The 144,179-nt window shown below is 53.3% G+C and overlaps 4 protein-coding genes across 5 annotated transcripts in view; 2 read left to right on the forward strand and 2 right to left on the reverse strand.

The window, feature by feature from the left end:
* Positions 1-22,873: 22,873 nt before the first annotated feature.
* On the reverse strand, positions 22,874-51,879 carry LOC133349483 (coiled-coil and C2 domain-containing protein 1A-like). The gene is made up of 16 exons (XM_061562981.1): positions 51,690-51,879; positions 49,753-49,907; positions 46,027-46,950; positions 45,287-45,345; positions 44,419-44,535; positions 41,628-41,707; positions 39,540-39,598; positions 37,310-37,358; positions 35,328-35,427; positions 34,839-34,926; positions 33,080-33,229; positions 30,255-30,295; positions 29,017-29,074; positions 28,255-28,381; positions 27,223-27,353; positions 22,874-24,331 (listed from the first exon to the last, which is right to left on the reverse strand). Exons 1-16 carry the CDS (start codon positions 51,724-51,726, stop codon positions 24,311-24,313), a joined length of 2,196 nt encoding a protein of 731 aa, XP_061418965.1. The 5' UTR covers positions 51,727-51,879; the 3' UTR covers positions 22,874-24,310.
* A 9,554-nt stretch (positions 51,880-61,433) lies between these two features.
* LOC133349560 (hydroxymethylglutaryl-CoA synthase, cytoplasmic-like) lies at positions 61,434-77,532 on the forward strand. Of its 2 annotated transcripts, XR_009755957.1 has the most exons (12): positions 61,434-61,720; positions 64,731-65,010; positions 65,996-66,170; positions 67,312-67,437; positions 68,242-68,406; positions 69,113-69,281; positions 70,520-70,690; positions 72,610-72,716; positions 73,806-73,931; positions 75,769-75,932; positions 76,611-76,761; positions 76,807-77,532. XR_009755957.1 is itself a non-coding variant. In XM_061563128.1 (11 exons), the coding sequence occupies exons 2-11, from the start codon at positions 64,732-64,734 to the stop codon at positions 76,695-76,697; spliced, it is 1,569 nt and encodes a 522-aa protein (XP_061419112.1). In that variant the 5' UTR covers positions 61,434-61,720; position 64,731; the 3' UTR covers positions 76,698-77,532. The 2 variants fall into 2 exon arrangements, 1 of the variants encoding a protein (XP_061419112.1); XM_061563128.1 differs by having other exon boundaries at positions 76,611-77,532.
* Positions 77,533-78,400: 868 nt separating this feature from the next.
* Positions 78,401-114,194, reverse strand: LOC133349609 (succinyl-CoA:3-ketoacid coenzyme A transferase 1, mitochondrial-like). The gene is made up of 17 exons (XM_061563171.1): positions 114,038-114,194; positions 107,900-107,996; positions 103,731-103,821; positions 99,970-100,105; positions 98,690-98,839; positions 97,603-97,709; positions 96,828-96,888; positions 96,374-96,481; positions 93,689-93,803; positions 92,739-92,833; positions 88,038-88,086; positions 86,831-86,903; positions 86,365-86,440; positions 85,626-85,715; positions 83,249-83,329; positions 82,702-82,803; positions 78,401-79,718 (listed from the first exon to the last, which is right to left on the reverse strand). Exons 1-17 carry the CDS (start codon positions 114,107-114,109, stop codon positions 79,683-79,685), a joined length of 1,539 nt encoding a protein of 512 aa, XP_061419155.1. The 5' UTR covers positions 114,110-114,194; the 3' UTR covers positions 78,401-79,682.
* A 29,754-nt stretch (positions 114,195-143,948) lies between these two features.
* POLE4 (DNA polymerase epsilon 4, accessory subunit) overlaps positions 143,949-144,179 on the forward strand; it is a 6,570-nt gene continuing 6,339 nt past the window's right edge. Inside the window, exon 1 of the mRNA XM_061563899.1 lies at positions 143,949-144,179. This exon is cut by the window's right edge and continues 73 nt beyond it. Coding sequence (XP_061419883.1) covers positions 144,100-144,179 — 80 coding nt within the window. The 5' untranslated portion in view covers positions 143,949-144,099.

Consider the following 144,179-nt stretch of genomic DNA (forward strand, 5'->3'; position numbering starts at 1 on the left):
CTCACACAGAGACCCATAGACTCACACTGAGCCCCATGGACTCACACAGAGACCCATAGACTCACACAGAGACCCGTAGACTCACACAACATAGAGACCCATAGACTCGCACCGAGCCCCACAGGCTCTGTGAGATCCACACGTGTACACACACACACGCGTGTACACACACACGCGTGTACACACACACACGCGTGTACACACACGTGTACACACACACGTGTACACACACACGCGTGCACACACACACACGCGTGTACACACACACACACGCGTACACACACACACAGCGTGTACACACACAGCGTGTACACACACACACATGCGTGTAGATACACACACACGTGTACATACACACACGTGTACACACACAGACGCGTGTGTACACACACACACACGCGTGTACACACACACACGCGTGTACACACACACGCGTGTACACACACACACGCGTGTACACACACACACACACACGCGTGTACACACACGTGTACACACACACGTGTACACACACACGCGTGCACACACACACACGCGTACACACACACACCGTTTACACACACAGCGTGTACACACACAGCGTGTACACACACACACATGCGTGTAGATACACACACACGTGTACATACACACGTGTACACACACAGACGCGTGTACACACACACACGCGTGTACACACACAGCGTGTACACACACACACGTGTACACACACACACACGCGTGTACACACACACACGTGTACACACACACACGCGTGTGTACACACACACACGCGTGTACACACACACACGCGTGTACACACACACACGCGTACACACACACACACGTGTGTACACACACAGCGTGTACACACACACACACGCGTGTAGATACACACACACGCACACACACACGCACGCGTGTACACACACACACACAGCGTGTACACACACACACGCGTGTGTACGCACACACACGCGTGGACACACACACACGCGTGTACACACACACACGTGTACACACACACACGCGTGTACACACACACACGTGTACACACACACACGTGTACACACACACACGTGTACACACGACAACAAAAACCACCGCCCCCACATCTGCGTCGGCAGCGGTGCACGCGCAGCGCGAACTCCGCCACTCAGCCCAGACGAAAGCGCATGTAACAGGCGACGTTTCAGACAACGCACCTTCTTCATAGCACACCCGCAGTTGCTTTTGACGAAGGTCATTTGTTTCAATGATCATGTATCATTACAGACTCGCAGCCCTGACGGTCTTTGGACGTGACCGTCCGTGCCTCCCTCCATCCAGCCAGCGAGCAAAACGTGTTTCTATTGCACAACTTGCCGAAGACCCACAGCGGCAGGAGACCAGCAACAAACAGCACCACTATCCACGGCTGTTGTGGGCACGGGGGTTCAACGCGTTGCTCGTATTGAGCAACATTATAACGGGAAGCGCTTGGGAGGAGAGACTGATGATGATGATGGGAGGAGAGGCTGATGATGATGATGGGAGGAGAGGCTTATGATGATGGGAGGAGAGACTGATGATGATGATGATGGGAGGAGAGGCTGATGATGATGATGGGAGGAGAGGCTGATGATGATGATGGGAGGAGAGGCTGATGATGATGATGGGAGGAGAGTGATGATGATGATGGGATGAGGGAATTCCAGAGTGGGGTGAGTTAAGCAGCAGAGACAGAAGTGAGAAAACTTGCAGTGTGGTGAGTGGGTGAGTGAGTGAGTGGGTGAGTGAGTGAGTGGGTGAGTGGGTAAGTGAGTGGGTGAATGTGTGAATGGGTGAGTGAGTGAGTGGGTGAGCGGGTGAGTGAGTGGGTGAGTAAGTGAGTGGGTAAGCGAGCGAGTGGGTGAGTGGGTAAGTGAGTGGGTGAGCGGGTGAGTGAGTGGGTGAGCGGGTGAGTGAGTAAGTAAGTGAGCGAGTGAGTGAGTGAGAAGGTGAGTGAGTGAGTGGGTAAGCGAGCGAGTGGGTGAGCGGGTGAGTGGGTAAGCGAGCGAGTGGGTGAGTGGGTAAGTGAGTGGGTGAGCGGGTGAGTGAGTGGGTAAGTGAGCGAGTGAGTGAGTAGGTGAGTGAGTGGGTAAGCGAGCGAGTGGGTGAGCGGGTGAGTGGGTAACCGAGCGAGTGGGTGAGTGGGTAAGTGAGTGGATGAGCGGGTGAGTCAGTGGTTAAGTGAGCGCGTGAGTGAGTGAGTAGGTGAGTGAGTGGGTAAGCGAGCGAGTGGGTGAGCGGGTGAGTGGGTAAGCGAGCGAGTGGGTGAATGGGTAAGTGAGTGGGTGAGCGGGTGAGTGAGTGGGTAAGTGAGCGAGTGAGTGAGTGAGTAGGTGAGTGAGTGAGTGGGTAAGCGAGCGAGTGGGTGAGCGGGTGAGTGGGTAAGCGAGCGAGTGGGTGAGTGGGTGAGCGGGTGAGTGAGTGGGTAAGTGAGCGAGTGAGTGAGTGAGTAGGTGAGTGAGTGAGTGGGTAAGCGAGCGAGTGGGTGAGCGGGTGAGTGGGTAAGCGAGCGAGTGGGTGAGTGGGTAAGTGAGTGGGTGAGCGGGTGAGTGAGTGGGTAAGTGAGCGAGTGGGTGAGTGGGTAAGTGAGTGGGTGAGCGGGTGAGTGAGTGGGTAAGCGAGCGAGTGGGTGAGTGGGTAAGTGAGTGGGTAAGCGAGCGAGTGGGTGAGTGGGTAAGTGAGTGGGTAAGCGGGTGAGTGAGTGGGTAAGCGAGCGAGTGGGTGAGTGGGTAAGTGAGTGGGTGAGCGGGTGAGTGGGTAAGCGAGTGAGTGGGTGAGTGGGTAAGTGAGTGGGTGAGCGGGTGAGTGAGTGGGTAAGCGAGCGAGTGGGTGAGTGGGTAAGTGAGTGGGTAAGCGAGCGAGTGGGTGAGTGGGTGGGTGAGTGAGTGGGTGAGTGGGTAAGTGAGTGAGTGGGTGAGCGGGTGAGTGGGTAAGCGAGCGGGCGGGTGAGTGAGTGAGTGGGTGGGTGAGTGAGTGAGTGAGTGGGTAAGTGAGTGGGTAAACGAGTGGGTGAGTGGGTAAGTGGGTGAGTGAGTGGGTGAGTGAGCGAGTGAGTGAATGAGTGGGTGAGTGAGTCGAGTGGAGACCGCGTCCTCAACACAGGTGGTGGAGAAGGAGAAGGAACGAGTGCGCGAACGAGTGAGTCAGCCTCACGAGATATCATCACTCCAACTCCGCTCATCATCACAGCAGCAGTAGCGTCTGTCTACAGCCATCGAACGAAGACGGTGGTTCGACGCAGCGTGCGGCCGTCTGGAACGCTCTTCCTTTCAATGTTAGGGAGCCTCTAGAGCTACGTACCTTTAAATCATCATCATCATCTAGATTGACAAACTCATTTCTTTACAACTGATTTTTTGTTGTCAGATTGTTCATAATCAACGTTTTTGGGTTAGATCGCGTTATTATTTCTAAATGTGTCGTAACCCTCCACCACCCGACACGGCCAATCAGCAAAAAAGTGAAACGTTGACAAAAGACAAAGAATGTCACTACTTTAGCCCACCGAGTGCGTTGGAGAGTGAAACCACAACATTTACAGTTTGTTGTCTTAACACCCCCCTCCCGCACCTCCGATTCGCACGGTTGGCTACGTACGGCGCGAACGAAGTTCGACACGCGTACACACACACACAGACACACACAGAGACATGCACACAGACACAGACACGCGCACACAGAAACACGCACACAGACACGCATACACAGACAAAGATCCCCCGTATAGCCTTAACAGACTGTAGAGGCAAGTGCTGTTAGCGAGCACCTATGAAGGCCGGAACGGTACACGAGGGGGTGGGTGGCCAGCACCACGCCCGACCGCCTTTGTCTCCCCAGTGGTGATGTTTACACACCGCACCAGGTACTCATTTAAGGCTGAGTCAACCTAGGGGAGGCCCAGGTCCGGTTCAGATAATCGTCACTGGTGTTAGCTGTGAGCGGGAATCGAACCCGGGTGGCCAGGTTCATAGCGCAGCGCGCTAACCGCTACACTACCGCTCCCAATCCACACACACACAGCCACGCACACGTACACACACGCACGCAGACACGCACATAGACACGCACAGACACACGTACACACACACGTACACACACACGTACACACACACGTACACACACACGTACACACACACGTACACACACAGAGACATGCACACAGACACACACACACAGACACACACACACACAGACACGCACACGTACACACACGCACGCAAACACGCACGTAGACACGCACAGACACACGTACACACACACGTACACACACACACACGTACACAGACACACAAACAGACACACACACACACATACACACACACGTACACACACACACACGTACACACACGTACACAGACACACAAACAGACACACACACGTACACACACACACGTACACAGACACACAAACAGACACACACACACACAGACACACACACGTACACACACACACACGTACACAGACACACAAACACACACACACACACGTACACACACACACACGTACACACACACACGTACACAGACACACAAACAGACACACACACACGTACACACACACACACGTACACAGACACACAAACACACACACACACGTACACACACACACACGTACACACACACACGTACACAGACACACAAACACACACACACACACACGTACACACACACACACGTACACACACACACGTACACAGACACACAAACAGACACACACACACAGACACACACACGTACACACACACACGTACACAGACACACAAACAGACACACACACACACAGACACACACACGTACACACACACACACGTACACAGACACACAAACACACACACACGTACACACACACACACGTACACACACACACGTACACAGACACACAAACAGACACACACACACAGACACACACACGTACACACACACACACGTACACACACACACACGTACACACACACACGTACACAGACACACAAACAGACACACACACACAGACACACACACGTACACACACACACACGTACACACACACACACGTACACACACACAGAGACACGGAGAGGGAGAGAGAGAGAGCGGTGACAATGCCACTCACGGACACCATCCGTGTAGATTTATCGCTTTGTAATCACGGAGCTGAATTACAACTTAATTGGACCCATCCCCCCCTCCCTTTGATTAAATATGGGGTTAGGTGGTGGGAGTCGCCCCCACTCCCCCCATTATCTCCCCCACCCCCCACCCACCCCCCATCAACAAACAGAGGCGCATTGTGGTGCCCGCGTGATGTTTGCTGAGTACTCAGTGCGGAGTGGCCGGGAGGAGGGGGGCTGAATGAGAGAGAGCGAGATGAGAGGAGGGGGTGAGAGGGTGAAATGGGAGATCCGGGGGCTGACAGTTTCATTGGGAAGGCAAACACCGGCTAGGTAATCCGGCACTCGGACCGTCACTGTCACCATCGCCACCGCAAGCACCGCCTAACACCCATCTAACACCCATTTAACACACATCTAACAGCCATCTAACACCCATCTAACACCCATCTAACACCCATCTAACACCCATTGTCATCATCATCGACACCATTGTCACAGACGTTTACATCATCATGAACAAACATCGTTATCATCATCACCATCGCCACAGTCATTAGCATCATCATGAACACCATCATCATCAATATCATCGCCAGAGTCATTAACATAATCATGAACACCATCATCAACATCGCCACAGTCATTAACATCATCATTAACATCATCATGAACACCATCATCATCATCACCATCGCCAGAGTCATTAACATCATCATGAACACCATCATCACCATCGCCACTGTCATTAACATCATCATGAACACCATCATCATCATCAAAACCATCATCAACTTCGTTATCATCACCATCAGCAACCAAGACCGACATCATCACTACCACCGCCACCATCATCATTATTGACACCATCACCAACGCCATAGTCACCACCATCACTGCAGCACCACCACATCCGTCATCATCCCATCTCCACGCTCGTCACTGGAAAATACACTGAGTCATGGGGAGGAGAGGGGGGGGTGACAGGGGGGGGCCGTGGGGGGTTCCAACTCATGGGGGGGTCACAGTGGGGGGATAGAGGGGGGGGCTAAAGAGGAAATTAAACTTCCGTTACGAGGTGGCTGAGTGAGGTGGGGGGAGCCGGCTTCCCTCCACTCTCTCCTGCTCCCCCCCTAACCCTCCCTCGTCTCCCACCCCTCCCCTATACTCCCTGCCCCCCCCTCGCCCCCCCCGTCCCCCCCCTCGCCCCCCCCGTCTCCGCGCGCCCCCCCCCCCCGTCTCCGCGCGCCCCCCACCCGAGACGTTTGGATTCTATTCGAGTTCGTTTCAGTTTCTCTTGGACCCCTCCCCTCCCTCCCCCTCCCTCCCCCGGGGGAGCTGGATCTCCCCCCCCCCCACTCACCTAACCCCCTGCCCCCCTTCCCACTGACCCCCGCCCCCCCCCCATCATCCCACTCTAATTAAAAGCTGCGTGGCGCCGCGGGGAGAAACGGGGTCTTAATTAAAAAAAAACTGATTAATTGGTGCGATCGCCATGGTGACGCGGGCGCCGGGTGACGATGGTGGCGACGATGCTCAGCCGTGGTCAGTCCACTGCTCGATGGGTGAAGACCTCTCCAAGCCGATTCCCGCGATACAAGAATTCATCCGGAACCTGCCCATCGGCTAAATGTCCTCAACGCTCCGTCTCCCTTCTGTGGAACGCATTCACGGACGCGCTCCGTTCTTTGGCTGCCACTCCGTCATCATCCTTCACCATCGTCCCATCATCCCAACTTCTCTTGGACGCGAGGAAGCCGTAAAGTTCATCGCCAGCAATGGTTCGTCTGGAACACATGTTCCAGGCGAGTGTGACTCTGCTGATGAGGCACTGCATGGTGAAACAGCTCCAGTGGAGTGAACAAATGGTCCGTGTGAGTCTGACTCTGCTGATGATGCACTGAATGGTGAAACAGCTCCAGAGTTATTTTACTCGTGTTGAACCAAAGGGTGCTGATGCGATGCAGGCTCCCACAGAGCCGTGTTTGCTGATGGGATGTGTAAAACAACACACTTTAGCATGTATTTGTATGCGGAGGGACGTATTTTGTGATGGATACGAATTGAACGCTAACTCCGTGCATGGTTTGGATGGTGCAGTAATGAGTCTGCATGCGTACCCGCATCATTCACACGAGGATCATTCTGTCCTTGCTACGATGGCAGCAGCAGTGGCAGCAGCAGCGATCTGTCCAGGATCTCGATGTCAATGTGGAGGTGCTGCTGCTGCTGGCACGACGAGAGGGCTTCAGCAGAGAGAGAGAGAGATCGTGTGGTGCTGATGTTCCTCCTGCTCCGTTGAAGGCGCGTAGACCACAGTGCGGTTACTGTGTGGGCCATAGTGTGGGTTGCATGGCCACATTGTGGCTTGTGTCTTTAATGTATATTTATGGGTCTCTGTGAGTCTTTATGTATCTCTGTGAGTCTCTATACGGTTACTGTGTGGGCTGTAGTGTGGGTGGCATGGCCACATTGTGGCTTGTGTCTTTAATGTGTCTCTATGGGTCTCTATGAGTCTCTGTGTATCTCTGTGTATCTCTGTGTATCTCTGTGAGTCTCTGTGAGTCTCTATGAGTCTCTGTGTATCTCTGTGTATCTCTGTGTATCTCTATGTATCTCTGTGAGTCTCTCTGAGTTTTCTGAGTGGCCCACAGCGTAGGTGGCTTGACCGCAGTAGCACTCCTGCCTGTGGCTCGCCTCTAAAGTGTTCCAACAACGCAAGGAGATGTTTGAAGCATCGTGCCGGCGTCGGCGTTATCACGAGTCTCATGGCTCCACCGATGCCTTCGAGGAGTAATGCCAAAGCCAGGAGCGAGATGATGCGATGGTGTTTGGGTCTCGAATGCGGAGGCGTTCATGCTGGATGTCCCCTCTTGCTCCGACAGGACCCGGGCCCCCCACGGCGCTGATGTTAATTAGAACGATTTCAATGATGATTCAATTAACTTGATCCGCGTCCCAATTAAGCGACCAGCAGCGTTCATCACTCTAGCACCTGGGGAAATCCCCCCCGCCCCCCCCTCCCCCCATCCCCCCGCCCCCCTCCCCCCATCCCCCCGCCCCCCTCCCCCCATCCCCCGCCCCACCTCACCCACCCCTCCCGCCCCCTCCCCCCATCCCCCCGCCCCCCTCCCCCCATCCCCCCGCCCCCCTCCCCCCATCCCCCCGCCCCACCTCACCCACCCCTCCCGCCCCCCTCCCCCCATCCCCCCACCTCACCCACCCCTCCCGCCCCCCTCCCCCCATCCCCCCACCCCACCTCACCCACCCCTCCCGCCCCCCTCCCCCCATCCCCCCACCTCACCCACCCCTCCCGCCCCCCTCCCCCCATCCCCCCACCCCACCTCACCCACCCCTCCCGCCCCCTCCCCCCATCCCCCCACCCCACCTCACCCACCCCTCCCGCCCCCCTCCCCCATCCCCCCACCCCACCTCACCCACCCCTCCCGCCCCCCACCCCTCCCACCCTCCCCCCACCCCTCCCACCCTCCCCCCACCCCCCATCCCCCCACCCCTCCCACCCTCCTCCCACCCCCCCACCCTCCCCCCACCCCCCATCCCCCACCCCTCCCACCCTCCCCCCACCCCTCCCACCCTCCCCCCACCCCTCCCTTGTTCCGCTCTGAAATCCGTGACGAGTCCTAGCGCACGCGAGCGAGGGGAGGGGCTGGTGGTGGGTGGGTGGGTGGGGGGAAGGTGGAGAGGTGTGGGGGGAGGGGGGAAGATGAATGTGGTGGAGGGGGGGGGGTGATGGGGGGATGGAGGGGAGGGGCACCCACGTGTGCTGGGGAGGGGGTGATGGGATTTGGGGGGAATTCCCATCGCCTGTGCGTCTGTCTAGGTCGACTCAGCCTCAAATCCGTCGCTTGTGCGGTGTGTAAAACATCGCCGCCGGGGAGACAAAGGCGGTCGGGCGTGGTGCTGGCCACCCCCCACCCCCCCTCGTGTGTGCCGTGCTACATGCCGGCCTTCATGTGTGCTCGCACCACAGCGCGCGATCCCAGCAGCGATGTGGCTGCTGCTGTTGGAGGCGCTGCAGCACGAACCACGAACCACGACGACGACGACTACATCCACCCGCCTTGATGGTGGCGTCTGGGGCGGGGGGGAGGGCTGTCCTGGTAGGGCGCGAGAGAGGACGGGAATGAGGGAGGGAATGAGGGAGAGGGAGGGAATGAGAGGGAGGGAATGAGAGGGAGGGAATGAGAGGGAGGGAATGAGAGGGAGGGAATGAGAGGGAGGGAATGAGAGAATCAATGAGCGAGTGGGAGGGAATGAGGGAGGGAATGAAAGGGAGGGAATGAGTGAATCAATGAGCGAGTGGGAGGGAATGAGGGAGGGAATGAAAGGGAGGGAATGAGTGAATCAATGAGCGAGGGGGAGTGTAAAGCGAGGGAATGAGAGAGTGAGGGGATTAGGGAATTGGTGAATGAGAGAGGGAGCGAATGAGCGATTACAATGAGGGAATGAGCGAGGGTGGGAAGAGAATGAATGAGGGAATGAATGAGGGAATGAGCGAGCGAGTGAGAGAGTGAACGAGGAAGAGAATGAATGAGGGAATGAGCGAGGGAGGGAATGAGGGAATGAGTGAGTGTGGAGGGGGTGGGGTGGGGGCTGCTGTCTGGGCGAGGCGGCTATGCGAGGTATTTCCCGCGCGACCCCCACGTGTGTTCGCTTCAGGAAGAGCGGGGACGGTGAGCATCCCCCCCCCTCACCTCATCCCCCCCCCCTCACCTCACCCCCCTCACCTCACCCCCCTCACCTCACCCCCCTCACCTCACCCCCCTCACCTCACCCCCTTCACCTCATCCCCCTCACCTCATCCCCCCCCCCCTCACTTCTTCCTCGCCATCACATCATCATCCTCACCTCATCACTCACACCCCCTCAACCTCACCTCATCATCCTCACAACAACACTCACCTCATCCCCCCTCACCTCACCCCCCTCACCTCACCCCCCTCACCTCACCCCCCTCACCTCACCCCCCTCACCTCACCCCCCTCACCTTACCCCCCTCACCTCACCCCCTCACCTCACCCCCCTCACCTCACCCCCCTCACCTCACCCCCCTCACCTCACCCCCCCTCACCTCACCCCCCTCACCTCACCCCCCTCACCTCATCATCCTCACCTCACCCCCCCTCACCTCACCCCCCTCACCTCACCCCCCTCACCTCACCCCCCTCACCTCACCCCCCTCACCTCACCCCCCTCACCTCACCCCCTCACCTCACCCTCCTCACCTCACCCACCTCACCTCATCATCCTCACCTCACCCCCCTCACCTCACCCCCCTCACCTCACCCCCCTCACCTCACCCCCCTCACCTCATCATCCTCACCTCACCCCCTTCACCTCATCATCCTCACCTCACCCCCCTCACCTCACCCCCTCACCTCACCCCCCTCACCTCACCCCCCTCCCCTCCCCCCCTCACCTCACCCCCCTCACCTCATCCCCCTCACCTCACCCCCCTCACCTCATCCCCCTCACCTCACCCCCCTCACCTCATCATCCTCACCTCACCCCCCTCACCTCACCCCCCTCACCTCACCCCCCTCACCTCACCCCCCTCACCTCACCCCCCTCACCTCACCCCCCTCACCTCACCCCCCTGACCTCACCCCCCTCACCTCACCCCCCTCACCTCACCCCCCTCACCTCATCCCTCTCACCTCACCCCCCTCACCTCATCCCCCTCACCTCACCCCCCTGACCTCACCCCCCTCACCTCACCCCCCTCACCTCACCCCCCTCACCTCATCCCTCTCACCTCACCCCCCTCACCTCACCCCCCTCACCTCACCCTCCTGACCTCACCCCCCTCACCTCACCCCCCTCACCTCACCCCCCTCACCTCACCCCCCTCACCTCACCCCCCTCACCTCACCCCCCTCACCTCACCCCCCTCACCTCACCCCCCTCACCTCACCCCCCTCACCTCACCCCCCTCACCTCATCCCCCTCACCTCACCCCCCTCACCTCATCCCCCTCACCTCACCCCCCTCACCTCATCCCCCTGGGTGGGTGGTTGGGTGGGTGGTTGGGTGGTTGGGTGAGTGGGTGGTTGGGTGGGTGGGTGGGTGGTTGGTTGGGTGGGTGGTTGGGTGGGTGGTTGGGTGGGTGGTTGGGTGGGTGGTTGGGTGGGTGGTTGGTTGGGTGGTTGGGTGGGTGGGTGAGTGGTTGGGTGGTTGGGTGGGTGGTGGTGGTGGGTGGGTGGTTGGTTGGGTGGGTGGGTGGTTGGTTGGGTGGGTGGGTGGTTAGTTGGGTGGGTGGGTGGTTGGTTGGGTGGGTAGTTGGGTGGGTGAGTGGTTGGGTGGGTGGTTGGGTGGGTGGGTGGTTGGTTGGGTGGGTGGGTGGTTGGTTGGGTGGGTGGGTGGTTGGTTGGGTGGGTGGTGGTTGGTTGGGTGGGTGAGTGGTTGGTTGGGTGGGTGAGTGGTTGGGTGGGTGAGTGGTTGGGTGGGTGAGTGGTTGGGTGGGTGAGTGGTTGGGTGGGTGAGTGGTTGGGTGGATCGGTGCGTGGGTGGTTGGGCTGAGCCAGGAGAAAGTTGGGGCGAGGGGTAGAGGAATAGGAAACAGACCTCCCCCCCGTATCCCCATAACCCCCCCGCCAACCTCCCCTCCTCCCCCGTATCCCCCCACCACCCCCCCCCCCCACCACTACCCCCACCCCGTACCCTCCCCCCCCACCCTCTGGGAGCAGGGGACACGCGACACTCAATTAGCAACAGAATCCGACACGGGAGCTCGGCTCATGAATGTTTAAAGCGCGGCGCGCAAGCTCTGGTTGCCCTCTGTGTGTCGAGGTGTCGTGCGGATGGCGGCGGCGGTGGTGATGATGATTGCCGGTGATGGGTGATGAGGGTAATGATGGTAATGAGACACGTGAACCGCCACCCACGTCCTCCACCCCCCCCCCCCACCACTCCACACGACTCCACCCCACCTCTTACAAGTACATTAATGAGGATAGCTACATTAGTGAAGGGTGACTCATGATTTGGCTCGGAGGGTAATGATGATGATGGAGGTGATGATGATGATGATGATGGTTGTCATGATTCAACTAAACGACAAACTATTGCTATGTTACCACGTGTAAGACCCACTGAGCTATGTAGCTCTTCGTGAGAAGCGGCCTATCACAAGTGACAGCTCAACGCAACCACGGGGACAGAGACGCGCAAACTCCAAATATACAGCAGCAGCAGCAGGCGTCAGGGTCGGGATCGAACCCACAACCTCCTGTCCACCAGACGAGGTAGTTAACATCTCCTAGCCACCGTGATGATGATGAGAAAGAGACACGCAAACTCCAAATATACAGCAGCAGGCGTCAGGGCCGGGATCGAACCCACGACCTCCTGCATACCAGGCGAGGTAGTTAACATCTCCTAGCCACCGTGATGATGATGAGAGAGACATACGCAAACTACAAATATACAGCAGCAGCAGTCGTCAGGGTCGAGATCGAACCCACGACCTCCTGTACACCAGGCGAGGGATGATTATGATGATGATGACGATGGGGACAATGGTGATGATGCTACTGATGGCGATCATAATGATGATAGCGATGATTGTGGTATCGTGTTTGATTCCCATCGGGAACCTCTTGATGATGATGATCACGAGAATCATGGCAATAGTCACTCGACAGGTGACATCGTCATTAGCCGACCGCGACTTACGCACACGGGACGCGAGTCATCGGCCCTCCTCGGGCAAGAGAGAGAGAGAGACGAGTTGCTGCGTGTTGCTCTGAACACACTCGCAGTGGCGGTGCCTTCATCCCGGTCGAACCGTGCCACTCTCGGGCAAAGGTCGCAACCTGGTACCCGATACCCGTACCCTACCCGATACCCGGCTACTCTGGTGCGGCCGGGTCCGGGTATGGGTAGGCCGTGAGTCACTGGTGAGTCACTGTTTGTCACTCATTTCCCAACGTCTTGTCTTTTCGCACAATTCAAGTGCCTAGAATCAACCCACCCGCGCCTGCAACATGGCTTCATCCCAGAGGTCGCAATCGGGTACCCGATACCCTACCCATACCCGATACCCGGCTACCCGTACCCGGCCGGGTACGGGTACCCGTTTGCGACCCTGGTGCGGCCGGGTACGGGTAGACCGTGAGTCAATGGTGAGTAAATGTTTGTCACTCATTTCCCAACGTCTTGTCTCTTCTCACAATTCAAGTTCCTAGAATCAACCCACCCGCGCCTGCAACATGGCTTCATCCCAGAGGTCGCAATCGTACGGCCGGGTACGGGTACGGGTAGCCGGGTATCGGGTAGGGTACGGGTACCAGTTTGCGACACTGGTGCGGCCGGGTACGGGTAGCCGGGTATCGGGTAGGGGACGGGTACCAGTTTGCGACACTGGTGCGGCCGGGTACGGGTAGCCGGGTATCGGGTAGGGGACGGGTACCAGTTTGCGACACTGGTGCGGCCGGGTACGGGTAAGGAATCAAAACCCCTTTGCGACCTCTGCTCTCGAGCGATTCTTCGAGGCCGCGTGAACCGTCGAAGGACCGCCCGCTGGCGGGGGGGGGGGGGGTCGCGGACGAAGCGAGTGCGGGGCCCGTAGCATTTGTTATAAAGGGGAGCGAAATAAACAACAACAAAAACACGTAAATAGGAAAACACACATTTTATTTAACTTGCACAGTCAGGTAATTGTATTTTTTTTGTTTGCTATGCAGCCACAGATAATACGACAAATCGCTAACCTTAAACACCCAGTCGTTCATACAAGTTGAAGGCGGTATAGTACTATAGTAATAGAGCAAGTGCAGAATCACTGAACCGGAATTGATAGCTTGAAAGCATTTAGCGCGAGGCCCTTGAAAGTGCGGGGCCCGTAGCTACTACTGTAGTAGTAGCTACTACTACAACACGTGTAGTAGTAGCTACTACAACACGTGTAGTAGTAGCTACTACACGTGTTGTTGCAGCTACTACACGTGTTGTAGCTACTACACGTGTAGTAGCTACTACACGTGTAGTAGTAGCTACAACACGTGTAGTAGTAGCTACTACACGTGTTGTTGCAGCTACTACACATGTAGCAGCTACTACTTATGTAGCTACTACTTATGTAGCTACTACTTATGTAGCTACTACTTATGTAGCTACTACACATGTAGCAGCTACTACTTATGTAGCTACTACTTATGTAGCTACTACACGTGTAGCTACTTTCGCTACAAGGATCATCCGGCACTAGTCGCGGACCAGAGGGGTCGACTGATTGAGACGACTGCGTGGCGGATGCACCCAGCCGTACTCCACGAGTCTGCGAACGGTGATGCGTTTTATCCGCCCGGCGCTCCGCTCGTTGTTGTGAGCGTCGCTCCTCTGCCGTCCGTTGTTGCTGGGGGGCGACTGCCTCCAACTACCCAGTAGCGTCCTTCACGAGCCTCCTCCACAGAGGCCGATCTTGACGCCGCTGGTACCAGTCATCGGCAAGTCCACACAGCTCCACATCAAAGACAAAGATCCCCCGTACAGCCTTAACAGACTGTAGGGGCAAGTGCTGTTAGCGAGCACCTATAAAGGCCGCCACGGTACACAAGGGGGTGGGTGGCCAACACCACGCCCGACCGCCTTTGTCTCCCCAGCGGCGATGTTTACACATCGCACCGGGTACTCATTTGAGGCTGAGTCGACCTAGGGGAGGCCCAGGGCCGGTTCAGAAAATCGTCACCGGTATTCCCCGTGAACGGGAATCGAACCCGGGTAGCCAGGTTCGTAGCACAGCACGCTAACCACTACACTACCGCTCCCCATAAACACACTCACACGTACACACACACACACGTGAACACACACACAAACACACACACGTACACGTGCACAGACACACGTGCACACACACACGTGAACACACGTGCACACACACACAAACGTGCACACACACACATACAAACAAACACATGTGCACATACAGACACACACACGTGAACACACACACACCTGCACACAGACACGTGCACACACACCTGCACACAAACACACACACAAACACCTGCACACAAACACACACACAAACACGTGCACACACACACACCTGCACACAAACACCTGCACACAAACACGTGCACACACACACACACCTGCACACAAACACACACACACACCTGCACACAAACACCTGCACACAAACACGTGCACACACACACACACGTGCACACACAAACACACACACGTGCACACACACACATGTGTACACACACACGTGCACACACACACACGTGCACACACACACACACGTGCACACACAAACACACACACATGTGTACACACACACGTGCACACACACACACACGTGCACACACATGTGTACACACACACGTGCACACACACACACGTGCACACACACACGTGCACACACACGTGCACACACACACACGTGCACACACAAACACACACACGTGCACACACACACATGTTTACACACACACATGTTTACACACACACGTGCACACACACACACACGTGCACACACACACACACACGTGCACACACACACACACGTGCACACACACACACACACCGGCGCGCCGTTCCGCCTGGACACGCCGCGGCCCCTAATGGGTTCCGGTGTAATCCGCGCTCTGACCCCGTCGCCTCGCATCGCCCAAATCCCGGACCCCCTCCACCTGCCACGCAGCTCGCCCATTAACGGATTAGCGCCTCACCTGTGTAGCACATCACCTGTGTTACTGCTCACCTGTGTAGCACATCACCTGTGTTACTCCTCACCTGTGTAGCACATCACCTGTGTTACTGCTCACCTGTGTAGCACATCACCTGTGTTACTCCTCACCTGTGTAGCACATCACCTGTGTTACTCCTCACCTGTGTAGCACATCACCTGTGTAGCACATCACCTGTGTTACTCCTCACCTGTGTTACAACTCACCTGTGTTACTCCTCACCTGTGTAGCACATCACCTGTGTTACTCCTCATCTGTGTAGCACATCACCTGTGTTACTGCTCACCTGTGTAGCACATCACCTGTGTTACTGCTCACCTGTGTAGCACATTACCTGTATTACTCCTCACCTGTGTAGCACATCACCTGTGTAGCACACCACCTGTGTTACGCCTCACCTGTGTTACAACTCACCTGTGTTACTCCTCGCCTGTGTAGCACATCACCTGTGTTACTCCTCGCCTGTGTAGCACATCACCTGTGTTACTCCTCACCTGTGTAGAACATCACCTGTGTAGCACATCACCTGTGTAGCACATCACCTGTGTTACTCCTCACCTGTGTTACTCCTCACCTGTGTAGCACATCACCTGTGTTACTCCTCACCTGTGTAGCACATCACCTGTGTTACTCCTCACCTGTGTAGCACATCACCTGTGTTACTCCTCACCTGTGTAGCACATCACCTGTGTAGCACATCACCTGTGTAGCACATCACCTGTGTTACTCCTCACCTGTGTTACTCCTCACCTGTGTAGCACATCACCTGTGTTACAACTCACCTGTGTAGCACCTCACCTGCGTTACTCCTCACCTGTTACAACTCACCTGTGGTACACCTCACCTGTGTTACTCCTCACCCGTGTTACTCACCTGTTACAACTCACCTGTGTTACACCTCACCTGTGTTACTCCTCACCTGTGTTACTCCTCACCCGTGTTACTCCTCACCTGTATCACACATCAGCCGTGTCACTCCTCACCCGTGTTACCCCTCACCTGTGTTACTCCTCACCTGTGTTACATCTCAGACCGCGTCACCGATGCACAGACACCATATCCTCTGCCCATCAGCAAACGTGTTGGGTATTTCAACAGGACCGACACATCTCTGCTATACTCTGGCATGGTCAAGGCCTGTGAGACCGTCAATGGGTCAGAGCTTTGGGTTATTTTTAGTACATCCGGGGGTCCACTGGCACTTTTCCCACAATCGTAAGGGGCCCTTCTTCATGATGCTCCCGTACGATCTGCGTGGCCAGGAGAAGCCGATCATGATTTCCTGTCCACCCCGGGGTGTCACATGGGATGCCCTCTGTCACCAACACGATACACGGCCACGTCAGTTCCACGTATGCACGATTAACTTCTTTCGCGCCGTACGTGGCAGTTCTAAAGTTCCTGAAGCTTTTCCGTGGTTAAATTTCGATTTAAAGTTTTCGTGACTGCAGGGATTCATCTTCTTGGTTCTTTCGGTAAGGTAACGTAGAATGGAAATAATAAAATAATAAAAATAAAACATAAAATAATTCTCACGACGTTTCGGCCACAACGCAAGCAGCCGTCCTCAGGTGAAGAACAGGTCTGTCGATAAGACAGAGTCTGTGGCCGAAACGTCGTGAGAATGTTTTATTTTTATTATTTTATCATTTCCATTCTACGTGACTTTACCGAAAGAACCAAGACGACTTTCCGTGATTGTTGCCAGACGGAGTTTGCGTCCCGCGTTGATGCAACGGGGAGGCTGATCGATGCGTAGGCTACGGTCCCAGTGATGGCTCTCGGCTCAGCTACAACCGCAGTTTTTCACACGGCGCGTCGTGCACCTACCACCCTGCCGTGACGAGCTGGTGATCGCTGCTCGCTCTGAGAACGAGGTGGAGACTCCACCACTGAACCCGCGGAGCCGTCGGCCACGACAGGAGGTGTGTGGGGGGTGGTAGGTGGTGGGGGTGCCTTGCCATCAGCACCACCAAAAACCAAGCACCTGTCTGGGTTCTTTGTGTCATCAAACACCACAGCACCCCGCCCGCCCGCCGCTCCCCCTTCCTCCAACTCTCCATGAGTGATGGGAGGGTGTAGGAGTGTGGGTCGGGGTGGTTGTTCTTGGCCTGCTCCGGTTTGGCAGTGGAGGTCTCATCCAAATCCATCAAGTGGCATTATCTTTTCATCGGCTGTGTGCAAGGCCGTGGAAGCTGCCTTGGCCTCTCACTCAACATGAAACCCCACGGCTTCGTCTTGGCTACAGTCACTACCTCCCCCCCCCCTCGTCTCACGATGCTGTCAAACTAAACATGCGACCCCACCTGAAGGTGTTCCGATAACAGCTACTTGCTCGAAAAGTCTGCCAAAGCTGTATGGGTGATGTTTGTTTTTGGTGGTGGTGGTGGTGGCTGTGGTGGTAGTGGCGGTGGTGGTAGTGGTGGCAGTGGCGGTGGCAGTGGTGGTGGCGGTGGTGGTGATGGTAGTGGTGGTGGTAGTGGCGGTGGTAGTGGTGGTAGTGGTGGTGGTAGTGGCGGTGGTGGTAGTGGCGGTGGTGGTAGTGGCGGTAGTGGCGGTGGTAGTGGTGGTGGTGGTGATGGTAGTGGTGGTGGTAGTGGTGGTGGTAGTGGCGGTGGTAGTGGTGGTGGTAGTGGTGGGACTCTCCCGTGTCGTTCACTCTCAAGTCACCGTTCATTAAGGCTACAACAATAATAATTAGCGATTCGCTGGTGAATATTTTCACGGCCCCATTTCGGTCACAAATGGGAAGCAAAGGGGCGAGATTGCCACATATACACAGATTGCATTACTGTATTGTTGTTGTTGTTGCGGTTGTCCAGCAAGTCCTCGTTTAACGCGGTAGACGCGGTCCTGAAAAGTGCCGCATTAAGCGAAACACACACGAAGAAAAAAAATTTCCCCATATCTTATTGGTTCTTTCGGTAAAGTCACGTAAAAGGGAAATAATAAAAATAAAACATAATAAAATAATTCTCACGACGTTTCGGCCACAATGCAAGCAGCTGTCCTCAGGTGAAGAACAGGTCTGTCAGAAAAAAAATATTACGATAAAGTTTGGCGAGATGGTACGATCCGCTCCGACGCACGCACTGGCGGTGAGATGGCGAAACAAAAAAACTATAGGGCGGTACGTCGCCTCGTTACTGCGTCGTATCCTGTATCATACCGCTCACGAAAGTAGTTCTTCGTCGACTGCTCAGAAACCGTGTTATGACAAGGACACATTCTGCGTTACGCAAAAAGTGTTCCCGAGTGGAAGGACCGCGTTCTAGCAAAACACGTTGTGTGAACACGCGTTAAGCGAGAACTTACCACGTAATTATTATTATTCGTACGTGTCAAGCATTGCTCGTTTTCTGACGAGTGAAACTCCTGAGCGGCGCTCATCGCGACTGGAAATTGAGCCGTGGGCTTAGGCCAGGCGGCTGAACTCGGGACACGTCGAGAAGTTTGCGAGGACACGAAAGCCGTCGTCAAATTCCCTCGCACGTGGCCTGACCCCCCCCTCCCCCCCCTTCAGACAAGCCACGTGACTGTGTGGAGTGATACGTTCTAGATTTGAAGCTTTCGTGACTGCAAGGATTCGTATTCTTAGGTTGTTTCGGTAAAGTCACGTAGGTAAAAATGTTAAATTAATAAAAGTAAAATAAAAATAATATAATAAAATGAAAAATCACGACGTTTCGGAGGCAACACAAGCTTCCGTCTTCAGGTGGAACCGTCACAGCCACGATAGCTGTGTTTTATTAATTTTAATTTTTTTTACCTACGTGACTTTACCGAAAAAACCTAAGAATATGGAGTGATACTCTTAGGTTTTTTCGGTAAAGTCACGTAGGTAAAAATTAATAAAAGTAAAATAAAAATCACGTTTTGGAGGCAACGCAAGCTGCCATCTTCAGGTGTGGCGTGAATATGAACCCACGTGACCCCCCCCACCACCACGTGACCCACCCCCGTCGCTCCGTGCCCTTGCTCCCTCCCGGCTCGTCGCTGCTCCCTGGTGGACGCACGAACATTCGCCTCTTGGGCGAGGCGTCGACCCCCCCCCCCCAACCTGCATCTCGAGCACGCGGGCGAACGGGAAGCCCGCAACTCACTCACCTCACCTGCTTCTCACCTGATCGCCACACGCGCCTCACCTGACTCACCTGATCGTCACACGCGCCTCACCCGATCGCCACATTTATTTAACTTTTTTTGCAGTTTACCAGGTAAGGCCCACCGAGCTGTACAGCTCTTTTTCAGAAGCGACCTGGCGATCACAAATGACAGCTCAACCAAGTGGCTTATCGCGTGGAAGTTTTAAGCGGTCAAATAACTCGACAACGCGTGACGTTGATTCTGTGGAGGGAAACACCGGAGGACCAGGAGAAAAATCCACGCGACCACGGGGAGAGACGCAAACTCCACACATGCAGCAACAGGCAGCAGGCGTCAGGGTCGTGATCGAACCCACGCACTCCTGTAGACCAGGCGAGGTAGTTAACATCTCCTAGCCACCGTGATGATGAGAGACGAAAACTACAAATATGCTGCATGATGGCCACGTGGGGGGGGGGGGGGGTACGGTTTAGCCAATGGGAGCATAGGAGTAGAGTACAACAACTGGTACTGCACTGCCCTCTGCTGACAAACACAAGGACAGAACAGTGTTGACGAAAGCGTTGGGTGTTTGTCCTGTGCACAGTGTCGATGACACAGGGTGGCACAAAAGTCAGGACACACAGCAGGTAGTATTTATTTTAACAAAGCACACTTCATCTGAACCGAACCTCCGCCTAGGTTGACTCGGCCTCGAAACGAGTACCTGGAGCTGCGTGCAAAACGTACATCACCCTTTACACTTTATAAAGCAAGATATTACAAAGCGATCAACAACAAAACACATGCATAGCTTTCAGCAGGCACGCGATAGCTTTGCTTCGACTTTGATGCAAATTTCACTTCAAACAACTGTGTACGCACACGTGCGTGCCTCGTCTTTGGTGCGTACGTGTCTACGTGCACAACACGTGCTTGTATGCACGTGCGGAGCGGCAGTGTTAGCGGTCAGCGCGCTGCTACTACGAACCAGGCGACCCCAGTTCCATTCCCGCTCACAGCCAACACCAGTGACAAGTATCTGAACCAGTCCTGGGCCTCCCCTGGGTCGACTCAGCCTCAAGCGAGTACCCGATGCGTAAACATCGCCACAAGGGAGACAAAGACGGTCGGGCGTGGTGCCTGCCACCTACTCCCTCGTGTGCCATATTGTACTTTATTGATGCTTGCTAACAGCACTTGCCTCAAAATCTGTTCAGGTTATAGAGGGGATCTTTGTCTTTTGTTTGAGCGTACACACACATGCCTGTGTGCGTCCAGGCCTTCCGCGTATGAGGGAACAGCACAGGCCGTCGCGAATCTCACAGCGAATCTGAACGGACCACGCCGAGCTGAGGGCTGGGTATGGTTCTAGATTTGAAGCTTTCGTGACTGCAAGGATTCATATTCTTAGGTTTTTTCGGTAAAGTCACGCAGGTAATTTTTTTTTAATTATTAAAAGTCAAATAAAAATAAAATAAAAATCACGACGTTTCGGAGGCAACACAAGCTTCCGTCTTCAGGTGGAACCGTCACAGCACGATAGCTGTATCAAGTGAGAGAAATTCCAAGAACACAGTCCTTGTATATATACTGGTTGAGGGTGGGAGGAGCCAAGGTAGGCCCTGAATATTATTTTTGTGAGGTTCGGTGCGGCTGAAGCACGCCGTTAGGAATGAGCCTTTGTTGTGTAAACTAGGTGCGGCTGATGTAAAGGTGCGTGTAAAAGGCTGGGTATGGCTCACAAGTGGACCGGGAACAATGTAGAATCGAACTCGGGTCGCCGGGGGGCTGTGTGAAAGCACCACCGCTGTAGGCCCTGCTAACACCACCATTGCTGCCGCCGCCGCGATTTTAACTCGCCCCATCGTGCTTGTAAAGATTTAACCCCGTCTGTTTTGAATGTTATTTACAAATGCGCCGTGATTTGTTACACGTTTCTTTCAGGGCAAACAGCGGGCCCTGCCCCCACCACATCGCTCGCCACGCTCGGCGGTAAATACTGCGGTTGTGGCGAGCGCGGAGCAGAGACGCTCACAACAACGGGCCGAGCCCCGGGCGGATAAAACGCACCAAGGTGGCACAGCGAGGGGGCACTGCACACCTGCGAGTCACCTCTGTGGTGGCTAGGAGATGTCAACTCCCTCGCCCGGTATGCAGGAGGTCGTGGGTTCGATCCCGACCCTGATGCCTGCTGCTGCATATTTGGAGTTTGCGTCAGAGGTCGCAACCGGGTACCCGATACCCGTACCCTACCCGATACCCGGCTACCCGTACCCAGCCGGGTACGGGTACCCGTTTGCGACCCTGGTGCGGCCGGGTACAGGTACGGGTAGGCCGTGAGTCACTGGTGAGTAACTGTTTGTCACTCATTTCCCAACGTCTTGACTCTTCTCACAATTCAAGTTCCTAGAATCAACCCACCCGCGCCTGCAACATGGCTTCATCCCAGAGGTACGGGTAGGGTACGGGTATGGCCGGGTACGGGTACCCGTTTGCGACCCTGGTGCGGCCGGGTACGGGTACGGGTAAGGAATCAAAACCCGTTTGCGACCTCTGGTTTGCGTGTCTCTCCCTGGGGTCGCGTGGATTTTTCTCCGGGTCCTCCGGTTTTCCCCTCAATTTAGAATCGAAGTCGCGCGTTGAGACAATTTGGCTGCTACAAATGTCCGCATGAGGCACTCTCAGCTATATCACTTGTGGCCAGGTCACGTCTGAAGAAGAGCTATATCACTCGGCGTGCCTGACCTGGTCAAATAACAAGTTATTAGTTAGTACTGGTAGGAACCTCCTGGTTACACCAGCCCACAGGGGATTATTGTGTCCCTCCGTCCGGCGTGCATCCAAAAATGGGAGGGGTGGGGCTGGGTGGAGAGGGGAGGGTGGGGAGGGGCCGGGTGGGGAGGGGAGGGTGGGGAGGGGCTGGTTGGGGAGGGTGGGGCTGGGTGGGGGGTGGGAGGGGTGGGGCTGGGTGGGGAGGGGCTGGTCACCCCGTGGTGCCCTTATAAAACTCAACGTTTAACCTACTCACGCCGGCTTGTGCCCGCCCTCACAGTCGGGCATATTTGCGGAATACACCACGCCGCCGTTGACCCTGGCCATTGACCGAGCAACCCAACGTTCCTACCAGCTCCCTCCGCAGGAATGTGTTTAGTTAGATAATCTCGGAAAATTTACCTTCTTGGCCTGTGCCGTGACCTCCTACCACACCGAGCGAGGCCCTTCGACACTTCACGTGTCCTCACCCGTGCACCGAGCTTGGCACGAAAAATAGCTTCTTGGCATCACCGTCACTTGAGTGACAAGCATATATGGGCGAGTGCGTGCACATTTATGGGTGTGCAATTGTGTATCCGAGTGTGTACGCCCAGGTCACTCTTGCAAATGAGTCTCACCCTGGTTAAACAAATAAACGTAACTTGTGTGTGTGTGTGGGCACATCTGTACGCATTTGCCTGCTTACTCACGTATGCACGCGTATGGTTGCGTGCGTGCGTGCGCGTGCGGCGAGTGTTGCGCTCCAAACCCCGGCGACACGAGATAGATTCCCGCTCACGGCCTCTACCAGTGACGATTATCTCAACCGGGCCTGGGGCTCCCCTAGGGTGACTCGGCCTCAAATGAATAATACCTGGTGCTGTGTTTAAAACATTGTCACTAGGGTGACAAAGGTGGCCGGGCGTGGTGCTGGCCACCCAACCCCTCGTGTGCCGTGCCAGCCCTTTATTAGGCGCTCGCTAACAGCACTTGTCCCAACGGTCTGTTAAGGCTACACGGGGGATCTTTGTCTTTGTGTGCGTGCACACGCAGGTGATTCTCGTCTGCATGCGTGGGCGCGCGTGTCCCTGTGCAATGACCTTGCTCCCAACAATAAATAAACATTCATAATTTACACCAGCACTGTGCCTTAAATATTTACATTTTGTACAAAAAAATCCAACCATTATTTAATTCGTTATTGACACTGTTTGCTCTAAGTATCAACAAAATATAAATGACCACAGTTCCACAGGACCATAAACTATTTACAAATTTTTTTCTGCCGCGGCTAAAAAGACTCCACCATTCTCAGTGCCGCCGGGAAAGAGGGAACTGGTATTCGTAGGGACACACTTCACCCCGTCGTCACGGCGATCCCCGTCGTCACGGCGATCTCCCCGTCGTCACGGCGATCACCCCGTCGTCACGGCGATCTCCCCGTCGTCACGGCGATCCCCGTCACCACGACGATCCCCGTCGTCACGGCGATCTCCCCGTTGTCACGCCGATCTCCTTCACCACGGCGATCCCTGTCGTCACGGCGATCTCCCCGTTGTCACGCCGATCCCCGTCACCACGGCGATCCCAGCCGTCGTCATAGTGATGCCACCCATCGTCACGACGATACCATCATGATCGGCGACGTTCACCGCTTGTAGAGAGAGATCTGTGAGAAGGTCGAGATGGCGAACGCAGTTCATACGCAAGCATGGCAGATACTCCAAACAGTTATCGTAATAACCATGCAGATTATTACCCCAGGACAGCCCAAGTGTCAAAACTTTCTCAGTGGGGGTCCTACTACGTCGATCTGGCCGATTGAGAGTTCAAACACCCGTTCGAGGGGAGGGTGGGTTGGCTCAGCCCATCATCCTTCGCGGGAGGTCAACTAAACCAAGTACCACTTTGTGGGTGAAGTCAACAGTGGCTCCTGCTATGGGATAGACTCATCACGTGGAATTCCCACCACTGGCTCTGCAGAGGCTGTACACAGGAGATGATCACCAACGCCTTTTCTCAATGCTCAATCTGAGCAACAGGAGGTAACGCCGCGAGGCTCGACCGCGACAGAGGAATGTTGGGCCGGCAGCATGAATCCGTGCTGTGCTTTGACGTGGGAGGAAACCGAAGGGCTCAGAAAACCCGGAGAAAATGCACCACACAAGAGTGGGGGGGGCGGGGAGGGGGGAGTGTGAGGGGGAGGCTGGGGGGGAGACTGAACCTGAGCTTCATCTTCTTGGTTCTTTCGGTAAAGTCACGTAGAAGGGAAGTAATAAAATAATAAAAATAAAACATAATAAAATATTATTTTATTACTTCCCTTCTACGTGACTTTACCGAAAGAACCAAGAAGATTAATCCCTGCAGTCACGAAAGCTTTAAATCGAAATTCAACCTGAGCTCTTAATGGCCCAAATCGCTCGTGTCGAGGTAGACAACGGAGATGAATTACTCCACTCCAGGAAAGCCACAGCGGTTCTCACCACAGCACTAGCTTCAACAGTCGGGATGTTCGGGTAACTGAATGAATGAGCAGCGCTCCGGCACCGCAGACGTCAACCACCCTGGACACCCTGGCAAATCGGCAAAGCGGCAAATCGGCAACGGGTCGACGGCCCGCTCGTTGTTGCAGAGGGTCACCGTTCCAAATCCAGCCGCCGCCCCGGATATTACCGCAGTGGGGAGTAACCGTAAATACCGCTTCGCTCGTGGTGGACGTTCAAGATCCCCCGGCGTGGTTCGGCTAAAATTAGGCCCATCGCGTGCCCGGCGTCAGCGTCCAAAGTTGCCAAATTAGAAAAATGCGACACCGCAAATTACTCAATTGGGGTTATACAGGAAGCAATCATCGTCCCCCTACCTGTCGACTAATGCCCACGGTCTCGCAGACTCGCGTAGAGACAGACACTCGCACAGAGACACACACAGATTCACGTAGAGATACAGGGAGTCCTCGACTTATGATGGAGATGCGTTACGACGACCCCATCGTAAGTCAAAAATATCGTAAGTCGAAGATGGCCTAGCCTACCCAGGAGTCTTAAAGAATGGTGATAATTTAGCAAAACAGAGCGATTTACAGTACCGTACTGTATAAACTATATACTGTATGTATTTATAAATTACAAAACTGTATTGCACAGTAAAATGTTAAGTAAATTCTTAGCCTACCTATATGAACTGCAATTTAATAGAAAGTTGTTTTCAGGAAACAATCCTATCTGCTACAAAATCTTTTAACATGCATTGAACGTATCGTATCGTGGTAACCCTAAAATGAAATCGCTAATGCTACGTATCATACATGCATTGGAACTTATCGTACGCTGCTGCGTTTGCCTGCCGCGCGAAATTTAGAATATTTCACAATTTTGTCGTATCGCTATCGCCATCGTAAGATCGAAATATCGTAACTCGGGGACTATCTGTACATGGACTCACTTCGCGATCATCGCCCCCCTCTACTGGCAGATTCATGCCCTAGAGCACAAAGAGTCCAGACTCCACCTGGACTCTTTCAGTTTCTCACCGGGTTACGCAAAATAAAACTTGGGAAAACTTCTAACACCCCCCACCTCCGAAAAGGGGGTTTCCCACGTGAAATATTTTTAGCAAAAAAAAATTATCGTTTCCCCACTTTGCTGGGGCCGTCGCGTACTGCGGAGTAATAATAATAATTATTATTATAATTTTTGGTTTCTAAACAACCTCAAAAGTACGAGGCGGGCCGTCTTAACATTCCGGAGCGCGTCGTACAATCGGGAGAATATCGCATTACGCATCCGTAGAATTTGTCCAAACACCCCAATGCTTCCGAACCCTCCTGGAAAGAATTTTTTTTTTTTATAAATTACGTTCCGCGTCATTAAGAGCTCCCATTGACGTCTCCGTTGTGGTGGGTGGGTGGGGGGGGGGGTTCTGGTTGCCAGTCTGTAATTACTCCACTCGCTTGGAACCCGACTTGGATTCGCATGGCATCACCGCTCGGGGCAGACGACGCGCGCCACCACGGAGCAATTTGCGGTCTGCCACCGGGGATGGGCGGGCTCGCCGCGTAGATGTTAACGGAACGCTGTGCTGGAACGGAACCAATAAATTTTGACGGCAATTTCCATGCAGACCCACGCGACGTAGTGTGTAATAGCAGTTAATAGTTGTGGAACGCACGCTGGATCTGTTGTTATGCTTACTAAATATAAAATAAAATTTCGTCCGCGTCCATCATCGGGGCCTCTCGGGTCCAATTCTTGACCGCTGTTTTCCTGCAACGCGCGTTCTTAAGCATTAAAACCGCCACCCACAAAGTGGTTTTCAACTTCTCTGGGTCTCATCAGCAAGTGGAGGGGGTCCTCAATTTCAATCCGCCGTGCGAGAGAGAGCCTCACGAAGTGCGAAAAACCTCGGGGCGAGACCCAAGCTCACCGAAAAAGAGTCGCGAGAATCGGGGAATGCTTCCCTGGGTAAACAAGCGAAATCAAAACAAATAATAATAATAATAAAAGGCAGCGATCTGGTGACCTCAACTCCGTGACCCCGTGACCCCCATGACCCCATCACCTCTGCGAGGACGGCACGGTGCTTTGCAGCGGCGAGGCGAGCACCCTCCTCCTCGTCGACCCCGAGACGTCTCCTCCGGCGCACCTCCTCGCAGTAGCGACGGGCCAGCACCATCAGCCACGCCACGTAGTCTGTGCGACACGGAGAGATCCCGCACCGATAATTGGTTTTTTGACCCTTTTATCTGGCAACAAAACTGACACCTTTTTTACAAGGAGTCATGTTTGCATAGACCACAATACCTGCAGTCATAATGCAAACAAAAAACATAACTCTGATAATGTATGCACTGTCCTTGAAGTTGATTGGTCCACACCCGAGACAGCTTTCCTTAGAGCCTAGTCTCACATGGTGTTGGACCAGATGACGCCAAAAGGCGCACAACTCAAAGACAATGCTGCACCATCAGAGTATGAGAGCTCAGGGTAAGCATTTACACCATTGGTGTCAGTTTTGTTGCCAGATAAAAGGGTAAAAATCCAATTATCATATTTTTTACTGGCAAATGAGGTTCCAATGGAGCTCCCGCACCCTCGCACCACGACCTCTCGCCCAAGGAGCAGTCACTACGTGACCCCCCCCCCTCGTCCCACAATTGTGGGACGAGGGGGGGGGGAGTACTGGACATACTGGACATCCGTGAAAAAGAGATTTAGATCTCATCGGATTCCTCCAGCATAAATACATATTCTGAATCTGATTCATTTCTCACCCCTCGGACCACTCAAATCCACAGCCCCTCACAAATTAAGTCTGACCTCAACGTCTCTCACCTATGACCGCTCACCGAGGACCTCTCACTCCCAAAAAAACATCTCCACTCGTGATGCCACTTGAGGTTGCCACGTGAGCTCCACTCTCGGCCGCCGCCGGTCGGAAACCCGACTCGTGTTGTTTCGGCAGGGCGTTACCTTCCAACCCCCGCCCCCTCCGCCCTCCCCCACCCTGCACCCCCTGCCCTCCCCCTCGCCCCACCCCCCCGGCACCCCCGCATCTTTGAAGCGCGTGAGCGCGAGTTGCCCCGGCGCTCACCGTGCACCGTCGTGTCGTCGCCGGCCTCCAGCTGACTCCTCAGCCACTCCTCCTGCCGGCCCAGCAGCATGAAGCGCTGCGCCAGCGCCGGCGAGGGCGTGCGCCCCATCTCCAGGTACACCGCCAGCTGCAGGGGGCAGCAGCGGCAGCAGGTGGCAGCGGCAACAGCGGGGGAATCAGTGGTGGCAGCAGCAGCAGTGGCATGTGGCAGTGGCAACAGCGGGGGTAGCAGTGGCATCAGTGTCAGGAGCAGTAGTGGCAGTATTGGCAGTAGTGGCAACAGTGGCAGCAGTAGTAGCATTTAGGCTGTCCGCGAAGCGGCGAATGCTATGACGGTGCAATGAGGTATAACGCTCACGAAATTCATATCGTCTGTTAGCTAAATTATCGCCGTTATCGTGATTATCGTCACCCGTTTTGTTTTAAGAGAACACGTTTTACACGCAGACAACATACACACTACACGAAATAGCAAACGCGACATTCAAGTTACAAGTATATATTTGTATCTGCTAAATTCTTGACTTTGCGAAACGTTTACAGGAGTGATGGATGACAATCTTATGGTACGATGTGATTTTTCACAGTTCACTTAATGATCTCATTCTCTCTCGCGCTGCACGCTGGCGTGTGTCTCACGAGCAATGCGTCGGCTGCCAGGCTACAGTGATGACGAAACACATGGCAGGCTTAAAATGGGAATGTTTTTGTGTTGTTTGTTGAAACGAGGGAAGGAGTGGCGATGTGAGCCCGAGGAGTCACCTGACTTTCGAGCAGCTTCCGCTCCAGAGCGAGCACCTCCACGCTCGCCACGTCCAGGCTGCATCACAAAGACAAAGATCCCCACGCCCCCGGGGTAGCCTTTAACAGACTGTTGCGGCAAGTGTTGTCAAAGCGAGCACCCGTAACTGGGGACCGGTCACACGAGGTGGGTGGGTGACCAGCGCCGAGCCCAGGTGTGATGTTTACGCAATGGCGCACCAGGTACTTACTAAAGTCCGAGTCGACCTAGGCGAGGCCCAGAACCAGTTCAGAGAATCGTCACCGATGTCGACCGTGATCAGGAATCGAACTCGGGTCGCCGTGTTAGTAGCGCAGTGCACAAACCAATCTGCTACCGCTCCCCACATACGTGCACAAGAGATAAAGATCCCCCGTATAGCCTTAACAGACCATTGGGGCAACTGCTGTTAGTGAGCACCTATGAAGGCGGGCACGGCATACGAAGTGGTGAGTGGGCAACACCTCGCCTGGCCGCCTTTCTCTCCCGAGTGGCAATGTTACATATCGCACCAGGTACTCATTTGAGGATGAATCGACCTAGGGGAGGCCCAGAAAATCGTTTCAGAAAATAGTCACTGGTGTTGGCCATGAGCAGGAATCGAACTTTGGTTGCTGGGATCGTAGCGCAGCGCACTAACTGCTAAACTACCGCTTCCCACACACACGCGCGCGCACACACACACACAAACACACGGCATCGAACAAAAGGGTTTAGTAACCATGAGAAACCATTTTTTCCCCAGTCCTGACCACCAGAACTGGTTGAACATTACAATAAACAGATGCCCGACAAAATCCCACTTCCACAATGTACATTCCATCATGATCATCGCTTGATATTTATTACCGCGCCTCCCTTGCAGGACACGTGGCAAGCTCGCCCTCTGTGACACAAGCCGAGTGAAGCAACCAGCATCTGCAATGCGCATGTCCAATACACTGCTGGATGAGGGACCACCCCACCTCGACCCACGACCCCACGCCGTCGGGGTCGTGGGGGCTAATCGGCAGCACTTCGCCACGCAGGGTCCGCACGGGTTAAAGGTGGGGGAGCGTAAACGTCGGCGCATAGTGCGGTACAACAACGGCTTTTGCTGCGCCGACCCTTGCTGACTAACGACGTAGCCCCCGCGGCAGGCTACGACCCCCGGCTCACGACTGTGGCGCGTACGTGTGTGTGTGTGTGTGCGTCGGTGCGTGTGGTTGGAAAGTCCTACCTGCTGGGATCAATTTCCACGCCCCTGCCGGACAGTATCACCTGCAACACAACACTCAATCTCAGCAAAAGACAGCCCAGCGGCTTTCAACTGCTGTGCCCATGTTGCCCCCCCCCCCCCGTCCCCCACATAGGTGTGGGGGATGGGCAACCTGTGCATGCCCCCCCCACCCCCATCCTCCCATTCAGTGACCCTCGTTGTGAAAACGGCCCCGGCATAAAACATCTCACTCAGCCGATGCCAGGACCTCTCTTCGTCACAGAACAGAGGCCCATGCAGGCTCAGATGCTAAGCAAGGCGAGGCCTAGCGATCGTCACGGGAGACCCTGCCCCTCGCCTACCTTGCCTACCCGACCCGGCTCAAGGTACACAGGACAAAGCAAAGACAACGATCTCCCCGCTGTAGCCAGTGCGAAAGGATGCACGGAGAAAAGCGTTGTGACCTGCAGCAGGGTGAGTGGGTGGGTAAGTAGGTGAGCGTTTGAGTGAGGTGGGCGAGTGAATATGTTGTTGACCTGCTGTGCGGTGGTGGATGAGATGCAACAGTCAACCAGGTAGACGCGATTCCTCAACACGGGTGGAAAGAATCAACGGGCGAGGCTCATGCGAGCAGTAACCGTGGTGGTGGTGGTAGTAGCGGCAGAAGGGCGGTAAGGAGGCGACTGACCTCCGATGAGCCCGGTGCTACCGGCTACGGCTACGGGAGGGGGTAGTAACGCTCGCGACATTCACCCGGACGGATCTTCGCACGTCTGCGGATTTACTCTTGGCATTCGCTGCCAATTAATTAAACCTCCCGGAACAACCCCGGCAACAGAAACACAACGCATCCCTTTGGACGCGCCACCCGCTTGGCACGCGAGCGCCGCTCGCTAGCCCCTAGCTCGTTCGCTGCCGCAGCCGTTTGGCCCAGCGCCGGTCACTTTTGGTGGAGGGGCGGAGGGGGGGAGGGGGGGGAGGGGCGGTCGCGCATGCGGCTCCCCACCGCCGGCACAGCTGCCTCCGATTACCGGCAGCGCTCGCGAGCAGCCGCTAATGGCTGTTAAACCGTGCCATACGCCGGGGTTTGGCTCGGCAACGAAACAGACCCCGGGAACCGCGGATCGGCTCAGCTGTTCCCAGAGACTGTGTCGGGGTGGCGGTGGAGAGGGGGGGGGGTTGCGTGTGAGTGAGGGAGCATGCTTTCACTCCGACTTAGCGTTAAAGGGATTTCTGCCGTGGGAAGGGAGCGCGCGCACGTGCACGCACACGCGTTCGATGTAGAGGTTGGAAATTTTATTTTACCGGGAGAAGATGTGGGGGGTGGGTGGGTGGGGCGGGGGCGGGGAAAAACAAGCGAGTTGGAACGTTGTTCCCGTTCGCGAGGGGGCTCCGTGTGTTCGTGCGCATTGCACAGCCCCGTGTGTGGCGATCCACTGCTGGATGAGGACCGCACCATGTGGTGCGGGTCGTTGGTGTGGGGGGGGGTTTCGCTTTATCGTGCTTCGTCACGCGGTCAGCGCGGGCCGCTCAACGAGGAGACAACCGCAACGGTCTTCCGGGTAGTACTCGCCGCCACCGATGTCGGCCGTGGCCGCGGGAACTGAACACGAGCAGCCGGGTTCGTAGCGGAGGTGGGGGGACGTATATCAGAGGTCGCAAACGGGTTTTGATTCCTTACCCATACCCGTACCCGGCCACACCAGGGTCACAAATGGGTACCCGTACCCGTACCCAGCCGGGCACGGGTACCCGTTCCCTACCCGTACCCGTACTCTACCCGAAATGAGTGACAAACAGTTACTCACCAGTGACTCACGGTCTACCCGTACCCGTACCCGGCCGCACCAGGGTCGCAAACGGGTACCCGTACCCGTACCTGGCCGGGTACGGGTATCCGGGTATCGGGGAGGGTACGGGTATCGGGTACCCGGTTGCGACCTCTGACGTATATGGACGCTGTTGCACCGCCCTCTGCAGGCAAGGCAGCGCCGCTGAACCCCACGGCACGGCTTTGTGTGCGGCGACGGCCGCCCATCCGAACACTACCCAGTCTCGACCCAGGCTGCAATTGAGATGCAGCATTATTCAGGAGAGAGAGAGGCCCGACATATGAGAAGGATTACTCCACAAGGCTGTTATTAACGTACCACAGCACCTGCGCGCGTGGGCGTGTGTGGGTGTCAGTCGGTGTTTGTGTGCATGTGTGCGGGGGAGCGGCATTGCAGCGGTTAGCGCGCTGCGCTCCGAACCCGGCGACCCGAGTTCGATTGCCACTCACGGCCAACACCAGTGACGATTATCTGAAGCGGTCCCCCTAGGTCGACTCAGCCTCAAATGAGTACCTGGTACGGTGTGTAAACATCGCCACTAGGGAGACAAAGGCGGTCGGGCGTGGTGCTGGACACCCACCCCCTCGTGTGCTGTGCAGGCCTTCATAGGTGCTCGCTAACAGCACTTGCCCCAACAGTCTGTTAAGGCTATACGGGGGATCTTTGTCTTTGTTTTTTGGGGAGCGTTAGCACAGTCGTTAGCGCGCTGCACCTACGAACCTGGCGACCCGAGCATGATTCCCACTCACGTCCTGAGCCCCCACAAGGTCGACTCAGCCTCAAGTCAGTACCTGGTACGGTGTGTAAACGTCGCCACTAGGGAGACAAAGGCGGTCTGGCGTGGTGCTGGCCACCCACCCCCTCGTGTGTCGCAGCGGCTCACTAACAGCGGCTCACTAACAGCACTTGCCCCAACAGTCTGTTAAAGGCTACACAGGAGACCTTTGCACATGTGTGCACATGCGGGTACGAGTGCACGCGTGTGTGCATGCGTGTGCGTGCGTGCGCACGTACATGCGTGTGCACGGGGTTCAGCTGCAGCCACTCCTCCTCCACCTCCTCCAGGTCCCAGCCGCCCCCCAGGGGTGAACGCGCGCGCACCCGCACGTCCACGGAGCCCGCCGCCCCCCGCGACCCCTCCCCCTCCCGGCCCGACCTTCGGAGCTATTCACGCCACGGGGGTCGGGGGTCAGGGTTAGCACAACCTCCTGTGAGTCAGAGGTCGCGATAATTATTGTTATTACTTCATGGACACGGCTGTTGAAGCCCAGTCCCAAAGGCCTAAATGGTCGTCGGCCAATAACAAGCAGCACTTTGAAAGCTGTAATTCGCAAGAGTTAACACGTTTCCTGAATTGCGCAAGGTTATTATAAGGGCTTGGGAGAAGTGATGACGGGAGGGGATTTTAAAGTGCAGCAGTGCAAGGCAGGAGGCAGAAAGAGATGTATTGTGACCTCTGGTGTGGTGAGCGATTTGAGCGAGTGAGCGAGTGAGCGAGTGAGCGAGTGAGCGAGTGAGCGGGTGAGCGGGTGAGCGGGTAAGCGGGCGAGCGAGCGAGCGAATGAGCGGGTGTGCGAGTGAGCGAGTGAGCGGGTGAGCGGGTGAGCGGGTGAGCGGGTGAGCGAGTGAGCGGGTGAGCGAGTGAGCGGGTGAGCGAATGAGCGGGTGAGTGGGTGAGCGGGTGAGCGGGTGAGCGAGTGAGCGGGTGAGCGAGTGAGCGGGTGAGCGATTGAGTGTGTTGCTGTGACCTGCAGTGTGGTCGCTGAACACGGTGTGGAGGATGAGATGAAAGTCAGTGTCTGGCAGACCGAGTCCTCATCAACATGGGTGAAGAAATCCACGCTTGAAGTTCACGGGAGCAAGCGAGAGACTGGAGTGACTCGGTAGGCGTTCAATTCGATCAGGTACTATGTGTAGCTGGACACAATGGCAGGGCGCGCCAAAGGCTAAGGCTAGGCTAGCTATGAGAGGGTTAGAACTCAAAGACAGGGATAACATGGGGCTGTTGAGACAGGGTTAGGGCTGGCATAGAACAGGGCTCTTCCCACAACTCACACCGACCAGTTTGGCAAAGTATGGTCAAATATTCTTCCGTGACCGAAGCGGCATGGGGGAGGCCTTCATCCAGCAGTGGAGAGCACAAAGGCCTCTTAAATTCTTACCTACATTGTAAACGCAGTGCTCGAGTCAGATTGGGACAGCGCTAGGACGGGGCAAGGGTTAGGACTGGAACGGGGCTAGTTCAGTGTTCGGACAAAGTCAGGATAGATTTATGATGGGGGTTAGGATAGCATAGTGTGGAAATAGGACAACGTTAGGACGGAGTTAGAGTTGGGCTAGGACAGGGTTATGTATGGTTGGCCTATGACCGGGCTAGTACAGACATAGGGGGGGCATATGCGCAGTGGCAGCAGCAGCAGTGGCAGCAGCAGCAGTGGCAGCAGCAGCAGTGGCAGCAGCAGTGGCAGCAGCAGCAGTGGCAGCAGCAGTGGCAGCAGCAGCAGCAGTGGCAGCAGCAGCAGCAGTGGCAGCAGCAGCAGTGGCAGCAGCAGCAGTGGCAGCAGCAGTGGAAGCAGCAGCAGTGGCAGCAGCAGTGGCAGCGGCAGCAGCAGCAGCAGTGGCAGCAGCAGTGGAAGCAGCAGCAGTGGCAGCAGCAGCGGCAGCAGCAGTGGCAGCAGCAGCAGTGGAAGCAGCAGTGGCAGCAGCAGCAGTGGAAGCAGCAGTGGCAGCAGCAGCAGCGATGGCAGCAGCAGCAGCGTTGGCGTCAATGTACCGGTAAGGTCGCCGTCACCTCACAGCGACCGAGCAGAGCGCGAAGCCCCAGCACAGCTTCCCCCAGAGCCCACTCACTTCCCAGTGGGCTGTGCACACACAAAGACAAAGATCCTCCGTATAGCCTCAACAGACTGTTGGGGCAGGTGCTGTTAGCGAGTAGCACCTATGAAGGCCAGAACTGCACACTATGTTGGTGGGTGGCCAACACCACATCCAAAAAAGACCACACACACACACGCATACAACAATCCCCGGTATAGCCTTAACAGATTGTTGGGGCAAGTGCTGTTAGCGAGCAACGATGAAGGCCGGCACAGCACACGAGGGGGTGGGGGTGGCCAGCACCACATCCGGGCAAGGCCACACACACATACACACAGAAGCACCGTCAACCAGAAGCCGTTAGTTAACCCCACGCGCCACCCCTGCCCCACCCTCTGCCCCTTTGACCTCCACCTTCCGACCTCATCCCGACCGCCGCCCTCACCCCTTGTGGAGTAGCAGGAAGGAGATGTCTCCTTGGCGCACAGCGTTGAGGAACCCAAGAGACCCACGCTGCAGAGTGAACTTGAAGCTCTCGTTGAACTCTGCAAAGGACACACGGGTGCACACCGGTTTTCCACTGTGCGCCAAAGCTGCGCCGGGGCTGTGCCGAGCCAGCCTGGCACGCGGCTCAGGAAGCTCCCAGTTGTGGCGCCGCTGTGGCGAGATGTTAACCAGCTCGCCCGGTATGCAGGAGGTCGTGGGTTCGATCCCGACCCTGACGCCTGTACAATTGGAGTTTGCATGTTCTCCCCGTGGTCGCGTGGATTTTTCTCCGGGTATTCTGGTTTTTCCCTCCGCATTTAGAATGCACGTGGGTTTAGAGTATTTGTCTGCTATACATATCCACGTGATGAGCCACTTCGTTGAGCTATCATTTGTGGCCAGGTCGCTTGTGAAGAAGAGCTACAACATAGCTCACGGGACCTTACCTGGTCAAATTAAAAAAAAGTTTAGTTTAGTTTTAGTCTCGTTTTTCCACTGCAGAACCCGAGCCTGGTGGTCACCGAAGGGCGCGCGCAGTTAACGGGTCGAGACGCCAGATTCAAGTGTCTCGAGAAGCCAGAAGTACCACGGTTTGGTGGTGGCTCGGCTTGGCAAACAGCCCGTGGAAAACCCGACTGGTGCCGAGGGTCCCGCGGCGACTTCGCTTGGATGTGCCGCGGGAAAAGTGGTCAGAGTAGATTAACGTAAAATAAGTACGACACACGCAGACGCGCAAGTGAACCTTGCGAGCGACACACAGACACGTGAACTCTATCTTGGGACCTTATTTCCAGTATCAAAATGATGAAACAATAAGAATAGGTTTTACCCTTCCTGGAAACCAGAGAGAAGGCTGTATATCTGGTGTTGCAGCTCCTTACTATTAAAATTCCTTCCCTTTATTACTGCTAACCCTACTTCCTCCGTTTATTACTGCTAATCCTACATAATACACGAGCATAATATGACTGAGACCCCACCTCCTACACATTCCACAAGTAGTGACTAATCCCATATCTGCATTTTACATATGCTAAATTCCTCTGCTGATATGCAAATTCCTTTGTCAAGGCGCCCTTCCTCCCCTAACCCAGCTTAAATATACGCTGCCAAGCTTGGTGGTGTTCATTCAGACGCTGTCTTTCCGACAGACCTGTTCTTCACCTGAGGACGGCTGCTTGCGTTGTGGCCGAAACGTCGTGAGAATTGTATTTTGTTTTATTTTTATTATTTTATTATTTCTCTTCTACGTGACTTTACCGAAAGAACCAAGAAGATGGTGTAGGCCAGTTTGAAAGATGATGTATACATTATCCGAGTATGTTGTTTGCATGTTTTGCCACAAGTATGTGTGTGTGTTTCATGCAGACTTGGTGCCTATTTGGTGTTTGGACATCTTCACACCTCCTGTTTAACGCCAGAAAGGCTAAAACCTATTCTTATTGTTTCATCAACATGAACTCTAATTGCAACAAGCAAGACACAGACACACCAGCTACGCAAAGGACACACAGACACACGCGTGACATTCTGAAAGCGATGAGACACACGAACTGCGTTTGCGGCGCGCAGACACAGACAAACTCTACTCCTATTCTTGGTTCTTTCGGTAAAGTCACGTAGAAGGGAAATAATAAAATAATAATAAACATAATAAAAATACAAAACAATAAAAATTCTCACGACGTTTCGACTGCAACACAAGCAATCGTCATCACGTGTCAAAGATTTTTTATTCTTTTATATTTTCATTACTTTATTATTTCCCTTCCACGTGACTTTAACGAAAGAACCAGGAATATGAATCCCTGCGGTCACGAAACCTTACATCAAAATTTAAACTCTACTCCGGCAAGACACGCACGGAGGTCACCCACAGACGACAGACAGACAGACACCAAACCCAGCAGCAGAGAGGGGGGGGGGGGGGTGGCGACTGACCTGGGCACGTGCCGCTCTGCGTGCCCGTCTTCTCCCTCTGGGACGCCTTCTGCATCCAAAGAAAACATTCGCGAGCGTCACCGGGTTAAGCTCATTCCTTTTGACGTCCTTCGCCGGCAACTTGAGATTGTTACTCTTAGGTTTTTTTTCCCGTAAAGTCACGTAGGTAAAAATAAATAATAAAAAGTTCAAATAATTGAAATAATAATAGAAATAGAATTATGAATCACAACGTTTCGGAGGCAACACAAGTCTCCGTCATGAGGTGGGACCGTCACAGCTAGATTTACTGTATCAAGTGAGTGAAGCTTCAAATCTAGAACTTGAGATTGGCACGGTTGGCTACGTACGGCGCGAAATAATTTCAACATACGTACGTACGTACAGGCTGCCGCCAACCTCTTCACGTTTTTCCAACTAAAGCAGAGGTCGCAACCGGGTACCCGATACCCGTACCCTACCCGATACCTGGCTATCCATACCCGGCCGGGTACGGGTAACCGTTTGCGACCCTGGTGCGGCCGGGTACGGGTACGGGTAAGCCGTGAGTCACCGGTGAGTAACCGTTTGTCACTCATTTCGGGTAGGGTACGGGTACGGGTAGCGTACGGGTACCCGTGGACGGGGAAGGGTACGGGTACCCGTTTGCGACCCTGGTGCGGCCGGGTACGGGTACGGGTACGGGTAAGGAATCAAAACCCGTTTGCGACCTCTGAACTAAAGGCTCGGATTCGCTGTCGTACTAGCGCCGTCTACCTGGCTGCAACAGGGGGTCAAGATAAAGCTCGTGAAGATGATCCAAACATGTCGGGCGCTGGCGGCTACACGTGGCGGCTTGGTGAAGGTGGCAGCGGCGGCTGGTGGATCACCACACAAATGTTATCGCGAAACTCCCTTCCTATGGGCGTCGAGGAGGAAGCCGTATGCTGGCTCGCCAAGAGAAGGCGGTAAAGCAAATGGACTTATCGCCCTGTTTATTTCATCTATACGGGGATAGAGCGTTGCCCCCCCCTCCTGGCGCAAGGTGCGGGTTTTCTCCGGGTGCTCTGGTTTCGTCCCCACATAAATAACAAACAGAACTCGCTATTAATTAGCCTAAAACATCAACAACAAAAAACAATGAAGCAGCAGCAGCAGGACCCTGAACAAGTAAACCCGTAAAAACAAAGTTTTTCACTATAAATCCTTTATATGCGTGGCGGCTAGAGTCCTCTCGTCCTCTGGCTTGAGATGGCTGCCACCTATGGGTCAGATGATTGTCTGCCACCATTAAGCAATTGGTAATTAAATATTTAATTTGTTTTCCCTAAACAGTGTAAAATTTTGGATTTTTTTTTCACGAAAATTAATTGTCACACACAACGAGTCTGTGTGGAAAATGTCAGCTCGATTGGATCACGGGAAGTGGGTTAAAAAACGAGCGAAAGATTTGCACGGTCCTAAGCACACAAGCAAACTTAATATAAAGGATTTAAAAATATATTCGCCTGTGGAGGACGCGGGGATCGATCCCGCGACCTTTGGCATGGGAAGCGAGGGCTCTACCAACTGCGCTACTCCGCCACAGCCTTTGGAGGGGTTACGCTCTGGGCTCTTACACTCTGACGTTCAGCCAAAGCCATGAATGAGCTATATTTGAATATATGTAAAATACATTTTTTTGCCTAAAAAGTGTAAAATTTTGGGAATTTTTTTTCACGAACAATAATTGTCTGGCACAACGAGTCTGTGTGGAAAATGTCAGCACGATTGGATCACGGGAAGTGGGTTAAAAAACGACCGAAAGATTTGCACGGTCCTAAGCAAGCAAGCACGCAAGCAAGCAAGCAAGCGAACTTAATATAAAGGATTTTAAAAAAAGAGTCTTACGACTCCAGCGTGGCTTTCCTGGATTAATAAATAAAAACATTTTAAATGCGAATGACGCTGGGCTTGGTGAGCGGTATGCACACTAGGTATTGGGTCCGACCTCGAAGCCGACGCGTGCTGTATATTGAGAGTTTGCATGTCGCGTGGATTTTTCTCCAGGTCCTCTTGTTTTTCCCTCCACATGTAGAATCGACATCGCGCGTTCAGAGTATTTGGCTGCTAGAAAAATGTCCACTTCGTTGAGCTATCATTAGCGGCCAGGTCACTTTTGAAAAATAAGCTAACAGCTTCGTGGGCCTTACCGAGTAACATTTTTTGAATTGTTCAGTTTTCGTTAAGTCTGGGGGGTGTCGGCACTCACCGGGCATGGCAGGGGCACCTCGATTTTTACGAATGCGTGCAGTCCATGCTTCGCCACACCTGGTTGCACACGTGGTATGGGGGGGGGGGTGACAATGAGCACACACACAGTGTACACACGCAATACGCGGGGCATGGCAACACGTGTCGACAAGACGCAACGACACGAGCGATGACACGCCACGCAGGACGACGACACGTGACAATCGGTACAGAGTGTTCGACACACGCACAAATACGAAGCGGATCGCCACGGTGAGAACACTCATTGCCTACAGCGTAATGACACGCAATCTTAACGAGGCGCAATCGGTAAAGAGTTAGAGGAGGATTCAACGTGCGTAATAACACAGGTGAAAATGGACAGCGAGACACAACACAAGGTGACACAATACTCATTGGAAAAACATAATCATCATTTACATTTACAAGGCGCAATTCATCCAGGGATCTCAGTGCACCACGCACGAAGTTAAGAAATAAACTTTGATTTAAAGGTTTCGTGACTGCAGGGATTCATATTCTTGGTTCTTTCGGTAAAGTCACGGAGAAGGGAAATAATAAAATAATAAAAATATTAAACAATCATTTTCTTGCTGTGTTTTTCACACCTGATGATGATTGCTTGTGTTGCAGTCGAAACGTCGTGAGAATTTTATTGTTTTATATTTGTATTATTTTATTGTTTCCCTTCTACGTGACTTGACCGAAAGAACCAAGAATTAAGAAATATAATCAATACAAAGTCCAGAGACCAATGGGTCATACATGGGAAGTGTCGGGCAGGCGAAACAAATGAGTCTTTAGAGAAGACCTAAGCATGGCAAGTGACCTCGCCTAAATCAAGAGTTATATATCATCACAAAACGTCAGTAAAATACACGTTTATAATCTATAGTTCACCATCATCATCATCATTCGGGGCGTGAAAAAAACCACTGCCGGATGATGGCTGTGCCCCCAAGCAGTGATCTCTCATAACCTCGCTTAGTAATAATCCGCCTAGCACCCTCGACGAGCCAATTTCATTGCTCCACCTCCGCAGTAGACGTCCTCTCTCTCTCTCGCTGGGCGTGTACTGGCACTTGGTTGCTACTCATTCTTCAACTCCCGTCTCGAACTTTGCTCACGTTCTCAGCTCCACGAGTTGCGTCTTCCCGTCTCTCAGCGCAATTGCAAGCATGTGTAGTGACGTAGAATTGGTCACCAAGTAGAACAGCGCCGGCTGCTGGCTGGGAAGGGGATCTGCAGCTTACAGCAGCCCTGACTGACAGCAGGCCACGTGATAGACCAGAGAGGGATCTCGGGGAAAGGTTACGGAAGGGACACGTCGAGACCCGCTAGTAGGTTCCAGAAGGGGGCGTTGGCCAGGGGCGGAGCCAGGCCACGCCCCCCAGTATAAGAGGGCCCCCCCCCCCCGGGAGGGGACCTCGGGGCTGTCGTTTGGAGTGGGATTCTCATCGTCGTTGCTGCTGAAGATCGTCGCCATCGTCTCCACTTGATATTGCGCTGCTGGACGTAGTTGTCTTAGTTCAGCGCCATCAGTGTCAGACGGCTAGCGTTGTGTGTAGGCTGGCAACCAGTGTAGAGTTGCGTTTCAGCGAGAGACAGTATGTAAGTGTAGGGTGTGTATAACAAAGTGTGCACGGTGTTTAAATAAAAAGCTGCCTCCAAGAAGTTATGTCTCCAAGTCAGTCATTACACATGCATCCCAGCCGTTCCTTTTTTGTGTGGGTCGTGGGTCACCAGGTGTACGGTGGGAGCGCGGCGCTATGAACCAGGCGACCCGAGTTCTATTCCCGCTCAATGCCAACACCGCCAGTGACGATTATATGAATCGGTCTTGGCTCTCTTCTAGGTCGACTCAGTCTCAAATGAGTACCTGGTACGGTGTGTAAAATCATCACCGCTAGGGAGACAAAGGCGGCCGGGCGTAGTGCTGGCCACCCACCACCTTTGTGCATGCCGTGCCGACTTTCATGGGTGCTCGCTAACAGCACTTGTCCCGCCAGTCTGTTATGGTTATACAGGAGATCTTTGTCTTTGGTAGACAGGCAAGCCCCGCACGCCCGCGTCATTGCGTCCTCACCTGGAGTGGAGGGGGGGCAAAGGTCGTGACCCCGGAACACGGTCACCAAGAGGTCACCAGCAGCCAGGTCAGGGTTGACCCTACGCACAGGGGGGGGGGGGGGGGGGGGTCACGTGTTATACCTTGTGGCACACACCAACATACGGATGCACACTTACGTGTACGAAGACAAAGAGGGCACAGGTAACCTGCAAGAGGCTGCTGGGTCAAGTGCTGTTGGCGAGCACGAGGGAGGGTGATGTGGTAAGGAACAAGCACGACCACCTTTGTTCTCCCCCCACTGCCAATATTTACTCACACCACAGGAGGTACTCATTTCAGGTTGAGTTAGGCAACGTTGGGCCTTGCCAATCCGAGCTGGAAAAATATTTGAAGAAAAAATTTGAGGGACATCCGAGGAACTTGAATTTGTTAGCTCCAAAGAGCTTTTATCAGTTGGTAAGCTGACACTTTGAAAAGCTCACATTTGCATCTTTTGGGACACATATATAGTTTTAAAGCATACATACTTAGGTTTTTTTCACGTTGATAACTCGCTTAAAAGTTTTGACATTTCAAGTCAAATTCGAACCCGTGACACAGTCTATTGATTCGGTGACCATCTTCAACTCAGGCCAAAAAATCAGGCTTCAGGCTAAAAATCTGGCTTGGCAACAGCAATTTTCATAATCAGTGGGGGTCAAAAGAGCCCCTAAAACATCTGTTGCCAGCTTGTTACACGATCTGCCCCTTGCATCAATTTCCAGGCCCTTGATAGAAAATTACTGCCGAGACTGCATGGGCCTCTGTACGAGTCTACGTGCATCCAATTATGACCGCGGTAAAGTGTGAACGCCATCGCTCCCATCATCACCGACAAATATCCCCCGTGTAGCCTGCAACTGTCTATTGGGGCAAGTGCTGTTAGCAAGAACCTATGAAGGCTGGCACTACACACGAGAAGGAGGGTGGCCAGTGGCAATGTTTAAACACCGCAGAGTCGACCGCCCAGGAAAGGTTTAGATAATTGTCACTAGTGTTGGTGGCCACAAGCGGGAATCGAACTCAGGACTCCGGCTTCCTAGCGCAGCGCACGTGCTAAGCACCGTACTAACGTTCCCCACACAAACACACACATACTTTTGCGGGAGGTACAAACGCAATCCATCTGGCCGACCCAGACACCGTTAAATGGCTTTCCAAACTCAACAGGCAGCAAACAGCTCGGTCCGCTGCCTTTCAAATGCCGTCGGAAGGAAGGAAATAACGTAAAAGGTTCAACGTTGTTGTGGGCGCCATTTGCTGCGTAGAGTTTGCACCAGCCTCAAACGCTACAGCTGCACGGAGCGCCAAACCACAGCTGGGTTGCCGGTAAATGATAGACAAACAGTAATTTTGCGTGTGCAGCGCGGTAACCACATCTGTGAGCTCACGTCAGCCGCCTTTTCTTTCTTGCCGTTCGTCTGTCCTGGCCGTTAACATCCCACTGCTGGGAAAATTCCTTGCCTGAATGTCTTCTACTCTTAAACATTTCTTGTCATCTCCATCCAAATCTTCTCATCTCGTGCCACAATTTTAGTTTTTTTTTCTACCTCCCTTCCCTCCATGCCTCCCTCCGTGGGCCTCCGTTCCGTCGTTAACTATATTCCGTCTGCCATCCGATCTCCGAAACTGGGCGTGTTGCACGACTCAATTTTGGTATTTACATTATGTAAATTGAATCAGTGAAAACGTGCTTTTTAACTCTCAAATATTTGGTTGTAATTTTGTACCGCCCAGCTACTTAAAAAATCCTCAATATCGTGTTTCAGCCACTAGACAACATGCCGCCAGCCAGTCGGCGGGTCAGTCACGCAGAACACGTGTGTATTGGTGGGTGGCTGAGCGTTGTGTGTGGTGTGTATTAGTGGGTGGCTGAGCGTTGTGTGTGGTGTGTATTAGTGGGTGGCTGAGCGTTGTGTGTGGTGTGTATTAGTGGGTGGCTGAGCGTTGTGTGTGGTGTGTATTAGTGGGTGGCTGAGCGCTGTGTGTGGTGTGTATTAGTGGGTGGCTGAGCGTTGTGTGTGGTGTGTATTAGTGGGTGGCTGAGCGCTGTGTGTGGTGTGTATTGGTGGGTGGCTGAGCGTTGTGTGTGGTGTGTATTAGTGGGTGGCTGAGCGTTGTGTGTGGTGTGTATTAGTGGGTGGCTGAGCGTTGTATTATGTGGCTGGTGGCTGGGTGTTGTGGAGTGAGGTGGTGCGTGTTGGTGGGTGGCTGGGTGTTGTGGAGTGTGGTGGTGCATGTTGGTGGGTGGCTGGGAGTTGTGGAGTGTGGTGGTGCGTGTTGGTGGGTGACTGGGAGTTGTGGAGTGTGTTGGTGCGTGTTGGTGGGTGGCTGGGTGTTGTGGAGTGTGGTGGTGCATGTTGGTGGGTGGCTGGGAGTTGTGGAGTGTGGTGGTGCGTGTTGGTGGGTGACTGGGAGTTGTGGAGTGTGGTGGTGCGTGTTGGTGGGTGGCTGGGTGTTGTGGAGTGTGGTGGTGCATGTTGGTGGGTGGCTGGGAGTTGTGGAGTGTGGTGGTGCGTGTTGGTGGGTGACTGGGAGTTGTGGAGTGTGTTGGTGCGTGTTGGTGGGTGGCTGGGTGTTGTGGAGTGTGGTGGTGCGTGTTGGTGGGTGACTGGGAGTTGTGGAGTGTGGTGGTGCGTGTTGGTGGGTGACTGGGAGTTGTGGAGTGTGGTGGTGCGTGTTGGTGGGTGGCTGGATGTTGTGGGGTGTTGTGGCGTGTGTTGGTGGGGAGGCTGGATGTTGCGGGTGTTTCTTGGGGTGTGTGCGGAACCTGGGCACGTGCAGAGTCTCGCGCGTGAGGGTGTGTGTGGGGGGCGGTGCCCCCTGCCTCTGCGCCATCTCCAGTAGCACCTGCAGCCGCGTTGCTTGTTCAGCCATCTCCTCAAACCTACGATAAAACAAAGATCGCCCCGGACAGCCTTTACAGACTGTTAAGGCCAGCACGGCGCACGAGGGGGTGGCATGTCCAAAACCTCTCTCCGCTACCTTCGTTTCCACCAATGCTTATGTTTACCCATCGCACCAGGTACTCATTTAAGGTGGAGTGGACCTAGGAGAGGCTCAGGACCGCTTCAGATATTCGTCACCGATTGTTGGCAGTGAGTATCGAACATGGGTCGCGGGGTTGTAGCACAGCACGCGCTAAGCATGCGCCACCGTTCCCCACGTATATTCACACACACAGTCACAACAACAAAGTCACAACAAGAACCACCACCGCTGCCACTAAGTGGCAGTGGTGTCACCAAGGCGCTTGTGCCAGACTAGGTACACCTTGAGGCGCGCCACACAAAGATCCCCCTTATAGCCTTAACAGACTGTTGGGGCACCAATGAAGGTTGGCACGGCACATGAGGGGGTGGGTGGCCAGCACCAAGTCCGACTGTCTTTGTCTCCCCAGCGGCGATGCTTACACACCACACCAGGTACTCATATGAGGCTGAGTCGACCTAGGGGAGGCCCATGACCGGTTCAGAAAATCGTCACCGGTGTTGGCCGTGAGCAAGAATCGAACTCCGCTCGCCAGGTTCGTACCACAGCATGCAAACTGCTGCCCTACCGCGCGCACACACACAGTCACACACACAGTCACACACAGTCACACACACAGTCACACACAGTCACACACACGTACTCACCTGGCAGCTTCAGTGCTGTGCTCAACCTGCGAGCAACGCCCCGAATATGCCCGGCATTTCTGTGGAACCAGAGGCATAATCTTAGTAACTCCTACTGCAATGAAACCCACGTGGGGGGGGGGGAAGGGATGCAAGTTTGAGTGGGTAGTGGTACAGGTCATAGTGCAGCTGTGCAGAGGTGGTGCAGGTGTGAGCAGGTGGTGGTACAGGTGGTGGTACAGGTGGTGGTACAGGTGTGAGTAGATGGTGATACAGGTGGTGGTACAGGTGGTGGTACAGGTGTGAGTGAGTGGTGGTACAGGTGGTGGTACAGGTGAGTGGGTGGTGGTACAGGTGGTGGTACAGGTGATAGTGCAGGTTGGGGGTGGAAGTGCAGGTGTGAGTGGGTGGTGGTACAGGTGGTAGTGCATCAGCCAGTCATCTCAGTCAGTCGACCCGTGGCACCTGGGTCTGCCCCGTGACCTCCTGCCAGCGGGCGTTCGACACTTCACGTGGCCTCAAGGTGCACATAGCCTGCCACAAGCGTCGTGGTGACGTCACCGCCACTTTGTGGCGAATGGCGGTTGTCGTTGTTGTTGGTAGTAGTGCAGGTGAGTGTGAGTGGTGGTAGTGGTTCAGATGTGAGTGGGTGGTGGTGATGCAGATGGCTGCGGTCCAGGTGTGAGTGGGCAATGGTGAAAGTGGTGGGCCACAGTTTCTTTCACAAATCGGGGAGCAGTGATGGGAGCGGGAGCCCTCACCTTTCCCTGCTCGCCCAATCGCTCCGTGAGCCACGCGTACTCCTCCTGTGACCGTTTCGACAGGGCGCACCCTGCCGGCTCCTTTGCCCCGCGGACCCCCTCTGTCCCGCGGGTCCCCTTGACCCCTCGATGAGGCCCCTTCGCTCCAGACCCCGGTGTGACCACACTGCAGCTGTGGCTGCCGTCGGGATGCACTTGCCTCGTCCGTCTCGGTCGGAACGGGTCCCACTTCTCAAAACTCGGTTTTTGCAAACTCGGCCTTTCTTGCCTCTGCACGGTCGTGTGATTCGGGCTGTCGCCCCTTTCCTTGGCTGCCCTCTGAGTTTTGTCAACGGGGCTGTCTGTAGACCGGTCCCTGTTATGCACTAGCTGGTGTACTGGCTTGTACAGACTTTCTTTATTCACGTCTTTATGATGTACCGGCTTATACAGAATTTCTTTATGATGTACTGGCTTGTCTACACTTTCCTTATACCGGTCCTTATGATATACCGATCTGTCCATATTCCTCTTGTACCGGTCCTTATGATATACTGGCTTGTACAGCATTTCCTTATTCTGGTTCTTATCATACACTGGTTTCGGGACACTCTCCTTATTCTGTATTGCCATGTGCACACTCTCCTTATGCCTGTCCTTGTTATACACTGGCTTATACACACTTTCCTTGTGTCGCTCCTTGTCATCCGTTGGCCTGTAAGCACTTTCTTTATACCTGTCCTTATTGTATTCTGGTTTCTGTAGACTCTCCTTGTGCCCGTCCTTGTAATGCACTAGCTCACGCAGACCTTCCTTGTACCGGCGGTCACGGTTCTCCACCGGTTTCTGCAGACTGTCCCCGTGTTGGTGCTTGTGCGGCGCTGGCGGGACAAGCCGACGAGCGTCAGGGTCTTGCCTCGCTCGCTCGCCGCTGGGAAGATGTCGCTGCACGCCACACCCAATGCCACATCACGTACCCTGACGCAGCTCCTCAACGCAACGCCTGAACGCAACACTTTTTAACACATGCCGAACGTACTCTCTCAAGTGCACATGTCAGCGCACGTCTACTGCACACCCCGACACACGCGGCCTAGCGGCAGCGCGTTCGCCGCTCGTTGCAGACGTTCACAGTTCAAATCCAGCGGCCACCATGATTAATACTACAGTGTGTAATAACCGCAGTAATAATGAAACTACGCGCCGTCTGCTTCGCTCAGAGTGGATGTTAAAGATCCCCTGAAGTCACTCGCAAGAGTAGGCCAAGGTTAAGTGTGAATGTAATTGTGCCATATAATTGGTCTCGTTTTTTTTACACCTGTAATTGTGGAATGCTGTGAGGTTGGCTGCCAGCCAAGATCACCCCTTGAAAATTAATCTTTTAGCTCGATGGGCTTTACTCGAGAAACAGCTCGAGAAATACACTTCTGATTCTGTGTGCTGGCGTCCGCATTTTACAAATTCAAAAATGACACGACAAATTACTCAATTGGGATCACACACAGCAGCAATCATCCGTGCCTGTCGGCAGGCTAATGACAAATGAGACTATCCAGATCCCTTCAGTTCTCACCCGGTTAAACAAAATAAACTTAAAATTTTAACTGGAAAGGTGTCTAAATGTGCATCGCAGACGTGACGTGAAGCCATTGCACACAACACGTACAAAGAGAAAAACGTTACCCCTTACGGGCACATTTAAAGAATACAACATTAATCTACGCATCATTATTATCGGGATAACTTCAGCCAAGGACGTCTGGGTCAGCAAGCCAGAGCATATTTCCGCACCTGGCACGCAAAATTTATCGTGCTAGAGATGCTTCAATCATCATTTTGCATTTCTTAAATTATTACATTACATCAGAACTCTCGTTATGGCTGTGGTTACTGATCGAATGCCTCCAGCCTACCAGTGAGACCAAAACAATATGTCGCAATCGGCACACCACATCTATTATACCTATACAGGTAGTCCCCGAGTTACGATGATCCGACTTACGATATTTCGATCTTACGATGGCGATATCGATGACAAAATTGTAGGTAGGCCAAAAATGTACCTTGTTTTTTACTTAAAATTTTACTGTGCAATACAGTATTGTAATTAATAAATACATACAGTATATAGTTTATACAGTACGGTACTGTAAATTGCTTTGTTTTGCTAAATTATCACCATTCTTTAAGACTCCTGGGTAGGCTAGGCCATCTTCGACCTACGATATTTTCGACTTACGATGGGGTCGTCGTAACGCATCTCCGTCGTAAGTGGGGGACTACCTATACTGTTTGGTTCTTTCGGTAAAGTCACTACGGCTGTGGCTGCTAGTCAAGTGCCTGCTCGAAGTCCACCAGCAACTGAGAAAACATTCAGGGAGAAACTGAGAACCGGTTACGTCGTTGACCTACGTGTGAATGTGTCATTTACAAAAGCCTCCGCACATCTTTGTGTGACATTCCCTGAACAAATCTCACCGAACTACTCATTCGCACTGCATTTCTTTGCAACGCGAAAATAAAAGGCTGACATTCCGGGTAACATCAATACTTTGGAGGAAGGAGTGGGGACAGAAAGGAGCTTTTTGTGATTCATTTCATTAGATATGTTCTTGTGCATCACTGCCAAAGCAGTCCCGTAAACTTCACTTGTTCACGAGTCAATTTACCGCACTTGGGCGACGTCATTCTTGTGTAGGTGGCGCGCGCTCTGACCGTAAGGAAACGCAAACCTATGACACCAAAGACGAGCTATGTATGACCCATTGACCCCAGCTGGCTGGATTGTCTGGGTCTTGCCTAATAAAACTAGTGTGTGGCTACTGTCGAAATTGGCACGCTGGCTTGGCACAACGATTTGGCAGGCATGCTAGTGAGCACGTCACCCCTACTCGCACGTGACCGCGGTGGTGCCCACCAAACAAACGTCCACATTGTGGAGGACGGCCTCTTCTGGTGCTGGCTAAAAGGTGGAATGCCAAGGTTGACTCAACTCGGTCGAATGGTCGGATGATGTCGACATCGACCTGCAACGGTAAACGCTATAAAGACCTACGGCGGAAAAAAAATGTTGGCAACCTCACAGCTAAATTTAGCAATCACCTAATAACACAGTGGTGCAATGGTTCTCACACTGCACTATGGACCAAGTAACCTCAATTCAATTCCAGGTCATAGTTGACATTAGAGACGTTTGATATCAAACTGGTCCTGGTAACCCCACCTCCCACCCACCCACCCCCAAAATCCTTTAATAAACTGGCTCTGGCCAGCATGCTGAAGTATGGTCAAATAACCCCCATGACCGACAGGACTGAGAAAGAATGGTAAATTACTATTAAAAAATCTGGTGGTTGTCCTGCATAATTTTGTATTTTGTCTGCATCGGTTTTTTTTTGCACTGTGTTGTTGTTACTGGAATACCCTTAAATAATAACGTTCATCTCATTCAAAGTGACTGAGCGATGGAATATAAAGCCTAATGTGGCCACAGGTCATTCATGCAATGCAGTTTAAGATTGTAGTTTCAAATGAATTTCACTCCATCCACAGTCTGGGCTTCAACCCGGCCAGCAAAATATATTTTTCTGCCCAAAAAAAATCTGACCTCGGTTCATCTCACTGAGGTATGTCCCCCACGCGTGGCGTGTAAACAAAGTGTGGGCTATGTTGTCCTTCCCCCGCACCTCCAATGAGCACGGCTGTCAACGTACGATGTTGAAAGAGGTTCAACATACACATACGTACGTTACTGGAGGTTCCCCTGGCAGACGGGATGCGATGTGTCTTGTGGTCCTTGAGGTCCTGGTGAAACTGGTTGGGATTTTGGACACCGTGATGTGACGACGACCCTGGTTGTCGCCAAACTGCCCCCTCGGTCCCCGTCTGCGCCCCACTCTGCCCTGCCAAACACATGCAGTGGCGACATTCGTTAACGGAAGGAGGCAAGCAGGTCTGGTATTGAGAAAAACAAAAAAATATTGAAAACTAAACGAGTTTTTTATTTTACCAGGTAAGGCCCACTGAGCTATAGAGGTCTTTTTCAGAAGCGACCTGAATAGAAATTATAGTGCAAAGCAGTGGCTTATCGCGTGGAATTTATAGCAGTCAAATACTCTAAATGCATGTTGATCCGGAGATAAATTCATACAACCATGGGGAGAGACACAAACTCCAAATATACAGGAGTCAGGGTCTGGATCGAACCCACCACCTGTATTTAATGTGGCGCTGCACTCTGATGTTGTAGGAGAAAAATGTGTTTAAAAGTCTATTTAATTAAGTAGAACGTGTTGTCTATATTTATTTAAAGTTGCGCATTTTGATGTGACGTCACATTTCTCAAATCCCCCCCTCCCACGTCGTCACAAATGTCTGACAGCCCCCCCACCCCCTTAGGTGCGTGACGTCATTTATGGACGGTCCCGAACGTGGTTTTCGAGCGGTCCAAAACGATCACCAAGCAAATGCTGTCAGTTACACAATAAACAATTAAATTATGACAGGAACCATGAATATTATGCAGTTTTATAATCAATTACAATTGCTCCAAAAAAACATTAGCAAAGTAGATTTGAAGCTTTCGTGACTGCAAGGATTCATACTCTTAGGTTTTTTCGGTAAAGTCACGTAGGAAAAAATAAAAATATAGAAATTATAATAGAAATGAAATAATAAATTATCATTTCTATTATTTTTTATTTTTACCTACGTGACTTTACCGAAAAAACCTAAGAGTATTTGCAAAGTAATTATGTATTGGATAATAGCTATGTATGTACAATTCTAACTACACATTCATAATGGATTTTTTTTTTGGAGGAGGGATTTGGCCACGTAATTATCTGTCAAAAAGTGTGCCGTTAAGACCCTCCACCACCCGATATAGGGGCCGTCATAAATGACGTCACGCACCTAGGGGGGGGGGCAGACATTTGTGACGATGTGTGACGAGGGGGGGGTGAGAAATGTGACGTCGCATCAAAATGCGCAACTTTAAATAAATATAGACAACACGTTCTACTTAATTAAATAGACTTTTTAATAAATGTTTTCTCCTACAACATCAGAGTGCAGCGCCACATTAAATACGCACTACAATGACAATAGTTTAAAGCGATTTGAAGCATGTTTTTTTGGGGGGGGGCAGAGCTTTGTGACGTCATTTGAGAGGGGGGGTCTGACTTTGTGACGCCGTGTGACGAAGTGGGGGGGGGGGGGGTCAAAAATCCTACAAAATCGCGTGACGTCACTTATGGACGGCCCCATAGCCGAACAAGTTCAAATGTCACGTGCTGTACGCGCGTTTAAAACCGAGCTACACTGCAATCAATCCGAGTCGGTTACATCGCAACAAGTTTAGTGTGGAAATGAAACATTTAGGGGCAACGGTGATATACAATCGCGACATGTCTTTGCCGAAGGAGTCGTTACGATTATCGCGATTATCGCGATTATCAGCGATAATCACCGCGATGAAGCCAAAAACACAAAACATTGGCACTGTCCGGCTGGACACAGCCTTCGACACGGCGGGCGCACGAAACAAAAACGAAAAAAAAAACACTCGACGACGTTTCGGCCCACGGGTCCTTCATCAGGCGCGCGACAACAACAACAACAACCACAACAACAACAACCACAACAACAACAAAACCCTCCGCGGCCTCTCTCCGCCGCCTCACCTGAGGGAAGAAAACGAACGCGAAGCCTGGTCCCCATAAACTCCTGGGGGAATGGGGGGTCCCCTTCAATCCGGGGTCCCCGCCGCTGATCCCCGTAGGGGGTAAGCGGTGACACGGGGGGGGGGGAAGGGGGGTTCGCGGAGCCCCCCGAAGATGTTCGCGAGAGGCAGAGGCGGGAGTTGCTGGGCCAAGTTTCTGGTCACGTGTGCAGGTTGTGGGGGATGAGGGGAGGGGGCAACTCGGCCAGGTGTCGGTGGAGGGCGGGAACTTTACGGTGGTGTGGGGGGCGGGGCATGTCGTCGCAAATGTGGGCGTGGTCTCGCGGGCAGGTGTGCGTTGATTGGTTAATGCAAAGGGACGGGGCGGGGCGAAATGCGTGGGTGGTGGCATGTGATAGATATGGGCGTGGTCTCGCGGGGTAGGTGTGCGTTGATTGGTTAAGGCAAAGGGCGGGGCGGGGCGAAACGCGTGGGTGGTGGCATGTGATAGATGTGGGCGTGGTCTCGCGGGGTAGGTGTGCGTTGATTGGTTAATGCAAAGGGACGGGGCGGGGCGAAACGCGTGGGTGGGTGGTGGCATGTGATAAATGTGGGCGTGGTCTCGCGGGCAGGTGTGCGTTGATTGGTTAACGCAAAGGGGAGGGGCGGGGCGAAACGCGTGGGTGGTGGCATGTGATAAATGTGGGCGTGGTCTCGCGGGCAGGTGTGCGTCGATTGGTTAACGCAAGGGGCGGGGTCAAACGCGAGGGTGGGTGGGGCATGTGACAAATGTGGGCGTGGTCTCGCGGGCAGGTGTGCGTCGATTGGTTAACGCAAGGGAGGAGGGGTCTAAATGTAAGGGTGGGTGGGGCATGTGCCGAATATGGGCGTGGACTAGAGGGGGAGGTGTGCGTTGATTGGTTGACACAAGGGGGGCTGGGTCAAACGCGAGAGTAGGAGGAGCCTGTGTGTGGGGTGGGGTCTGTTGCAATATGGGCGTGGTCTCGTACAGGTATTCATACTCTTAGGTTTTTTCGGTAAAGTCACGTAGGTAAAACATCAAAATTAATATAATATAATATTTTATTTTTATTAATTTTGATGTTTTACCTACGTGACTTTACCGAAAAAACCTAAGAATATGAATCCTTGCAGTCACGAAAGCTTCAAATCTAGAATCTCGTACAGGTGTTTACCTGGCCCCGCCTGCCATCCCTTCAGTACGCTCGCAAATGTGCCGGAGCTATTCCAGTACTACGAAGAAGGGCCATTGCCCGAAACGTTGCCTGTTATATATACACAGTATTCTTAGGTTTTTTTCGGTAAAGTCACGTAGGTAAAAAATTAAAATTAATAAAAATAAAATTAAAATAAAATTAAAATCACGACGTTTCGGAGGCAACACATGCTTCCGTCTTCATGTGGAACCGTCACAGCACGAAAGCTGTATGAAGCCTCTTATTTGATACAGCTATCGTGTTGTGACAGTCCACCTGAAGACGGAAGCTTGTGTTGCCTCCGAAACGTCGTGATTTTTATTTTATTTTTATTTAACTTTTATTAATTTTAACTTTTCACCTACGTGACTTTACCGAAAAAACCTAAAAATATGAATCCTTGCAGTCGCGAAAGCTTCAAATCTAGAAATATATACACAGTGTTTTATTTTTAAAGCCACGCACTCACACGGTGGTGTTGTTGTTATTGATGAATGTGTTGATTGTTTTTATTATTTAGCTAATTGTTACAATGATCAGCGCACCCGGGGTAGTCAGCCAGCCAATCTGAAAGTGAAGTGGCAGCAATATATTTGTTTTATTGTTATTTTAGTTCTAATGCAAATTGGTTTAGGTGGACATTGTTGTTTTTATTATTATCAGTGAAGGGTTTGTCTTAGAATTGATAAGTAAATATATTTGTTTTATTGTTATTTTAGTTCTAATGCAAATTGGTTTAGGTGGACATTGTTGTTTTTATTATTATCAGTGAAGGGTTTGTCTTAGAATTGATAAGTAAATATATTTGTTTTATTGTTATTTTAGTTCTAATGAAAATTGGTTTAGGTGGTCATTGTTGTTTGTATTATTATCAGTGAAGGGTTTGTCTTAGAATTGATAAGTAAATATATTTGTTTTATTGTTATTTTAGTTCTAATGCAAATTGGTTTAGGTGGACATTGTTGTTTTTATTATTATCAGTGAAGGGGTTGTCTTAGAATTGATAAGTAAATATATTTGTTTTATTGTTATTTTAGTTCTAATGAAAATTGGTTTAGGTGGTCATTGTTGTTTTTATTATTATCAGTGAAGGGTTTGTCTTAGAATTGATAAGTAAATATATTTGTTTTATTGTTATTTTAGTTCTAATGCAAATTGGTTTAGGTGGAAATTGTTGTTATTATTATTATCAGTGAAGGCTTTGTCTTAGAATTGATAGGTTAACTACTCATACGAATGGGCTATTGCCAGAAACGTCGCTTAACAGAGCCGCGCGTGTGTGTGCGTGTTCCATGACGTTTCGACTGAAACACAAGCAATCATCATCAGGTGTGAAATCCACGGCAAGAAAATTTGAAAAAAGTGAAAACAAATTCTTGCTGTGGATTTCACACCTGATGATGATTGCTTGTGTTGCAGTCGAAACGTCGTGAGAATTTTTATTGTTTTATATTTGTACTAGCATAAGTACCCGGCGTTGCCCGGGTGAAAAATATATTTCTTAATAACCTTACATATATACACAGATGGGCTGCTACCCCTGCCCCCCCCCCAGCCACGATCTCCTCGGCCGCTGTGCAGTAATATGTACGGCCTATAGTGTGGTGGGGTGTCGAGGCCTAGTACCGTGTAGAGCCTCCGGCCTCGCCTAAATTGCCCACCCGGCTGAGGCTGGGTACGGGTGCCGTTCCCCCCCCCCCCCCCGCGCTACAATAATACTGTCTAATCGCTATAATTTTATTATCTACCGACCCTATAATAGTAATTGCACACATTGGGGTGGGGGGGGAGTGAAGAGGATGTGAAACTTTGATGAATTTACCTCAGAGTCGCGTGGTGGGTGTCGAGGCCTAGTACCGTGCAGAGCCTCCGGCCTCGCCTAAATTGCCCACCCGGCTGAGGCTGGGTACGGGTGCCGTTCCCCCCACCCCCCCCCCCCGCGCTACAATAATAATGTGTAATCGCTATAATTTTATTATCTACCGAGCCTATAATAGTAATTGCACACATTGGGGTGTGGGGGGAGTGAAGAGGACGTGAAACTTTGATGAATTTACCTCAGAGTCACGTGTTAATGCGTGCGCATATTTTTAACGTGAATTAAAAATGGCGTCCACCCTGCAGCAAATGCGTCGCTACCCGTTGCCAGGGGCAACCGCCGTGGAAAACCAAACGGACCAATCGCGTCTCGCAAATCCCTCACATTTCGTCCAATGAAACTGCGTATGGTCCGGCGACACACAGACAGACAGACACACACACAGACACACACACAGACAGACAGACCGACAGACAGACAGACAGATTTGCGATTTTATATATATAGATTATTTTATTATTTCCCTTCTACGTGACTTTACCGAAATAACCAAGAATACGTTCTACTTAATTAAATAGACGTTTTAATAAATGTTTTCTCCTACAACATCAGAGTGCAGCGCCACGTTAAATACGCACTACAATGACAATAGTTTAAAGCGATTTGAAGCATGTTTTTGTTGGGGGAGGGGGGGCAGAGCTTTGTGACGTCATATTCGAGAGGGGGGGTCTGACTTTTTGTGACGCTGTGTGACGAGGGGGGGGGGGGTCAAAAAATCGTCCAAAATCGGTGCGTGTCTGGTTCTTGTATCGTTACTGCAGCGCCGCCTAGTGGCGAACAGCGCTCCTGCATCCTAGCACTGCAAAGACAAAGCTCCCCCATGTAGCCTGCACGGACCGCTGGGGCAAGTGCTTTTAGCGAGAACCTAAGAAGGCCGTGGAGATGTTTACACACCGCCGCACCAGGTACTCATTCGAGGCGGAGACGACGTAGCGGATTCGAACTCGGGCCGCCGGGGTTCGTAGCGCAGTGCACGAACCACTGCCCTGCCTTGGCCTCCCTTCTTTTTTACGATGAGAGGAAGCAAGACGATGCTCGGTGTAGTCGGCACTTTGCTTCGTTCATCATTTAGGGGTTTTTTTGTGTTTTTTAAATGCTTTGCTTCATGTGTCCCCCCCCCCCCCCTCTTTTTAAAATGAAATATTTCACAAAATATTTCACGCTCTGCTCTCCTCCTTCTTACCTCTTCCCCCTCTCTCTACCCCCTCTCTCTACCCCCCCCTCTCTCCCTACTCCCCTCTCCCCCTACTCCATGTCTACCTTGCCCTCTTGCACAGCCTACACACAGCCTACACATAGCAAACACACAGCCTACACATAGCCTACACATAGCAAACACACAGCCTACACACAGCCTACACATAGCAAACACACAGCCTACACACAGTCTACACATAGCAAACACACAGCCTACACACAGCCTACACATAGCAAACACACAGCCTACACACAGCCTACACATAGCAAACACACAGCCTACACACAGCCTACACATAGCAAACACACAGCCTACACACAGCCTAGACATAGCAAACACACAGCCTACACACAGCCTACACATAGCAAACACACAGCCAGCACAGCCTACACATAGCAAACACACAGGTTAGTGAGCCATGGTTAGGGCAAGTACCAGTGCGCAACTAATTCGGTATGGTTAGGGCGTGCGTCTGGTTATATTATGGCTAGTAGCAGTGGCTTGCTGGTTAGAAGGAATGGGTAGTAGAGTGCGTGGAGGGGAGTGGAGTGAGATGAGAGGGGAGAGGTAGGAGAGTGCGTGGTGGGGGAGTGGAGTGAGATGAGAGGTAGGAGAGTGCGTGGTGGGGGAGTGGAGTGAGATGAAAGGGGAGGGGTAGGAGAGTGCGTGGTGGGGAGTAGAGTGAGATGAAAGGGGAGGGGTAGGAGAGTGCGTGGAGGGGAGTAGAGTGAGATGAGAGGGGAGAGGTAGGAGAGTGCGTGGAGGGGAGGGGAGTGAGATGAGAGGGCAGAGGTAGGAGAGTGCGTGGAGGGGAGTGGAGTGAGATGAGAGGGGAGGGGTAGGAGAGTGCGTGATGGGGAGTGGAGTGAGATGAGAGGGGATAGGTAGGAGAGTGCGTGGAGGGGAGGGGAGTGAGATGAGAGGGGAGAGGTAGGAGAGTGCGTGGAGGGGAGTGGAGTGAGATGATAGGGGAGGGGTAGGAGAGTGCGTGGAGGGGAGTGGAGTGATATGAGAGGGGAGGGGTAGGAGAGTGCGTGGAGGGGAGTGGAGTGATATGAGAGGGGAGGGGTAGGAGAGTGCGTGGAGGGGAGTGGAGTGATATGAGAGGGGAGGGGTAGGAGAGTGCGTGGAGGGGAGTGGAGTGAGTTGAGAGGGGAGAGGCAGGAGAGTGCGTGGAGGGGAGTGGAGTGAGATGAGAGGGGAGGGTTAGGAGAGTGCGTGGAGGGGAGTGGAGTGAGATGAGGGGTAGGAGAGTGCGTGGTGGGGGAGTGGAGTGAAATCAGAGGTAGGAGAGTGCGTGGAGGGGAGTGGAGTGAGATGAGAGGGGAGGGGTAGGAGAGTGCGTGGTGGGGGAGTGGAGTGAGATGAGAGGGGAGAGGTAGGAGAGTGCGTGGTGGGGGAGTGGAGTGAGATGAGAGGGGAGAGGCAGGAGAGTGCGTGGAGGGGAGTGGAGTGAGTTGAGAGGGGAGAGGCAGGAGAGTGCGTGGTGGGCGAGTGGAGTGAAATGAGAGGTAGGAGAGTGCGTGGAGGGGAGTGGAGTGAGTTGAGAGGGGAGAGGCAGGAGAGTGCGTGGTGGGCGAGTGGAGTGAAATGAGAGGTAGGAGAGTGCGTGGTGGGGGAGTGGAGTGAGATGAGAGGGGAGAGGCAGGAGAGTGCGTGGAGGGGAGTGGAGTGAGTTGAGAGGGGAGAGGCAGGAGAGTGCGTGGTGGGCGAGTGGAGTGAAATGAGAGGTAGGAGAGTGCGTGGAGGGGAGTGGAGTGAGTTGAGAGGGGAGAGGCAGGAGAGTGCGTGGTGGGCGAGTGGAGTGAAATGAGAGGCAGGAGAGTGCGTGGAGGGGAGTGGAGTGAGATGAGAGGGGAGAGGCAGGAGAGTGCGTGGTGGGGGAGTGGGGTGAGATTAACGTGAGCAGGCAGCCGGCAGCACGGGTGACTGGAGGGGGGGGGGGGGGAGTTCCCGCATATGGGGGGGGGGGGGACAGGGCACGAGGCATTCTTTAGAAGTCCCATCTCGATGTTCCTGTTTGTTTTGCGAGTTCGTTTTCGCCAGCACTGACATTTTGTGCTCTCAACCTTTGCACCGCAGATCGCCCCTGATATCAAGACATATTTGTCTTACAAGTACCCACCCAATTGCGATCCCAATCCTCGCCCATGGTCTACCCACTGCTGAATGATTTCGGCGTTTAAGCGAGAGCGGTGGGTGGTGTGTGTGTGTATATATATCGGTTCATTGTGCGGGCCGGGGAACGGTGGTGCAGTGGTTAACGCACTACAGTGCTGACCTGACTTGCATCCCACTGGGATTTTTGCACACAGCGTTGGTGTACGGTGCTTTTTCTGGAATATTTTTGCTGTTTTTTCCTGGAATTTCTGTTTGCACATAGTCACTTTAATATGTTTCCTTGTTCATGTTTTTGTCTTTTGTTTGTTGCGGTTGCACCCGATTCAAGAGCCGAATGGCTCACAGGGCTATACCAAATAAATGAAACTGAAAAACTGAAAAAAACTGATTCCCCGGTTATGGGCACTGATTGCACATGGTCGAGACTAATACAGGAGCGGCAGGCCCAAGGGATGGAACGCGTCTGACAGCACTTCCACAGGGGAGGAGATGGAGCGTTGGAGATCGCTTCGTGGGCAAGGTGCTGGGTGGATTATTACACTGGAGGAATCCGATGATCTATGAAGCTCTTTCACAGATGTCCCGTAGCTACGTTGCGGTGCAGGATTGTGAGAGGTCTCAACTGTCAGGTTTGTTTTGTTTAACCAGGCGGCCGGGGGGGTGGGGTGATCTTGAATTACTTCATCCAGCAGTGGATTGACCATGGGCATGTGTCGGAAAACCAACGTAATTGGAACAGCCATTTCTTAGAATTCGGTATTTTTCTAAAAAAAAAAACTCAATACAGGGTGATTAAAAAAAAAGTGTTAACACTTCTGAGAATTTGCAACAACATCACAAGAAGTTTGCCTCCTCCTGGCTCTGGAGACCACCTGGAGAAGATTACAGGCACGCGTTGACAATTATGGCGAACACGTGGGAGACTTCTCGATTTAAAGCTTTCGTGACTGCAGAGATGCATCTTCTTGGTTCTTTCGGTAAAGTCACGTAGAATGGAAATAATAAAATAATAAAATAAAACATTATAAAATAATTCTCACGACGTTTCGGCCACAACGCAAGCAGCCGTCCTCAGGTGAAGACCAGGTCTGTCGGGGAGACAGCGTCTGAATGAAACAGCACCATGCTAGGTTGGAAGGGGGGGAAGGGCGCCTTGACAAAATAATTTGCATATCAAGAATAGTATGTAGCTGCAGTAACTAAAACCACCACGTAAACAACTAAAGTATTTTTTTCCATTCTACGTGACTTTACCGAAAGAACCAAGAAGAAGTGGGAGACTTTTAGACTTTTGAAGATATTAACGTCAGATTTGTTATCACGTTACAATATAGTATTATCCGTTTCTTTTTTTTCATTAAAAAAACGATAGTCCCGTATGAGTGTTAACTTTTTTCTTTTAAGCAGCCTGTATTTAAAGACCCGCAATAATTAGTGATGTCACTTAGCAAGGAGCCACAGGTTGCCCCAACCCACGTGGGCCGATGTCTGTCGATGACGAGGGCTTTCAAAAGTCTCAAATGTGCGCACGTACTCGCAGTGCCGGATTATCCTAGGAGCAAAAGTAGCTACATGTGATGTCGATTTAAAGCTTTCGTGACTGCAGGGATTCGTATTCTTGGTTCTTTCGGTAAAGTCACGTAGAAGGTAAATAATAAAATAATGAAAATAAAACATAATAAAATTCTCACGACGTTTCGGCCACAACGCAAGCAGCCGTCCTCAGGTGAAGAACAGAGCTGTCGGAAAGACAGCGTCCTAATGAACACTGCTAAGAAAATAAAAAAACGCCACTTTTTTCAAATTTTCTTGCTGTGGTTTTCACACCTGATGACGATTGCTTGTGTTGCAACCGAAACGTCGTGAGAATTGTATTGCTTTATTTTTATTATGTTATTATTTCCCTTCTACGTGACTTTACCGAAATAACCAAGAATATAGCTACATATGCTGCATGCCCATAACCGCATTTACCCCTTCAGGCTGATAGGTGGCACCCTGTCATTGCATATGTTATAAAGAGCACTAAATACAAAAAAGCACGGAAATATTAAAACACATAAACTGTTAACTTTCACAGTAAAGTAATTGTATTTTTTAAATTTGCTATACAGCCAGATAATACGAAAAATCTCTAACCTTGAACACCCAGTCGTTCATAAAAGTTGAAGGCGGTATAGTACTATAGTAATAGAGCAAGTGCAGACTCACTGAACCGGAATTGATAGCTTGAAAGTGCGGGGCCCGTAGCTGCATATGTAGCAGCTACTTTTGCTACACGGATAATCTGACACGGGATACAACGCTTGATGGAGAATAACTATTTTCTATTTAACTATTTTTATTTTGATAATAGTTTTTTTACCCTTCTATCTGGCAACAAAACTGACACCTTTTTACAAGGAGTCATGTTTGCATAGACCGCAATACCTGCAGTCATAATACAAACAAAAGACATAACTCTGATAATGTATGCACTGTCCTTGAAGTTGATTGGTCCACACCCGAGACAGCTTTCTTTAGAGCCTAGTCTCACATGGTGTTGGACCAGATGACGCCAAAAGGCGCACAGGTAAGGCGCGCTGAGCTAAACAGTAGCTTTTATTTCAGATAGCTCAACGAAATGGGCGGGCTTACTGTGTGGACGTGTCTGGTAGTAGTCAAAATACTTTGAAACGCACTTTGATTCTAAAATCGTGGAGGCGGAAAAAATATTCCATCGCGAGCAATTGGAATAAATTAACAAACAACACAAAACTCGACACATTCGTCAATATCAGCACTCTTCTGTGTGTGTGCTGGCGTGGCCTTAAAATGTAAAAAAAAATTACAGGCGACGTTTCGGACCAACGGCCTTCTTCACAGGAGATATATTTAAGTCGCTTTAACGTGAGCCTCTTTAGCTCGGCCGCTTGCCCCTGATTCTGTTTGCTGTTTTGTTTCCTGCTTTTCATGCAATGCGCATTGGGACAACCCTCGGATGGAATACCGCATTAGACATCTCAATGATGAATTATCATCATCATCATAGGGGGCTGGCTGGGTGGGTGCCACCGTTTTGCAGTCTATGCACGAATCTCAATGCGTCTCGTCGGCCCCTCCCCTCCACCCCCCCCTCTTAAGCCCCGCCCCTCACGTGAGGTGGGGGGGGTGTGGGGGGGCGTGGCAGCAGCGCGCGGCGGTGTCTCCTGACGCGCGCTCATTGGTCGCCTCCGCCTCGCGCCATCGCACGGTGCCGTGGCGAGCCCCGCCGCAATTGGCTAAGCGCCCGTGACGTCACGGGGTAGCCCCTCCCCCCCTTCACACGTGTGAGCGCGCGGGAGAAACCACGTGGTGGTCGTAGGGGAAGTTGGGGGGTGGGTAGTCGCCTCACCGTCAGCCTCCCTCAGCCACTTCGCCCTCACCCCTCACGGCGCTGGTTCCAGTCCCCCCCCTTCCCCCGTGCTCTTAGTGAAGTCTCCGGTCCTGTGCAGTGGACAAGAGAGACGCGGGTTGGTTGCGGCGGCGGTGGTGGAAGTTACAAGAAGCCCAAAGGCAGTCGACGGGGGTATCTCTCGGTGTGAAGACGAAGAGGCTGTTGGATCATCATCATCATCATCCTCCTCATCCTCCCTCAAGCCGCCTCGCCGCCCTAGCAGGTAAACACAAATCTACGAGCGCTGTCGTCTCCCTCTGTCTGTGCGGCCCGCGTTCGCAGGCCCCCGTGAAGGGATTTACACAGGCGGCAATTATTTATGAGGTGATTTCAAAAAAAAAAAAATGTTGGTTTACATTTATAAGGCGTCCCTTATAACAATCATGGAGGGTGGTGGGGGGGGTTTTCAAACATTTTGGGGGATTTTGCCCAAGGGTCTTTTGGGGGGTCGCAGTCCCGTTAGATGCGCGCGGGGGTAAAGGGCTTCAATGGGGGTGTGTGGGAGAGAGAGAGAGGTCGTAACTAGGGCGGGGGTTGTTTAGGGGACCTGGGATCTGGGGGTCGGTGAGGGGACCTGGGAATCGTTGTGGGGACCTGGGGGTGATTGAGGGGACCTGGGGATCATTGAGGGGACCTGGGACCTGGGGGTCGTTGAGGGGACCTGGGGGTCGTTGAGGGGACCTGGGGGTCGTTGAGGGGACCTGGGGTTCATTGAGGGGACCTGGGACCTGGGGATCGTTGAGGGGACCTGGGGATCGTTGAGGGGACCTGAGACCTGGGGGTCGTTGAGGGGACCTGTGACCTGGGGGTCGTTGAGGGGACCTGGGACCTGGGGTTCATTGAGGGGACCTGGGACCTGGGGGTCGTTGAGGGGACCTGGGACCTGGGGGTCGTTGTGGGGACCTGGGACCTGGGGATCGTTGTGGGGACCTGGGACCTGGGGGTCGGTGAGGGGATCTGGGACCTGGGGGTCGTTGAGGGGACCTGGGACCTGGGGGTCGTTGAGGGGACCTGGGGATCGTTGAGGGGACCTGGGACCTGGGGGTCGTTGAGGGGATCTGGGACCTGGGGGTCGTTGAGGGGACCTGGGGGTCGTTGAGGGGACCTGGGACCTGGGGGTCGTTGAGGGGACCTGGGGATCGTTGAGGGGACCTGGGACCTGGGGGTCGTTGAGGGGACCTGGGGATCGTTGAGGGGACCTGGGGATCGTTGAGGGGACCTGGGACCTGGGGGTCGTTGAGGGGACCGGGGACCTGGGGTTCATTGAGGGGACCTGGGGGTCGTTGAGGGGACCGGGCACCTGGGGGTCGTTGAGGGGACCTGGGATCTGGGGTCCTTGAGGGGACCTGGGGGTCATTGAGGGGACCTGGGACCTGGAGTTCATTGAGGGGACCTGGGGGTCGTTGAGGGGACCGGGGACCTGGGGGTCGTTGAGGTGACCTGGGATCTGGGGGTCGTTGAGGGGACCGGGGACCTGGGGGTCGTTGAGGGGACCGGGGACCTGGGGGTCGTTGAGGGGACCTGGGATCTGGGGGTCGTTAAGTGGACCTGGGATCTGGGGGGGGGGGGGTCCCCGTGACCTGTGTCAGGGATTGGGATATCGCTGGGGAGTTGGCGGTTATGACTGCGATCACCTCGGGTGCCTGTGGTCAGGCATTGGGGGTCTGAGCTCATTGCTGGCGTTATTATTGGAGATATTCGATGAGCAATAAAGCTATTTTTTATTCACAGATGTCCTTGCCGTGGATGATGCTGATAGCATGCGGGGAAACCTTCATCCGGGAGTGGATAGACCGTGGGTGCATTGTTTAGAGAGTGACTTGCGCTCCGCAAGCGAATGTCAAATTTGAAACCCTCACCGAGTCTCAAGTCTCCTTGCGCACGAGGGCCCTGCCGCTTTGGGATGTTTGGGCCAGAATCCCGTGAATAATGCGACGAGTCGTTTGGCTTCGTGTGGGAGGAGAACGGAGAACCCGGAGAAAACCCCGCAACGCACACACAAAACCATTGCTCAGAATCAGAATATATTTATTTTCTATTTAGCCTCGAGGAGGAATCCGATGAGTTACGAAGCTTTTTTTATCACCAGATGTCCAGTATGGACGCGTCAGCAAGTCACAGCGGCGAACAATGCACAATACACAATCGCAGTGCACGGTAGGGGAAATGGCAAGTCGCTAAATAATGCACGATCCGAGCCCTCGCGTGAGTGCCCCGTCCAATCTTGTCAGATCTCGGAAAGCTAAGCACGTTTGAGCCCGGTTAGCGACCGGATGAGTAGCTGCGGATGCTCGCCAGCTATTGGTCAGCGGTGGCGGCGGCTACTCTGCACGTGTGCTGCAGTCCAGCACCGTGGAGGCAGCTAGGTTAGGGTTTGTGGCTCGCAAACGGATGGCGGCACAGCAAAGATGCGGACTTCCACCTGTTTCGTCCGTATGGTTATAGAAGCAGAGGTCGGACTGCACTTGTTGTTGGTACGGGCTCATCGCGTGGCTGCTGCCTTCCCCGCTCCTCTTGTGGCTCATCCCCTGAGTCGCACGCTCTCTGTGCAGCGGCGCCGGCTGCCAGCGCGTCACGGGTTAAAATGACTGCAGGCGTTTGGCTCTTGAGGCCTGTGCGAGGTAACAGGAGATGACAGCACAGCCAATGGGTGTGGTTCACAGGTAGATTTCCACTCGCCGAATTGTATGTACGAATGTTGAGCTTCTTTCGCGTACCGCACGTAGCCAATCGGGGGGATTGAATCGCATCTATGTGGAGCTTTGAGTGTCGCTGTCGTATTACGATGTGGTGGGGATTCTCGGAGAAGCCAAACTCCCATTCGTGCCATTTGGTCACACAACCCAATGTAGCAGGGTCCTCTTGACAAAGAGTCTTGAGATTCAGATAATTTTGGGTGACTTAGTATTTAGCTCACCGCACTGTGAATCCAGCACACTCAATTCGATTCCCGCCCATGGCTAACATCGGTGGCTAAGCGATATCCGAATCGGTCTCGGGTGCGCCTCCTCCTCCTCCCACTTTTTCACCGACACACGGTGGCCAGTACGGTGAAGTATAGTCATAAGGCCCGCACGACCCGCACGCCGTAGAAAGTCCCCTCATTCTTCTCTCCGCGCGATAACGAGAAGACTGACACGCACGTGTGACTCGGATAAATCGTTGCTCCCCCCCCCACCCCTTCCCGTCTCTAATCTCTGTTGCCGCCCGCCCGTTTGCTGTCGCCGCGTCAGCATGCCCAGCACGATGGAGACCGGAGCACAGGGAGGGGGCAGCTGGCCCCGGGACGTCGGCATCCTGGCGCTGGAGGTGTACCTGCCAGCGCAGTGCGTGGACCAGGCGGAGCTGGAGAGCTACGACGGAGTGCCGGCCGGCAAGTACACGGTGGGCCTGGGCCAGACGCGAATGGGCTTCTGCACCGACCGCGAGGACATCAACTCGCTGTGCCTCACGGTGACGCAGCGGCTCATGGAGCGCGCGGGCCTCAGCTACGGCAGCATCGGCCGGCTCGAGGTGACGTGCGCGCGCACACACACACAATGACGTGTGTTTGTGTGCACGTACACAAGCACATACATAAGCGTGCACAAGCACGTACACACGCCCGCGTGCACACATACACAAGCACGTACACAAGCACGTACAGAGGCGTACGCACATACACACAAGCGTGCGCACACATACACACGAGCTCGCACAACCCGTAAGGCTCGCAGAAACCCACAGATGCGCATGGAGACCCGTAGACTTACAGAGACAGCCACAGACTTGCAGAGATCCACAGTCGGTACAGATTCATCTCGAGACCCATCGATAGAGACCCCATGGACTCGCATAGAGGCGCGTGTACGCAAGAGGGGAGAGGTAGGAGGGTGCATGCAGGGGAGCGGTGAGATAAGATGGGAGAGGTAGTTAGTGACGGGTGGTGGAGGCAGTGAGTGACGGGGGTGGTGGAGGCAGTGAGTGACGGGGGTGGTGGAGGCAGTGAGTGATGGGGGTGGTGGGAGGCAGTGAGTGACGGGGGTGGTGGAGGCAGTGAGTGACGGGGGTGGTGGAGGCAGTGAGTGACGGGGGTGGTGGAGGCAGTGAGTGACGGGGGTGGTGGAGGCAGTGAGTGACGGGGGTGGTGGAGGCAGTGAGTGACGGGGGTGGTGGAGGCAGTGAGTGACGGGGGTGGTGGAGGCAGTGAGTGACGGGGGTGGTGGAGGCAGTGAGTGACGGGGGTGGTGGAGGCAGTGAGTGACGGGGGTGGTGGAGGCAGTGAGTGACGGGGGTGGTGGAGGCAGTGAGTGACGGGGGTGGTGGAGGCAGTGAGTGACGGGGGTGGTGGAGGCAGTGAGTGACGGGGGTGGTGGAGGCAGTGAGTGACGGGGGTGGTGGAGGCAGTGAGTGACGGGGGTGGTGGAGGCAGTGAGTGACGGGGGTGGTGGAGGCAGTGAGTGACGGGGGTGGTGGAGGCTGCGAGTGACGACGGCGTGCGGTCATGCCGGTGGCGCAGGTGGGCACGGAGACGCTGGTCGACAAGTCCAAGTCGGTGAAGACCGTTCTCATGCAGCTCTTCGAGGAGTCGGGCAACACCGACGTGGAGGGCATCGACACGACCAACGCTTGCTATGGCGGCACAGCCGCCCTCTTCAACGCCGCCAACTGGGTCGAATCCAGCGCCTGGGATGGTAAGGGGCGCGTACCCGTCCCCACATTTACCAATTGTATGCAGCCCCCCAATCGCCACTTTAACTTCCTTAAAAAAAAACACACAAGACACTGATTTCCTGCTCGAATGGAACATTGGAAGCAGAGGTCATTTACTGAGCGAGTGGAGGAAAGTCCACTTTGCTATGACGGGGGCGGGGGGGGGGGATGATATGCGTCTCATCAAGTACAACCACTCGCTGTTGAATTCTCCACAAAGTGGTACTCGCTCTGCACTTTACTGACACCGGAGGGATGATGGCCCTTATCGACACCCTAACCGGGATTTGAACTTGCAACCTTCTGATTGCGAGCCACTCCCTCTACGGCTGAGGCCAAATTTCAACCTGGGAGGCTCAACTGGGACGCATGGTGAGCTTGGCATAGTCCCGCCCGTGCATCCACGAGCACCGCCCACTCGACCACTAGCACCGCCCACTCGACCACTAGCACCGCCCTCTGCTCTGCCGGCCCCGCCCACTGCTCAGGTAGCCCCGTCTACTCAGTCGCTAGCTCCTCCCCCTGCCAGCAACATGGGTTCAACATGAGGCCAGAACGTTTTAAACTGGAGACAAAATCCCAATTGACAGTCAAAGCTCCCGGGGGGTTGGGGGGCGGGGTGACACCGGGACAGGCTTTCTGAAACTTCTGGGGACTGTCCCGGCCTAAACCCGGGACTGTTTGGCAGCCTCAACCTTCAAACCCACCGCTCACCCCCAGCCAGGCTCACTGGGGGGGGGGGGGGGTAGGGGTGACATGGGGATATGGAGAGGAGCAGGGTCCGGGTGGGTCCGGTTGCTGTCGCGTGCGTCGCGATGTTGGTCGGGGTGATTGAAGAGGTGGTTGTGTGCGTGCCAGAAAATTATCACCGCCGGGCAGTCGTGTGTGCGGTGGTATGCGGTGTTGGGTGGTGGTGGTGTGAGACTTTGAGCGGTGGGAGCGTAGAGGTTGAGTGGTTGGTGTTGAGTGGTTGGTGTTCAGTGGTGTTGAGTGGTGTGCAGTGTTGTCGAGTGATGGTGGGCACTATGCACGGATAGATGCACACCCTCGCCCAACAGATGGACCAATTGTCTTGAATCCAGATCGCGAGTCTTGCGTTGACCCGACGCCCGTGCACCGCAGGTCGCTTTGCCCTGGTGGTGGCCGGAGACATCGCGGTGTACGCGACGGGCAGCGCACGCCCCACCGGCGGCGCCGGCGCTGTCGCCATGCTGGTGGGCCCCAACGCCCCGCTGGTCATCGAGAGAGGTGAGGAGCGCCGCGCGGCCGCGCCTCCACTCGCGTCGTAACGAATGTCACGGTGACCCCAACGAGCGTCACGGTCAGCAAAAGGCCACTCTGTGAATATCGGTCTCTGTGTGAGTCTATGTGACTGTGGGTCTCTGTGTGTGTCTGTGGGTCTCTGTGTCTGGGTTTGTATTCCTAACAATCGCACCCATCAATCGACGTTGCGAGATTTTGCGGGAGCACAACAAAGACAAAATATTCGATGTAGCCTCAACAGACGTTTGGTGCAAGTGCTGATAGCGAGCACCAATTAAGGCCGGTACTGCACACGAGGGGGTGGGTGACCAACACCATGCCCGGCCACCTTTGTCTCCCCAGTGGCGATGTTTACATGCCACACCAGATACTCATTTGAGACGGAGACGATCTAGAGGAGGCCCAGGACCGATTCAGATAATCATCATGAGCCGGAATTCAGCTTATGCAGCGCGCTAACCGCAACACTACCGCTCCCCACAAAGGCACTCAAATAGACGCTTAATTTAATTACCTCTAATCAGTATCTAAATCTCCTCCCCAGCACCCCCTGTCCACCCAGTGGTACAAACGGCTCGTCGTGTGTTGCGGGTGGGGTCAAGTGTGGGTAACACTGTCAGGCCTGGGCACGTCGCATGTACAGCACGCACAGCGCGCGCACGGCTCGCGACGACGCCACTTGCCGCCAATAGTGTTGTGAAGGTTGGGCTGTGGAACCTTTGACCCGTGTTGTTGCGTCTCTTCACTCCCGCGTCCCCCTCTCCGTCGTCCTCGTGACGGCGCCGCCAGGCGTGCGCGCGACGCACATGCAGCACGCGTACGACTTCTACAAGCCGGACATGCTGTCCGAGTACCCGGTGGTGGACGGCAAGCTGTCCATCCAGTGCTACCTCAACGCCCTAGACCGCTGCTACCACACGTACCGCCGCAAGGTCCAGGCGCAGTGGCAGAAAGGTGAGAACCACTCCCTGCCCCCCACTTCCTGCCCCCCATGCCACCCCCCCCCGGTTCTGGCCGCCTTCCCCCACGCAGCGAACCTGCGCACGCGACGAACGATCCCGGCAGCGATTTAAGACGAGGCCGTCGCGGTGGCCGGGAGATGTTATCTCCCTGGCCGGGTATGCAGGAAGTTGCGGGTTCAATCCCGACCCTGACGCCTGCTGCTGTATATTTGGAGTTTGCGTGTCTCTCTCTCATCATCATCATGGTGGCTAGGAGATGTTAACTACCTCGCCTGGTATGCAGGAGGTCGTGGGTTCGATCCCAACCCTGACCCTGACGCCTGCTGCTGTATATTTGGAGTTTGCTTGTCTCTCTAATCATCATCATCACGGTGGCCAGGAGATGTTAACTACCTCGCCTGGTATACAGGAGGTTGTGGGTTCGATCCCGACCCTGACGCCTGCTGTATATTTGGAGTTTGCGTCTCTCTCTCTGCCCGTGGTCGCGTGGAGTTTTCTTCGGGTCTTCCGATTTTTCCCTCCACATTTAGAATCAACGTCACGCGTTTCGAGTATTTTGGCTGCTATATATTTCCACACGAAAGGCCACTTCGTTGAGCTACATAGCTCAATGGGGCCTTACGTGGTAAAATAAAAATGGTTCGTAGTTGAGTTGAAAGTTTTATCGTCGTCGTTGTTTTGTCTCCGTGGGCCGCAAGACGGGGAAGAGCGGCACTTCACTCTGGCCGACTTTGACCACATGGTGTTCCACTCGCCCTACTGCAAGCTCGTGCAGAAGTCGGTCGCTCGCCTCGCCCTCAACGACTTCCTGTCGGAGCCGAGCTCCGACACGGAGCAGGGCCCATACGCCGGCCTCGACGCCTTCAGGTGGATGCCCCCACGGTGGCCGGGAGATGTTAACTACCTCGCCTGGTATACAGGAGGTCGTGGGTTCGATCCCAATACTGACGCCTGCTGCTGTATATTTGGAGTTTGGTGTCTCTCATTGTCATCAGGGTGGCCGGGAGATGTTAACTACCTCGCCTGGAATGCAGGAGGTCGTGGGTTCGATCCCGACCCTGACGCCTGCTGCTGTATATTTGGAGTTTGCGTCTCTCTCTCATCATCATCACGGTAGCCGGGAGATGTTAACTACCTCGCCTGGTATACAGGAGGTCGTGGGTTCGATCCCGACCCTGACGCCTGCTGTATATTTGGAGTTTGCGTCTCTCATTGTCATCAGGGTGGCCGGGAGATGTTAACTACCTCACTTGGAATGCAGGAGGTCGTGGGTTCGATCCCAACCCTGACGCCTGCTGTATATTTGGAGTTTGCGTCTCTCTCTCTAATCATCATCATCACGGTAGCCGGGAAATGTTAACTACCTCGCCTGGAATGCAGGAGGTCGTGGGTTCGATCCCGACCCTGACGCCTGCTGTATATTTGGAGTTTGCGTCTCTCTCTCTAATCATCATCATCACGGTAGCCGGGAAATGTTAACTACCTCGCCTGGAATGCAGGAGGTCGTGGGTTCGATCCCGACCCTGACGCCTGCTGTATATTTGGAGTTTGCGTGTCTCTCTCTCTCTAATCATCATCATCACGGTAGCCGGGAGATGTTAACTACCTCGCCTAGTATACAGGAGGTCGTGGGTTCGATCCCGACCCTGACGCCTGCTGTATATTTGGAGTTTGCGTGTCTCTCTCCCCGTGGTCGCGTGGATTTTTATCCTGGTCCTCCGGTTTTTCTCTCCACATTTAGAATCAACATAATGCGTTTAGACCAATTTGGCCGCTAAAAATTTCCACATGATAAGCCACTTTGTTGATTATATCGTTTGTGGTCATCAGGTCGCTTATGAATCAGAAGCTAATAGCTCCGTGGGCTTTACCTGGTAAAATAAAAAATAGTGAAATTATTTTTGTGATTTGCTTACCTTTTATGTACTTTGCATTCCGATTGTGTTTTTGAATTGTTTGTTATTGTTAATATTTGACCCGCACCTACTGGACATGTGTGAAACAGCTTCATAGCTCACCAATGTCTCCTCGGCCTGCAATCTCACCCGTGTCTCTTTCTCTCCCTCTCTTCGCTCTCCCGCGTCTCTCCACCTCTGTGCCGGCAGGACGGTGAAGCTGGAGGACACGTACTTCGACCGCGACGTTGAGAAGGCCTTCATGAAGGCCAGCTCCGAGACGTTTGTCCAGAAGACGCAGCCTTCGCTGCTTGTCTCCAACCTCAACGGGAACATGTACACGCCCTCCGTCTACGGGTGCCTGGCCTCGCTGCTAGCGCAGTACGTTCCGCGACCATCGCCGTCACCATCATCACCATTGTCATCATTACCATCGTCATCGTCGTCATTACCATCGTCATCATTACCATCGTCACCGTCGTCATCACCATCGTCATCACCATCGTCATCATCATCATCATTGTCATCTTCACCACCCCCTAACACCACCTCATCACCCGCACCCCCCAACCCATAAATTGGTCGGGCGATCTCTTGTTGTTTAACTTCATTTGTTTTATTTGAAAGGACAGATACGTGAAGGAGGCATCTTGTCCGCTTGTTCATTCGGTTACTCCTTCTCGTGTTTAGTTAGTTGTCCTTCCCCCGCACCTCAGATTAGCACGGGTGGCTACGTGCAGTGTGAAAGAAGTTCAAAATATATACATACGTCATCATCACTATCGTCATCATCACCATCATCAAGTACCACAGTCGTCACCCGGGCAGTGGTGGCGCACGCGCGACTGTGATCCAGGCGAGGGTTGGTGAATCACCGCGCAGGTTCTATGAAACTCCCCTCGGTGTGGGGGGACGTCAGGCAAACTGCCGGGGCGACACCTTGACCCGCGTCTTCACAGTCCAAGGGAAATACTCCCCAAGGCAAATACTCCCCAAGGCAAATACTCGCCAACGCAAATACTCCAGTGCAAATACTCACCAACGAATCGACGCTTTGCGAACAATAATGCCGCCACGCACGCCTTACGATTGGTTAACGCAGGATGCCGGCGGGGGTTGGCAGAGAGTGGGCTAGGTGGTGGGGGGGGGGGGGGGCGTTGAAGGGTATTGAGAGGGGAGGTCACGATGACCGGGGTCTGTGTAACCCCCTAGAACGGTGGTGCAGTGGTTGGCGTGCAACGCCACGAAATACCTGAACCGGTCCTGGGCCTCGCCTAGATCGACCCGGCCTTCATTGCGTACCCGGTGCGGTGTGCGTAAAAGCAATGGTGAGAGACAAAGGCGGCCGGGCGTGGTGCTGGCCACCCACCCCCTCGTGTGCTGTGCCTGCCTTGTTGTTAGGTGCCACTCGCTAACAGCACTTGCCCCAACAGAGGCTACACGGGGGGGGGTTGGAGGGGGACCTTTGTCTTTGTGCGACGTACGTGGCAGATATCCGATGCTGTGCCAGGAAGAATGAAAAAAAAAACAACACAAAATCGCGAGCACCCTTTCACCTAAATCTCCCAGACCGCGGGCAGATTAGCGAGAAGGGAAAATGTAAACCACCGGCACCCCACGCGTTGCACAACTTGGGCCGGGCCGGCGCCCCCCCCCCCCCATCGACTTGTTGTTGCAGTAACCTGAGGCGTGGGAGAACGTCAAATTGGAGAGGGGGGGTAGTTGGAGAGGGGGGGTAGCCGTCTCCCAAGTGCAGCAGCTTAGGCAGGATCGCTCCGGGTCGATATTAACGAGGGGGGGGCCGCCCCCCCCACCCCGTCCCACCGCGTGGAAACTATTTGGCGCCGCCGCCGCGTTTGTTGCAGGAGGCTCGCGGTTTGGATCAAGGCGGGCCGCCCCGGTTATTACCGCGGCGTGTGCGCGCTTATTAGCCTTCTCTGGATGGTGTACGCGGACGATGATGAGCACGCGACGTTGCCGGACGTCCGTTCTGAAAGTGGGGAGCGGTGGCGGCGAAGTGGTCTGCGCCGCGCTTCGAATCCGACGACCCGAGTTCGATTCCCGCTCTCGGACCAATAACAGTGTGACGGCTAATATCTGGGCCTCCCCTAGGTCGACTCAAATCGGTGCGGTGGTGTGTAAACGTCCCCATTGGGGAGACAAAGGTGGCCGGGCGTGGTGCCAACCACGCCACTCCCTTGTGCGCCGTGCCGACTTTCATCGGTGCTGCTCGCTGACAGCACTTGTCTAAACGGTCTGTTAAAGGCTACACGGGGGATCTTTGTCTTTGGTGGTGGCAGGAACTGTGCGCAGGCGTTGGCGGGGTCTCGTGTTGGCGTCTTCTCCTACGGCTCCGGCCTCGCCGCTTCCATGTACTCGCTGCGAGTATCGTCGGATGCCACGCCAGGTACCGCCACCACGACCACCGCACAACCGCTACCACCACCAAAGCACCGCCGCCACGCTCACACAAACACCACTCGCGATCTTGCCACCGCGGCGATCACTCATACACTACCACCGCCGCACAACCATCGCCGCCACCACCACCAGCAAAAGTACCGCTGCCAGTCGCACAAACACCACTATCTTAGTACCGCAACTATCACACAAACACCACTCACAATCTTGCCACCGCAGCGATCACACAAACACTTCCACCGCTGCACAACCATCGCCGCCACCAGCAAAAGTACCACTGCCAGTCACATAAACACCACTATCTTAGTACCGCAACTATCACACAAACACCACCACCGCACAACCGCCACCACCACCACAGTCACGTTCACGTTGCCACGGGCACACAGATACCACTATGTCCACGGTCACACAACCATGACCATACAACCACACCGCCTCCCACCATCACCGAGATCACACCGCCATCACGACCGCCGTACCGCCATCACCACACGACTATGATCACACAACCAACACAACCACCACTACACCACCCTACACCACCATACAACCACCACAGCCACCAGAACCACCCCACTCCTACCACACCACCACCACCGGGCTTGCCCACACCACCTTCACGCGACAGAGACGTTCGCAGTTCGAGCCCAGCGGCCACCCTGGTTAATAGCGCGGAGTCTATGGGGAAGGTCAGAGACAAGCTCGCAGCCAATGGGTGTGCGTGTGTACTTACTCAAACACGCACACGTATGTTGGTGTATACTCACTCGCTCACGTGTGTGTACTGTGCGGGGAGCAGTAGTGTAGCAGTTCCGAACCAGGCGACCCATGTTCGATACACGCTCACGGTCACCAACGCCAGAGACGATTATCTGAAACGGTCTTGGGCCTCCCCGAGGCCGATTTGGCCTCAAATGAGTACCTGGTGCGATGTGGAAACCTCGCCACTGGCCGGACGTGGTGCCAACCACCCCAGCCCCCCTCGTGTGCTGTGCCGTGCTGGCCCTTGCTCACCAACAGTCTGTTGAAAGGCAACACGGGCGATATGTGTGTGGTGGTGGTGGTGGTGCAGGCTCGAGTCTGGAGCGCCTGTTGTGCTCCCTGTCGGACCTGCCCGCGCGCCTCTCCGCGCGCACCTGTGTGCCGCCCCAGGACTTCGCTTCCGCCATGAAGCTCCGTGAGGAGACGCACCACCTGGGTAAGCGAACTCACGCACACAGACACAAATAATAAAATAATTCTCACGACGCTTCGGCCACAACGCCGAAACGTCGTGAGAATTATTTTATTATGTTTTATTTTTATTATTTTATTACTTCCCTTCTACGTGACTTTACCGAAAGAACCAAGAAGACAATAGGCGACAATTTCAGGCAATGGCCCTTCAGAGCCCACAGGGAGGCGTCGAGTCTGGCAGCGGCAGCAGCAATACCTGAGTAATTTGTGGTTGGCGTAATTAGGGTGTTTACAATCGTTCAATTTACAAAACCGGTTTGCCGCACATGTGGAAAAGTTTATAGCAGTAAACGTCTCCAGTTGAGTGTTTTGGTTATTATCATTGTCACAACTCCAGCTCCGCTCGTTTAGCTGGGAGAGGTCACTCGCCGAGTCTCTCGTTGAGCGGAGGGAGGTGTGGAGCCTGGGACAAACGCGGGCGGGGAGTGGGCAGCACGGATCGCTGGGAGTAGAGTGAGATGAGAGGGGAGAGGTAGGAGAGTGCGTGGAGGAGAGTAGAGTGTGATGGGAGGGGAGAGGTAGGAGAGTGCGTGGAGGGGAGTAGAGTGAAATGGGAGGGGAGAGGTAGGAGAGTGCGTGGAGGGGAGTAGAGTGAGATGAGAAGGGAGAGGTAGGAGAGTGTGTGGAGAGGAGTAGAGTGAGATGAGAGGTAGGAGAGTGCGTGGAGGGGAGTAGAGTGAGATGAGAGGGGAGAGGCAGGAGAGTGCGTGGAGGGGAGTAGAGTGAGATGAGATGGGAGAGGCAGGAGAGTGCGTGGAGGGGAGTAGAGCGAGATGAGAGGGGAGAGGCAGGAGAGTGCGTGGTGGGGAGTGGAGTGGAGTGAGATGAGAGGGGAGAGGCAGGAGAGTGTGTGGAGGGGAGTAGAGTGAGATGAGAAGGGAGAGAGAGGAGAGTGTGTGGAGAGGAGTAGAGTGAGATGAGAGGTAGGAGAGTGCGTGGAGGGGAGTAGAGTGAGATGAGAGGGGAGAGGCAGGAGAGTGCGTGGTGGGGAGTGGGGTGAGATGAGAGAGGTAGGAGAGTGCGTGGAGGGGAGTAGAGTGAGATGAGAAGGGAGAGGTAGGAGAGTGTGTGGAGAGGAGTAGAGTGAGATGAGAGGTAGGAGAGTGCGTGGAGGGGAGTAGAGTGAGATGAGAGGGGAGAGGCAGGAGAGTGCGTGGAGGGGAGTAGAGTGAGATGAGATGGGAGAGGCAGGAGAGTGCGTGGAGGGGAGTAGAGCGAGATGAGAGGGGAGAGGCAGGAGAGTGCGTGGTGGGGAGTGGGGTGAGATGAGAGAGGTAGGAGAGTGCGTGGAGGGGAGTGGAGTGGAGTGAGATGAGAAGGGAGAGAGAGGAGAGTGTGTGGAGAGGAGTAGAGTGAGATGAGAGGTAGGAGAGTGCGTAGAGGGGAGTAGAGTGAGATGAGAGGGGAGAGGCAGGAGAGTGCGTGGTGGGGAGTGGGGTGAGATGAGAGAGGTAGGAGAGTGCGTGGAGGGGAGTGGAGTGGAGTGAGATGAGAGGGGAGAGGCAGGAGAGTGCGTGGAGGGGAGTAGAGTGAGATGAGAGGTAGGAGAGTGCGTGGAGGGGGGGCGGGGGCCGGCCCCCGCTAATGGGGGGGGGGGGGACGTGAGTTGCACGCTGTAGGTGGCGCCCCAGCGCCGCTGCGCTGTAAACTCCGCAAACCATCTGTCGTCAGCGATATCTTATCCTCCAATCGCGTCCTTCACAAACCTCCTCCACACACCCTCTTGCACACACACACGCGCGTCACCAACCCCCGTCACCAACCCCCCCGTCCGGCCTTGTCGTCCCTCCCCCCCCCAGCCCCCTACACCCCCCAGGGCGCGCAGGAGGGGCTCTTCCCCGGCACGTGGTTCCTGGTGCACGTGGACGACAAGCACCGGCGGCGGTACGAGCGGCGGGCCCTCGCCCAGGACGGGCCCCTCGACCTGTCGCCCGTCGCCAGCGCCACGCCCGTGCCGCCCGAGGTGCGGGGGGGGGGGCGTGTCAGTGAGTCGGTCAACCGATGGCACCCGAGTCTGTCCCGTCACCTCCTGCCAGCGGGCATTCGACACTTGACGTGGCCTTAAAGTGCACCTGGCCTGGCATGGGTGCCGTGGTGACATCGCCGACGCTTGGTGACGAATGGCGGGTATTGGTTTTGGTGGGGAGCAGCGGTGTCGCGGTTAGTGCGCTGCGCTACGAACCCGGCGACCCGAATTCGATTCCCGCTCACGGTCACCAACACCAGTGGCAATTATCTGAGCCGCTGCGGGGCCTCCCCTAGGTCGACTCGGCCTCAAATGAGTACCTGGTGCAGTGTGTAAACATCGCCACTGGTGAGACAAAGGTTGCCGGGCGTGGTGTTGGCCACCCCGCCCGCTTTTCGGTGCTCGCCAACAGCACTTCCCCCAACAGTTTTTAAGGCTACACGGGGGATTCTTTGTCTTTGCGCGGGGTAGTGCAAGTGAGTGTGCGTGAGAGCGTGCGTCTGGGAGAGTATGTGTGTGTGTGTAGCTGTGTGACGTCACCCGGCTGTCGGTGCGTGTGTGTAAGACAGCGGTCAGACTGTTGCGGCAGTGGTTTGTGCGCCGCGCCTCGGACCCAGCGAGCCGAGATCAATCCCCCCTCCCCCCGCCCCCCCCCCCCCGTGTCGCATGGAGCAGGTGTCCAGCAGTCCGCTCAAGAAGGTCCCGCGCACGCCGGGCGCCGGAGGCGAGGGAGCCGCAGTGGAGAGCAACGGAGAGCACTAAGGGGGGGCGAGTAGAACGGCGAACTCCCCTCGCTCGCCTCGCCCTGTCCAATCGCTTCACCTGTACGCGTCCCGTTCGGCCTGTAACGATTCCCCCCCCCCCCCCCCCCACGCGGGTTCGTGTGTTCTAACGTCGTCGCGTGACGGGTCGTGGCCCGGTATTTACATGGCAAGTCGGTTTGAAATCGACCGCCCGGTCCGCTCCGTCTCCTGACCCCCGCCGCCTTTCTTTCCCCACTTTTCCCTTGCCGGAGTCATCTTCTCCCCCACCACCTCACCCCTACCCCCCCTCGTCATCTTTCGCCCCGTCCCCTCACCTCACCCGCTCGCCTCTCTGCTTATCTGCCATCGTCGCCCTGCTGCTGCTTGTTTAGAGAAACCCACGTTCCTGCCGTCCCGTGCGGTTTACCCCGCTGCCCGCTGCTGATGCCAGGCCCAGTCTCAAAAAACAAAAAAAAGGCCAGGCTGTGACTGCAAGCGGTGCAGACGCACGTGCCCCCAGTCATCACGGATCGATTGCTACCGAGGTTAGAGAGGGGGGAAAAGAGCGCTTTTACCGTTGGAAGCATGAAGCTGCATTTCATTTGTACTGTATAGCACAAACGTATCTTGTGATTACCACGAGCACGTGACGAACTTGTATATATTATAATAATAGTAGTAATATCTCTTTGGTTGCTGTAGATGTGCGTGCCGATTGCCGCCCCCCCCCCCCCCGTCCTGTGTTTGCGACGTCTCTCCCGACTGTTCCTCTGCCCGGAGAGTGCGGCGCGTGGTACTGTCGGCTGCGGATAGCAAAGTCTGGTCCACCACAGTAAAATCCCATTTACTCTCGATCTGAGCTGCCTCTGTGTGCTGTGTCCCCCGTGTGTGTGTGTGTGGCTCCCCTGTGTGTGTGTGGCGTCCCTGTGTGTGTGGCGTCCCTGTGTGTGTGGTGTCTGTGTGTGTGGCGTCCCTGTGTGTGTGTGTGTGGCGTCCCTGTGTGTGTGTGTGGGGCGTCTGTGTGTGTGTGTGTTATCCCTGTGTGTGTGTGTGGGGCGTCCCTGTGTGTGTGGGGCGTCCCTGTGTGTGTGTGTGTGGGGCGTCCCTGTGTGTGTGTGTGGGGCGTCTGTGTGTGTGTGTGTTATCCCTGTGTGTGTGTGTGGGGCGTCCCTGTGTGTGTGGGGCGTCCCTGTGTGTGTGTGTGGGGCGTCTGTGTGTGTGTGTGTTATCCCTGTGTGTGTGTGTGGGGCGTCCCCGTGTGTGGGGAGGGTTGCTGGCCACACCACCCCCTCGTGCGCCATGCCGGCCTTCACAGCTGCCGCTGCTTTCTAACAGCACTTGCCCCAACACAGCCTGTGGCAAGGCTGCACGGGGGGAGGGTGGGACATTTGTGCCTGGGGAGTGGTGGCGTAGGCAATAGCATGCCACGCGTTAAATCCCGGGCGGCCAGAGTTCAATTCCCGCTCGTGCCCAATAAGTGTCGAATATTTAAATTGATCCTGAGCCTCTCCCCGAGGCCGACTCGGACTAAAATGAGTAACTGGTGGTGATGTGCAAACATCGGCCCCTCCTGTGCCCTGCCGGCCTTCACAGGGTGCTGGCCAACAGCACTTGGTCCAACAGCCTGCGCAGGCTACACAGGGGACCTTAGTCTCTGTCGTGTAAACCACACAGACTTTACACCGTAACATGAAAAAATCAAGCGGCACTGATACAGCAAAATCCTATCGATATGTTTATTTACGGTTACAACTTTGCACAAAAAATGGTGGGGGGGGGGGGGTGGATGCCCCCGCTCCAAAGGAGTGGATTTGGTGGCTTGCTGTACAGATGGTGCTTTTATGGGTGGAAGGGGGAGGGGGGGTCATCTCCAGAGTCATGTCGCGTGTGTAAATGTACAACGGGGGGGGGGGGGGGGGTTGACGTGTGACGTCACAACTAAACCGTGCACCCAACGCGACACCGAACGGCGGCTGCTGCATGAGCCACGCAGCGCGTGACAAACTATGATAACTGCTGCGCCACGAGTGGGGGGAGGGGAGGGTGAGCGTGGAGGTGGGGTGGAGTATGATATTGCTCACTACTTTGATTAAAAGAGTAGTATTAATAAGTCGGACGTCCACCACCACCGGCAGCCGCGAGATTTCGCGAGCGGACGCGAAAATGTGCTCTCGGCGAGCGGAGAAACTGGCGGAACGCCGAGCAGTTATTACTAAAATCGATTTACATTTTGCATAATATATCCTGCAATACCATCTCAGTTTCACTTCACAGGGTGATTAGTGCACCCGATTTCTACATATACGGGCTTGTGCGCGTGTGCGCGCGTGTGTACGACACGACCGCCTACAGCAGTATAAAAGCGTAACACCTTGAGCGGTAATTCACATTGAGAGAAAGCGCTCGCGCGGATACAGCGGCTGCCACCTCCAAATAATACGCACAAAAAAAACACACGGACGGTAAGAAGACTGATGATCCTCTCTCGGTGCCCAGCAGAGAGGAGGAATCCCGAACGACCGGCGGTGTGCCGGTCGTAGGCACCACAGACAAAACAGCAGGGACACTGTCAACATACATCGGAAGACTTCGGGACAGATTTCCCCCCACGGGACAGCTGCCGCGGGCAGAAGAGGATCCTGGGAAAACCAAAGGATGGGTGGCAACCTTCCTGCTCGCCGCCGCTGCTGCTTTGACAGGAATGCCGGCGTGCGAGCCGAAGCCACACGATCGAGCGGGGTTCCGGAGCTCACCGGCGTGCGATTAAAAGTTTTTACCATAAAAAAAGGTGATGCACCCACCCCCCCCCCCCCCCCCGTAACTGGCTCATGGAAAAGCACCTACACCACGCCCCCTCCGCCGACTCTGCAGTTTTTTTTTGGGGGGGGGGGGTGGGGTAGGTCGATGGTAACGCTGCATCGATGATCGCGACCCCGGTTTGATGCGCCGCGTGGGCGGCTGCGTGCGCAGCTGCGTGTGGCTCCTCATGGCTCCTCATGGCTCCTCAAACCTGCTGCATGGGCTTCAGGTCCGGAGAAACCTGTGCAAGGGAAGGGGACGACGTCCGTTAGCAACCGAACCACCCGATGCAATGACGACGATGCAGAGTTGTTGTTTTTGTTAAAAAAAAATTTGCACGAGGCCACGTAACCGTCTGGTCGGATCGATGGTATACGAGAGCCCTCCACCACCCGACGTTGGGTTACGTCAGGCGGTGGAGGGTCGGCCAGAAAGCGGTGCCAACAATTGCCGTTTGGCCGACTCCACGGGGACATCGTAGGAGCACCGCTGCCCCGGGCCGCTTCCAAACTCAATATTCACGGTCGTTCAAATCCGAGTCATTAAAGTGCAAAAATAAAGCGGCCAATCGGACAATCCCGTTGCATCGACGTGGCGCGCCGCCAACGTTTTTGAGACGCGTCGAGCGCAACGGCGCCACGGGTGTCCGCGCCACGAGCTTCTTTGCACCAACGTTGAACACATCCCCTCCACTCTGTTGCCCTCTAGGAACAAAAACTAAAACGTAACCTGGAAATCAATCGTTTGTGCAAGTTCAGGCAAAGGCAACCACTAACGCCCCCCCCCCGCTCAACGGTGTCTACGGGTCATGCCACGCGCCGCTGGGCACGACGTCCAAAGACGTTTCGCTTTCGTGGGTGGGCCGAGCCAGCTTTCTGCAAAATCGGATCCTGAAGATGGTCCCGAGGCACGGCGTGAAACGTCGGGTACCAGGGCGACAAGATGTGACCTACCTCGCCTGGTATACAGGAGGTTGTGGGTTCAATCCCAACCCTGGCGCCTGCTGCTATATATTTGGAGTTTGCGTGTCTCTCTCCCTGTGGTCGCATGGATTTGTCTCCGGGTCCTCCGGTTTTTCCCTCCACATTAAGAATCAACATGCATTTAGAGCAGTGGTTCTTAACCTTTTTGGAGGTACCGAACCCCACCAGTTTCATATGCGCATTCACCGAACCCTTCTTAATTGGAAAAATAAAATATGATGTTTTCAAATTCAAAACATAGGTATATGTTTTACTGGTGCACAATCATATGAGTCGGGTGTGTGTCTTAACCTCCGCCGAACCCCTGAGACTGACTCACCGAGCCCCTGGGGTTCGATCGAACCCAGGTTAAGAACCACTGATTTAGAGTATTTGGCTGCTGTACATTTCCACGTGAAAAGCTACTTCGTTGAGCTATCGTTTGTGATAGCCAGGTCGCTTCTGAAAAAGAGCTACATAGCTCAGTGGGCCTTACCTGGTAAAATTTTAATGAAAAGTTTTAGTAATTGTGCCCAACCGAATGCTGCTGATCAACCACAGCCCCACCCACCGCTCCCCCAAAGCACACCGGAACGCTCCGAGAAAGCATCCTTTTTATCCGTGACCGCCAGGAATAATCCTCGGGGTGACACGTGTCGCGTGTCTCGTGTAAATGGCTGCCACCACTTCTGTTGCGTGACGTTACATGGACGTTACACAACGCTATCGTGACGAGCGACGACGCCCGGCTGCCAAAAGTCAACAGGCAGCTGGGGAAGTGAGCCCAACGCTGCGTTCAAATCCGAGCGCCGGGGTTTCTTTTCAGGGATGGTGGAGATAGGGAGAGGTGGGTGGGGGGCGATTAAAGGAACTCCTCTACCGGCTTAATCTGGCACTGATGCCTCTGCTGTAGTGTAGCTGCACAAGCGAGTCGTCGTGGTGGTGATGGGGAGCGGTGGTGTAGCGGTTAGCGCGCCGCGGTGCGAACCCGGCAACCCGTGTTTGAGTCCCGCTCACGGCCAACACCAGTGATGATTATCTGAACCGGTCCTGGGCCTCCCCTAGGTCGACTCGGCTTCAAATTAGTACCTGGTGCGGTGTGTAAACATCGCCACTAGGGAGACAAAGGCGTGCCCGGCCTTCATAGGTGCTTGCTAGACAGCACTTGCCCCAACAGGCTGTTAAGGCTATACGGGGGATCTTTGTCTTTGGTGGTTGTTCTTGTCTGGTAGTGGGTGACTGAACAGGAATGCAATTGCAGCAGCCAAGTCGGGCCACACAAGTGAGCATTTCATGAACGCTGTCCAACTAAGGTTGAAAGCGTTCGTGTATTAGCTGTGTCCGTCTGTAACGTGGGGAGAGGGGGTGGTGTGGGGGAGGGGGGTGCAATGTCTCCATCCGAAACCGTAATAGAAACTTCGTGTTGCCATTTGGAACTCGCCCGACAGAAAACCGGCCACGTTAATCGTAGAGTGAATAAAAATTAACCCGTAAAAACAAAGTTTTTCACTATAAATCCTTTATATGCGTGGCATCGGTTTTATTTTATTATTCACTTCTGTTTTTCTTGAGTAAGAGTTTCATTTTTATCACATTGGTATTTTAAATTAAATATGAAATTTTTTTTTTCCTAAAAAGTGGAAAATTTAGGAAATTTTTTTTCACGAAAATAAATTGTCACACACAACGAGTCTGTGTGCAAAATGTCAGCTCGATTGGATCACGGGAAGTGGGTAAAAAATGACCGAAAGATTTGCACGGTCGTAAGCGCGCAAGCAAGCAAGTGAACTTAATATAAAGGATTTAAAAATAAGAGTGTACACTTCTGAAGCGCTTTTCACCCAGAGCTCACAAGGCGCCGTACAAAAACACGCACGCACCCACGCACGCACGCAGGCTCACACAAATCGGATCCAACCCCAAAACGAGCGGGGTGACAACGCGAGTCACCCGCTTGTTATTCTTAGGTTTTTTCGGTAAAGTCACGTAGGTAAAATTTTTTAAAATTAATGAAAGTAAATAAAATTAAAATCACGTCGTTTCGGAGGCAACACAAGCTTCCGTCTTCAGGTGGAACCGTCACAGCACGATAGCTGTATCCGACGCCCAACGTCTCACAGCGGCCTACAGTCGGTATTGCTCCAGAGCCACACCCCGTGACCTCCCGTCCAGCGACATTTATTTACACGGATGACCTCGTCGCGTGGCCGAAGGCGTGGGGGGGTGGGGGGGGAGGGATGGGGTTGGGGGAGGGCAACTGACCTGGAAGCCGCTGCCAGTGCAGGCCTTGATGTCCTCGACGGAGAAGCCATTCCACACCTCGGTCAGAGTCAGGCCCTGGTCCTTGTCCACGTCAAACACCGCCTGGGACAGCGGCAGCAGGAACAGCGTCGCATCGTGAAGAGGGGCAAGCACAACAACGACAACAACAAGAGGTGTGTTGCTGCTGCACCGGGAGCACATCCGAGCACGAGATGCCGAGCTTCCGGGATGCGGTGGAGACTCGAGGGCATTCTGGGCCTCGACTCACAGATGCACCAACTACAACCATAAGTGGCGGTGACGTCACCATGTCGCGTGTGGCAGGCTAGGTGCACGTTGAGGCCACGTGGATAGATGCACAACCAGACTCGCTTGCAGCGACAGCCAAACGGACACCCAACGGGGCGTTCCCCACGCAGCACAAACCTCCGTCACACGTCCGTCACACGTCCGTCACTACGCGTCACCAGTGCATCATCACTCATCACTACAACTCATCACCAATTAGCGCACGCCATCACACGTCACAGGTACATGCGGTGGTCACCTTCTCCGTGATGATGCGGTCCACGCAGTTCTTGCCAGTCAGGGGCAACTTGCACTCCTCCAGGATCTTGAAACCACCGCCCTGCATAGACAAAGATCCCCCGTGTCGCCTTAACAGGCTTGCCTGACCCATTCAGCCCGTTTGTCATAACTTTAGACCGGCCTCCATTGCTCGAGCGGCTCACCGGTTAATAATTCAGTGGACGCGCCACACACACAAACACACAAAGCCTCGATAGCAAACAAGCGGCTGTGCTTACGATCGAGGCCGCTCACAAACGAGCAGGTGAGCGGGTGGCGGACCGACTTCTACCCTCGCCGGCCAATGGCCTGGCCCCCAGCGGACCGTACAACGCACGGTCCATTGCAGAGGTCTTTACCAACGGGCTTTGTCGCCCCCACCCCAAAACGGCTGTTGACCGACCAGGGCCGACTCATTTCGTCCAAGTCATTTGCAGGGCGCGTGCCGATATGCTGCTCGCTGGAACAAGAGCCCATCGATCGCCGTGTACAACATCACCCGCAAGGCAGGCGGAATGGGTGGAGCGGCAGAACCAGCAACGTCACGCCGTGCTGCGTCACGCCACGGAGAACGAGTGCCCGGCATCGAGGGGGGGGGGGGACTACGGCTGGTGGGCGACTCGTGGCGACGCGGCGCAGCTTTTGCGGTTCCCAGGATATCGGCACGCAACCTGCAAGGACGTCCTGAGCAACACGGCCACCCCCGCCACCGCCCCCCCACCGCTCCCCTCCCACCCCGCCCCCCCACCCCGCCCCCCCACCCTGCCCCACCCTGCCCCCCCACCCCACCCCACCCTGCCCCCCCACCCCGTTTCCCCCTCCCCCAACCACCGTGGAGGTGGAGGAGGATAATGATGCTGCTTGTGTTTTTTTATGGCGTTTCCGAATGAAAGGCCCAGTGATAACATCGTGTGCCGGGCACACAGCTCGGATTTACACGGGGCGTACGTACGGCACACGCGCGTGTGTGTGTGTGTGTGCTCGTGCGTGTGTGCGTATGTGCGCGTGCATGTGTGTTCTCGTGTGACAGGGATGTCCTCTGGCTCCCACATTATTTAACATCTATTTTGACCGCGTAGTTCGTGAAGCCTTCAATAGCTGTACCGGGGGAATTTCCGTTTGGTACAGATATAATGGGAGGCTGATCGACGCCCGGGTGCGATCAAGGGATGGCTCCTTATTGGTCAACCACGTTATGTATGCCGATGATTTGGTAATAGCTGCTCATTCAGAAGAGGAGTTGGAGGCGCTGCTGCTGAGACTGGAGCGTGCCACTAAGAGGTGGGGCCTTACCATCAGCCCCACCAAAACCAAGCACCTGCCTGGGTATTTTGTACCATCGGACACTCCACCCCCACAACTCCCAATTGGTGATGGGGCAGTTGTGGAGAGAGTGGAGAGTTTCCCATACCTGGGCAGTGTGCTTATGACCGGCTCCAGTCTATCAGCAGAGGTCTCACTCCGAATCAGTCGAGCGGCAATATCTTTTCATCGGTTGCGTAACGCTGTGTGGAAGCTACCTGGTCTGTCGCTCCGCACGAAGCTTCAGGTCTTCTCGGCCACGGTCATTCCCTCCCTTCTCTACGCTTGCGAGACGTGGACCCCCCTGGTGGAGCATCTTCGCCGGTTGGAAACATTTAGGCTGGCCTGCCTACGATCCATCCTGGGTTTAACCAGGCTGGATTGTGTGAGGAGCTCACAAATCCTTGAAAGATCTGGGCAAAGTCCCATCAGTGAGCTCCTCCGGCAGGCAAGGCTGCGTTGGCTGGGTCATGTAGCCCGCATGCCCAGCCACCGCATGCCTAAACAGCTTTTGTTCGGCCGGATCGAGGGGGCTAGACGGGCGCGGCACGGGCTGGAGAAGAGATGGAGTGATGTGGTACAGGAGGACGTGGAGCTGAGTGGACTTGCCGATGACTGGTACCAGCGGTGTCAAGATCGGCCTCAGTGGAGGAGGCTCGTGAAGGACGCTACTGGGCAGTTGGAGGCAGTCGCCCTCCAACAACAACGGAGGGCGGAGGAGCGACGCTCACAACAACGAGCGGAGCGCCGGGTGGCTAAAGCACAGCAAGTTAGCACAGTAGGGGGCACAGGTGGTGCATCAGCCAGTCATCTCGGTCATCTCGGTCAGTCGACCAGTGGCACCTGGGTCTGCCCCGTGACCTCCTGCCAGCGGGCTTTCGACACTTCACGTGGCCTCAAGGTGCACTTGGCCTGGCACAAGCATCGTGGTGACGTCACCGCCACTTAGTGGCGAATGGCGGTTGTTGTTGTTGTGTGTGTGTGCTCATGCGTGTGTGTGTGCGCACATGTGAATGTGTGATTATGTGTGTTGAACGACATAGGGCGGCCCCTACCTTGGCGTTGTGTTCCATCGTGATGACCACCTTTGTGCCAGCGCTGGCCACCAGATCCATAGCACCACCCATGCCCTTCACCATTTTACCCTGCACAAAGACAAAGACCACCCATATAGCCTTCACATACTGTTGGGGCAAGTACCGTTAAAGAGTGCCACTTATGAAGGCCGGCATAGCACACAATGGGGTGGGGGTGGCCAGCTCTATGCCCAGCAACCTTTGTCTCCCTAGTGGCGATGTTGACACATCGAGTCAAGGGAGGCCCAGAACCAGTTCAGATAATCGTCACTGGTATTGGCCACGAGCGGGAATCAAACTCGGGTCGCCGGGTTCGGAGTGCAGCGCGCTAACCGCTCCGCTAACGTTCCCCACACTTGTACAGACAAAGGCAAAACTTCCCCCACCCTTGACGCAAGCCACACGTAGCATCGTACATTTATTTTCGTAACCCCAGAACAAAGCCAAGCAGAGAGGCAGAGCCCATCCCCCGCAGCCAGTCCCCCAACAGCGCTTGGCAGCTTCCTTCATTTCTCAAAACCGAATGAAGGAAGCTGCCTGGGTTGTGGAGCGGCGTGTCGGGCGTCTAGGCGAGCGACGCCTTGCGGCACGGCCAAACAGCGCGTCGGACAGACGCGCAACCCTCCCTACTCTCCCCCCAATGAAGTGGCTGCTACTGCTGCCGTGTGCGTGCGTGCGTGCGTGTGTTGATGCAAGGCGGCACAGCTCCAGCTCCTACCGGAATCATCCAGTTTGCCAGGTCACCGTACCGCGACACCTGCATGGCGCCCAGCATGGTGAGGTTCACGTGGCCCCTGCGGTCCGCACACGCCGGCACACCGCGCATGTCAACGCCCCGCACAGCACACAAGGGCTCTTCCCCTTGACCCTGCTTAGCCTATCGCAAGGGGTATTGGGGGCAGGACGGGGGGGCGAGTGCTGTTTGCGAGCACCTATTAAAGGCGGGAGCGGCGTGCGCGCGGTTTGTGCTGTTAAACTAAACCGTTTCTCCACGCAGAATAAACTGACTTTTTATTTCTCCCCTCTACTTAACATCTGCCGACATCGTCCCAAGCAATGTCCCCCGCACCCCCCCCCCCCCCATTTTGTCACGTGACTTCATTTAACCCCCTCCCCCCCCACCACACAACTTGGAGGGGTGGTAGTAGTAGGTGGGGGGCGCGCCACGTTCCACTAGAACTGACCCGCGGATCATGGCGAAGGACTCGTCGCTGGAGAAGTAAGACGATCCGGGGATGACGGTCACCGTCTCCTTGCCTGGGGAACCGCGACACACACACCGCAGGGTCAAGGTCACGGCGCCGTTGCACCGAGGTGGGAGAGAGCTCCAGAGAGCAGGGAGTGTCCCACCGGCAGCAGCGAGCGATACGACATCGAAATAAAGTACGGCAGTGAAGCCTAAATAGCAATCGGAGCAACAGCAAAAAACAACCGAATAGAGATTCTCACTCGCCAACTGCTCAGGTAGTCCCAGCTGTACCCCCACTCGTTAGCACTGTAGAGGGTACAGCCAGTGCCCGATTAAGATAGTGCGGGGCCTGTAGCATATGTTATAAAGGAGCCCGAAATAATAAAAACATTTTAATATTAAAAACACAAATATTTAACTTGCACAGTAAAGTTATTGTATTTTTTAATTTGCAATACAGCCAGATAATACGACAAACCGCTAACCTTAAACACCCAGTCGTTCGTAAAAGTTGAAGGCGGTATAGTACTATGGTAATAGAGCAAGTGCAGAATCACTGAACCGGAATTGATAGCTTGAAAGCATTTAGCGCAGGGGCCCTTGAAAGTGCGGGGCCCGTAGTATTTGTTTTGCTACTTTTGCTACTAGGATAATCTGGCACTGGGTACAGCTGGTGGTGCATACCCCAGTCAGCCAACCCATGGCACCTGCTGGGTCTGTCCCTAGACCTCCTGTCAGCGAGCCTTCGACATTTCACGTGGCCTCAAAGAGCACCTGGCCTGGCACAGGCGCTGTGGTGACGTCACAGCCTAGAATGGTGGGTCTTGGAATTGGTCGTCCCACCCACTACCCAAGTGGCCTCGCCCATTTATCAGGTAGCCCCACCCATTATTTACATAGCCCCACCCATCGTTCAGTTAACTCCGCCCACTACTCCAGTAGCTCCGCCCACTGCCCACATCACGAGGCCAGAACCATTTTTAAAAACCCAACCGAACCCAGCGGCTCCGTTCCCCGTCCCTCCACCACGACGGCATCGCACGCGGTGCCACCTCATTTCCATGTCCTCCTTCTCCAGATGGCAAGGGCAGGTGCTCGCGATCGCCCTCCATATACGGGAGTCAGAGAACGCACGCGTGGGCATCGTTCGTCCGACTTGTCTCTAGCAATGTGCGTGTGCGGCTTGGCTGAGGCTGTCGTACCTGCATTGATGAGGTCAGGGTCCTGCTCCCCCTCCAGCGGGTACGGGCCCTGCACCGGACAACGGCGACAACATCAACACCCTCTCTCTCTACACCCGCGGCAAGTTCTGTACGTGCGTGTACGTTGAACTTCTTTCGCACCGTACGTAGCCAGCCGTGCTAATCGGAGGTTCTGTAACCAGTGTTCAGGGGCCGCAACTAATGGCCACCAGGAGCCTCCAGTGGCCCACGGGCCTTGCAATGAAGAACACTCTTCTCGGTTCTTTCGGTAAAGTCACGTAGAAGGGAAGTAATAAAATAATAAAAATAAAACATAATAAAATAAAATAATTCTCACGACGTTTCGGCTACAACGCAAGCAGCCGTCTTCAGGTGAAGAATGAGACACTACCAAGCTAGAAGCTTATATATAAGCTGTGTTGGAGGTGGAAGAGCGCCTTAACAAAAAGAATGTGCATATGAAGAGGAATGAGGCGATCCACATATACATATACAAACACAGAGACAATTTTAACCGAGAAGATGGATTCTGGCTTAGCAATCATTGGAAGGACGTAATAAACCATTTCGATACACATTAGGGTGTGTAGAATAATACAGTGTTATATTAAAATGTATAAGGTATAGGTTGGTTTACAGCAATACAGTATATAATTTAATGTTGGGTTTATCTATGGCAGTATATAGTACGGTATATGCTCGTGTGATGCAAGAGAATAAAGTTTAGATGGAAGCATATTATATAATTTTTACGACGTAGAATTGTAATGTATTACTTGCTGTTAGTAACTCAGCTTAGTGTAGAGTATAGTAAGTATACTGATGGTGCTATGCAGTTTATACTTTAGTTTTTTATGTAGTTTATACTTTAGTTTTCTACGTGGTTGTTGAGTAACTGCAGCTACATATCATTAACATTCCTTTCCTTTGTTACTGCTAATCCCTGCACCCCCCCTTGGTGCTGCTGATCCTGCATAATGCATGGGCATAATATGACTTTGAAACCCCCCCGCCCACCTACTACGCATTTTCCATGAATATGCTAAATTCCTCTTCATATGCACATTCTTTTTGTTAAGGCGCTCTTCCACCTCCAACGCAGCTTATATATAAGCTCCTAGCTTGGTAGTGTCTCATTCTTCACCTGAAGACGGCTGCTTGCGTTGTAGCCAAAACGTCGTGAGAATTATTTTATTTTATTATGTTTTATTTTTATTATTTGATTACTTCCCTTCTACGTGACTTTACCGAAAGAACCAAGAAGATGAATCCCTGCAGTCACGAAAGCTTTAAATCGAAACCTAAAAATGTTTTATTTTTATTATTTGATTACTTCCCTTCTACGTGACTTTACCGAAAGAACCAAGAAGATGAATCCCTGCAGTCACGAAAGCTTTAAATCGAAACCTAAAAATGTTTTATTTTTATTATTTTATTGCTTCCCTTCTACGTGACTTTACCGAAAGAACCAAGAAGATGAATCCCTGCAGTCACGAAAGCTTTAAATCGAAACCTAAAAATGTTTTATTTTTATTATTTGATTACTTCCCTTCTACGTGACTTTACCGAAAGAACCAAGAAGATGAATCCCTGCAGTCACGAAAGCTTTAAATCGAAACCTAAAAATGTTTTATTTTTATTATTTGATTACTTCCCTTCTACGTGACTTTACCGAAAGAACCAAGAAGATGAATCCCTGCAGTCACGAAAGCTTTAAATCGAAACCTAAAAATGTTTTATTTTTATTATTTTATTGCTTCCCTTCTACGTGACTTTACCGAAAGAACCAAGAAGATGAATCCCTGCAGTCACGAAAGCTTTAAATCGAAACCTAAAAATGTTTTATTTTTATTATTTGATTACTTCCCTTCTACGTGACTTTACCGAAAGAACCAAGAAGATGAATCCCTGCAGTCACGAAAGCTTTAAATCGAAACCTTAATATGTTTTATTTTTATTATTCGATTACTTCCCTTCTACGTGACTTTACCGAAAGAACCAAGAAGATGAATCCCTGCAGTCACGAAAGCTTTAAATCGAAACCTAAAAATGTTTTATTTTTATTATTTGATTACTTCCCTTCTACGTGACTTTACCGAAAGAACCAAGAAGATGAATCCCTGCAGTCACGAAAGCTTTAAATCGAAATTATTTTATTATGTTTTATTTTTATTATTTGATTACTTCCCTTCTACGTGACTTTACCGAAAGAACCAAGAAGATGAATCCCTGCAGTCACGAAAGCTTTAAATCGAAATTATTTTATTATGTTTTATTTTTATTATTTTATTACTTCCCTTCTACGTGACTTTACCGAAAGAACCAAGAAGATGAATCCCTGCAGTCACGAAAGCTTTAAATCGAAATTATTTTATTATGTTTTATTTTTATTATTTTATTACTTCCCTTCTACGTGACTTTACCGAAAGAACCAAGAAGATGAATCCCTGCAGTCACGAAAGCTTTAAATATAATTATTTTATTATGTTTTATTTTATTATTTTATTACTTCCCTTCTACGTGACTTTACCGAAAGAACCAAGAAGATGAATCCCTGCAGTCACGAAAGCTTTAAATATAATTATTTTATTATGTTTTATTTTTATTATTTTATTACTTCCCTTCTACGTGACTTTACCGAAAGAACCAAGAAGATGAATCCCTGCAGTCACGAAAGCTTTAAATATAATTATTTTATTATGTTTTATTTTATTATTTTATTACTTCCCTTCTACGTGACTTTACCGAAAGAACCAAGAAGATGAATCCCTGCAGTCACGAAAGCTTTAAATATAATTATTTTATTATGTTTTATTTTTATTATTTTATTACTTCCCTTCTACGTGACTTTACCGAAAGAACCAAGAAGATGAATCCCTGCAGTCACGAAAGCTTTAAATATAATTATTTTATTATGTTTTATTTTTATTATTTGATTACTTCCCTTCTACGTGACTTTACCGAAAGAACCAAGAAGATGAATCCCTGCAGTCACGAAAGCTTTAAATACAATTATTTTATTATGTTTTATTTTTATCATTTTATTACTTCCCTTCTACGTGACTTTACCGAAAGAACCAAGAAGATGAATCCCTGCAGTCACGAAAGCTTTAAATATAATTATTTTATTATGTTTTATTTTTATTATTTTATTACTTCCCTTCTACGTGACTTTACCGAAAGAACCAAGAAGATGAATCCCTGCAGTCACGAAAGCTTTAAATATAATTATTTTATTATGTTTTATTTTTATTATTTTATTACTTCCCTTCTACGTGACTTTACCGAAAGAACCAAGAAGATGAATCCCTGCAGTCACGAAAGCTTTAAATACAATTATTTTATTATGTTTTATTTTTATCATTTTATTACTTCCCTTCTACGTGACTTTACCGAAAGAACCAAGAAGATGAATCCCTGCAGTCACGAAAGCTTTAAATATAATTATTTTATTATGTTTTATTTTTATTATTTTATTACTTCCCTTCTACGTGACTTTACCGAAAGAACCAAGAAGATGAATCCCTGCAGTCACGAAAGCTTTAAATATAATCATTTTATTATGTTTTATTTTTATTATTTTATTACTTCCCTTCTACGTGACTTTACCGAAAGAACCAAGAAGATGAATCCCTGCAGTCACGAAAGCTTTAAATATAATTATTTTATTATGTTTTATTTTTATTATTTTATTACTTCCCTTCTACGTGACTTTACCGAAAGAACCAAGAAGATGAATCCCTGCAGTCACGAAAGCTTTAAATATAATCATTTTATTATGTTTTATTTTTATTATTTTATTACTTCCCTTCTACGTGACTTTACCGAAAGAACCAAGAAGATGAATCCCTGCAGTCACGAAAGCTTTAAATATAATCATTTTATTATGTTTTATTTTTATTATTTTATTACTTCCCTTCTACGTGACTTTACCGAAAGAACCAAGAAGATGAATCCCTGCAGTCACGAAAGCTTTAAATATAATTATTTTATTATGTTTTATTTTTATTATTTTATTACTTCCCTTCTACGTGACTTTACCGAAAGAACCAAGAAGATGAATCCCTGCAGTCACGAAAGCTTTAAATATAATTATTTTATTATGTTTTATTTTTATTATTTTATTACTTCCCTTCTACGTGACTTTACCGAAAGAACCAAGAAGATGAATCCCTGCAGTCACGAAAGCTTTAAATACAATTATTTTATTATGTTTTATTTTTATCATTTTATTACTTCCCTTCTACGTGACTTTACCGAAAGAACCAAGAAGATGAATCCCTGCAGTCACGAAAGCTTTAAATCGAAATGAAGAACACTGCTCGATACGGTTGCCATCACGTGGCCTCAAACGGCACCAAGCATGGCACAAGCGCCGTGGCGACGTCACCGCCACTCGGTGGCGAACGACTGTTGCTGTTGCTGTTGTGCGAGTGTGTGTGTGGCGGCTCGCGTGCCGAGTTCGATTCTTGCTCACGGCCACCGACACCAGTGACGATTATCTGAGCCGTTCCTGGGCCTCCTCTAGGTGAGCGTGCGTGTGTGTGAGCGTGCGTGTGAGCGTGTGAGCGTGCGTGCGTGTGAGCGTGCGTGTGAGCGTGTGAGCGTGCGCGCGTGTGAGCGTGCGTGCGAGCATGCGTGTGAGCGTGCGTGCGAGCGTGCGTGAGACAATGTGTGTGCGAGCATGTGTGCAGTGCTCACAAGTCCCAGCACGCCGTTCTCGCTCTGCAGGTTGACCGTGATGTTGGCGGGGATGTAGTTGCTGGCGAGCATGGGGATGCCGATCCCCAGGTTGGCTGGGCGGCAGCAGGGCGGGCGGCGCCACCATCGTCAAGGCCCATCAACGCTCGCTCCCGCGCCACGCGACGATTTCACGCGGAACGCCAAAAACCCCGCGCCGAGTAACGCAACCGCCACAAACACCGGCGCCCCCCCCACACCACCCACTCCACCCCCCCCCCCCACCGAATTCGATTGCCGATTGTGATCACCAAACGTCGGTGGCGGCGGATATCTGAAACCCGTCGCAGCAACCCGAGTTGCATTCTCAATATCGGTGGCGAGTGATATCCCAATTTCTGAACTGATCCTGTCCGGCTTGGCCCAGCGGGCTGAGCGAGCCCGCTCAGCCTGCTCAGCCCGCCCAGCCCGCTCGCTCGGCCCGTCTCATCCCTCTTTAAAAGTGTGGCCTCCCTGACATCCTCCCCCACGCGCCCACCCCTCTGAAGGTGAGAAACCCCCCCCAAGGGGACCCAGGCCCAGCAAGACACGGCCGACGACGCAGATGACGTCACCAATCCCCGTCCAACGGCACACGTTGGGGACGGAGGTGACACTGATTTCCCCCCACCCCCCCCATGTATTTCCGCGTTACCCAATTACTCGCCGAGCAATCGAACCGATAATCGGTGGGGGTAATTGATCGAATCGCAGATAATTAATCGGATCGCAGCTCAGCTGTACACTGGAGCCGAAGGCATTTTTGCAGGAAATCTTAAAAACAGCTTTCTGTGTTTAGTTTGTCGTCCTTGCCCCCGCACCTCCGATTAGCACGGTTGGCTACGCACAGTGCGAAAGAAGATCACTCGCATACATACATTCATTCATTACTCTCGTGGGTCGGGCAACCTAGCCTGGCGCGGTGAGGATACCGTACATGCCATCCTCAAACTCCAGTGCGGCACGACGGATGATTCGCTCGCGGATGATGTCGGCTTCCTTGGTGGGGCGGGGAGAATCCTCCCCTTTTTTCCGCAGGGTCAGCCGCTGTGTGGGGAGGGGGGGGGCCGGGGAGAGAGCGGGGGGCAGGGGGTCAACGTGGCAATCTGGGTTTCAGACCAACAGGTGGTGTCAGCCCGGTCAGTCACCAATGGACTCGCACCCAGATCCAGAGACCCAAAGATTCACGCGGAGACCACGGACTCGCGGAGACTCAATTGTGATTTTAGAAGCCGGGTTCCCGTGCGTAGCGAGTCGCTGGTCTGGTCCCCAACGACTGCACGCACTAAACAAACAAACAAAATTCATCGCTAAATTCCATCTCTGAGTAGTTATAATATCGGTTGACTACTTTGTGGGCCCGACGTTACTTAAGAAAAAAAGGCATTTTAGAAGTGGCTCAACGATATCCGCTTCTGCGGGCCGTTCCCCAACACACCGCTGCGCCCGGGTTCCCGCTGGATTTTTTCGCCAGCAGCAGCACAGTCACGGCGAAAGAAGATTTACAATTTTTGTCTCAAGTGGGGCGGCGCTTCACGCTTGCCTGCCTGCCTGCCCCCTCAAATGTAAATATAGCAATGAGGCAAACAGAAGCCCTGCCCACCATTACCCTCCAAACAGCAGTCACGCACGTGGAAAACTTTAAATTTAGCCCGGTAGCATTTCTTTGCAATGTCCTTCCCCCGAATCGTTCATCAGGGCCACCGCGCTGACGGGCACCACGGATTAGCCGGGCAGCCCCGTTGTGGTGCAGCGGTCAGCACGCCGTACTCTGAACCTAGCCACCCGAGTTGCATTCTCGGTCACGGCTCAACGTGGGTGGCAGGCGATGTCCGAATATATCTGAACTGGTCCTGGCCGGGCTGCCTTAGCGGTAGAGCGGGCGGGCTCCTCGCCACCGGAAGTCGAGAGTTCAAATCCTGGTCGGGGTGGGGCAATGACTCAGCCCCATCATCCCTCCAGGCTCGATACAACTGCATTAGCAAATGTGATTTTGTATATATCACCCTTACCCCGTGTAGCGATTGTTCAATGTTAAATGTGCAATTTTACTGAGGGAGTGTGTGTTTGTGTGTTGTTGTCGTGGTGTGGTCTGGGACTGTTCTTGCTGTTGTTTTGCTGGCTTGCCCAAGCTTGGGAATTGGTGGTGTACCTTATGCAATTTGAACTTATATACTTGATCTATTTTACGTATTTATTTTTAGCGATTCGCTTACCTTTCCTATACTTTGCACTCCTAGAATTGTTTGTATTGTTTATTATTGTGACTTTATGACCCGTGCCCCTACTGGACAAATGTGACATAAAGAGCTTCATAGCTCATCGGATTCCTCCTGCAGTCTAAATAAAGATTCTGATTGTGAAAATTAGTACTCTACCACTTTGCGGTGAAGTCAACAGGGGGGGGGATGTCATACGAACAGACTCGCCCCCGCCATGGGAACGTGAAGTTTCCACCACTCGCTCTGCGGGGCCGTGAACAGGAGGGCGAGCGCCGACCGTTGCCTCAACGCCAACCGGAGGAGGAAAATCGCTTCCATTTCACCAAACCCGCAACCGGCCAGCGTGGTGAAGTACGGTCAAACGCAACCCACCCCCCGCCTCCACGGCCGGCGCGGCGTGTGGGAGGCTTCCGTCAAGCGGGGGGCTGACACAGGCCGTGCGAATCGCCGGGGGAGTTTTAATTCACCGTTAAGCAATTGACGAGTTCGGGAAATGCGCGCACGAGGCAACCCGCGCGCCCGTCCCCACCACCCCGTCTCTGCGTGGTTGTGCTAAGGATCCCACTACTTGTATATTCTGTTCTCGAATTACCATGGACAGAGAAATGCCCCGCATATATTGGTGGGGAGGAGGGGAGGGGGGGGGGGGGCCTTTTGGTTGAGTTGGGGGAGGGCTCCTGAAAGAATATAATAAACTATACTAAGTATGAAAAAATAAGAATAGGGTTTAACCTTTCTGGCAATGGTGGTCAGATGTTCAAACACCAAATAAAACCTTTTTAAAGGACTCAAGCCTGCATTAACCACAGACAGTACTTGTGGTGAACATGTTGGGGATGAGGTGATGTTGGTGGGGGGGGGGGGCGGTGCGGGGGATGAGGTGGTGTTGGTGGGGGGGGGGGGCGGTGCGGGGGATGAGGTGATGTTGGTGGGGGGGGGGGCGGTGCGGGGGATGAGGTGGTGTTGGTGGGGGGGGCGGTGCGGGGGATGAGGTGGTGTTGGTGGGGGGGGGGCGGTGTGGGGGATGAGGTGATGTTGGTGGGGGGGGGGGGGGCGGTGCGGGGGATGAGGTGGTGTTGGTGGGGGGGGCGGTGCGGGGGATGAGGTGGTGTTGGTGGGGGGGGGGCGGTGTGGGGGATGAGGTGATGTTGGTGGGGGGGGGGGGCGGTGCGGGGGATGAGGTGGTGTTGGTGGGGGGGGGGGGCGGTGCGGGGGATGAGGTGATGTTGGTGGGGGGGGGGGGGGGGCGGTGCGGGGGATGAGGTGGTGTTGGTGGGGGGGGGCGGTGTGGGGGATGAGGTGGTGTTGGTGGGGGGGGGGGGCGGTGCGGGGGATGAGGTGGTGTTGGTGGGGGGGGGGGGCGGTGTGGGGGATGAGGTGGTGTTAGGGGGGCACCTCAATCCTCTTCTGGTACGATTTTCCCTTGATGACGCGCTTGACGAAGATGCCGGGGATGTGGACGTCCTCGGGGACGAAGGATCCCACGTCGACGATCTCCTCCACCTGGTGACCGCCCGCAGTGGGGGGGGGGGGGGAGGTGAGTGGGGGGCACGGCCCCAGAGGTTCACACAGCAGCAGCTCGGGAACGGAACCCCCCCCCCCCCCACGCCAAAGCCGTCGCTCGCGACGAGGCCATCAAAACGGGGACAAGTGGAAGGATGCAAAGCTGCTCGTGGTGACTATAAATCCGCAGTAGATTTCTGGGTTTGGCAAAGCGACGATCTGGCCACATTTCTGGACAGCGGCGTGCGACCGCGGGTCCTCAATCATCCTGGCCACCACCAATCCCCCTCCCCCCCCCCTGATTGAAACGCGACGACGCAACAACCGTAGAGAGGGCGGTCGTCACCTCGGCGATGGTGCACTTAGCAGCCTTGCACATGGGCTGGTTGAAGTTTCTGGCCGTCTTCCTGTAACACAAATGAATGAAAAAATGTATTCACGTAGAAAAATGATGTCACACTCGCAAATTCACGCGTGGATCACGTCGTCGTTACGCCCGTAGCAGAGACCACACAGGCCGGGCAGTCTAGTCACCGATCCGTGTGCAGATTTCAGATTTAACCCCCCACCCTCCCCCACCCTGGTTTAATAGCGTAGTGGGTTTTATCAGGGTTCTCCGGTTTCCTCGCAGACCAAACCAAACTCTCACTACTCATGGAATTCTTGGCCAAACATCCCAATGTAGCGGCACCTGCCTGAAACAAAGCCTGATCATGGCCCTGCAGTGCAGTTTCCAACTATTCACTCCATCCCTGGGTATGCGTGTGCCCGTGCGTGTGTGCATGTCAGTTGTGCGTGTGTCCGCGTGTGCGTGCGGTAGTGTACCGGTCAGCGCGCTGCGCCACGAACCCGGCGACCCGGGTTTGATTCCTGCTCAAGGCCAACCAGTCCTGGTCCTCCACTTGGTCAACTGAACGGAGTACCTGGTGCAGTTGTGTAAACATCGCCACTAGGCGGTCGGGTCGGGCGTGGTGCTTGCCCCCCCCTCCCGTTCCAGCCTTCATAGGTGCTCGCTAACAGCACTTGCCCCAACAGTCTGTTGAAGGCTATTCGGGGTATCTTTGTCTGTGTATGTCAGGTATGTGAGTGCGTGCGCGTGTGTGTGTGCGCGGGGGCCCGACCGGAAGATAAGGTTGCCAGCACGGTCGGCCTTCCACGCCTTGACCAGCGCGTAGTCGCCGACGATCGATTTCTCCAGGATGTAGTTCCTTCCGTTGAACTGGGCAGCCTGCGCGCGGAGAGGGAACGCGAGAACTTTAGTTCGGTGGGAGAAAAGTAAAAAAATCACCGAACGATCACGCGCACGCATTTCACTGCCGACAATAACGACGACAATTCCACCACTCGACTATTGGTTGAGCCGGATCACCGCCTGGCTGGATTCCTTTCCTCTTCCTACCTCCGAGTCTCCCTCCCTGGCTCCCTCCCTGGCTCCCTCCCCCGTTGTTTTGTGCCCAACCGCCCCCCCACCCACCCACTCACAACTCAACCAACGGTGCCTCTCGTGACGACAGCAAAATGAATTCCACCCGAGTAGTTTGACGCGAGCGTGTCGATGACCCGCTGGGTCAGCCACTTAGGGGGTATCCAGGGGGGAGGGGCCACTTACAGTGAGGTAGGCACTTCACGCGCGTTGCCGAGCAACCGCCGGCCACTTGACCGTGATGCTGGCTGTGCTTACGGCGGATTCGCGTCATTACCCACACCGCACGGTTAATCCGTTTCGACGCTAACTAAATGGCCGCATATCCCTCATCGCCGCTTCCATCCGATACACGCGGCGCGAGGTGCTGTAGCAGCATCGGTGTAATGGTCAGGCTGGCACCTGTGTTGGTACCGGTGTTAACGCTGGAGCTAGTGTGGGTACTTGTGTTGTGGCTGGAGCTAGTGTCAGTACTGGTGTTACAGCTGTCACTGTTGTGAATGCTAAGACTGGTGCTAGTGTCAGTACTGATGTTACAGCTGTCACTCGTGAATGCTAAGGCTGGTGCTAGTGCGGCTGCTGGTGTTGCGGCTGGCGCTAGTGTCGGTACTGATGTTACAGCTGTCACTGTTGTGAATGCTAAGGCTGGTGCTAGTGTGGGTAATTGTGTTGCGGCTGGCGCTAGTGTCGCTACTGGTGTTACAGCTGTCACTGTTGTGAATGCTAAGGCTGGCGCTAGTGCGGCTGCTGGTGTTGCGGCTGGCGCCGGTGGTGTGGCGCGGTACCGGGCGCGGCTCGCTGGCGATGGCAACGGTGCCGTCGGAGCGGTACTTGATGGGCGCGCCACCCTGGTGCAGCAGCGTGCCGTAGCCCGTGGCCGTGTAGAACGCCGGGATGCCGGCGCCGCCGGCGCGGATTCGCTCCGCGAGCGTGCCCTGGACACAAAAGACAAAGGTCCCCCGTGTAGCCTCTTAACGTGTCAAACAACCCCCACGACCGACACGGGGGGGGAAAAGGTCCTTCATCCGCCCAGCAGTGGATTGACAAAGCGGGACCGATGCCGTTGTACGATCTCCAAGTCCGCCACCAGCAGTCTCAACAGACTGAGAAATGTTCCTACGTTGAACTTCTTTTGCACCGTACGTAGCCAAACTGTGCTAAATCGGAGTCTGTTGGTCCAAGGAGTAAATACCTCTGCTCTTTGTGCAGGTTTCTTCTCTGCTAGGGTTACTTCCGGCCTTACTTATGGCGCACTAACAACACAAATATCCTCTCATCCATGCTGTTTTAGATCCTCGACAAAGTATCCGCAGTGAATTCCAAAGAGTTTGCAAATTCAGAGTCCTCGTGCCTGACCAGCAAAGCCACAAAGAGGGGAGATGATCGGGAGACTCGGAGACAGAGAGAGTGAGACAGATATAGAGTGAGACAGACACGTGGAGAAAGAAACCCAGAGACATACAGGCTAGACAGACATTTAAAGACAAAGATCCCCCGTGTAGCCTTAACAGACTGTTGTGGCAAGTGCTGTTAGACAGTCGCACCTATGAAGGCCGGCACGGCACACGAGGGGGTGGGTGGCCAACACCACGCACGGCCGCCTTTATCTCCCCAGTGGCGATGTTTACGCATGACACCAGGTACTCATTTAAGGCTGAGTCGACCTAGGGGAGACCCAGGACCGGTTCAAATAATTGTCACTGGTGTTGGCCATGAGCGGGAATCGAACTCGGGTTGCCGGGTTCGTAGTGCAGCACGCTAACCACTACACTACCGCTCCCCACTACACACAAAGACAAACACAAAGATCCCCCGTATAGACTGTAACAGACTGTTGTGGCAAGTGCTTTTAGTGAGTAGCACCTATGAAAGCCGGCACGACACACAAGGGGGCGAGTGGCCAACACTACGCACGGCTGACAAAGACCCACCCACACACACACTCCCTCCCCCCTATCTTCTTCCAGTCTCACGACCTCTCACCTTGTTTTTTTTTTACTTTAGATCTTGGATAGGGGAGAGTAGTTGGTTGGCGGGGGGTGGGAGGGTGGGGGTGGCGAGTTACCTGGGGGGTGAGCTCCACCTCCAGCTCTCCAGACAGGTACTGGCGCTCAAACTCGGCGTTCTCGCCCACGTAGGAGGACACCATCCGCTTGATCTGCCGCGTGTTCAGCAGCTTCCCCAGCCCAAATCCATCCACTCTGGAGGGGAGCGGCGGGGGGAGGGGGGGGGGGTACAATGTTAATTCTGCGCCTTTTGGCGTCATCTGGTCGAACACCATATGAGACTAGGCTCTAAAGAAAGCTGTCTCTGGTGTGGACCAATCAGTTTCAAAGACAGTGCATAAATTATCAGAGTATTGTTTTTTGTTTGCATATGACTGCAAGTATTGTGGTTAATGTAATGATGATTCCTTGCAAAAGGTGTCAGTTTTGTTGCCAGAAAAACGGGGAAAAACCCTATTAGTAATGTTAATTCTGTTGCACGAAACCAGTTGGCGAAGGCATTTTGCCAAAAATCTCATCGCGAGTACGTTTGGTATTTGCGCCGTCCCATTCTTATCGCGACGTTTTCACAGGCGGGTTTCAGTCCGCCGCAGTAGGGGGTGGATGCTATTGCACGCCTTTACCCAATTTAGTAATTTGCAAGTTAAACATTTTTTTTTTGCGTGGTCAATTTGGAAGCAAGCTGGCCGAATGTTTTACGATTAACTCCGCAGGATTTTTGAAGTCCACTTTGTAGCAGATGCAGCCTGCGAATGGTTCACAAATCCGCATTGTTCACCAGCGCCAAGTGCAATCATCGTCTTTTAGTCGACCATGACTGCAGCTTATGCCCACCAATACCACCACCACCACAACTCTCCCTCACAGCAACATCTAACATCCAAGCAGCGTCCGCCTGCATGTGCGACAGCTCCAGCCGCGTAGACTGAGGGGGCAACTGCGCGAGACATCCACACACCGAGACTCGACTGGAACACCACAGGCCGTCGTCAACTAGGTCAAAGACCACGGTGCCGGGTTACAGGCAGGCGGGCGCTGGCAGTACAGAAAGTGGGTTCATTTGACATCCGTACGGCGGGGAGTGAGCGTTACACCCCCCCCCCCGCCCTTCACCATGCACACGTGGGTTTTCGCCGGCTACTCCGGTTTCCTTCCTACATGTCTAAAAACCACTCAATGAAATTGTGCCAAACATCCCAAAATAAGATGGCAGAGCTTGGGCAACTGTGGGCGGTGCCGGTTGCAGGCGCCCCGGCTCTCATCTGTGTCCCGTCCCCCCCCCCCCCCCCCCCAGTGCTAACCGCACCGCCGTGTAGCACGGTTGACTACGCGCGGTGCGAAAGAAGTTGAACACACGTACGTACGTACAAAAAAACATTGCCGCGTTACGAATTCTACAGCAGGAGTTTTGAGATCCATTTCGATTCCTTTTCGCTCGCGAATAAGTCCGCGATGAAGTGAGCTGCCGTGATTATCGGCCTGCCGACATATTATTATTGTCGACCGACTGGCCATTATGACGGCCACAATCCATCATCATCAGCCGTGATCGATCTGCTGCTGGATCAATCACGACTGACGATGACAGACGGTTGATGATAGAGTCAAACGAGCGCTCAATTGCAGCCGAAACAGCCCAGCCGTCGACTAAACTCAGCGTTCCAGAAAACAACTCGTGAGAAATTAATCCCCGACTCAAAACCGAGCAGTGCCCAGGAGATTAAACGTCCCACAAGCAAACTTGGCCGCTTCTCATAGCCCAACGCTGGCGCGCGGTTGCTCGCAAGCGGCGTAGTCAATGATTTGCCCAACTCCCACTCGGGGAGGTTATCTGGATTGCACTGCTACCGGAGGGCACTGTTGGCAAAGTCGTCACACTCGGGTTCACAAAAATAAAAACACATGAATGTAAACAGAGCCTATATCAAACTCCAGCCCGTCCACTTTTATTGCCAATCAGCGCTGCCAAGTGCCCCCGGCAGCCGGAAGCAATAACCAAATGGATTGGTTCATCGTCGTAAATTCCCCATTTTTTTGTTGTCAATTTACACAAGTGATGTAATCCAGATTCGTATCGTCAACCCGTCCGTCATCATCAGCCGTGATTGATCCGGCAGTAGATCAATCACGGCTGATGATGACGATGGATCTTGGCAGTCATAATGGGCAGTCGGTCGACAAAAATACGTCGGCAGGTCGATGATCACGGCAGCGAACTTAATGCCGGACTGATTCGCGAGCGGAAAGGAATCGATTAAAAAAATGAAGGACGCTGCGGTTGGCCAGTGGTCGTGCACACACTGATAAATCGACATCCTCCGTCTAATCTTTGCCACTGTTACTTCCTTACAGTGCGGGAACGATGCGACGGCGGCGGCGAATAACATTTTTTCCAAAAGTTTCAAGAGAATTAGATTTTCCATTCAATTTTGGGCGGGGTGGTGGGGGGTAGGGGAGGGGACGCAGCCGATTCCAGTGGCTGTAGGAGGGAGATCACACGAACCCCACTGAACCCAACATCCCTACCCTTCGTAGCACATCACCAGCGCTCCTATCGTGTGCCACGAAGCAGATCGCGTGCAATGTGCGAGTGCCATCGCCTCAAAACGTCGCCTGTTATGGATTTGTTTTCTCTCGCCCATTTTAAGGCCGCACATCGTTGTTGTTGTTGTTGTTGTTCTTGACGAACGTGTCGAATAACGTTGCCCAATTGCGGTTGTGCACCGCCACTGCCAATGCGTCAGCAGCAGCAGTGTCACCAAATAAATGACCTCATTCAGGGCAAAGTCGGGGGAGCGGGAGCAGAGAGGGGATGGGGGGGGGGGTCATGCTGCTGCGAGGCATCGCGAAAGGCGCCGAGGTAATTCATAATTGATCGCCAATTTGTCGGATTTGTCGGGTGTGTCTTAACGAGTGCATTAGCTAATCGGCAGGATTAGCCGATGCGCCTCTTGCTGATTAGCCGATGCGCCTCTCCTCCCTGAGCCGAAATTCAACCCGGTTGCCGACGGACAGAAACAAATGTTGTTATTTCTCTGTGGAAACACAGAATGTAACGGGATCCGACACGGAACCAAGTGGAAGGACAGGAGGTACCCGCCCCCCGCCCCTTGCTTCATCATTAACTACAACCATCGGAGTCCTTTAGCTCGTTAATTATTTGCGTCGTTTAGCGAGCATTCAAGCAGACAATTACACAAGGCTCCGTTTGATATCGGCTGCCAAGACGCATGCGATCCGCCCGAGCTCGTTGTCGCGAATCGGTTAATTAGCCAAATTAGGGTTCAATTAAAATACCTGGAACTGAATAAATGGACACACGTGTACGCGCGCACACACACACACGGCGAGACAGATTAACCCAGTCACCCACAACCTGCTGGGAGACCCGTCACTGAAAACGCAGCAGTCCAGACTAAAGCTTATTATATTTCGATTTAAAGCTTTCGTGACGGCAGGGATTCATCTTCTTGGTTCTTTCGGTAAAGTCACGTAGAAGGGAAATAATAAAATAATAAAAATAAAACATAATAAAATAATTCTCACGACGTTTCGGAGGCGACACAAGCTTCCGTCTTCAGGTGGAACCGTCACAGCACGATAGCTGTATCTTACTTGATTATTTTATTATTTCCCTTCTACGTGACTTTACCGAAAGAACCAAGAAGATGAAGCTTTTTAGTTTTAGATTTTTTTTTTCATTATTGATAACCAGTTTTGTTGGACCTGTGGGGTCATGATGCGTAACTTAGAAACCGTGTCACCTCCACCACCTCCACCATCATCACCTCCACCAACACCAGCACCCGTGCGTGCTCACCCGGCGTTGTTGCTGACGGCAGTGATGTTCTTGACGCCTGACTGCACGAGCGCCTCCAGCAGGTTCTCGGGAATCCCGCACAGGCCGAAGCCTGTGGATGTCAAAAACGCAGAGAAACGCCCCGTTAAGACGCACGTACGCCATGGGTGGGACCACCAGAGGTGTGGACTCGAGTCATGTGACTTGGACTCGAGTCAGACTCGAGTCATGAATTTGATGACTTCAGACTCGACTTGGACTTGCATAACAATGACTTTGTCCCACCTCTGAGGTGTGGACTCGAGTCATGTGACTTGGACTCGAGTCAGACTCGAGTCATGAATTTGATGACTTCAGACTCGACTTGGACTTGCATAACAATGACTTTGTCCCACCTCTGAGGTGTGGACTCGAGTCATGTGACTTGGACTCGAGTCAGACTCGAGTCATGAATTTGATGACTTCAGACTCGACTTGGACTTGCATAACAATGACTTTGTCCCACCTCTGAGGTGTGGACTCGAGTCATGTGACTTGGACTCGAGTCAGACTCGAGTCATGAATTTGATGACTTCAGACTCGACTCGGCAAAATGTACAAAGACTTGCAACTCGACTTGGACTTGCATAACAATGACTTTGTCCCACCTCTGAGGTGTGGACTCGAGTCATGTGACTTGGACTCGAGTCAGACTCGAGTCATGAATTTGATGACTTCAGACTCGACTCGGCAAAATGTACAAAGACTTGCAACTCGACTTGGACTTGCATAACAATGACTTTGTCCCACCTCTGAGGTGTGGACTCGAGTCATGTGACTTGGACTCGAGTCAGACTCGAGTCATGAATTTGATGACTTCAGACTCGACTTGGACTTGCATAACAATGACTTTGTCCCACCTCTGGGGACCACACGTGATGGTGCCTGCGTGACAGCTGGTGGCATCACAGCTGGTGATGTCACAGCTGGTGGCATTACAGCCATGGACAGTACACATGATCCGTGTTTAGTGTGTTGTAATTCCCCCGCACTCCCGATTAGCACGGTTCGCTACGTATGGTGCAAAAGTTCAACATACAGTAGTTACATGACCTGGCATGACAGTGGCTCTCCAATGCTATGCCGCCCCCCCCCCACCACACCCCACTCATGGAGGGGCAGCAGCGTAGTGGTCAGCGCACTGCGCTACATACCCGGCGACTCGAGTTCAATCCCTGCCCACGACCAATGGCAGCGGTGAATGTTTGAACCGCTCATGGGCCTCCCCCCGGTAGACTCAGCCTCAAATGAGTACCTGGTGCGATGTGCAAACATCAGCACCGGGAAGACAAAGACGGCCAGGCGTGGTGCTGGCCACCCAACTCCCTCGTGTACCGTGCCGGCCTTTATCGGTGCCACTCGCTAACAGCGCTTACCCCAAGAGTCTGTTACAGGCTACACGGGCGATCTTTGTGGCACATGGTGGCGCAGTGGGGAGCACAGGCGATGCATCTGCCAGTCATCTAGGAGTCAGTCACACGTGTGTCCCATGGCCTCCTGCCAGCAAGCCTTCTACACTTCTCATGAAGGCATCAAAATATGCACCTAGCCTGGCACAAGCATGCCAGGCTAAGTGTTCCCCCCCCCCCCATTTCAGAAATTCCGTGCTACAAATTGTAACTCAGAAACACGTGCACTGACAAATAAAATGGACCGAAAAGTGAAAATTACCAAAACAGTTACACGGGGAAGGGGGGGGATAGATGATTGCAATTACACTGAGAGACAGGAAGTGGAATCTATGGATGAGAGAACACAGGCAATTTCGAGATATTGTAAACTAATATTAATAATAACTTGGCAGGCGCGCGCCTTCCACTCTCACTGCCGACCCCTCCGCACCCCGTTTCCATTTTCGCTCGGTCGCCGGCGCTCTATAAATACTCGCGCCGTAGGAAAAAGCGACAAGAATATTCGACCGGACTTCGGGACGACGTTTCCCCATGCGGCCCGGGAGAGCGCGGAGGCGCGGGCGCCACTGCGCTCTCGACGCACTTTGCCCCCTTCCCGCCGCCGCCGCCTCTCTGCAAACGCTCGAGGGTGCACGTGAGGACACGACCGGGGACGCGCAGCGGCGGCGGCGCGCGCGCTACGTGTCGCGGAACACGTTGCGTCGCGCCGGGAGAGTTTCGGGTGGCACGTGCTGCTGCTGTAGTGGGGGGGGGGGGGAGGGGACACGTCGCCTGTAGGGGAAGTGAGGAGGTGGTGGGGGGGGCGGGGGATGGCGGGCGGGCAGGGTGGGGAGTGGTTTGGAGAGTTTTGCGGTGAGCAGTGCCGTTAGCTGTTGAGTGGCGCAGGCGTGGTGACTGCACCGAGGAACCGTGGCTGGAGGCCCCTCCATGCTGTGATATCAGGGCCCAATGTCAAGCAACGCTCATGCCACTTGGCCCACGTGCAACTCGCAGAAAAAACCGCAGGCTTACACGGAGAATGCCCCGTAGGCTCGCATGGAGATCAATGCAACACAACGCGGACTGCGCAGTTGTTGACGTGGTTATTTTCAGGTGCTACCCGGGTTGCGAGCGCATCTCAGATACTCAGAGACTAACAGAGAGATGCTAAAGTCACATATAGATCCATAGACACATAGATAGACCCATAGACTCACCACACGGAAACCCATAGACTCACACAGAGCGTGCAGGCATTGTAACTGCACTAGAGCACACGGGCAGAAGTGGGATGCAGTGGTGGGGGGGTGCAGGCGTTGGGACTACGAAAGGTTGGCAGAAATTCAACAGAGGGGCCCCCTCCGCATCTCTTCCCTTGCACGGGGGTGGGGAGGGGGGCCGTGGTAACCCCCACGGTGCACCACTGCTGTAGAACTCCGTTTGTGTCGTGCGGAGGGACGAGTGGGGGCGGCAAGAGGCTGTGGAAGTGAGGGGCGGTGGGTGCGGTAGAGGGAGGAGGGAAGTTGTAAATTCAGCTCCCGTGTTCTTGTTATCAAAGTGAATGATCGTGGTGGCGGCGGCGGCGGTGGTGGCGGGGGGATTGCGCCGTTGTTGTTTTGTTAACACGGCCGCTGGCTCGCTGCCTACTGTATACAACGCGGGCAGCGCTCAATCCGCACCGTGCAAACTTTCCGGTGTGACGCCAGCGAAACCCGACAACGCAGCGGACTACGGCGCTTAACGCGGAAATAGTCATCCAGCCCGGCTCGCGTTTCTGATTTTCATTAAACCCCCCCCACCTCGCAATCGTTAGCGAGTGCATCGACGGCGTGCTATTTTCGGCAGCGCCACTGCTCGTCACGTGCTGGTGTGGCAAGGTGTTCCAGGCTTGGTGTGGAAAGGTGTGCCAGGGTGTGACAGGGATAATGTCAAGGTATGCCAGATTTGGTGTGTCAAGGTGTACCAGGCTTGGTGTTATCAAAGTGATGGTGGCCGTGATGTTGGCAGTAGCAGTGATGGTGGTGGTGATGGTGGTGGTGATGGGGGCAGTGGTAGTGGCAGTGATGGTTGGCGGTCACGGTGATGGTGGCGGTGATGGTGATGGTGTTTGTGGTAGTAATGGTGCCGGTGGTAGTGGTGGTGGCCATGATGGTGATGATGGTAGTGGTGGTGGCGGCGATGGTTGGTGGTGGCAGTAGTGGCGTCGGTGGAAGTAATGGTGTCAGTGGTCGTAGTGGTGGCGGTGATGGTGGTGGCGGTGATGGTGGTAGCGGTGATGGTGGTGATGGTGGTAGTGGTGATGGCGGTGATGGTGTCAGTGGTCGTAGTGGTGGCGGTGATGGTGGTAGTGGTGGTGGCGGTGATGGTGGTAGTGGTGGTGATGGTGGTGGCCGTGATGGTGGTAGTGATGGTGGTGATGGTGGTGATGGTGATGTTGGTAGTGGTGGTGATGGTGGTAGTGATGGTGGTGATGGTGATGGTGGTGATGGTGGTAGTGGTGGTGATGGTGGTGGTAGTGGTAGTGGTGGTGGCGGTGATGGTGGTGGTAGTGGTGGTGGTAGTGATGGTGGCGGTGATGGTGGTAGTGGTGGTGGCGGTGATGGTGGTGGTAGTGGTGGTGGTAGTGATGGTGGTGATGGTGGTGGTAGTGGTGGTGGTAGTGATGGTGGTAGTGGTGGTGGCGGTGATGGTGGTAGTGGTGGTGGTGATGGCGGTAGTGGTGGTGGTGGCGGTGGCGGCGGTGGATGTGGCGGCGCGCACCCCCCACGAGGATGGTGGCCCCGTCGGGGATGTCCTTCACGGCTTCTTCGGGGGTGTTGAAGAACTGGGCGTCGCGCGACGACGTCACCGAAAAGGCCTGCGGGTGACACAACACGCCACAGCGTCAACCGCCAACCCCTGTTTTTGCCACGGAGTCCGACGGTTCGCCCCACGCGCCGGGGGCTTCTTCTTCGGGGAGGGGGCGAGACGCGTTAGGACGCACGCACCTCGACGGCACAAACGGAGAGCGCGACGCAACGCTGCGCTGTGACCTTGCGTAAAGGGACGGCGTGCACTTCGGGGGAGGGGAGGTTGGTGGGAGCACGATACGGTCATTGTTAAACAAAACCTTAGACTCGCTTTAAACTGTAAACGGAATGATTAACAACGCGAGCCGCTTGTGTCTATCGTGCGTTCTGCTCTGGTGCTAACCCCCCCCTCACAAACACCGTGTGTAGGAGGAAAGGCTGCGATGCACCCATCGCTTAATTCCACTCATTTTTGTATCAACATTCATATTTAGACTTGACGATAACAATTTAGTGGGTGTGGGTGGGGGGCCCCCCTGAACCTTCAGCAAGGGGGGCTGAGCCCCCCGCCACCCCGGACGTTGGGTGGGGGAGGGGAGGGGGCTCAGTACGAGCCCCCATTCAGCAAGATGCCCACATTTCCTTGAAACAAAACGAAACTCGCCCTTCAGTAAAAACAAAAACTGGTCACATGCTGCTCTGGTGGGGGGTGTGGTAGCAGCGGACAGTCACGCGTGGCAGCTTACCGCCTCCCCAGGCCACCGCCACCACTACCACCACCACCACAACCCCCATCATCACACACCCTTTACCTGAGCCAATACTGTACCAGCAGCGCATGTTTTCTCAAGGTTAGGGCAAGAACTGGCCAAACTGTAGGGCAAACACGCGCAACGCGTACGCGCGTGCGGGAACGCACAGCCAGTCGGCCAAGTTCAGCAGGGTGTAAGGAGGCTGAATGCGGCCAGAGCTCGCTGGCCCCCCGAGTCGCCCCTCCGAGTGGGTGGGTGGGCGGGCAGGGGCCAGCGATGGCCAGACAGCATGATGGGTCAAGGGCGACAGGAACAGGCGCGGTGGAGGTCAGCGACGGGGGCGGCGGCGGTGGTGGTGGCAGCGGTGGCGCGATGGGGTTAGAGGGCACAGATTGTCCCCGATAGTTCAGGACAGGCGGCGTGGTGTGGTGTGTGACGTGACGTGTGGTAGTGGTGGTGCAATACGCACGCTCTCGCGCGGCACGCAACACCGCAGGCACGCGCCGCACCGAGCGCAGCGAATCGCATGGCACAGACGGCCCAGCGGGCAGTCAATCATACACGGTGCAATGCGCCGTACACCACACCGCATCACACGGCATAGCACACAGCACAAAAGCAGGTCACACAGCACTGTACATATAGACCGGATAGAAATACGTACAGGCATTCTCAAGCCAGCAATGGATGAGAGTCTGACCACACCATGCTGGACATGACAGTTTTTTTTTACCATACTTCACCACGCTGGTTCGTGCTGATTGGGGAAGGTAGGGGGGAAGTGTGGGGGGAGGGGTGGGGGACGGGTAGAGGACAGGACTGGTTCCAATGTCACTCGCAACAGATGTTAGGTGTGTCCAGGAAATGAACTCGGGATCACTGGGTTCATAGCCCAGTGCAATAACCGCCGTGCCAGTAACCACTCAATACACTGCACCGTACGCCATGCAGTACACCACACAGGATAACATTGGGCACAGCACAGGGCACAGGACACCGGACAGTGCACACCACATCACACACCACATCACACACCACATCACACACCACAACACAGAACGCACTGCACAACACACATCAACCACGACACAGAACACGTCACGCTGCGTCAATGACCAAGGGGGATATCCAATCTGTGCGGTACGGCTGTTAAGACGATACGGTGATGTAAACAGCGGATTAGCGTGGCCATGGCACGGAGTTGAGCACGCCGTGCCACGAACCCAATAACCTCTCCTCAGCTACCAAGTAAGTAAGAACATTTGTGATTGCGCACTCTTATGAGTCCAGTCCATCACGAATGCGCGTTGATAACACGTTGACCACACGGCTATGGCCAGTGGTGAACGATAGCTTAACCTGTCCTGAGTCTCCTTCTTTACCCGACCTGTACCAACCTCGCGCTGACCAGTGCGGTAAAGTACAGTCAAACAACCCCCATTAACTTGTATGAGTGTGGGGGAGTGGCGGGGGTAGGCCTTCATCCAGCAGTGGATCGACCAAGCGGCTACAAGTGATCGTAGCTACTGCTGCTGCTGCTGCTCCTGTGAAGTGGTGGGTGCGCTACCAAGACGCGGGGCCCGCGCCACTGGTCTTTTGGCCGAGATAGAGAGAGACGGACCGTGCCCTGCGAAGAAAGAAAAACAAATCTGCTGGAATTTCCGTCACTGGCTGACCGCCAGCAGTAGGGGAAAGCAGCCATCGTGGTAGCGGCGTATTTGGGCCAGAGGTTACGGTGACACTGACAGGGCAAACCAGGCCATGGTCAGGGATCAGGGGGGCTGTCAACCATGACACATGGACAACCCTGACACATGGACTTACATGGCCCTGACACAACCCAAAAGCATGACAAAGATCCCCCCCGTATAGCCTGAACAGACTGTTGGGGCAAGTACTGTTAGCGAGGAGCACCCTATGAAGGCTGGCACGGCACACGATGTGGGTGGCCAACAGCACGCCCGGCCGCCTTTGTCTCCCCAGTGGCGATGTTTACACATCGCACCAGGTACTCATTTGAGGCTCAGTCAACCTAGGGGAGGCCCAGGACCGGTTCTGTTAATCGTCACTGGTGTTGGCCGTGAGCAGGAATAGAACTTGGGGCGCCTGGTTTGTAGCGCAGCGCACTAACCCCGACACTACCGCACTCCACACGATTGACACACACGCACACACACGCAGCCTTCACACTCACACAACCCTGACACACACACATACGGTCACACACATGTACGGCCCTCACACGAAGATTGCCCGAATACCCATAGTTGAGGCACACACACAGACACACGCGCCAGCTGTATACAGATACAATCCTATCAGACACACACACACGCAGCTGTGACACCGACACAACCCTGAAACTACATATAGTCATGATACACAACATTTCTAACACACACACACACAGCCCTAACACGGAGATTGCCCTAATTCCATAGCTGAGGCACACAACACTCTATGTCCTGACACACACACACAGCCCTGACACACACTGCCCTTACACACAGCCCTAATACACAGAAAGCCAAGAGAGACACAAAGCCCTGACACACACACACACAGCCCAGAGACACACACAGCCCTGACATACACACAGCCCTGAGACACACAAAGACCTGAGACACACAAAGCCCTGATATACACACACACAGCCCTGACACACACACTGCCCTTGCACACACACAGGCCTGAGACACACACAAAGCCCTGACATACACACAGGCCTGAGACACACACACACACAGACAGCCCTGACATACACACACACAGCCCTGGGACACACACACATCCCTGAGACACACACACAGACAGCCCTGACATACACACACAGGCCTGAGACACACACACAGACAGCCCTGAGACACACACACAGTCAGCCCTGAGACACACACACTGCCCTTGCACACACACAAAGCCCTGACATTAACACACACAGGCCTGGGACACACACACAGGCCTGAGACACACACACACAGCCCTGAGACACACACACACACAGCCCTGAGACACACACACAGCCCTGAGACACACACACAGCCCTGAGACACACACACAGCCCTGACACACACACACAGGCCTGAGACACACACACACATCCTTGACACACACAGCACCCGTCCCCTCCTGACCCTGCGTTCTCCACCCCACAAAAGCCAGAGGCGTTGCGAACTGGGCGAGCTGAGAGAGATCTAGGGAATAAAGGAGCGCGAGCAGTGGGCAGGGAGAAGGGAGGGGAGAGCGAGGGGAGAGCGAGGGGAGAGTGTCAGTGAGGACATATGGCGGGTGTGATCAGCAGTCCTGGGCACAGGCAGAACCAACAACTTCATCATCATCGTTCTCATCATCAGCAGCAGCAACAGGCTGCGGAAATAGCAGCAACGCTGGCGGTGGTTAGCAACAGCAGCTGCCCACGGCACTATGTCGGGGACAAGTCCATTCTGCACAGGAGTGGCAGGTTGGCGTCTTCACAATGAAAGGTTGTTGACGTTTCGCGACGTGTGTTAAGGGGCGCGCGCGTGTGTTTGTGTACGCACAGTGGAGAGTACACGTGTCTATGCAACGCGTGTTGTGAACACGTGGGTGTGCTAACGTGCGTGTACAGTATTCACAACAACGCGCGGAGCGCCGGGCGGATAAATACAGCAAGTTGGTACAATAGGGGGGAGGGGGGTTACAGCTGGTGATGCATCTACCGGTCATCTCAGTCAGCCAACCCATGGCACCTGCTGGGTCTGTCCCGAGATCTCCTGCACCTAGCCTGGCACAGTAGGGGGGGTACAGCTGGTAGTGCATCTACCAGTCATCTCAGTCAGCCAACCCATGGCACCTGCTGGGTCTGTCCCGAAATATCCTGCACCTAGCCTGGCACAGTAGGGGGGTACAGCTGGTAGTGCATCTACCGGTCATCTCAGTCAGTCAACCCATGGCACCTGCAGGGTCTGTCCCGAGATCTCCTGCACCTAGCCTGGCACAGCAGGGGGTTACAGCTAGTAGTGCATCTACCGGTCATCTCAGTTAACCCATGGCACCTGCTGGGTCTGTACCGAGATCTCCTGCACCTAGCCTGGCACAGTAGGGGTACAACTGGTAGTGCATCTACCGGTCATCTCAGTCAACCCATGGCATCTGCAGGGTCTGTCCCGAGATCTCCTGCACCTAGCCTGGCACAGTAGGGGGGTACAACTGGCAGTGCATCTACCGGTCATCGCAGTCAACCCATGGCACCTGCAGGGTCTGTCCCGTGACCTCCTGCACCTAGCCTGGCACAGTGGGGAGTACAGCTGGTGGTGCATCTACCGGTCATCTCAGTCAACCCATGGCACCTGCTGGGTCTGTACCGAGATCTCCTGCACCTAGCCTGGCACAGTAGGGGGGTACAACTGGCAGTGCATCTACCGGTCATCTCAGTCAGTCAACCCATGGCACCTGCAGGGTCTGTCCCGTGACCTCCCCATCAGCAGCGGCGCCTTCAGACACTTTACGGGGCAGCCTCAAGGTGCACCTAGCCTGGCACAGGCGCCGTGGCGACGTCACCGTCACTTCGTGGCGAAAATCGATTATTGGTGTCGGTACAGTATTCATTAGGTGTTAGCGAAGAGCAGCTTGCCCCAAAGGTTACGTTGAGGCCATACGGGTGAGCTTTGTCTTTGCATTACAATATTGCTGTGTACGGGGAGCGGTGGCACTGTGGTTAGGGGCACTGCGCAACGAACCCGGCGACCCGAGTTCGATTCCCGCTCACGAACAACACCGGTGACGATTTTCTGAACGGGTACTGGGCCTCGTCTGGGTCTACTCGGCCTCAAATGTTGAGACAAAGGCGGGTCGTTCGTGTTGCTGGCCGTGCCTAACGTTGTGGTAGATGCTAGTGGCTTAACAGCGATGTGCACGAGATGTGCGTTGCTTGTGGACTGTGCACACGTGCGGCACATGTGTCAATCCACTGCTGGATGAGCGGGGGGGGGGGTCATACTTCACCATCACGGCAGCGACGAAATGCATTTCTACTAAACGATACGCATACACAACAGCAACATTCGCCTCAACTTCACAGTTTTTTTTTAGTTTTACACATCCCAATCAGCCACGCGTGCATTAATTAAAACAGCATCATCGATTAATTACGCAAGGCAAGCCAAGGCAAAGCTTTGCTTCAAACAAACGCTGGCGAACGGCCAAACGCTCAAGAGATAACGAAGTGGAAGCCTTCCCTTCACTCTCAAGACAATGGGGGGGCTCCCCCCTTTGTGGTTCCACGCAAAAACAACGCAACGCACGGACGCAGCAGGCGGCCACGTTACAGGGGCCTTCATCCAGCAGTGGGTAGAGCATTCGCAGCGGGGTGGACCACTCACCCGAGTCCACGGCACGCGGCTCGTGCCGCTGAGGCGAGTCGCCCCCGACAGGACGTGGCGCACGGAGAACATCTTCGCCTGCTGCTGCTGATGATGATGCTGCTGATGATGATGCTGCTGCTGATGATTAGGAGCGAGTGGCGGAAAGAGCGCGCGCAAAGCCACTTCTATAAGGCGCGCGCCACCACGTCTAGCCCCGCCCCCCCACACCCCCCACACACAGTCTAGCCCCGCCCCCACCCCCCCCACACAGTCTAGCCCCGCCCCCACCCCCCCCACACAGTCTAGCCCCACCCCCCCACACAGTCTAGCCCCGCCCCCCACCCCCCCCCCACACAGTCTAGCCCCGCCCCCACCCCCCCCACACAGTCTAGCCCCGCCCCCACACACAGTCTAGCCCCGCCCCCCCCACAGTCTAGCCCCGCCCCCCACACACAGTCTAGCCCCGCCCCCTACCCCCCACACACAGTCTAGCCCCGCCCCTACCCCCCACACACAGTCTAGCCCCCCCACTCCCCCCCCACACAGTCTAGCCCCGCCCCCACCCCCCCCCACACAGTCTAGCCCCGCCCCCCACCCCCACACACACAGTCTAGCCCCGCCCCCTACCCCCCACACACAGTCTAGCCCCGCCCCCTACCCCCCACACACAGTCTAGCCCCCCCACTCCCCCCCCACACAGTCTAGCCCCGCCCCCACCCCCCCCCACACAGTCTAGCCCCGCCCCCCACCCCCCACACACACAGTCTAGCCCCGCCCCTACCCCCACACACAGTCTAGCCCCGCCCCCTCCCCCCCACACACACAGTCTAGCCCCGCCCCCCACCCCCCACACCACACAGTCTAGCCCCGCCCCCTACCCCCCACACACAGTCTAGCCCCGCCCCCTACCCCCCCACACACAGTCTAGCCCCGCCCCTACCCCCCACACACAGTCTAGCCCCGCCCCCCACCCCCCACACACAGTCTAGCCCCGCCCCCTACCCCCCCACACACAGTCTAGCCCCGCCCCCCACCCCCCCACACTCAGTCTAGCCCCGCCCCCTACCCCCCACACACAGTCTAGCCCCGCCCCCTACCCCCCCCACACACAGTCTAGCCCCGCCCCCCACCCCCCACACACAGTCTAGCCCCGCCCCCCACCCCCCCACACTCAGTCTAGCCCCGCCCCCTACCCCCCACACACAGTCTAGCCCCGCCCCCTACCCCCCACACACAGTCTAGCCCCGCCCCCTCCCCCCCCACACAGTCTAGCCCCGCCCCCTCCCCCCCCCACACACAGTCTAGCCCCGCCCCCTCCCCCCCCCACACACAGTCTAGCCCCGCCCCCTCCCCCCCCCACACACAGTCTAGCCCCGCCCCCTCCCCCCCCCCCACACACAGTCTAGCCCCGCCCCCTACCCCCCACACACACAGTCTAGCCCCGCCCCCACCCCCCCCCCACACACAGTCTAGCCCCGCCCCCTCCCCCCCACACACAGTCTAGCCCCGCCCCCTACCCCCCACACACAGTCTAGCCCCGCCCCCTCCCCCCCCACACACAGTCTAGCCCCGCCCATCTGGTAATTAAACAAATTACACAAATCACGTGGTGGTGCTGCTGCTGCTGCTGCTGCGATGAAAGTGGTGCACAAGCACAATTAACAGCACAACGACAACTGTGCGTGTGGCCTTCAAAATGAAACTATATAATAGGCGACGTTTCTAGCAATCATACTATAGCACACACAAAGGCATCTTACGCATTGGGGAGCAGCGTCTCTTCTTCATAGTGTGTGCATGTTTACACATCTCACCGTCTGTGGCAGTCGTTCTTCTTCTGAGCCTGGGGTGCGAGACATTGGCCAGATTTGTTGAGAAGGTAAATCATCGAAAACACAAAATTAAGCACGGGCACATAAGTTACAACTTCCTTTGTTTCATTAAACCTGTGTATTTATCAAGGCCGTAATTATTGTATATATTGGGGGACATCCCCCCCCAATATTCAAATGTGCTCAAAATGCCCCCCCCCTCTCCCAATATATTGTTATAAAATGTATTTTTGTTTAAATGATTGTGGTTATGGTTGTATCTTAATTTTAGAACTTTCGTGACTGCAGTAAATGATTATTTGGTTCTTTCGGTTAAGTCTAAAGATAAAATAATAAATTATTTAATTTAATTTATTATTTTATCTTTAGACTTCTTGTTTCTTTCGGTAAAGTCACGTGACTTTACCGAAAGAAACAAGAAGATGAATCCCTGCAGTCACGAAAGCTTTAAATCGAAAATTATCTTTAGACGTGACTTAACCGAAAGAACCAAATAATCGTTATGGTTGTACTTGATTAATCCCTCATCTCTGCCATTACATACAATGAAACAAGAAAAGGTAAAAAGAAAACAACAGAGCAATGTAATACAATACACTATTAGACATTATTGTAAAAAAAGCCCATCCTATGTGTTAGTGAATTTTTAAAATATTTTAGGCACGATATTCGTTTTCAAATTTAGATTTTTTTCTGGGGGGGGGGGGACCACCAGACCCCCTGGAAGATTTGGTCCCCCCCCCCCCAATGTTGACTCCATGGCTACGGCCTTGGTATCTATTAACATATCGATTTAAAGCTTTCGTGACTGCAGGGATTCGTCTTCTTGGTTCTTTCGGTAAAGTCACGTAGAAGGGAAGTAATAAAATAATAAAAATAAAACATAATAAAACAATTCTCACGACGTTTCGGCCACAACGCAAGCAGCCGTCCTCAGGTGAAAACCAGGTCCGTCGAGGCGACAGAGTCTGAATGAAACAGCACACGGGCTTGGAGCATATATATAAGCTGGGCGCATTGACAACGGATTTTGCATATCAACAGGAATTTAGCATATTTATGGGAAATGCAGGAATGTGATTAGTACTGCATATGCATGTGCATTATGCAGAATTAACAGCATCAAAGGGAGCTGCAGTTGCTGCTGCTGCTGCAGTTTCTGCTGCTGCTGCAGTTGCTGCTGCTGCTGCAGTTGCTGCTGCTGCTGCACTTGCTGCTGCTGCTGCACTTGCTGCTGCTGCTGCACTTGCTGCTGCTGCTGCACTTGCTGCTGCTGCTGCACTTGCTGCTGCTGCTGCACTTGCTGCTGCTGCTGCACTTGCTGCTGCTGCTGCAGTTGCTGCCTTATCCATTTTAATATAACACTATGTATTATTCTACCCACCCTAATGTGTATCATACTGCTATATGTTTACTACACCATACATTACTCTGCACACTGCACCATGCCAGTGAGTGGAACGCGGTCTGAAAGTCACCGTTAACGTGAACACAATCAGTTAAGATCCGAAATGGTTTATTACGTCCTTCCAATGATTGCTAAGCCAGAATCCATCTTCTCGGTTGAAATTGTCTCTGTGTTTGTATATGTGGATCGCCTCATGAACGAATCTCTCACTTTTGTCATCTGGCCACATGGCCGGCCTGCTCTAGACCAATTTCTCGACCACATCAATTCCATACACCCAGCCATCAGATTCACCATGGAAGTCGAAAATGATGGCAAGCTACCCTTTTTGGATGTCCTAATCAAAAGGAGACCTGATGGTTCAATGAGCCACTCTGTCTACAGGAAAGCCACCCACACGGATGCTTATCTAAAACCGGATTCCCACCACCATCCATCCCAGAAGAATTCCCTCATCAAGACTCTATATCATAGAGCCCAATGCATCTCCGACCATGAACACATTTCCAGTGAACTCAAACACGTACGCCAAGCTCTTAAGGCTAATGGTTACTCCGACTACACAATCCGCAAAGCCATCACTCCAACCATCAAGAAGGATCCTGTTGAGGAGCCTTTCAAGACCATCACCTTACCCTACATTGCTGGGGTCACAAAAAAGATCTCCAAAATCCTGATTAAACACAAGATCCAGGTCCGATTCAACACAGTACATAAAATCCGTGATCTGGTCCCGTCTGTAAAAGATGTGGTTCCAGACATACAGTACCCTGGCGTCTACAAACTAAGTTTCCTCTGTGGTAGCAGTTACATTGGAGAAACCAAACGACATGTCTCGGACCGCATCCGTGAACATAAGGCAGACCTGAAACACGGTAGGACAAACACCTCAGCCGTGGCAGATCACTGTTACAATTCAGTGGGCTCACATGACATTGACTTCTCCAAGACAGAGGTTCTCTGCAAGCCATCTGGCTATCATGAGAGATTCGTTCATGAGGCGATCCACATATACAAACACAGAGACAATTTCAACCGAGAAGATGGATTCTGGCTTAGCAATCATTGGAAGGACGTAATAAACCATTTCGGATCTTAACTGATTGTGTTCACGTTAACGGTGACTTTCAGACCGCGTTCCACTCACTGGCATGGTGCAGTGTGCAGAGTAATGTATGGTGTCGTAATTGTACAGTAAACATATAGCAGTATGATACACATTAGGGTGGGTAGAATAATACATAGTGTTATATTAAAATGGATAAGGCAGCAACTGCAGCAGCAGCAGCAAGTGCAGCAGCAGCAGCAAGTGCAGCAGCAGCAGCAAGTGCAGCAGCAGCAGCAACAAGTGCAGCAGCAGCAGCAACTGCAGCAGCAGCAGAAACTGCAGCAGCAGCAGCAGCAGCAAGTGCAGCAGCAGCAGCAAGTGCAGCAGCAGCAGCAAGTGCAGCAGCAGCAGCAACTGCAGCAGCAGCAGCAACTGCAGCTCCCTTTGATGCTGTTAATCCTGCATAATGCACATGCATATGCAGTACTAATCACATTCCTGCATTTCCCATAAATATGCTAAATTCCTGTTGATATGCAAAATCCTTTGTCAATGCGCCCAGCTTATATATATGCTCCAAGCTCGTGTGCTGTTTCATTCAGACTCTGTCGCCTCGACGGACCTGGTTTTCACCTGAGGACGGCTGCTTGCGTTGTGGCCGAAACGTCGTGAGAATTGTTTTATTATGTTTTATTTTTATTATTTTATTACTTCCCTTCTACGTGACTTTACCGAAAGAACCAAGAAGATCTATTAACAGAATTACATTTTTTTTCGATGGAGAACCAAAAGGGATGCAAGGCTGCAGTAAAGGTTATAAGGACCACCGCCCTATGGCGGTCTCACGTGGTATTCTGCCCCTCCCACAACGCTCCCAGCCCCTCCCACAACGCTCCCAGCCCCTCCCACAACACTACCAGCTCCTCCCACAATACTACCAGCCCCTCCCACAACGCTACCAGCTCCTCCCACAATACTACCAGCCCCTCCCACAACACTACCAGCTCCTCCCACAATACTACCAGCTCCTCCCACAACGCTACCAGCTCCTCCCACAACACTACCAGCCCCTCCCACAACGCTACCAGCCCCTCCCACAATACTACCAGCTCCTCCCACAATACTACCAGCTCCTCCCACAACACTACCAGCTCCTCCCACAACACTACCAGCCCCTCCCACAACGCTACCAGCTCCTCCCACAATACTACCAGCCCCTCCCACAACGCTACCAGCTCCTCCCACAATACTACCAGCCCCTCCCACAACGCTACCAGCCCCTCCCACAATACTACCAGCTCCTCCCACAACACTACCAGCCCCTCCCACAACACTACCAGCTCCTCCCACAACACTACCAGCCCCTCCCACAACGCTACCAGCCCCTCCCACAATACTACCAGCTCCTCCCACAACACTACCAGCCCCTCCCACAACGCTACCAGCTCCTCCCACAATACTACCAGCTCCTCCCACAACACTACCAGCTCCTCCCACAACACTACCAGCCCCTCCCACAACGCTACCAGCCCCTCCCACAATACTACCAGCCCCTCCCACAACACTACCAGCTCCTCCCACAATACTACCAGCTCCTCCCACAACACTACCAGCTCCTCCCACAACACTACCAGCCCCTCCCACAACGCTACCAGCCCCTCCCACAATACTACCAGCTCCTCCCACAATACTACCAGCTCCTCCCACAACGCTACCAGCTCCTCCCACAACACTACCAGCTCCTCCCACAACACTACCAGCCCCTCCCACAACACTACCAGCTCCTCCCACAATACTACCAGCCCCTCCCACAACACTACCAGCCCCTCCCACAACGCTACCAGCTCCTCCCACAACACTACCAGCTCCTCCCACAACACTACCAGCCCCTCCCACAACGCTACCAGCTCCTCCCACAATACTACCAGCCCCTCCCACAACACTACCAGCTCCTCCCACAATACTACCAGCTCCTCCCACAACGCTACCAGCTCCTCCCACAACACTACCAGCCCCTCCCACAACGCTACCAGCCCCTCCCACAACGCTCCCAGCTCCTCCCACAATACTACCAGCCCCTCCCACAACACTACCAGCTCCTCCCACAACGCTACCAGCCCCTCCCACAACGCTACCAGCTCCTCCCACAACACTACCAGCCCCTCCCACAACACTACCAGCCCCTCCCACAACGCTACCAGCCCCTCCCACAACGCTACCAGCCCCTCCCACAACGCTACCAGCTCCTCCCACAACACTACCAGCCCCTCCCACAACGCTACCAGCTCCTCCCACAACGCTACCAGCCCTCCCACAACGCTACCAGCTCCTCCCACAACACTACCAGCCCCTCCCACAACACTACCAGCCCCTCCCACAACGCTACCAGCCCCTCCCACAACGCTACCAGCTCCTCCCACAACACTACCAGCCCCTCCCACAACGCTACCAGCTCCTCCCACAATACTACCAGCCCCTCCCACAACGCTACCAGCCCCTCCCACAACACTACCAGCTCCTCCCACAACGCTACCAGCTCCTCCCACAACACTACCAGCCCCTCCCACAACGCTACCAGCCCCTCCCACAATACTACCAGCCCCTCCCACAACGCTACCAGCCCCTCCCACAACGCTACCAGCTCCTCCCACAACGCTACCAGCCCCTCCCACAACGCTACCAGCTCCTCCCACAACGCTACCAGCCCCTCCCACAACGCTACCAGCCCCTCCCACAACGCTACCAGCTCCTCCCACAACGCTACCAGCCCCTCCCACAACGCTACCAGCCCCTCCCACAACGCTACCAGCTCCTCCCACAACGCTACCAGCCCCTCCCACAACGCTACCAGCCCCTCCCACAATACTACCAGCCTCTCCCACAACGCTACCAGCCCCTCCCACAACGCTACCAGCTCCTCCCACAACGCTACCAGCCCCTCCCACAACGCTCCCAGCTCCTCCCACAATACTACCAGCCCCTCCCACAACACTACCAGCTCCTCCCACAATACTACCAGCCCCTCCCACAACACTACCAGCCTCTCCCACAACGCTACCAGCCCCTCCCACAACACTACCAGCCCCTCCCACAACGCTACCAGCCCCTCCCACAACGCTACCAGCCCCTCCCACAACGCTACCAGCCCCTCCCACAACACTACCAGCCCCTCCCACAACGCTACCAGCTCCTCCCACAACACTACCAGCCCCTCCCACAACACTACCAGCCCCTCCCACAACGCTCCCAGCCCCTCCCACAACACTACCAGCCCCTCCCACAACACTACCAGCCCCTCCCACAACGCTACCAGCTCCTCCCACAACACTACCAGCCCCTCCCACAACACTACCAGCTCCTCCCACAACGCTACCAGCTCCTCCCACAACACTACCAGCCCCTCCCACAACGCTACCAGCTCCTCCCACAACACTACCAGCCCCTCCCACAACACTACCAGCCCCTCCCACAACGCTCCCAGCCCCTCCCACAACACTACCAGCCCCTCCCACAACACTACCAGCCCCTCCCACAACGCTACCAGCTCCTCCCACAACACTACCAGCCCCTCCCACAACGCTACCAGCCCCTCCCACAACGCTACCAGCCCCTCCCACAACGCTACCAGCCCCTCCCACAACGCTACCAGCCCCTCCCACAACGCTACCAGCCCCTCCCACAACGCTACCAGCCCCTCCCACAACGCTCCCAGCCCCTCCCACAACACTACCAGCCCCTCCCACAACACTACCAGCCCCTCCCACAACGCTACCAGCCCCTCCCACAACACTACCAGCTCCTCCCACAACACTACCAGCCCCTCCCACAACGCTACCAGCTCCTCCCACAACACTACCAGCCCCTCCCACAACGCTACCAGCTCCTCCCACAATACTACCAGCCCCTCCCACAACGCTACCAGCCCCTCCCACAACGCTGCCAGCTCCTCCCACAACGCTCCCAGCCCCTCCCACAACGCTACCAGCCCCTCCCACAACGCTACCAGCCCCTCCCACAACGCTACCAGCTCCTCCCACAACGCTGCCAGCTCCTCCCACAACGCTCCCAGCCCCTCCCACAACGCTACCAGCCCCTCCCACAACGCTGCCAGCTCCTCCCACAACGCTACCAGCCCCTCCCACAACGCTCCCAGCCCCTCCCACAATACTACCAGCCCCTCCCACAACGCTACCAGCTCCTCCCACAACGCTACCAGCCCCTCCCACAACGCTACCAGCCCCTCCCACAACACTACCAGCCCCTCCCACAACGCTACCAGCTCCTCCCACAATACTACCAGCCCCTCCCACAACACTACCAGCCTCTCCCACAACGCTACCAGCTCCTCCCACAACACTACCAGCCCCTCCCACAACACTACCAGCCCCTCCAACAACGCTACCAGCTCCTCCCACAACACTACCAGCCCCTCCCACAACACTACCAGCCCCTCCCACAACGCTACCAGCTCCTCCCACAACACTACCAGCCCCTCCCACAACACTACCAGCTCCTCCCACAACGCTACCAGCCCCTCCCACAACACTACCAGCCCCTCCCACAACGCTACCAGCCCCTCCCACAACGCTACCAGCTCCTCCCACAACGCTGCCAGCCCCTCCCACAACACTACCAGCTCCTCCCACAACACTACCAGCTCCTCCCACAACGCTGCCAGCCCCTCCCACAACGCTGCCAGCCCCTCCCACAACACTACCAGCTCCTCCCACAACACTACCAGCTCCTCCCACAACACTACCAGCCCCTCCCACAACGCTACCAGCCCCTCCCACAACGCTGCCAGCTCCTCCCACAACGCTACCAGCTCCTCCCACAACGCTACCAGCTCCTCCCACAACGCTACCAGCTCCTCCCACAACGCTACCAGCTCCTCCCACAACGCTACCAGCTCCTCCCACTGCCTGACGTCACCAGCGAGGCACGCGTCAGTCCACGTCTCCTGCACGCCACTCAGCCAGCGGGCAGGTCCCACCTGGCGCTACCGGTCACGCCTGGCCCAGGTGAGCCCCCCCCCCATACTCCACTGACCCCCCCCCCTCCCCCTTTGTCTACCGAGGCCCCTCCCCCTGGCACTTTTATTTTTTCATCAGCCGAATGCAAAATGAAATTGGTCGGTGGGTCAAAAGGTCAGGCGACCAGCAACAAACAGCACCACCACAGTTGTGACAGGTGAGAGTTTCTAGATTTGAAGTTTTCGTGACTGCAAGGATTCATACTCTGGTTCTTCCGGTAAACTCACGTAGGTAAAAAAAATAATAAAAATGTGTCCATCTTCTCGGTTGAGGTTGTGGTTATGTTGATATATCTGGATGGCCTTCCCACTTCAGCAAAAAAAAAATTCTTGCTGTGGTTTTCTCACCTGATGATGATTGCTTGTGTTGCAATCGAAACGTCGTGATTTAATTTAATTTATTTTTTATTTCTATTTTTTGTACCTGCGTGACTTTACCGAAAGAACCAAACAGTAGGTGAGAGTTGAACGCGTTCCTTAAAAATCGAGCAAGATTGTTATGAGAGCTTGGAAAGGAGCTTCTTGGCTTTGGTCGGGAAATAAACTTTCGATTCTGATTAACAAGAGACGGTGGTGGAGCAGTGCAATGGATAGAGGCAGACAGAGAGGTGCTTGTGACGTGCAGTGTGGTGGAGTGGGTGGGTGAGATAGTCATCTCGGTCAGTCGACCCGTGGCACCTGCTGGGTCTGCCCCGTGACCTCCTACCAGCGGGCGTTCGACACTTCACGTGGCCTCAAGGTGCACTTGGCCTGGCACAAGTGTCGTGGTGACGTCACCGCCACTTAGTGGCGAATGGCGGTTTTTGTTGTTGTTGGGTGAGATATTGAGTGGGTGACTGAGCGAGCGGATGAGTGGGTGCGTGAATGGGTGAGATGGGTGAGTGTGTTGTTATGACGACAAATACTGTTGGCGAGTAGCACCTATGAAGGTCGGAGGAGGTGGGTGGCCAACACCACGCCTGGTCGCCTCTGTCTCCCACATCTCACGAGGTACTCAACGAGGGCTGAGTCGACCAGGACCAGTTCAGATATTAGCCACTGACCTTCCGGACATATGTGAAAAAGAGCTTTAAAGCTCATCCGATTCCTCGAGTTAAAATACATATTCTGATTATGACAGTGAGCGGGAATCGAACTCGGGTAGTTGGATTCGTAGCGCGACGCGCTAACCACTGCGCCACCGCTCCCAAAGACAGACGCACGCACACACACACACGTGTCCCCTGCACAGCATAGCTCACACTCGGTCCAAGCGGCGTGAAGCGCTTCAAGCGATCTTTCTGTACAATCTCAGGCATGCGACTCACTCAGAGACCTCGAGGGGACGCGGGGGATACGTGGGCCCTGAATGGGCCCTCGTGAGGACAGCCTGACGCGGAGCCACGTAGACCAGGAGTGGGCCATAATTCATTCATTCATAGAACAGGGGACACGTGGGCTCTGAGTGGGTCCTAATTAATTAATTAATTCGTATAACAGGGGACATGTGTGAATCAAGTGGACCATAAATTTCGATTTAAAGCTTTCGTGACTGCAGGGATTCATCTTCTTGGTTCTTTCGGTAAAGTCACGTAGAAGGGAAGTAATAAAAATAAAACATAATAAAATAATTCTCACGACGTTTCGGCCACAACGCAAGCAGCCGTCCTCAGGTGAAGAATGAAAGCTTGGTGGTGTGTCATTCTTCACCTGAGGACGGCTGCTTGCGTTGTGGCCGAAACGTCGTGAGAATTATTTTATTATGTTTTATTTTTATTATTTAATTACCTTCTACGTGACTTTACCAAGAAGAAAAAAAAGTGGACCATAATTAATGCATAGGAAGAGGGGACACGGAACCACCTAGGACCCTAAGTGGGCCCTGATTCATTAACCCACAGGAGGGGACACAGAGACACGTGGGCGCTGATTGGGATTCTCATTCGTTCAGGGTGACGAGAGCATGTGACATCAGGTGCCTACACGGGTCCTCATTAATCAATTCATAAAAATTGATTAGTGAGACACGTGGGTCCTCGTTCATTCAGGGGGGGGGGAGAAAAAACGTGAAAAATTGCGATAAATATGCCCTGAACGGGCCCTCATTCATTCATTCACAGCACAGGGGGCATCATGGGACCCGAATAGGCCCTCATTCACTCACAGGGCAAGGGGACCCTGGGATACATGGGGCCCTAATCTGGATCATCAGTCATTGATTCACTCAGAGAGGAAAAGGGGACACGGGGACACGTTGGCCCTGAGTGGGACCCTCATTCATTGAGGGTGTAGAGGACAAGGGGGGGGGGAGGGGGGCACAGGGTAAGTGGGGGGGGAGGAACGGAACGATACGGTGGGGGGAGGGGGGTCAGCGGGGGACAGGAACACTGAGGACGTGTGGTGGCGTGGTCGTCATGGGGGGGTGAGAGTGGGGTTATCGGGGGTCGTGTGATGGTGGGGGTGGGTAAAGACAGGCGCGGGGCAGTCGGAGTCGGTCCGCGTGGCCTCGGTGTCAGCTGAGCGCCGCGTCACATGAGCGGCGTCCCAGTGATTGCGTAATCGCGCACGCGGTGCTCCCACGTGGCGCGTGACGATGAGTGGGGGGTGGGGGGGCATTGGACGAACGGGTGGTGGTGGTGGTGGGGAGATGGCTGCGTCAGGCACAATGAGCATTGGTGCAGGGGACAGTGGGGGCAGTGAGGGGGGCAGTGAGGGGGGCAGTGGGGGGGGCAGTGGGGGGGGCAGTGGGGGGGGGGCACGGGGAGTTGAGACTCTGGGACAGGAGGGATGGGCCAAGGAAGGTGGACAAAATGTTGGAAACGGCGGAGGTAATTCGATCCGTGCCCTGCATCTCCACGGACACCATCGTGGGCCGGCAGTTCCTCTGAGTTGAGATCCAAGTGGAGCGGAGCTGGTTACGGTTCCACCGCGTCCCCACCAAATTTACTCGCGCTGCACGCGCCCGATGATTGTTCAACGCGTCCCACGCGACGCGCCTAGCAATTGGCGCTATCCGCCGTTCGTACAGCCGATTCAAATGCATATATTGAGATATCGGTGTGCGCGTGTGAGTTTGCGAAACCCTTGTAGGGAAGTCAACGATTACTTGGAGCCCCCCTTTAAAAAAGGTTGCCTCCCCCACATCACCCCGCCCCCCACCGCCCCCGAAGGCGTGAACCCCCCCAAGGGGACACAGGCCCAGCGAGACACGGCCGACGATGCAGACGACGTCACCAATCCCAACACGTCACCTCCCGTCCAGCGGCACACGTGGGTACGGAGGTGACACTTATTCCTCCCCCCCCCGCGCCCACGTATTTCCGCGTTATCCAATTACCTACTCGCCGAGCAATCGAACCGATAATTGGTTGGGTAATCGATCGGATTGCAGCGCAGCTGTACACTGGAGCCGAGGGCGTTTTTGCAGGAAATCTTCAAAACTATCTTTTTGGTTCTTTCGGTAAAGTCACGTAGAAGGGAAGTAATAAAATAATAAAAATAAAACATAATAAAATAATTCTCACGACGTTTCGGCCACAACGCAAGTAGCCGTCCTCAGGTGAAAACCAGGTCTGTCGAGGCGACAGCGTCGTGAGAATTATTTTATTATGTTTTATTTTTATTATTTTATTACTTCCCTTCTACGTGACTTTACCGAAAGAACCAAGAATATGAATCCCTGCAGTCACGAAAGCTTTAAATCGAAATCTTCAAAACTACTTTCTGTGTTTAGTTCGTTGTCCTCCCCTCAACCTCCGATTAGCAACGGATGACTACGCCCGGTGCGAATCATGTTCAACGTACGTACAATAACCCTAACTCTGGGCAGCTAGGCTCCATACTATTTATCCCCCGTGGCTACCTTGCACACAGTGATAACAACTACAGCAGCTTGCACGTCCTTCAGGTCTGACCGTCTGTCCCTCCAGCCATCCAGCCAGTCAGCCAGCAAAACGTTTGTTCTTATTTTTCGATTTAAAGCTGTCTTTCCGACAGCCCTGTTCTTCACCTGAGGACGGCTGCTTGCGTTGTGGCCGAAACGTCGTGAGAATTGCATTTTATTACGTTTTATTTTTATTATTTTATTATTTCCACATTCAGACGCTGTCTTTCCGACAGCCCTGTTCTTCACCTGAGGACCGCTGCTTGCGTTGTGGCCGAAACGTTGTGAGAATTGTATTTTATTACGTTTTATTTTTATTATTTTATTATTTCCACATTCAGACGTTGTCTTTCCGACAGACCTGTTCTTCACCTGAGGACGGCTGCTTGCGTTGTGGCCGAAACGTCGTGAGAATTGCATTTTATAATGTTTTATTTTTATTATTTTATTATTTCCCTTCTACGTGACTTCACTGAAAGAACCAAGAAGATTTGTTCTTATTAGTAGTAATTATACTATTGTAAAATCAAACTGTATTGTGCTCGTTCCGTGACCCCACAGTTCGGCCGGTCGGTTCGCGTCCCAACACATGGTTTCATGACACACGACCTTGGCAAAAAGACGCGTCGACCGCAGTGTTGAATGTGATGCTTATGCATAATGTAGGGGCACACGTGACGCAAGCGTCAATGTAGGGGTACGCGTGACGCACGTGTAAACCACTCAATCATCAACCACTCTGGTCTATTCTTGCGCGTGATGGCAGCAGCGGTCTGTACAGGATCTCGATGTAAATGTGGAGGTGCTGCTGCTGCTGGCACGAGAGAGCTTCAGCAGAGAGAGAGAGTTCGTGTGGTGCTGCTATTCCTCCTCCTCCTGCTCCGTTGAAGTGGCGTAGACCTCAGTGGGGTTACTGTGCGGCCCGTAGTGTGGGTGGCATGGCCACATTGTGGCTTGTGTCTTTAATGTGTCTCTATGGGTCTCTATGTGTCTCTATGGGGTTACTGCATGTGTGGCCTGTAGTGTGGGTGGCATGGCCACATTGTGGCTTGCGTCTTTAATGTGTCTCTATGTATCTCTATGAGTCTCTGTGACTCTCTATGTATCTCTGTGAGTCTCTGTGAGTCTCTATGTATCTATGTGAGTCTCTATGTATCTCTGTGAGTCTCTATGTGTCTCTGTGAGTCTCTATGTATCTCTGTGAGTCTCTATGTATCTCTGTGAGTCTCTGTGAGTCTCTATGTATCTATGTGAGTCTCTATGTATCTCTGTGAGTCTCTATGTATCTCTGTGAGTCTCTATGTATCTCTATGAGTCTCTGCGAGTCTCTGTATCTCTATGCATCTCTATGAGTCTCTGTGAGTCTGTATGGGTTTACTGTGTGGTCCACAGTGTGGGTGGCATGGCCAAAGTCGCACCATTGTGACTTGTGTCTTCGACGTATCTCTATGGGTCTCTATGTAACTCTGTATCTGTGTGTGCCTCCATGGTACATATCTCTGTGGGTCTCGATGAGTTCCTATGGGTCTGAATGTATCTCTGTATATCTCTATGTATCTATGAGTTTACAATATGGTTCGTAGTTGTATGAGTAAACACTGGATTTACACTATCAGACTTCCTTTACCAGTGGCAAAATATAGTGATAGGGTTTTTACCCTTTCAACTGGTACAAAAACTGACACCTTTATACAAGTACCAGTTGAAAGGGTAAAAAACTATCACTATATTTTGCCACTGGTAAAGGAGGTCTCAAAGTGTAAATGCTTACCCCGAGCTCTCAATACTCTGATAGTGCACTGTTTTTGAGTTGTACGCCTTTTGGCGTCATCTGGTCCAACACCAATGGAGACTAGGCTCTAAGGAAAGCTGTCTCGGGTGTGGACCAATCAACTTCAAGGACAGTGCATACCATTATCAGAGTTGTTTTTTTTTGTTTGCATTTTGACTGCTTGTGTTGTGGTTATTGCAAACATGATGTCTTGTATAAAGGTGTCAGATTTTGTACCAGTTGAAAGGGTAAAAACCTATCACTATAAAGCACTGGAGTTATGCACTTTTAAATCTAGATTGAAACCATTTCTTTAGAATTGTTTTTTTGTGTTTAGTTTGTAGTTCTTCCCCGCACCTCCGATCAGCAACGGTTGGCTGCGTACGGCGCGAAAGAAGTTCTACGCGCATACATAATTTGAGTTGCATCACTTCACCTGTATACTGATGACAGGAGATGCAGACCAGCTGAGATCATCGCCGGGTTACAAATTGGCATCGTTCAAACGTCCTCAAATACCTGGAACTCGCACGGAGAAAAAAAAAATCCCCGGTTTAACAAAGAAAACCGGTTAACTTCGGGTTTTTTTAAGAAAACCGGTTATTACCGCTTTTCTTCAAGCCGGTTTTCGGCACAGATACGCAATGTCGACAGGACAAGAAACGCGGCACGTGTTCCGGATTTTTTGTTTGTTTGTTGCACCGAGATACAAAGACGGCTGCCGCTACGCAACTGAGGAGCAGAGCGATGGGCCAATGGACCCCTCATCCGGAGAACTCCGGTTCGATTCCCTGTTCCGAGTCTCGACGGTTCCTGCTTTACCGGTTTATTTTTTTTTGACTGATAAACGAGGGCAAATGCACCACGCCGTGACGTGAGTTTGTACTTTCGCGCGTGATTCTGAGTAAGCGAAACAATTTGTCTTCTTGGTTCTTTCGGTAAAGTCACGTAGAAGGGAAATAATAAAATGATACAAAATAAAACGTTAAATAAATTGCGATTTAAAGCTTTCGTGACTGCAGAGATTCATCTTCTTGGTTCTTTCGGTAAAGTCACGTAGAATGGAAATAATAAAATAAAACATTGTAAATTACTCTTATTACATTATTATTTCCATTCTACGTGACTTTACCGAAAGAACCAAGAAGATAATAAAATAAAATAATTCTCACGACGTTTCGGCCACAACGCAAGCAGCCGTCCTCAAGTGAAGAACAGGTTTGTCGGAAAGACAGCGTTTTATTTTTATTATTTTATTATTTCCCTTCTACGTGGCTTTACCGAAAGAACCAAGAAGATGAATCCCTGCAGTCACGAAAGCTTTAAATACAATTATTTTATTATGTTTTATTTTTATCATTTTATTATTTCCCTTCTACGTGGCTTTACCGAAAGAACCAAGAAGATGAATCCCTGCAGTCACGAAAGCTTTAAATACAATTATTTTATTATGTTTTATTTTTATCATTTTATTATTTCCCTTCTACGTGACTTTACCGAAAGAACCAAGAAGATGAATCCCTGCAGTCACGAAAGCTTTAAATATAATAATTTTAATATGTTTTATTTTTATTATTTTATTATTTCCCTTCTACGTGACTTTACCGAAAGAACCAAGAAGATGAATCCCTGCAGTCACGAAAGCTTTAAATACAATTATTTTATTATGTTTTATTTTTATCATTTATTATTTCCCTTCTACGTGACTTTACCGAAAGAACCAAGAAGATGAATCCCTGCAGTCACGAAAGCTTTAAATATAATAATTTTAATATGTTTTATTTTTATTATTTTATTATTTCCCTTCTACGTGACTTTACCGAAAGAACCAAGAAGATGAATCCCTGCAGTCACGAAAGCTTTAAATATAATTATTTTATTATGTTTTATTTTATTTTTTTTATTATTTCCCTTCTACGTGACTTTACCGAAAGAACCAAGAAGATGAATCCCTGCAGTCACGAAAGCTTTACATCGAAACGAAACAATGTGTCTTTAATTTTTATCCGGGTAAGGCCTCACTAAGTTACGCAGCTCTTTTTCAGAAGCGATCTGGCTCTCACAAATGACAGCTCAACGAAGCGGGCTTATCGTCGTCATCATCATCATGTCGAAATGTATTGCAGTAGCCAAACACTCTAAACGCGTGAAGTCGATTCTAAATGTGGAGAGAAAAACCGGAGGACCCGGAGAAAAATCAACGCAATCACTGGGAGAGAGACACGCAAACTCCAAATATACAGCAGGCGTCGTAAGGGTTGTTATCGAACCCACGACCCCCTGTAGACCAAGCGAGGTAGTCAACATCTCCTAGCCGCCGTGATGATGATGATGATGAGAGACACGCAAACTCCAAATATACAGCAGGCGTCGTCAGGGTCGTTGTCGAACCCACGACGCCCTGTAGACCAGGCGAGGTAGTCAACATCTCCTAGCCACCGTGATGATGATGATGAGAGACACGCAAACTCCAAATATACAGCAGGCGTCGTCAGGGTCGTTGTCGAATCCACGACGCCCTGTAGACTAGGCGAGGAAGTTAACATCTCATAGCCACCGTGGTGATGATGCTGAGAGACACGCAAACTCCAAATATACAGCAGGCGTCGTCAGGGTCGTTATCGAACCCACGACATCCTGTGTACCAGGCGAGGAAGTTAACATCTCACCACAGAGAGAGAGACACGCAAATTAAAATATACAGCAGGCGTCAGGGTCGGGATCGAACCCACAACCTCCTGCATGCCCGGCGAGGCAATTAACACCTCGCTACCGCGGGTGTCTAGAAGTCTGCATTAGCAAGCGTTAGATTGGCAAGAGATGCACGCACGCATGTGTCTTTGTGTGTTGTTGTGTGTGTGCACGGTACAATGTGGGGAGTGTGGTGCAGTGATTAGCGCGCTGCACTCGAAATCCGGCACAAAGCCGAGTTCACGAATTATTTCTCCACGACCAACTTCAGTTGCGATTCCAGTACAGTATCTGAACCGGCCCTATGCCTCTTCCCTAGGTTGACCCAGCCTTAAAAATAACTACCTGGTGCGGTATGTAAACATCAGCACTGGGGAGATAAAGGTGGCCGGGTATAGTGGCTGCCCCCCCCCCCAATCGCCCCCTCGTGTGCCTTTCGGACCTGAATAGGTGCTACTCCCTAACAGCACTTGCCCCGAACAGCCTGTTAAAGGCTACCTGGGGGATCTTTGTGCGCGCCTTTGTTCAGAACAGGGGGGTCATCGATCAGCTGACCCACCCCCTCACCTCGTTCAGACTGCGGGAACAGCCTCGGGTCTAGGAGCAGGAGCGCGAGACCCTTGACCCAGTTCCCTTAACCCAGTTACACAGCAGCAGCCATCGGCAAGATAAGCGCCGGTGACGTCATCGCGGCTATCGTGCCAGGCTAGGTGCACTATTGAGCGTCACGCCCAGTATCGGTGTTCTTCGTTGCAAGGCCACCAGGGGCCGCCCCCCCCCCCCCCCCCCGACAATACACAGCATCGTAAGACACCTCACCCTCCCCCATCATTGTGGCTGTCAAACCCCCAATGTTGTGGATTTACTCTCTTAACACACCGGCGTGATTTACGAGTAAGGAATTTGCACGTTTTGGTTACGTGACAACACCTTCCTAATTGGCTGTGTCGGGTGGTGGCGGGTTTAACGACGCATTCATATCTTGATTTGAAGCTTTCGTGACTGCAGGAATCCATACTCTTTGGTTCTTTCGGTAGAGTCACGTGGGTATAAAAATAAAACAAAACACAATATATCACGACGTTTCGATCGCGACACAAGCGGTCGTCCTCAGGCGGAAAATAATAATCCAGCAGTGGAACTGCTGAACCAGCGAGAGAGCTGTTACAACAAGAGGTTATTTATGTGGCGATGGGCAAGCAAGCGAGGTCTGAGCTGGAAAGGAATTCTATCCCCGGACGCAAGCACGTCAGTTGTGTTAATGGGGGAGATTAAGAAAAGAGAGATTAGCATGAAATGAGCTTCCGTCACCGCATAAGAGCATTGTCCACGCTTATGCGCAAAACAGCAGTGTTCATGGGAGATTAGCAGTATGTTGATGGGAGAGATTAGGCAGGGAGATTATGGGGATTAGCAAGTTAATGTCATGTCTATATGTAACACAAGCTATGGCGCTGCCAACTGCGCTGTGAGAGGCAAGCGCGTCCACACAAGGGAACCACCACAACGGTGGTCGTGCCAGTGAGACACAAAGCCCATCACACAGCCAGAACCATCGATACATCGAGGTTTGGGGTAACAGAGGTGGCCATGCTAGTGAGACCCCAGCTCGTTAATGCAGAGGCACCCAACAGGGCAATGCAACTCAGAGAGTCGGAGACAACAGTCAAACGGCAGGGAAGAATGGAAGCACCACAGCAAGTGACGACTTTGCTTGATTAATAACGTCCTTCCAACGATTGCTCAGCTTATACCCATCTTCTCGGTTGAAATTGCCTCTGTGTTTATATATCTGGATGGCTTCTTGGAAAAATCTTTGATAGTAGCCCAAAGGTTTGCAGAGTACCTTGGTCTTGGAAAAAACAATATCGTGCGAGCCCACTGCGTTATAACAATGATCAGCCACTGAAGAGGTATTGGTTCTGTCGTGTTTCAAATCTGCCTTGTGTTCGCGAACACGGTCTGAGACATGTCGTTTCGTTTCCCCAATGTAACTGCTGCCACAGACACAACTTAGTTTGTAGACTCCAGGGTATTGCATGTCAGGAATGACATCCTTCACAGATGGGATCAAATCATGGATTTTGTGTACTGTATTGAATCGGACCTGGATCTTGTGTTTGTTTAAGATTTTGGAAATCTTTTTGGTAACACCTGCTATGTATGGCAAGGTGATGGTTTTGATTGGGTCCTCAGATGGTTGTCTCCCCAAGGTTGGAGCTTTGCGGATTGTGCGGTCTGAGTATCCATTCATCTTGAGGGCTTGGTATACGTGCTCCAGTTCACTGGCTAGGTGGCGCTGGTCGGAGATGCAGCGGGCCTATGGTGTAGTGTTTTGATGAGGGAATTCTTCTGGGCCGGATGGTGGTGGGAGTCAGGTTTTAGATAGGAATCCGTGTGGGTGGTTTTCCTGTAGACAGAATGTCTCAACGAGCCATCGGGTCTCTTCTCGATCAAAACATCCAGGAATGGTAGCTTGCCATCATTTTCCACTTCCATGGTGAATTTGATGGATGGGTGTATGGAATTTATGTGGTTGAAAAAATGGTTCAGTGCTGGCTGGCCATGTGGCCAGATGACGAAAGTGTCATCTACGTATCTCTTCCATAGGGAAGGACGTAGGGTGGATGTCAGGATGGCATCTGTTTCAAATTTCTCCATGAAAACATTCGCTACCACTGGTGATAAGGGAGAACCCATAGGGGTACCTTCATTTTGTTTGTAGAATGTACCATTCCAGATGAAGTAAACGTTGGTAAGGCAGTGCCTCACCAAAGTTGGTACATTAGGATTCAGTCCCTGTTGGACCAAGTCTTCAATGATTGCTATGGTGTCAGGTACCTTGGTGAACAGAAAGACTACATCGAAGCTGACAAGCAAATCATCTGGAGACAGTGAAATGTCCTTGCTTAGAGAAACCATTAAATTCGATAACATTGAAAAAATAAAAGTAAGATTTATTTGGTAAAGAAAAAAATGTTTGGGGTCAATTAAATTGGGGTGCCGCAAGACATCTGGACCACCGTGTACAAGGTGATTCTGCTCCCAGCTGATTTGTGCTGGACGGGGAATTTAATATGAGCCCACTCTTGAAAATTAGATTTCACCCTGGTTAAACAAAGATCAACTTAAAATGTGAAACATCTGGTCTGGGATCATGTACTCAAAAGGCTCGCAGATAACAGTTCGCTCACGTGGCAGAACCAGGTGTTAAATAGGTGAGCGGGCAGGAGTCGCACTATACGCGTGTATGTTGAGCTTCTTTCGCACCGTACGTAGCCAACCGCGCTAATCGGAGGTGCGCGCACGGGGTGGGGGGAGGCTGAAGGACAACAAACTAAACCACACAAAACACTTGTGAAGAAATTAGTTTTCAAACAAAAATGAACGGCAACGGTCATTCGCTACCGCAATTGGCGGGTGACGTTACACGCGCCGTTTGTGCCAGGCTAGGTGCACTTTGAGGCCACGTGAATAAGTCGAGGGCTCCTAGGCTGGCACCCGCAACGTATTTGGCCATGGCGGTTGTTGTTGTTGTTTGTCCTGTGCCGGCCTTAAACACATTCCTGCGGAGGGAGCTGGTAGGAACGTTGGGTTGCTCGGTCAATGGCCAGGGTCAACGGCGGCGTGGTGTATTCCGCAAATATGCCCGATTGTGAGGGCGGGCACATGCCGGCGTGAGTAGCTTAAACGTTGAGTTTTATAAGGGCACCACGGGGTAACCAGCCCCTCCCCTCCCACCCCCCACCCAGCCCCACCCTCCCCACCCAGCCCTTCCCCACCCTCCCCTTCCCACCCAGCCCCTCACCACCCTCCCCACCCAGCCCCTCCCCACCCTCCCCTCTCCACTCAGCCCCACCCCTCCCATTTTTGGATGCACGACGGACGGACGGACACAATAATCCCCTGTGGGCTGGTGTAACCAGGAGGGTTCTACCAGTACAAACAATATCGTTTATTGTTACATTGAATCACAGGTCCTATGATCACTGTTACATTGTTTTTATAGGTTTATTTTGGTGATTTCTAAAACGTTTTGGCCATATTTGTTTGTTGTAGTACAGAGTGAGCCTGATAACTTTAATCTAAATTGCCTTATGCTTGTTATTGTTTGACTTGCATCCCACTGGGATTTTTGCACACAGTATTTGATATACGGTGCTTTTTCTGGAAGACCTTGCTGTTTTTTTCTTGGATTTTTCTGTTGCGTGTATTTAGTCACTTTAATATGTTTCTTGTTCATGTTTTTGTTTGTTGCGGTTGCACCCGATTCAAGAGCCGAATGGCTCACAGGGCTATACCTAATACATGAACTGAACTAATAGGTGCTCGCTAACAGCACTTGCCCCTAAAGTCTGTTACAGGCTATGCGGGGGATCTTTGTTTTGTGTGTGTGGGGAGCGCTCGTGTAGTGGTGAGTCCACAGCTCCTCAATGACGCATTTCTAAGCACGTCCAGGTCGACTCAGCCTCAAATGAGTACCTGGTGCGCTGGGGAAACATCAGCACTGGGGAGACAAAGGCGGCCGGGCGTGGTGCTGGCTTCGTATGTGCTACTCGCTAACAGCACTTGCCCCAACAGCCTGTTAAGGCTACACTGAGGGTGGGGGGGGGTCTTTGTCTTTGTTGTGTATAACAACACGCAACCAAAGTGCACCTAGCCTGGCGCACGCGTCACCGCCACTTAGTCGTGGTGGTTTTTGTTGTTGTTGTGTTCCATCTGAGCTGTGTCGCGCTGAGTGGTTGCTATGGTGACACGTATGAGCGGTTGCCATGGCGACTCACTCGTCACTCCACCACAGCCTCAGCGCTGCCCGCTCCCTGGATGGGCACTGGGTACCCGGGAGGGATCATAGTGGGATCACAGTGGGATCATAGTGGGATCATAGCGGGATCACAGTGGGATCACAGTGGGATCATAGTGGGATCACAGTGGGATCATAGTGGGATCACAGTGGGATCAAAGCGGGATCATAGCGGGATCATAGTGGGATCATAGTGGGATCATAGTGGGATCATAGTGGGATCACAGCGGGATCATAGTGGGATCATAGTGGGATCACAGTGGGATCACAGCGGGATCACAGCGTGGATCATAGTGGGCTCACAGTGGGATCACAGTGGGATCACAGTGGGATCACAGTGGGATCATAGTGGGCTCACAGTGGGATCACAGCGGGATCACAGTGGGATCACAGCGGGATCACAGCGTGGATCATAGTGGGCTCACAGTGGGATCACAGTGGGATCACAGTGGGATCATAGTGGGGTCATAGTGGGCTCACAGTGGGATCACAGCGGGATCACAGTGGGATCACAGCGGGGTCACAGTGGGATCACAGTGGGATCACAGTGGGATCAGAGTAGGATCACAGTGGGATCATAGTGGGATCACAGTGGGATCATAGTGGGATCACAGTGGGATCACAGTGGGATCACAGTGGGATCACAGTGGGATCACAGGAAGTGTAAACGTGTTTTCAGGATCCGTCGTCACGATGCTCCGCTGCTCAAATGAGCGTTGAGGCATCGGTGCCCATCTCCCGTTTACATCTCTGAGCCAGCGGTGGCAATTCCACATTCCTATGGCGGCGTGGGGAGGTCGCGATTCTACACAGCATCGCCACCACTGGAGCAGAGAGGTTTCAGCGGCTCCTCTGGCACGGAGTGGAGGAATGCCCCGAGCCCGATGAACCTCCGCAGTAAAAAATATGATAATAGGTTTTTTACCCTTTTATTTGGCAACAAAACTGACACCTTTTTTTACAAGGAGTCATGTTTGCATAGACCAAAATACCTGCAGTCATAATGCAAACAAAAAAAACATAACTCTGATAATGTATGCACTGTCCTTGAAGTTGATTGGTCCACACCCGAGACAGCTTTCCTTAGAGCCTAGTCTTACCCCGAGCTCTCATACTCTGATGGTGCATTGTCTTTGAGTTGTGCGCCTTTTGGCGTCATCTGGTCCAACACCATGTGAGACTAGGCTCTAAGGAAAGCTGTCTCGGGTGTGGACCAATCAACTTCAAGGACCATGTGAGACTGGGCTCTAAGGAAAGCTGTCTCGGGTGTGGACCAATCAACTTCAAGGACCATGTGAGACTGGGCTCTAAGGAAAGCTGTCTCGGGTGTGGACCAAACAACTTCAAGGACCACGTGAGACTGGGCACTAAGGAAAGCTGTCTCGGGTGTGGACCAATCAACTTCAAGGACCATGTGAGACTAGGCTCTAAGAAAAGCTGTCTCGGGTGTGGACCAATCAACTTCAAGGACAGTGCATGCATTATCAGAGTTGCGTTTTTTGTTTGCATTATGACTGCAGGTATTGTGGTCAATGCAAACATGACTCCTCGTAAAAAAGGTGTCAGTTTTGTTGCCAAATAAAAGGGTAAAAAAACAATTATCGAACCTCCGCAGGTTCAACTCCCGCCGATGAATGTCGACTTTAGCGTCCACCCCATGTCGTCCACAGCCACCACGAGTCATCCGATTGCACGTGACGACGAGGAGGACTGCCCCCCTCCACTGCAGCCCCCACCCACCCATCCCCCCCTTCAACTCCGTTATCCCGTCAATCGCTCGCTTCCAAGAATAACTCGGGGACATTTCATGTAATCGATGCGTTCGCGGGGGGAGTGAGGGTGGTGGTGGTGTCTGGCATACCTCGCCACCCCCCCATCACCCACCCACCACGTGATCCCCCCACCCCCTCCCATTACACCCCCACCCCCTCCCAATACACCCCCCACCCCTCCCCTCCCATTACACCCCCTCCCCCACCCCCTCCCATTACACCCCCACCCCCTCCCCTCCCAATACACCCCCACCCCCTCGCAATACACCCCCACCCCTCCCCTCCCAATACACCCCCCACCCCTCCCAATACACCCCCCACCCCCACTCCCTCCCATTACAACCCCCACCCCCACCCCCTCCCAATACACCCCACCCCCTCCCCTCCCAATACACCCCACCCCCTCCCAATACACCCCCACCCCCTCCCAATACACCCCCACCCCCACCCCCTCCCAATACACCCCACCCCCTCCCCTCCCAATACACCCCACCCCCTCCCAATACACCCCCACCCCTCTCAATACACCCCCACTCCCTCCCAATACACCCCCACCCCACCCCCCTCCCAATACACCCCCCACCCCTCCCATTACACCCCCACCCCCTCCCCTCCCAATACACCCCCACCCCCTCCCCTCCCAATACACCCCCACCCCCTCCCAATACACCCCCCACCCCCTCCCAATACACCCCCACCCCCTCCCCTCCCAATACACCCCACCCCCTCCCAATACACCCCCACCCCCTCCCAATACACCCCCACCCCCTCCCCTCCCAATACACCCCACCCCCTCCCAATACACCCCCCACCCCCTCCCAATACACCCCCACCCCCTCCCAATACACCCCCCACCCCTCCCATTACACCCCCTCCCAATACACCCCCCACCCCCTCCCAATACACCCCCCACCCCTCCCATTACACCCCCACCCCACCCCCTCTCAATACACCCCCACTCCCTCCCATTACACCCCACCCCTCCCCTCCCAATACACCCCCACCCCTCCCATTACACCCCACCCCTCCCCTCCCAATACACCCCCACCCCTCCCATTACACCCCCACCCCACCCCCTCTCAATACACCCCCACTCCCTCCCAATACACCCCCACTCCCTCCCATTACACCCCACCCCTCCCCTCCCAATACACCCCCACCCCCTCCCATTACACCCCCACCCCCTCTCAATACACCCCCACTCCCTCCCAATACACCCCCACTCCCTCCCATTACACCCCACCCCTCCCCTCCCAATACACCCCCACCCCCTCCCAATACACCCCACCCCCACCCCCTCCCATTACACCCCCACCCCACCCCCTCTCAATACACCCCCACTCCCTCCCAATACACCCCCACTCCCTCCCATTACACCCCACCCCTCCCCTCCCAATACACCCCCACTCCTCCCAATACACCCCCTCCCCTCCCCTCCCAATACACCCCACCCCCTCCCCTCCCAATACACCCCCACCCCCTCCCCACCCAATACACCCCCACCCCCTCCCCACCCAATACACCCCCACCCCCTCCCCTCCCAATACACCCCCATCCCTCCCCTCCCAATACACCCCCACCCCTCCCCTCCCATTACACCCCACCCCCTCCCCTTCCACCATCCCTCCATCCCCCCATGCTCTCTTTAGGCGAAAGGATGTTAACAACATTGATCATAAATCCGAATAAATAAATGTATGCCGGAGAAATCCGATGAGCTATGAAGCTCATTTTTTCTCTCACTGATGTCCAGTCGGGGCACGGGGTCATCACGTGACAAACACGTGGAATGGTAGGTGGGGGTACTATCCCAAAATGTGAAACGTATTAATTCGGGCCTTACATTGATACAACAAAAATAAACCCCAAAGTAGTTTCTCTCGATCTACTGAGCGGTGCGATGCAGTATGCGGAATGTTACAGTCAGTAACGTGCCCTCATCTCACTCAGTTCCTTGGCCTGCCACGGGATGACTGCAGTCTGTTGTTATCGTGCTAACGTGATTCAGTAAAACTCAGGTAACGCCTCGCTTAACGCGCTTTTCGCTTCGCGTGGAACTTTTGACCTCCTTTCAACGCAGAAGGGATTGGTGACATTCTGTACATGCGACAAACAAGTAACCGTTTTTGTGGTTACCGGTTTTCATTCTCATTCGGTTACCGGTAATGCAAAACATGAAACCGGTTTTTAACAGCCTTGGTTTGTTTGTCCATGCCATTGCAGGGCGAGACGCAGACACAGACTCCACGTCCTTGGGGGCACGTGACCTCACATTCCGACCCTGCAATATTGTCCAGGTGTGGCCAGGGAATGCCCGTTCGTAAACACATTTGAATTATAATAATTAACTTTTGTAAAGTGGTGCAGTTCATCCGTAGATCCCACCAATGCGCCATCGCCGTGTATGAAAAGCCAGTAAATAAACACGGGCAGAACTAGGCATCGAGTGAAGACAAATTTACCCACTCACCCGCTCACTCGCCCGCTCGCTCGCCCGCCCACCCACTCACCCACTCACCCACTCACCAACTGACTCACTCACCCACCCACCCACTCACCTACCCACCCACTCACATACCCACTCACCCACCCACTCAACCACCCACTCAACCACCCACCCGCTCACCCACCCGCTCACCCACCCACTCACCAACCCACCCACTCACTCACCCACCCACTCACCCACCCACCCACCCACCCAACCACCCACTCACCCACCCACCCACCCACCCACTCACCCACCCACTCACCCACCCACCCACCCACCCACTCACTCACCCACCCACTCACTCACCCACCCACCCACCCACCCACTCACCCACTCACCTACCTACCCACTCACCTACTTACTCACCCACCCACTCACCCAACCACTCACCCACCCACCCATTAACCCACTCACCTACCCACCCACTCAGCTACCCACCCACTCACCCACTCACTCACCCACCCACCCACTAACTCACCCACCCACTAACTCACCCACCCACTCACTCACCCACCCACTCACCCACCCACCCACCCACCCACTCACTCACTCACCCACCCACCCACCCACTCACTCACCCACTCACTCACCCACCCACCCACTCACCCACCTATCCACTCACCTACCCACTCACTCACCCACCCACTCACTCACCCACCCACTCTCCCAGAACCGGGGTAAACGGCCACAACTAGGCAGGGGGTAAAGGGCAGTTTAAAGAGGTGCGTTTTCATGACAGACGCAAATATATCGAACGATTCTGATTGTCTTGCGAGCAAAGACAAAGGGTTCCATCATCTGAGAGCTGTGCTGGCAAAAGCGCGATGCACAACAGGATCAGAGCCTTGACCTCTGAGTTACGATTAATAACTAGTTTCTGTTGGGTTAGATCGTCGTGTGAGTATAATTATTGTGTAGGTCCTTTTTTGTTTTCATAGCCCTCCACCACCCGACAGAGGCAATGAGGATCAACTTGTGATGGTGGGCCCCGTGGTCATATATGCAGATTTATTTATTCAACAAAGCCCGGGATTTGCTCACAAGTGACGACACCACATGTACCCGTGTGTTTAAGAACCGAGCAAGAGAAATTATCCACAACTCTGGCTGTTGCCTGATGATGCTCGTTGTAATTACCGGCGAAATGTCGTCCTCGAATTGTAAATGTTGTGTGTTTACTCTCCAACACAATAGTTTAAAGGGTAAAAACCTATCACTATATTTTGCCACTGGTAAAGGAGGTCTCATAGTGTAAATGCTTACCCCGAGCTCTCAATACTCTGATAGTGCGCTGTTTTTGAGTTGTACGCCTTTTGGCGTCTTCTGGTCCAACACCAGTGGAGACTAGGCTCTAAGAAAAGCTGTCTCGGGTGTGGACCAATCAACTTCAAGGACAGTGCATATCATTATCAGAGTTGTTTATTTTTGTTTGCATTTTGACTGCTTGTGTTGGGGTTATTGCAAACATGATGCCTTGTATAAAGGTGTCAGTTTTGTACCAGTTTAAAGGGTAAAAACCTACTACTAGATTTTGCCACTGGTAAAGGAGGTCTCATAGTGTAAAAGCTCTGGTTTAGTTTGAAGGCGTCGGAGGACCCCCCCCCCACACGGTGGAGATTTACCCCGAGTCCCGGACCCCCCTTTGGACGACCCTGCCTGTGGATGGACTCCACCCCGTCATAGGAACGTGGAATTCCCACGACTCTACAGTAGGGCTGAACGATTTGGGGGAAATATCTAATTGCGATTTTTTCTGACAGATATTGCGATTACATTTTTTCAAAGTCAAGCTTCAGTTCAATATTCACTGTGTAATGGATTTAAAACACGTTATGGAGCATTACCACGTGATACCATCAAAATATGAACTACTCTATATATTTTTCGATTTAAATTTCGATTTAAAGCTTTCGTGATTACAGGGATTCATCTTCTTGGTTCTTTCGGTAAAGTCACGTAGAATGGAAATAATAAAATAATAAAAATAAAACATAATAAAATAATTCTCACAACGTTTCGGCCACAACGCAAGCAGCCGTCCTCAGGTGGAGAACAGGTCTGTCGAGAAGACAGAGTCTGAATGACACTCCACTCTATATATTCCGATTCAAGGATGAGAACTTTATAAAGATATGAATTGCTTCCAACATGTATTCATGAGCATTTTTTATTGAAATAGAACAATCAAACATAGAACGATTGCTAAGTTAAATAAAGAAAGTTATAATAAAAAGAAATAAAACAATTCCGATAAGAAAGTAATAGGACTTTTTAAATCGCAAAAAATCGCAGCCTTTGCAATTTACCAATCGCATTGTTTCAAATTGCGATTTCGATTTAAAATCGATTAATCGTTCAGCCCGACTCTGCAAGGGCCGTCCATAAATGACGTCACGCACCTAGGGGGGGGGGGGTCAGACATTTGTGACGATGTGTGACGAGGGGGGGGGGTGAGAAATGTGACGTCACATCAAAATGCGCAACTTTAAATAAATATAGAATTCTTATAACAACACTAATTGTTATAACAACACTCCTACAACATCAGAGTGCAGCGCCACATTAAACACACACCACAATAACAATAGTTTAAAGCGATTTGAAGCATGTTTTATTTTCAGAATGGAAATGTGTTTTTTTTTGGGGGGGGGGGGGCAGAGCTTTGGACGTCATATTTGAGGGGGGGGGGTCTGACTTTTTGTGACGCCATGTGACGAGGGGGGGGGGGTCAAAAATCGTTCAAAATCGCGTGACGTCATTTATGGACGGCCCCACAGTACCAGCTCAGCACTTGCAGACACAACGAACGCTCCCCGCACGTGACCACGTGCACGCTTTCCCGCGCTTTTTCGACTTTCGCGCGTTTTTTTCATGTCGCGCGCGCTCCGGCCAATCACGACAGGCCGCGCTCATGCGTGATAGAAAATACAATCGCGCTGCCGAGACCTTCGCGTTCTCTACGAGACCCCCGCGCAGCGTTCACTTTGCATTGCATAGCACGGATAAGCAGGCTGGAGCACACCACGTGCTGGCGCGGAGCCAATCGTGTGGCGGGATCGGAAAGGGGGGGGGCGCGCGAGGGTAAACGTCAACGACTCTCGATTCCGATTCCCGCGTATCGATTGCCAGACTTAATTTTCGTTCGGTGATCGATTCTTTGACACAAACCATTTGGGCCGATTATTGTCTCCCTTCCCCGCCACCGTTCTTCTCGACGCGTCGAGATAATCGATACGGTTTGCCACGGATTCCAATGCGCTCGCTGGCTAAACCAAAAGTCTAAATTTGGGCTTCTAATTCTGGAATCGATTCGCGTGTTGGTGGTGTCGTGTGCGAGTCGAGGAATCGGTTTGGCCACCACCACCACAGACCATGGCGGAGGCGGCGGTAGTTGTTGTTGTGGGCGAGGAGGAGAGGCCCAGGCTGAGTCGTCTCCCGCTCAGCCGCGTCAA

This window comes from Lethenteron reissneri, chromosome 4 (genome assembly GCF_015708825.2).
Source record: "Lethenteron reissneri isolate LAM-NWPU_2019-01 chromosome 4, ASM1570882v1, whole genome shotgun sequence".
Classification (NCBI taxonomy): domain Eukaryota; kingdom Metazoa; phylum Chordata; class Hyperoartia; order Petromyzontiformes; family Petromyzontidae; genus Lethenteron; species Lethenteron reissneri.

Excerpts from the sequence above, each read along its gene's own strand:
- LOC133349483 (XM_061562981.1), bottom strand. The coding sequence starts at position 51,726 with ATGGGGACCAGGCTTCGCGTTCGTTTTCTTCCCTCAG. Across the intron at positions 37,359-39,539 it reads AGGTGCCCCTGCCATGCCCG|AAGGCGTCCCAGAGGGAGAA; the intron begins GTGAGTGCCGAC and ends CTTTGGATGCAG. Across the intron at positions 29,075-30,254 it reads GTGGAAATTGATCCCAGCAG|CCTGGACGTGGCGAGCGTGG; the intron begins GTAGGACTTTCC and ends TTTGTGATGCAG.
- LOC133349560 (XM_061563128.1), top strand. The coding sequence starts at position 64,732 with ATGCCCAGCACGATGGAGACCGGAGCACAGGGAGGGGGCAGCTGGCCC. Across the intron at positions 67,438-68,241 it reads CCCGCTGGTCATCGAGAGAG|GCGTGCGCGCGACGCACATG; the intron begins GTGAGGAGCGCC and ends CGGCGCCGCCAG. Across the intron at positions 73,932-75,768 it reads TGAGGAGACGCACCACCTGG|CCCCCTACACCCCCCAGGGC; the intron begins GTAAGCGAACTC and ends TCCCCCCCCCAG.
- LOC133349609 (XM_061563171.1), bottom strand. The coding sequence starts at position 114,109 with ATGTTCTCCGTGCGCCACGTCCTGTCGGGGGCGACTCGCCTCAGCGGC. Across the intron at positions 97,710-98,689 it reads TCGCCAGCGAGCCGCGCCCG|GCTGCCCAGTTCAACGGAAG; the intron begins GTACCGCGCCAC and ends CTCCGCGCGCAG. Across the intron at positions 88,087-92,738 it reads AGAACGGCGTGCTGGGACTT|GGCCCGTACCCGCTGGAGGG; the intron begins GTGAGCACTGCA and ends TGTCCGGTGCAG.